Here is a 144179-nt window from a genome sequence, read left to right as displayed (position 1 = left end):
GCGGTTGACGCAGTGGCGGATCCAGGGTGGGGGGGGGGGGGGCAACGGGGCAATTGCCCCCTCCTCCCCCCGAGATTGCTACCCCCTAGCATGGTGGAGCTGAAGCTGTAAGCTCCCGCTCCACCATTCACTTACCTTGGCTGTCACACGCTGTAGGCCGGCGCGATGACGTCACATCATCGTGCCGGCACCCGCAGATCTCATCCACGTGGCCCGCATACTGTAACTACTGAAGAGTATGCTCAGGGCCCAGGGGATTAGGGGGACAGAATATGTGCCACTGTTAAGGGCACTATATCGTACAGGAGGAGGGGGGAGGGGGATTAAAAAACTTGGGAGGCAGAGAAAAGGGAATTTTTAATGTGACGGGCTGCAGGGCAAAGCACAGGGGGCATTATATGTGAAGAGCACATGACAGTGGGGCCCCCTGTGCTGTGCCCCTCACATATAATGCCCCGTGTGCTGTGCCCCATACATATAAATTATATGTGTGCGGCACAGCACATGAGGGCATTATATGTGAGGGGCACAGCACAGGGGGCATTATATGTGTGGGGCACAGCACAGAGGGCATTATATGTGTGGGGCACAGCACAGGGGGGGCATTATATGATATAATGTCCCCTCTGCTGTGCCCCAAACATATAATGCCCCTTGTGCTGTGCCCCACACATATAATGCCCCTTGTGCTGTGCCCCTCACATATAATGCCCCCTTTGCTGTGCCCCACACATATAATGCCCCCTGTGCTGTGCCCCACATATATAATTCCCCTTGTGCTGTGCCCCTCACATATAATGCTCCTGTCATGTGCCCCAAACATATAATGCCCCCTGTGCTGTGCCCCTCACATATTATGCCCCCTGAGGGGACAGGACAGGGGGCATTATATGTGAGGGGCCCATGATGAGGGCATTATATGTGAGGGGCAAAGAACGGGGGCATTATATGTGAAGGGCACAGCACGGGGCATTATATGTGAGGGGCGCATGATGGGATCATTATATATGAGGGGCGCATGATGGGGGCATTATATATGAGGGGCAAAGAACGGGGGCATTATATGTGAAGGGCACAGCACAGGGGGCATTATATGTGTGGGGCACAGCACAGGGGGCATTATATGTGAAGGGAACATCACAGGCGGCATTATATGTGTGGGGCACAGCACGGGGCATTATATGTGAGGGGCACATGACAGGAGCATTATATGTGAGGGGCACATGACAGGAGCATTATATGTGAGGGGCACAGCACGGGGGGCCTTATATGTGAGGGGCACAGCACAGGGGGCATTATATGTGAGGGACCCATGATGGGGCATTATATGTGTGGGGCACAGCACGGGGCATTATATGTGAGGGGCACATGACAGGAGCATTATATGTGAGGGACACATGACAGGGGCATTATATGTGAGGGGCACAGCACGGGGGGCATTATATGTGAGGGGCACAGCACAGGGGGCATTATATGTGAGAGACGCATGATGGGGCATTATATGTGAGGGGCAACGAAAGGGGAAATTATATGTGAAGGGCACAGCACAGGGGGCAATATATGTTAGGGGCACAGGGCAGAGGGCATTATTATTATGTGGGGGGAACAGGACGGGTCATAAATATTATATGTGGGGTCACAGAATGGGGCATTATTACTATATGTGAAGGCACAGAGTGTTCTGCATTTCAGAAGTGTAGTGTATATTTGAGGAATTTCTGGGGTGGTACTTTTTTTATGGGCCACAATACATTTGGGTATTTTATTCAGAGGGTGCACTGCACAGCAATTTATATTCAGAGGGTGCAGTGTGTGATAGTATTATATTTAGAGGGCGCAGTGTGTGATAGTATTATATTCAGAGGGTATTGTGTGTGGGGGTATTATATTCAGGGGGTACAGTGTGTGGTAGTATTATATTCAGAGAGTGCAGTGTGTGGTAGTATTAAATTTAGAGGGCACAGTGTGTGGTAGTATTATATTCAGAGGGTGCAGTGTGTGATAGTATTATATTTAGTGGGTGCAGTGTGTGGTAGTATTATATTCAGAGGGTACGGTGTGTGGTAGTATTCAATTTAGAGGGCACAGTGTGTGGTAGTATTATATTCAGAGAGTGCAGTGTGTGATAGTATTATATTTAGAGGGCACAGTGTGTGGTAGTATTATATTCAGAGAGTGCAGTGTGTGGTAGTAATACATTTAGAGGGCACAGTGTGTGGTAGTATTATATTCAGAGGGTGCAGTGTGTGATAGTATTATATTTAGAGGGTGCAGTGTATGGTAGTATTATATTCAGAGGGTAAGGTGTGTGGGGGTATTATATTTAGAAGGCACAGTGTGTGGTAGTATTATATTCAGAGAGTGCAGTGTGTGGTAGTATTACATTTAGAGGGCACAGTGAGTGGGGGTATTATATTCAGAAGGTATAGTGTGTTGTATATTCAGGGGGGTACAGTGTGTCAGAATTTTATTCAGAGGGTGTGTGCCAGTATTATATTAGAAGAATACAGTGTCTGGAAGGTTTATAATAATTATTGTTTTCATATAGAGGATCTGAATCTGCTGACATAGTGAGGAGCCATCTGCGCATCAAGTTCTGCAGAGAGAAGATTTAGCTGGAACAAGTCCCGGTGGTATGTACCAGCTGAATTAGATAAGGGAAGACTTTAGAGAAGACGTCACCTTTAGTCATTGATATCATTGTGCATCCTCCTCACTATGTCCCATCAGAGCTGTAGTCACTGAAGAAGTTCTGCAGTTATGATGGGTGAAACAACAACTCCCAGTATCCCCTTCCCACTGCTTAGGTCATACTGGGAGCTGTAGTTTTAAATGGTAAAAACTTCTTTAGCACTTTCCCATTCTGTGGCAATTGGTATATTTGATTATTATTCTGACATGTGAGCACGGCCTAAGAGTCTTAAACAAGGTTAGGACTGTATGATACATTTAATAATATTGTAAGTTCCGTAAGCAACATCTTATTTTCTGTCCACCAACACAAAATACTCTAATAGTGCCCCCCCCCCCCCCCCCCGAGAGTAGACTCTGGATCCGCCCCTGGGTTGACGCTGATTAAAACGCTGCCTACCATGCCCAGATCCATTGCGGCATTCCTCCATTATGTTCCTAAATGTAATTATTCAAATGACCAGTCAGTGGCACAGGCAGAATTACGATGGCGGACTCCTGCTGCGCATGTGTTGATGATGGTTGAGGCCATCTTAGATCATCAGCACATGCACAGCAGGAGTAAATACAGAGCGGGAAGTGGAGGGGACTGTATGAATATGTATGAAATGGCCGAGCGCTGAGACGTCACAGTGCCCAAGGCCGCCATCGTAACTCTGCCCGCACCACTGACTGTTCATTTGCATAATCACAATTTGGGACGTAACAGAGGAACAGGGCATGGTAGGCAGCGTTTTAATCAGCGTCTCCCACACTACCAGCCTGTACCACTGGTTAGTGCAGGTTACTTTGCTGACAGTTTTCCTTTAAGGGTCAATTCACACAGTATTCTGCGCAGATTTGATGTGCAGGATTTGAAGCTGTATTCAGTCATTTAATTTACATTGAAATCTGTAACAGAAAATCCTGTGCATCAGATCTGCGCTGAATGCTGTACAGGTGAATACACCATTAGGGGCTTCCGTTTCTATGTAGTGCATTTTTCTGTAAAAATGACACATTATCTTTTTTTTTTAGTAGGTCCATACGATTAAAACAATACCCAATTTATAAAGGCTTTATTTTGTTTTACTACTTTTAAAAAAATTACAACTTTTGATACCAAAATTAGTATGTTTAAAATAGTTCTCTTCTGACCCCTATAACTTTTTAACTTTTCCATACATATGAGGATGTAGATTTTTTTGCGCCATAATTTGAAGTTTTTATTTGTACCATTTTTGGTTTGATGGGAATATTTGATCACTTTTTATATTTTTTTTTTCACGTTTCTGAAGTGACCAAAAGTATGCAATTCAGAAATTCTTTTTTTAAATTTACGCGATTTACCGTATGGTTTAACTAATGTTGGATTTTGATAGTTCGGACATTTATGCAGGCGGCGATACCACATATGTTCATGTTTACTTTTGCTTAATTTAAAAAATTGCAAGAGGGGGATTATTAAAACTTTTATTAGGGAAGGGGCTTATATCCATCAATTTACTTTTATTTACACATTTTTACACAATTTTTTAGTCCCCATAGGGGACTATTACATGCAATCTTGCAATTGCATATCCTGAACAATGATGGGCCATAGCACTGCATTGATCAGTGTTATTGGTGCTCCGTTAGTGCAGGCTGCCATGGTTTTCTGCACTGAATAAGCACCAATAGGTTGAGCCGGAGGCAGGTAGGGACCCTCCGTCCGTCCGCAGAGCCGATCAGGACACCGCGATTTTACCATGGGGCTCCCTATCAGCTCCCCTTAGTTAACTAAGAGCAGATTTTTTCACTTTTAACTGCTGTGATCAACTTTGATTGCGGTGTCTAAAGAGTTACTGTGATATCCAGCATGAGCCACAGGTCTTGGCTATTAAGCTTGTTAAAGGGGTACTCCACCCCTAGATATCTTATTCCCTATCCAAAGGATAGGGGATAAGATGTCAGATCACTGCGGTCACGCTGCTGGGGACCCCCGGGAACGCTATCTTTACTGCACAGAGCGAGTTCGCTCTGCACATAATGACGGGCAATACAGGGGTCGGAGCATCGTTACGTCATGGCTCCCCCCTCGTGATGTCACAGCCCGCCCCCTCAATATAAGTCTATGGGAGGGAGCGTGGCGGTCGTCACGCCCCCTGCCATAGACTTGCATTAAGGGGACAGGCCGTGATGTCACGAGGGGCGGAGCCATGATGTCACGCTGCTCCATCCCCTGTATCGCCCGTCATTACGCACAGAGCGAACTCGCTCTGTGCAGTAATGATAGCGCAGTGCCACAGCGGAGATCCCAGGGGTCCCCAGCAGCGGGACCGCGGTGATGTGACATTTTATCCCCAATCCTTTGGAGTACCCCTTTAAGCTTCTGGGCAAGCTTCATGGTTTAGAATTACATTTGGCATTTGGCTAATGATAGAATTGACAAGCCCAATTAAGCTATGGGTGAGTATGACCCATATGAAAATTAGTATTTCCTTTTACTATATAAAAAAACTAAAAGAAAATGTTCTCTTTATGTTATTTTATGTTACTTTCTATTCATCTATGGAACTATATGAGGGATCATTTTTTTTGCACCAGAAGCTGTAGTTTTTATCGTTACCCCATTTGCATAGTTTTTCTTTTTGATATTGTATGATCAAGAATGTGATAATTTAACAGTTTGGATAATTCAGCATGCAGTGATCCCAAATGTTTGATTTTTTTTATTGGGAAAAGGAGGGTGGTTTAAATTTTTATTCGAGTGTTTGATTTTTTTTTTTTTCCCATTAAACTTGTTTTTAGCTCCCTTTACAGTTTAGATGGGCAATGCTAAATAGAGGTGCTACTAAAGGGGGGGGGGGGATCAAGTGAGTTGCAATATTAGGTTTTGCCTAGTGTGACAAAAAAACTTGCTTCAGCCCTGGTAGCAGAGATATTTTTCATTCCCCTAACTTACTTTATTCTCTCCAGAAGAGCCATGTCTAATGGGGCAGTCTGGGTTTTTCAATGTTTTGAGATGATGGTCACAGAGTATTCACTGTTTGCTGTGCACATTCAATGCATATGCTTGAAATATTATAGGAAGTATGCACCTTTGTGTCCACTTTAATTTATGGGGGGAAAAAAACAGCTAATCAACAGGATCCTTTTTTTATTAGAAAGCATTGTCGATGCAAAATTCAGTTGCTAAAATACAATACAAATATACCAAATTTGAAAAGTTACAACATCCTGGAATATGCATAGATTAGGTCACAGCATGTTTCTTTTTCTATTTTTTAAATAAAAAAAAAAATAGTCCATATAGAAACCTATACAAAGAATAGGGGACAACAAAGCAAATGCTTAAAGGGTACCTCTCATCAAAAAAACTTTTGATATATTATAGATTAATGTATGCAGAATAACTTCACAATTGCATGTTATTAAAAAATATGCTTCTTTCTATTTAATTTTCCACTTTGAAGAAATGACCACTAGGGGTCTCCCTACCAGTCCTGGCTTTGTTCACAAAGGAGAACACTCAGAGCTGCCAGCCTGCTTTGTTCACAGCCTGTTTGGCTGTGAACAAAGCAGGCTGGCAGCTCTGAGTGTTTAGGACTCCAGCATGAGTCAGAAATGTTTGCTGACAGGACTGATCGGGAAAAATACAATAGAAAGAAGCATATTTTTCATTAACATGCTATTGGAAAGTTATTCAACATTCATTCATCTAAAATATATCAAAAGTTTATTTGATGAGAGGTACCCTTTAAATATGACTCTATTCTGGTTCTGGTTCATGCCACTCTAAACCTCCCAGAAAAGTAGGCCCTATCACTTGTTACCTTCTTCTCAACCCTTATTAGAGAAGGGAGCTATAACCTTTTGGTTGGCCTTCCAAGCCCATTTTGACCTTACGGACCAGGCCATTTTTCATTTTTGCATTTTTGTTTTTTCCACCTCTCCTTTTAAAATCCATAACTTTTATCGTTACACCTACAGACCCATATGAGGACTTGTTTTTTTGCATGAACAATTGTACATTGCAATGACATCTTTTATTTTACCATAAAGTGTACAGTGCAACCCAAATTTTTTTTATTTGTGGGTGGAAATTTATAAGAAAGCTGCAAACTTGCAACTTTTGGGGGGGGGGGGGTTGTTTTTGATACATTATCTGTATTCTGTAGGTTAATTCGATTAAAATGATTCCCAATTTATATAGTTTCTTTTTATTATTGTACTATTTTAAAAAAAAATGCGAACTTTTTCAAACAAAATTGGCATGCATAAAAATAAATATATATGAGAGCTAATTTTCTGCACTCTGATTTTTAGTTTATATGGGTACAATTTTTGTTTTGATGGGAGTTTTTGATAGTTTTTTACAATTTTTCTTTTTCCAAAATATGATATGGTGTGTGGTATTTGGTAGTTTGGATATTTACGCATGTGGCAATACCAAATATGTTAATTTTTTATGTAAAATTAGAAATAAGGGGGATATGATTTTTTATTGGGGAAGGGGTTTTTATTTAATTTTAGAAACTTTTTATTTTACACTTTTTAAGTACCCATAGGGGACTTTTATATGCAATCTTTAGATTGCATGTACTGTAGAATGCTATGCCTTTGACACGGCACTATGCAGTGTGATCGGCGATCCACTGATATAGCCTGGCAGGTAATGGGGCCCTCCTCCACCGTTTTAGCTCACAGAGGGTTCTGTGAGCTCCACTGAGCTTCTGGCATCTTTTACTTTCCCTTTAGATGCCATGATTGGCATTGATCACGGCGTCTAAAGGGTTAAAAGCCGGGCATTGGCGGGATCGCCGCTGACTGGCATAAGCAGTGAGTGTGTGGATACTAATAGTAGCGACAATCACTGCTCTGAAGCAAGCGCAGCTCCTGTGCTAGCTTGAAATCTGCTTAAGGATCCAGGACGTACAGGTACACCCTTGGTCCTTAAGTGCCAGGATGCAAGAGCGTACCTGTATGCCCTTGGTCCGCAACAGGTTAAAGTGTACCTGTCATTTCAAGTGACTATTCAGGATAAGCTGCCCTGTGTGTGTACATGAGAAGAAGCACTATTTCTGGCCATCATATAAATTCTAGAAGGTATTTTTCAGCAGATTTCTGCTCTGCAGGCTTCATCGGTAATTTGAATTTCTTCCAGAGCTGGTGGGTGGAGCTCCCCCCTTCCCCCTCCATAGACTTGTTTTACTTTGTCTTGCAGATACAGGACAAAGCTTTGCTGATTTTCAGAGAATAATATTTGAGCAGGAGAAGGGGGTGGAGACGGAAAATGTTTGGTAACAGGAAAAAGAAGCATTTTTTTAATCTAATAAAATATATATTAAAATAAGTTTCCTATATGTGATCATGTGCCTTTAGTAAAGGGGGGCCCTGTGAACAAGAGATAGGGACAGTGTGAACAGGTTTATCAGGTTCATCTAGGCCACAGCCTTTTCTTTTCCTATGTATAAAGTCTTCTTTTATGGTACAAAGGAATTTGAATACAAGTACATTTCATTGCATGTAAAAATAAATAAATAAACGCATTCCAGAAAATCTGGCCTTATACAATATGCCTCCAAATAACTGTGAATGTGAAAGCAGTATGTGCTCATTCTAAAGACAAACCCCCCATTTAATTGATTGCCACAATGAAAAACACCATTGTTTTACATGAAAGCAAAACATCAAAAACTAGACTAAAACATCAAAAAGACCAAAAGATCAAAAACTTTTGATAGATCACGGATCACCAATGCAGTAATAAAAATCTGTATAAAATTAATGTCTCAACTGGAAATAATAGTTCTACTATTTCTAAGAGGGAGTTTATTATAAACAACACATTCCCCTAGATGTGTACATTTTCTAAGCATGCCCCACAGCATGTCATATGAATACTCTTGGCACTACTTATTGGCAGAAAGCACTCAGAGACAGAAGTGGAATTTGAAATAAAACAGGCCCACTTGCTGTGTGGTAAATGTTGGACGCCCTAGAACTCAGAGACTCAGTGCCCAGGAGCTGCCTATCGTACCATTCGGTGCTTTACGGCCTGTTCCCTGGGACCCACGACGTGGAGGCCATCCAGGAGGCCTGGCGCCTTATGAACTGTTTTAAGGACGCAGTGTGGCTTGCCAGGAACCGCCTCATGATCAACAGGGAAAACATGTCCGTCCGGGACTGCCGCAGGTTCATCAAGAACCTGCTTAGAGACTATTCCATCTTGGACAGCTCGGCCGTTGATGAGGAAGAAGAGGAGTGAAGACCCCTCTCCTTCTCCCATGTCTCCCTGAAGATACAGCCCCGCAGTTTGGCCCTGTGATCCGCCCCCTCCCTACCCCCACATAGTCGCCCACACCCCTACCCCGATCACAGATTGCATTATTTGGTTTTTGTTCGATCGCTTGTGCCTTTCTATTGCAGGATTGAGCTGAATGTTAGAGTAGCATGGTGTGCGATGTATAGCTTAGGGAACCTTTGCTGTGTATTGTACTATCATGCTTTGTGTGACTGTAATTTATTGTACGACTTGTAATGACTGAACGGAAAATAAAGCTCTTTCAATCAAAAAAAAAAAATTTGAAATATATTCAGGTATGTGTAAGTTATGGCTGACTGGGATGAATATCAAATTGACAATAAAAACTGCTGTAAACTGCCCTCACCTGGAGATATCATATAGAATTTTAGTTTCCCTCCAGGAATGATTTGATCTCTTTTGACAGCAGACAGGGTCTTATCTGTAATAAAGATCCCCATAGTCAAAAGAATTAAGCAAATGCTCCCGCTACCCACACTGGCTTCCTAAGGCTAAGTTTTCTTTTGTTGGGAAAAACGCCAAGAAAAACGCCAATTCTGCCGCATGGCGTTTTTTCAGCCAAAAAACGCTGTGGCCAGATGTTAGCTGTAAATCAATGAGAAATCGCTAAATTCTCTTTCCACTTTGCGTTTTTCAGTTTGACTTTTTAAAATCCTTTTGGCGTTTTTTCACTCTTTTTTAGCTCCTTGGCGGTTTTGCAAAGTCACAGCATGTTGAGCCCATGGCGTTTTTCCCCCTGAAATAGTGGTCTGTTACTCCCATAGAAGTCTATGGAAATGAAAAAAACGCCAATAAAAACGACATGTGGGTTTTAACTTTGGCATTTTTGCAGGCGGTTTTTATTCTTTTTTGGACACCCAAAAAGTGATGAACATATTTTTTTAATAAAATTTTGTAGGGTACCATTAAAAAATAAAAATAAAAAGATACAGTAGTGAAGGAAAAAATTGTATATAACGAAATTCATCTTTTTTATAACAAAATGTTTATTAATTTTTAAAACAGGGATCAATTTATGTGTGCGGGCAGGGCACGAAAAATTTAGCCAACAATAATAAAAATGTAGTGTGTGTGTTTTTCTTTTTTCTTATTTATTTCTTTATTTATTTTTACATATTTTTATGTAGTACTACTACTACCAGCATGGAACACACTGTTCCATTAGTACCTGTACTAATTGACAGATCACCCTGGTCCATTGCGATCCTTCTGTATAATTTATAGATGCGACCAGCCACTCTTCTTTTGTCCCTTGCACTGCCATATATATATACCTATTCATATTACCAGCAGAGAGCTGTAATTGGTCAGATGGTTCCAGCCAATCGCAGCTCTCTGTGGGAAATATGAATAGGTGTATAAAAAGTCAGTGCAGGAAACCATAGAAGAGCGGCAGCCCTCATCTATACATTATACAGGAGGATCGCAGTGGGTGTCAGGAGTGATACCCACTGTGATCTGTTCTTAACTGCAGTTACTACTACTCCCAACATGGAGCACACTCTGCTCCATGCTGGGAGCTGTAGTACCTGCATTAATAGACAGATCGCAACAGGTGTCAGAAGTTACACTCGCTGCGATCTGTCTATTAATGCAGGTACTACAGCTGCCAGCATGGAGAAGAGTGTGCTCCATGTTGGGAGTAGTAGTACCTGCAGTTAAGAACTGATCACAGCGGGTATCACTCCTGACACGCAATACGATCGTCCTATCTATTCCAGAGATGCGGAGCGGCTCTATACAGTGCTCGCATCTCTGCACTATACTCCAGCCAGTGATGTGACTGAACATCACTCATTCATATTTCCCACTGAGAGCTGTGATTGGCTGCGACTATTCGGCCAATCACCACTATGGGCGGAAAATATGAGTCATGTTCTAATCACATCACTGGCCGGAGTACAGAGCAGAGATGCGAGCGCTGTATTGAGCTGCTCCGCATCTCTGCTGTATTATGGATGATTGCATCGGGTGTCAGGAGTGACACCCGGGGCGATATGTCTATTAGTACAGGTACTACTCCCATCATGGAACAGTCTGTTCCATGCTGGGAGTAGTAGTACTACCTAAAAATGTAAAAAAATAGAAACACACAGACACTTTATAAAAAAAATTATAAAAATTTCATTATAAAAAATACAAATTTTGTTAAATTAATTTTTTTCCATCACTACTGCATACTTTTTTTTTTTTGGTACCCAACAAATTTTGGGTACCAAAAAAAACACTGAAGGGGCAAAATAATGCAATTTCCATTCAAATTCAAAAAACGTCAGAAAAAATGCTAGGAAAAGACGCCAAACAGAAAAATGCTGTTGTGTTTTGGTGTTTTTTCTGGCGTTTTTCTTGGGCCACAAAAAAAACAAGTAGAAACTTAGCCTTATATATGTGTTTCTTAAATGCAAACCTGTGAATGTAGTAGAGCACTTTTTATTAATCTAGTAGAACACTCTATATATGTACCGTATATACTCGAGTATAAGCCGACCCAAATATAAGCCGAGGCCCCTAATTTTACCCCAAAATCCCAGGAAAAGTTATTGATTCGAGTATAAGCCTAGGGTGGGAAATACATCATCCCCCCTGTCATCATCCAGACCCCCATCATTAACACCCTCATCATCATCACCGCTTGTCATCATCCCCCTTCATCATCACCGCCTGTCATCATCCCCTTGTCATCATCCCACACCCCCCCTTCATCATCCCCTTGTCATCATCCCACACACCCCCTTCATCATTCCCTTGTCATCATCCCCTTGTCATCATCCCACACCCCCCTTCATCATCCCCTTGTCATCCCACACCCCCCCTTCATCATCCCCCTGTCATCATCCCCTTGTCATAATCCAACCCCCCCCCTTCATCATCCCCTGCTCATCATCCCACCCCCCCCTTCATCATCCCCTTGTCATCATCCCCTTGTCATCATCACCACATGTCATCAGCCCCCCCCCCACCTTAATCATCACCGCTTGTCAATGTCTGATACAGTGGTCTTCAACCTGCGAACCTCCAGATGTTTCAAAACTACAACTCCCAGCATGTCCGGGCAGCCATCGGCTGTCCGGGCTTGCTGGGAGTTGTAGTTTTGAAACCTCTGGAGGTCCCCAGGTTGAAGACCACTGCAGCCTTCGACATCATCCCCCCCCCCCTCTCACCCTCTTTAGTTCTGTACTCACCTCCGCTCGGCGGGACGTTAGGGTGCGCTGGTCCGGTGCTGCAGGACTGTCCGGTGGGGAGGTCGTCCGGTGGGATAGTGGTTCCGGGCTGCGCTTCGGGCACGGAATAGAGGCGTTGCCTTGATGACGACGCAGAGGGACGTTGGTAATGAACGCCCCTCTGCGTCGTCGTCAAGGCAACGTTACTATCCCGGGGCCGGGCCCGAAGCGCGGAGAAGAGGCCCCCCGGTGAAGATGGCAGCCCGGAACCACTATCCCACCGGACAGTCCTGCAGCACCGGACCAGCGCACCCTAACGTCCCGCCAAGCGGAGGTGAGTACAGAACTAAAGGGGGTGAGAGGGGGTTTTGCGCTGGATGATGTCGAAGGCTGCAGTGGTCTTCAATCTGCGGACCTCCAGAGGTTTCAAAACTTCAACTCCGAGCAAGCGTGGACAGCCGATGGCTGCCCGGGCTTGCTGGGAGTTGTAGTTTTGTAACATCTGGAGGTCCGCAGGTTGAAGAGCACTGAGGGCGGAGAGTTCACTCGAGTATAAGCCGAGGGGGGTGTTTTCAGCACGAAAAATCGTGCTGAAAAACTCGGCTTATACTCGAGTATATGCAGTATTTTGTTTTTGTATTTGACTTTAAATTTTTATATGTGATAGATGTTGCAGACTGGCTCCTCCGGACTCTCTTCACTTAATAAAGTTTTTTTCTGCAGGGAATGAAACAGTACGAAGGAGATTTATCAAGCTCCATAGTAGATTTTTTGTGCATAAAAAAGTCGCATGTACTTGCGCACGTGCAACTTTTCTATACATGCTTTTACTTTTAGATTTTTGCTTATTCCAAAGCACATTTTTTAAATCTGCTCACGTAGTAATTTTTTTTTTTACTTTGCAGTGGTCATGTATTTATCAAATGCGATAGTCGCTATTTATGAAGAAAAAAAGTTGCATCTCCATTTAAAAGTCGCATATGTATTCCAGGTCCAACCTGGCTTACAAAAAGTGCATACGTCTGCAGAAAAGGACATTAACACCCACTTTAACAACTTTTCTTGTTTTGCATCATGAAACAAAGCTACTACATTAATGTTAATTATAGAAAAAAACTATTATATAACATCCCTATTAATTTTAAGAATGAAAATACGCACTGCACACCTTGTTAATTTTAGGACACATACATGCTGGCGTACCCACTACATTTTAAAATGAATGTTTTGTTAAAATAGAATAAGGCACAAAATAATTGTGTAAGAATTTTTACAAACTACGTAAATAACCCATATGTGGCACTAACATTTTTCCTTAAAAAAAAGAAACATCCATAGTAATACAGCTTTATGCACATTTTGGGGTGGGTAACGTACCGAGCCATTTTTTTTGTGTTTTTGTGGCTTCACTATTGTTTATTGACCTGTTAATGGTGCGCTGTCTTCCTTCCTGGCGTAAACTCCGGCCTCAGCGCAGCGACACAAGACTCCGCCCACCAACGTCACAAAATGCGGGCTCAAAATTAAACAAAAAAGCCTCCAGAGTACAGATATTCATGGTGCAGCATAGTATGTTTTTAATATTTTTTAATTTCTGAGGAGGGTGGATGGGTTGTTGCGGGATAGTTGGAGTGCAGCTATTTACTGCCAGGCAGGCCAGTTAGGGTGTCACCCGATGAGGTACACCTCCCCTCCCTTTAACTCTCTAGCAACGCTACTGGTAATAAAGGGTAGATAAAGAACTTCAGCTATTAACATAAGGGAACATTTTCTGCTTTAAAAATTGCTTTTGTAAGCAAGTTTCCCAGGTTTTGCTTACGTGTGATTTATTTATCAAGGTTGTGCGACTATTTGATAAATAGGTCGCATGTAAGCCAAAGTAAGTTAAAATAAAATTGTCATATAAAAGCCATACATTTGAAAAGAATGATAAATCTCTTTCTAAGTCCCTTGCACTAATACAGTTGTATGGGTAGTGGAGCGTATTATCCTCTCATAAGTGTAACATATACGCACTCAGCTGGTGTATAAGTATGTCAGTCAAAGAAGTGCCAGGATGTGCACAGAGAAGTGGCAGAGGCCTAAATTAATCAGGCGCAGGCAGAGGTCGCAGAAGACTAGGGGCGCATGGCAGCAGGAGTTGCAGTGAGAGGTCTGAGCTCCTTGTATCAGCTAGCGGTCGTGTCTCGACCAGCAACCCATCTGCCATCATTTATTGGTTAACTCGGTCATCCACTTCATCCCAAGTGACATCTGACACCCCCAGTCAACAGTCGGTGACTATTAGAGGACTGTCAGCAGCTACTGCCCAGCCAAGAATTGGAGGAGACATCCACTGCTTCCTCTGCTAGGCAGGCAAGTAGTGAAGAGGAGAGTGGCGTGGGAGGTGGTGTTGCGAGTGTTCAGGCTCCTGAAACAGACACTGTTGAGGAAACTGAGGAGGACATCAGTGACGTGCAGACACAATTCAGTGATGATGAAGCTGATCGTACTTGGGAGCCGGGTGCAGAAGGGGCTTCATCCTCATCAGGTAAAGAGTGTTTCTGGTAACCTGTGAGGCAGCAGCTGAGCCAGCAAGGTGGTAGCATGGTTGGGAGTCAGCATGGTGACAGCAGTGGGAAGTCTGGAGCCAAATGTGCCCAGGGTAGACCACCTACTTTGCGTCAGCTTTCTGCCCGGGAGGTAGTGGAACAGGGGTCCCTGCAGTCAGCGGCCGTAGTAGTCAGTCAATGTGGACTGCTGAGGGGAAAATCAGCTACTTGGTGGCATGGCAGTTTTTCATTAAGCATCCAGAGTATGTTGACATGGCCACATGCAAGATTTGTTGGCAGAAGGTGAAGCGTGGCCAGGGTCCGAATGTTTGCACCACGCCCTGCGTCAACATATGAAGCGTCACCATAAAGGGGTCTGGGAGAACCGTGGCTCCAATGTGGTTGTCCAGCCTGCTGCATAACCCAGTGGCACACTGCTCCCTGTTTCAGCCAGCCAAGGCTCCATTACCTCAGCCGAAGGGAGCCAAGAGACAACAGTATGTGCCCACTCATCCAACAGCGCAGAAGCTGAATGTGCTCATATCCAAGTTGTTGGTGCTGCAGTCCCTCTCTTTTCAAGTGGTGGACTCTGAACCTTTCAGAGAACTGATGGCTTGTGCCGAGCAGAGGTGGAGAGTCTCAAGCCGTCATTTCTTTGCGACAAAGGCAGTACCAGCCATGCACATATATGTGGAACAGTAAGTGGGCAAGTCCTTGAGCCTGTCGGTGTGTACCAAAGTGCATGGCAGCGCCGACGTGTGGAGCTGTAACTATGGTCAGGGACAATTCATGTCCTTTACGGCCCACTGGGTGAATGTGGTTCCTGCACAGCCACACCAGCAACTTTGGTAGGTCATGCTGCTTCAGCCTCCACGCTCCCAGGCCATTGGTCCTGCAACAGTATCTGACTCTGTCTCCTCATCCCCCACTGTGTCCTCAGTCTCAGTGCCCCTCCAGCATACCATGTGTTCAAGGCATGGCGGTGTCATGCTATTCTTCCCATGGAGAAACTGCTAAAAGTGATTTGTCAAGAAATTGAATCGTGGCTTTCTCCATGAAAACTGGAAATGGGAACCATAGTGACCGACAATGGGAAGAACATCTTGTCTGCGCTGTGTCAAGGAAGCCTGAGCCATGCGCCCTGCATGGCACACATGTTCAATCTGGTTGTCAAGTGGTTCCTGAAGTGTTCCCCCCATCTGCAAAACATCCTAACAATGGGAAGGAAACTTTGCATGCACTTCAGCCACTCGTACACCGCAAAGCACACCCTCCTTGAGCTGCAGCATCAGAACGGCATCCCCCAATAAAGTCTGATATGCGACATTTCAACCAGTTGGAATTTTACCCTCTATATGTTCGACCGACTATACGAACAGAGAAAGGCCATCAATGATTTCTTGATTAGTGTTGAGCGGCATAGGCCATATTCGAATTTGCGATATTTCGCCAATATATGGACGAATATTCATCATATAGTCGCTAAATTCGCATATTCGTAATATTCGCATTTATTTTCGCATATTCGAAAATGCGCATATGCGAAAATTAGCATAGGCGGAAATTCACATATGCGAAAATTAACATATTAAGATATGCGAAAATTAGCATATGCGAACATTAGCATATGCAAATTTTTGCATATGTGAAAATTCGTACGCCAGTCTCACACAGTAGTATTAGAGCCTTCTTTACACCACACAAGCTGGAAGCAGAGAGGGATGATCACTGTGATGTGTACTGTGAAAAAAAACAACCAAAAAATTGCGAATATATCGTGCATTGCGAATATTCACGAGCAACACTATTCTTGATGATCCAAGTGGATAGAGGTACTCCACTGTGTAACTTTAATGTCAACCAGTGGCAGCTCATACGTGACACCTGCCATTTGCTCAGGCCCTTTGAGGAAGCCACATTATTAGTCAGGATTACGGGATGAACAACGTCATTCCACTGCTCCATTTCCTACAACAGATGGTGGAAATTATGGCTGGTCAGGCCATGGAGACGTAGCACCTACATCTCACGGCCACATGAGCCCTGTGGAGGCTGAACTGGAAGAGGAGGAGGAGGGGGAAGGGGACAGTGGAGCACAAGAAATGTGTCACGAAATGGGTGGTTTTTATAGTTATCTGACAGGAGAGGAGGAGCAGGATCAGTCTGTGGAGCTACAGAGTGATGAGGAAAACAAGACAGAGGACCCAGACACACCATGGCAGTATGCAGTGGAGATGGAGGAAGGGAGTTCCTCCAAGTTACTTGCACAAATGGCACGATGCATGCTCACTTGCTTGCGTAGTGATTTAAACAACAAAAAAGACGTGGTCTCAAATGGCAGGAGCTGCTCAACCCCAAATGCAGTTGTGCATATATACTGGGGGAGCAGATCCTGCCCTTGTAGTCCGTTGCTAAGGGCGATCCCCAGCATAAAAATGCATACAATGGAGGATGCCTGCAACAGACTACAAGTGCCACAATGGCATCCTACACCAGATAAATGGTGTGGATGTGTAACAATTAGAATACAATACAGGAATTTAGGTGCACTACTGTGGTAGATGTATGCAATGACTCGGGGACTCAATTATTGGGGGGACAGGGGACTCAATTATTAGGGGGACAGACAGGGCGATCTGTCACAAAGACCGGGATCAACAACAGTGTGTTGTCTGCCTTGCGCTCGAGTTCGGCACATCGCGGATCGGGTTGACAGGTTGCTGGGCGGGGCTGCAGAGGACCCAGCAGTCATGGTACATATTGGCACCAATGACAAAGTAAGAGGTAGGTGGAGTGTCCTTAAAAATGATTTCAGGGACTTAGGCTGCAAGCTTAAAGCAAGGACCTCCAAGGTAGTATTTTCTGAAATACTGCCAGTACCACGAGCCACACCAGAGAGGCAGCGGGAGATTAGGGAGGTAAACAAGTGGCTCAGAAGCTGGTGTAGGAAGGAAGGGTTTGGGTTCATGGAGAACTGGGCCGACTTCACAGTTGGCTACCGGCTCTACCGTAGGGACGGGCTGCACCTCAATGGGGAGGGTGCAGCTGTGCTTGGAGCGAAGATGGCTAGAAGGGTAGAGGAGTGTTTAAACTAGGGACTTGGGGGGAGGGAACCTACAGCAAAGAGGGGGAAGATAGTGTAGATAGAGAAGGGGGACTTAATAATGTACCTGGGGGTGGAGCGGAGGGAGGGGTTAGAACAGTTAATAGGAATAGGCTTCATAGGAAAATAAAACTTACACCCGTGAATCCCATAACACCCCAATAACATAAAGGATGGAAATGTAAAGTGTATATTCACAAATGCCAGAAGCCTAGCAAATAAAATTGGGGAGATTGAGGCCTTGATACTGAAGGAACATATTGATATAGTTGGGGTCACTGAGACATGGCTGGACTCCTCGCATGACTGGGCTGTCAGTCTGCAGGGGTTTACATTGTTTCGCAAAGATAGAATGAACAAAAAAGGTGGTGGAGTCTGTCTGTATGTAACAAGTGGTATGAAGTTAGTGTGAACGATGCTATAGTGTGTGATGATTCTGAGGATGTGGAATCACTGTGGGTAGAATTACAAAAGGAGGGAAATACTGAAAAAATTATATTTGTTGTAATCTACAGACCCCCTAATATCACTGAAGAGATAGAAGTTCGGCTTCATAAACAAATAGAGAGGGCCGCCCGGGCAGGTACAGTGGTAATAATGGGAGATTTTAACTATCCAGATATAGATTGGGGTCCGGGGTTGGCTAAAACTACAAAGGGGGCGACAATTCCTAAATTTATTGCAGGATAATTTCATGGGCCAGTTTGTGGAGGACCCAACAAGAAGTGATGCCTTGTTGGATCTGATTATTTCCAACAACGCAGAGCTGGTTGGTAATGTAACTGTGCGGGAAAACCTTGGTAATAGCGACCACAATATAGTTACTTTTGACTTAAAATGTAAAAAACAAAGACAGGCGGGGAAGGCATAAACATATAACTTTAAAAAGGCAAACTTCCCTGGGCTGAGAGCTGCACTACAGGACATAGACTGGGGGGAGGTGTTGTCAAACACTGATACAGAAGGTAAATGGGACATCTTTAAATCTACTCTAAATAACTATACAGCTAGATAGATACCAAAGGGGAACAAATATAAACGATTAAAACTAAATTCTACATGGCTGACAAATGATGTTAAAAGAGCAATAAACAACAAAAAAATTGCTTTCAAAAAATACAAATCTGATGGGTCAGCTATAACATTTAAACAGTACTTATTAAGGAGCTTAATAAAATCTGTAAAAATGTAATAATAACAGCAAAAATTCAAAATGAGAGACAGGTGGCCAAAGAAAGCAAAACTAACCCTAAATATTTTTTTTAGATATATAAATGCAAAAAAAAACAAGGACAGAGCATGTAGGACCCCTTAATAATGATAGTGGGGAGGTTGTCACAGGCAATATAGAGAAAGCGGAGCTACTGAATGGGTTCTTTAGTTCTGTATATACTAAGGAAGAAGGAGCTGACATTGGACAGGTCAGTGCTGGTAACACATCATGTAATGTACTGAACTGGCTTAGTGTAGAAATGGTACAAGGTAAGTTAAGTAATATAAATGTAAGCAAATCTCCAGGGCCAGATGGCTTCCACACAAGAGTTCTTAGAGAACTAAGTTCAGTAATATCTGTACCCCTGTTCATGATATTTAGAGATTCACTGGTGTCTGGTATTGTGCCAAGGGACTGGCGCAAGGCGAATGTGGTGCCAATCTTCAAAAAGGGCTCTAGGTCTTTCCCAGGAAACTATAGACCGGTAAGTCTAACGTGCATTGTGGGTAAATTGTTTAAAGGACTTATAAGGGATTACATACAGGAATACATAGGGGATAATTGTATTATAAGTGATAGCCAGCATGGGTTTACTAAGGATAGAAGTTGTCAAACCAATCTAATTTGCTTTTATGAAGAAGTGAGTAGAAGCCTTGACAGAGGAATGGCTGTGGATATAGTGCTTCTGGATTTTGCTAAAGCGTTTGATACTGTCCCTCATAGACGTCTGACAGGTAAGTTAAGGTCTTTGGGTTTGGAAACTTTAGTTTGTAACTGGATTGAACACTGGCTCATGGATCGTACCCAGAGATTGGTGGTCAATGATTCGTACTCTGATTGATCCCCGGTTATTAGTGGTGTACCCCAAGGTTCAGTACTGGGCCCGCTGTTGTTTAATTTATTCATCAATGATATAGAGGATGGCATTAACAGCTCTGTTTCTATCTTAGCAGATGACACCAAGCTTTGTAGCATGGTACAGTCTATAGAGGATGTGTATAGGTTACAAGATGACTTGGATAGACTAAGTGTCTGGGCATCCACTTGGCAAATGAGGTTCAATGTGGATAAATGTAAAGTTATGCATCTGGGTACTAATAACCTGCATGCGTCGTATGTCTTAGGGGGGATTAGACTGGCACTGGTAGAGAAGGATCTGAGTGTACTTGTAGATCACAGACTACAGAATAGCATGCAATGTCAGGCTACTGCTTCCAAGGCCGGCAGGATATTGTCGTGTATAAAAAGAGGCATGGACTCGAGGGACAGGGACATAATACTCCCCCTTTATAAAGCATTGGTACGGCCTCACCTGGAATATGCTGTTCAGTTTTGGGCACCAGTCCATAAAAGGGACACTGTGGAGCTGGAAAGGGTGCAGAGACGCACAACTAAACTAATATGAGGCATGGAACATCTTAGTTATGAGGAGCGATTAAAGGAGTTACAATTGTTTAGTCTTGAGAAGAGACGTTTAAGGGGGGATATGATAAATGTATATAAGTATATTAATGGCCCATACAAAAAATATGGAGAGAACTGTTCCAGGTTAAACCTTCCCAAAAGACGAGGGGGCACTCCCTCCGTCTGGAGAAGAAAAGGTTTAGTCTCAAGTGGCGAACTGTGAACTGTGAACTTATGAAACAGTCTACCTAAGGAACTGGTCACAGCAGGAAAATTTAACAGTTTTAAAACAGGGTTAGATACATTCCTGGAACAAAATAACATTAATGCTTATGAAGAAATATAAAATCCCATCCCTTCCCCAATATCGCGCCACACCCCTACCCTTCAATTCCCTGGTTGAACTTGATGGCCGTATGTCTTTTTTCAACCGTACTAACTATGTAACTATATGTAATGACATTGGATATCCCTCAACACTGATGTTAAAATTGAGACATTCGCCAGTATATCCTTAGATGAAGGACATACCAGAGCCCGCACACCAACGCCAAGGTTTCTCAAGTGGCACGGGACCTAACACTAACCTACCTGTGCGTAATAAGCAAAAACCCGGAGCCAGTGGACCCGTGCCACTTGAGAAACCTTGACGTTGGTGTGCGGGCTATGGTATGTTCTTCATCTAAGGATATACTGGCGAATGTCTCAATTTTAACATCAGTGTTGAGGGATAGCCAATTTCATTGTATACATCTACCACAGTAGTGCACCTAAATTCCTGTATTGTATTCTAATTGTTACACATCCACACCCTTTATCTGGTGGAGGATGCCATTGTGGCACTTGTTGTCTGTTGCAGGCATCCTCCATTGTATGCATTTTTGTGCTGGGAATCACCCTTAGCAACGGACTACAAGGGCAGGATCTGCTCCCCCAGTATATATGCACAACCGCATTTGGGGTTGAGCACCTCCTGCCATTTGAGACCACATTTTTTTTGTTGTTTAAATCTTAAACCTGGAGGTGTATAAACTCCACATTTAATGCGCCTTGATCACTATTAAGGCAGAATTAAGGTTCACCTGTGAGGCTGGCACACATATCAGCCAACTTAGGTGGGGCTCGTAGCCTGTCTCTCCCTCCTCCCATTGTATGTGTGCTCAGTCACACTGGAGGCAATTGGGAGCAGGCTGCGAGTCGGCCTAATGCTGCTTTAATTGCCCACTGGCCCCTGGTTTTTGCTTATTACGCACAGGTAAGTTAGTGTTAGGTCCTGTGCCACTTGAGAAATCTTGGCGTTGGTGTGCGGGCTCTGGTATGTCCTTCATCTAAGGATATACTGGCGAATGTCTCTATTTTAACATCAGTGTTGAGGGATAGCCAATGTCATTGTATACATCTACCACAGTAGTGCACCTAAATTCCTGTAGGGGGCATCCTACGTAGTCAGTTGGCCAATGCCTATCGGCACCATCGTCCATCCTCTAGCAGGTCTGACGTTCCACTGCCATTGCTGCTGGGGAGGGGTGGGGTGGCAGGAGCAGTACCAGCTCCATCAGCAGCAGCCTGAGTCTACAGTCGCTGATGAGTAGCTTTCTTCACCCGCATAGTAAAGCAACTCATCAGCAGCAGGTAGACCTTGAGCGGGACCTGAACCAGCAGGTGGTGGCATACCTTGACATGACCCTGCCAACATACATTAACGTTCCGCTGGACTTCTGGGCAGTCAAACTTGATTGGTCGCAACTAGCAGAGTTTGCCCTGGAAAAGCTGTCCTGTCCGGCCAGTAGTGTGTCATCAGAGCGGGTGTTTAGTGCAGCGGGGGCCATAGTAACCCCAAGGAGAACTCGCCTGTTCACAAAAATGTGAAGAGACTGACCTTTGTGAAGATGACTCAGGCATGGATCAGCCAGTATTTCCACCCACCAATGCCTGATGCATCAGAGTAGATTAACCATTATGTCACACCAACACTTCACAAATATGTATACAGGTAGAAAGAATAACGTTGCACTCACCACAAACACTGTAGGATCTTTTTTCAATTCAGAGTTTATTCATCATGCGAAATGCTGTACAAGCAAGTGCGGGGAAGGGAAGGAAGGGGAGCGGGCATCAGCTCCGTGGAGCTGACTGAGTGCGAGGAATCGTTTCGCAGATGGACTGCTTGATCAAGCAGGTAGGCAGAAGAAACCGGTCTCTTTTGTCAAAGTGTTGGTGTGCACAAGTAAGTATTGAGGATATGCATTAGCTAAAACTTAAAGGGGTATTCCAGGCCAAAACTTTTTTTTTATATATCAACTGGCTCCGGAAAGTTAAACAGATTTGTAAATTACTTCTATTAAAAAATGTTAATCCTTCCAATAGTTATTAGCTTCTGAAGTTGAGTAGCTGTTTTCTGTCTAACTGCTCTCTGATGACTCACGTCCCAGGAGCTGTGCAGTTCCTATGGGGATATTCTCCCATCATGCACAGCTCCTGGGACGTGACATCATCATTGAGCAGTTAGACAGAAAACTTCAGAAGCTAATGACTATTGGAAGGATTAAGATTTTTTAATAGAAGTAATTTACAAATCTGTTTAACTTTCCGGAGCCAGTTGATATATATAAAAAAACGTGGCGAGTGGGCTTGTACTTTTTGATCAAAAATGTATACTAACAACCTGTTAGTTTTTGATATTATGCTGAGAAGCAGTCAGATCATTATACAAGATTGTAGATGTGCACCATGTCTGTTTTTCTACCCGAATTCACACTGTGACTTATATCCCCTCCTTCTTTTTTTTTTAAACATGTGCTGCACTCTTCCCCACCCCCTCAGCCCAATCCTATATAAATAGTAGTTAGCTACACATGGGTCATTTCTTTCCTAGCAGCCTCCCAGTCTGACTGGGAGAGCATGGTAAGTGAGCCAATATACCTTGTTCACACTGGTGTGGTGCTGTGCGGTGTCCGTTTCTGCCGTGGCGCCGTGTCTGCGGGGGGGGGGGGGAGGGGGGTTGCGGCTCGGTGGGTCGTTCCCCCCTGTGGGCATTGGTGTCGCGGCAGTGGTGGTCGCCGCCCGGTGCTGCGCCATTTTATGCTAGGGACGTTAGGGACCCACTCTAAATAGGTGGCCTTGACGTGGCGAGTGGGCTTGTACTTTTTGATCAAAAATGTATACTAACAACCTGTTAGTTTTTGATATTATGCTGAGAAGCAGTCAGATCATTATACAAGATTGTAGATGTGCACCATGTCTGTTTTTCTACCCGAATTCACATATATAAAAAAAGGTTTTGCCTGGAATACCCCTTTAAGCTTTAATAATATTCTTAGAATAAAATATATGGACCCCAACATTTTTTGAAATCAAACAAAAGGAAAAGTGTGCAAAAAACACCATGTGCCAACTACACCACCAAGTATTGATGTGATGCAAAAAGCTTTAAAAGGTGGAAGGGAACTAAAAAAAACACTCTTTTTAGGGCGAGTAACACTTGCAAAAAAGGGAATTAATAGGGCGAGAGTAGGGCCTTACAGGGTCAGTGTTTACCCCCACTTGTTACAATGGACCATTGTAACAAGTGGGGGTAAACACTGACCCTGTAAGGCCCTACTCTTGCCCTATTAATTCCCTTTTTATTAAGTGTTACTTGCCCTAAAAAGAGCATCCCCACACAAGAACCTCTCCTTATTTTCACCTGAAAACCCTACTATGTTTTTAGGCTGAAACAGGGAGAGGTTCATTTGTGGGACCTCCCTTTTTAGGGCGCGTAACACTTGCCAAGAAGGGAATTATTTGGGGCGAGAGTAGAGCCTTACAGGGTCAGTGTTTTACATTGGACCTTACATTGTTCCCTTCCACCTTTGGGAGGCAAGTGCTACTCGCCCAAAAGAGGACGGCCCCACACAGGAACCTCTCCCTATTTCCACCTAAAAACCCTGGGAAATGGCAGGGTTTTTAGGTGGAAATAGGGAGAGGTTCCTGTGTGGGGCTGCCCTTTTTAGGGAGAGTAATACTTTCCCAGAAGGGAATTAATAGGGCAAGAGTAGGGCCTTGCTGGGTCAGTTTTTACCTCAAACTGTTACAATGGACCATAGGTTGTTCCCTTCCACCTTTTAGAGGTTTTTGCATTACATCAAAACTTGGTGGTGGTGGCACATGGTGTTTTCTTGCACACCTTTCCTTTTGTTTGATTTAAAAAAAAAAATTTGGGTCCATATATTTAATCCTAAGAATATTATTAAAACTTACGTTTTAGCTAATGTATATCCTCAATACTTACTTGTGCACACAAACACTTTGACAAAAGAGACCGGTTTCTTCTGCCTACCTGCCTCATCTACAGTTCTGATCCTGCCACCCGACTAATGCCACACATCTGATGCCAAATGCTCCTTCTTTCACCCAACTTCGTCAGCGGGTACTGGTATTGCCACCTACCGGGTCACTTTCAGGACTCCTGATGCTGCTGCTGCCATCTCCAGGTTATGTCATTCTGCAGCCATATGGTCTCCTTGTGCTTCCGCCACCTCCAGGCTGTGTCATTCTGCCGCTATATGGTCTCCTCATGCTTCCGCCACCTCCAGGCTGTGTCATCCTGCCACCATATGGTCTCCCCATGCTGCTGCCACCTCCATGCTCTGTCATTCTGCCACCATTTGGTCTCCTCATGCTGGTGCCACCTCCAGGCTGTGTCATTCTGCCACTATATGGACTCCTCATGCTGGTGCCTCCTCCAGGCTATGTCCTTCTGCTGCCATTTGGTCTACTCATGCTGCTGCCACATCCAGGCTGTGTCATTCTGCCACTATATGGTCTCCTATGGCTGGTGCCACCTCCAGGCTGTGTCATTCTGCCACTATATGGTCTCCTCATGTTGCCACCACCTCCAGGCTGTGTTATTAAGCCACTATATGGTCTCCTCATGCTGCTGCCACCTCCAGGCTGTGTCATTCAGCCACTATATGGTCTCCTCATGCTTCCGTTACCTTCAGGCTGTGTCATTCTGCCATCATATGGTCTCCTCATGCTGGTGCCACCTCCAGGCTGTGTTATTCTGCTGCCATTTGGTCTCCTCATGCTTCCGCCACCTCCAGGCTGTGTCATTTTGCCAGTATATGGTCTCCTCATGCTGCTGCAATCTCCAGGCTGTGTCATTCTGCCACTATATGTCGCCTCATGCTTCCGCCACCTCCAGGCTGTGACATTCTGCCGCCATTTGGTCTTCTCATGCTGCTGCCACCTTCAGGCTGTGTCATTCTGCCATTATAGTGTCTCCTCATGCTTCCGCCACCTCCAGGCTGTGTCATTCTGCCAGTATATGGTCTCCTCATGCTGCTGCCACCTCCAGGATGTGTCATTCTGCCAGTATATGGTCTCCTCATGCTGCTGCCACATCCAAGCTGTGTCATTCTGCCACTATATGTCTCCTCATGCTTCCGCCACCTCCAGGCTGTGTCATTCTGCCACTATATGGTCTTCTCATGCTGCTACCACCTCCAGGCTGTGTTATTAAGCCACTATATGGTCTCCTCATGCTGCTGCCACCTCCAGGCTGTGTCATTCAGCCACTATATGGTCTCCTCATGCTTCCGTCACCTTCAGGCTGTGTCATTCTGCCATCTTATGGTCTCCTCATGTTGGTGCCACCTCCAGGCTGTGTTATTCTGCTGCCATTTGGTCTCCTCATGCTTCCGCCACCTCCAGGCAGTGTCATTCTGCCAGTATATGGTCTCCTCATGCTGCTGCCACATCCAGGCTGTGTCATTCTGCCACTATATGTCTCCTCATGCTTCTGCCACCTCCAGGCTGTGTCATTCTGCCGCCATTTGGTCTTCTCATGCTGGTGCCACCTCATGGCTGTGTTATTCTGCCACTATATCGTCTCCTCATGCTGGTGCCACCTCCATGCTGTGTTATTCTGCTGCCATTTGGTCTCCTCATGCTTCTGCCACCTCCAGGCTGTGTCATTCTGCCAGTATATGGTCTCCTTATGCTGCTGCCACCTCCAGGCTGTGTCATTCTGCCACTATATGGTCTCCTCATGCTTCTGCCACCTCCAGGCTATGTCATTCTGCTGCCATTTGGTCTCCTCATGCCGCTGCCACACCCAGGCTGTGTCATTCTGCCACTATATAGTCTCCTAAGGCTGGTGCCATCTCCAGGCTGTGTCATTCTGCCACTCTATGGTCTCCTCATGCTGTCGCCACCTCCAGGCTGTGTCATTCAGCCACTATATGGTCTCCTCATGCTTCAGTCACATCCAGGCTGTGTCATTCTGCCATTATATGGTCTCCTCATGCTGGTGCCATCTCCAGGCTGTGTTATTCTGCTGCCATTTAGTCTCCTCATGCTTCTTCCACCTCCAGGCTGTGTCATTCTGCCTGTATATGGTCTCCTCATGTTGCTGCCACCTCCAGACTGTGTCATTCTGCCAGTATATGGTCTCCTTATGCTGCTGCCACCTAAAGGCTGTATCATTCTGCCGCCATTTGGTCTCCTCATGCTGGTGCCACCTCATGGCTGTGTTATTCTGCCACTATATCGTCTCCTCATGCTGGTGCCACCTCCATGCTGTGTTATTCTGCTGCCATTTGGTCTCCTCATGCTTCTGCCACCTCCAGGCTGTGTCATTCTGCCAGTATATGGTCTCCTTATGCTGCTGCCACCTCCAGGCTGTGTCATTCTGCCACTATATGGTCTCCTCATGCTTCTGCCACCTCCAGGCTATGTCATTCTGCTGCCATTTGGTCTCCTCATGCCGCTGCCACACCCAGGCTGTGTCATTCTGCCACTATATAGTCTCCTAAGGCTGGTGCCATCTCCAGGCTGTGTCATTCTGCCACTCTATGGTCTCCTCATGCTGTCGCCACCTCCAGGCTGTGTCATTCAGCCACTATATGGTCTCCTCATGCTTCAGTCACATCCAGGCTGTGTCATTCTGCCATTATATGGTCTCCTCATGCTGGTGCCATCTCCAGGCTGTGTTATTCTGCTGCCATTTAGTCTCCTCATGCTTCTTCCACCTCCAGGCTGTGTCATTCTGCCTGTATATGGTCTCCTCATGTTGCTGCCACCTCCAGACTGTGTCATTCTGCCAGTATATGGTCTCCTTATGCTGCTGCCACCTAAAGGCTGTATCATTCTGCCGCCATTTGGTCTCCTCATGCTTCCCCCACCTCCAGGCTGTGTCATTCTGCCAGTATATGTCTCCTCATGCTTCCGCCACCTCCAGGCTGTGTCATTCTGCCACTATATGGTCTCCTCATGCTGGTGCCACCTCCAGGCTGTCATTCTGCTGCCATTTGGTCTTCTCATGCTGGTGCCACTCTCAGGCTGTTTCATTCTGCCACTATATGGTCTCCTCATGCTTCTGCCACCTCCAGGCTGTGTCATTCTGCCTTTTCATTTATGTGCATCGCATCACATTAATTGCATACACTGACGTATTCAAAATGTAAAGTGTTAATAATTCTACATTGTAGATTAATGATGCCTTGGTCATGTGATCCTCCCAACCAGTGGTTGCAGGATAAGTCCATAGTCAAACCTTCCTGTCCCAGGGGTGGACCCAAGCCAGTTAATGCCAATTGAGGCTTGGCTCTTGCCAATATATCATCTCTTACCCCTGCTGTTGCTAGACATACCTACTCCTAGGTTGGATGTGCTCTACCTAGGTAAAATCCTGACTACAGCTGTTCTTGTCCACCCTATGAGGATAAAGTGAGCAAGTTAATTAAATGAGAACTCAAGCCAAATGAAAATATCTAGCTGCACATGTTAAGGTTATATAATTTTGCGATGGATAAGTGTAATCTATGCTGAGCACATACCATGTGTTTCTCTCAGCTTTTCCTCCATGCCGGAAGTCCAGGAGTTCTTATCACACATGATGACTGTCAGGCACCAGTTTGCTGGGCCTGACATGTCACTTTGCAATATCACACTCCCTTCTCCTTTGCTCAGAGACCTAGTGCTTCAGCGTGCAGTGTGTGAGTAACCCTGATTGGCTGAGGTGCGCACACCCCCTCATCTATATTCACTGCTTCCATGTGATTAGTTCAGGTCTCTGAAGGCAGCTTCTCCCACAGCTCACACAGGAAACAAGTGCAGGGGCTGATGGTTTGTGAAGTCTTTTGCAGCTATCTGCTGAATTTTCAAAGACTGTTTATGGGGCTATGGGGGAGGTCTGATTTTAAAACAAATCAGCTGGGATGCCTTGTGGAGTCATTGTGAGTATATATTACTTAAGTATTTCTTTTTACTATTTTTGGAAGGATATCTTCTTTAACATCCTTTCATTTTAGTCAGAGAGGTTGAACTATGATTTCTCAACAATACACTTTTTGTTCACCTTGGGAAAAAGTTGGCACTACTTGGCAGTCATGTCATGAGAAATTGTTCTGCCACGTCTTTCTTGGTGTTGTGACACAGAACCAGAGTCGTATCAGTAAAGAAAAGCCTACATATTGCACCAAAATTAGACACAAAGGTCCCTTAGGACAACAAGTTTCACTATACATTTCTAGTTATCTGGCCTTTCTAATGCCATAACAACAGAATCCTCTATTCATAACATTGTATACTGAAGAAAATCCCCTAGAGCTTATGATTCTATACAAATATCAATGTTATTCATATAAAACTAGTAACAACACATTTTTTTAATATTACAGGAAGGAATTCCCATATAATGCTAGGCCAGAAGACACAAAATAGTTATACTGTTAATAATCCAAGTGTAAGATAGATACAGCTCATAAAGTCCATATCAATAGTGGATTCTTGTCCTCCTACCACTACTCTACCATTTGCACCTATAGAAATTATATACTATTTATAAGCCTATACAGGTCTCTAAGAGTTAACCTCTAATCATGGAGATAAGGTTGCAGTGGACTAATGACCATATGCATGAATTCTGTAATGTCCAACTTACAAAGTAATAAGTATCTTACCCATTGTAGATCAGTGTCTGCTCACCACCGCTACCCCTACAGCTGTTTCGGCTCCTTCCTCAGGGGGCACTTTCTGTCTGTATGGGTGTTGTGACGCAGAACCAAAGTCGTGTCAGTAAAGAAAAGTCTACATATTGCACAAAAGTAAGCCAACCTGTAAAGAGCCTCATTAATTGTTTTAGTAAATTGGACTAAGAACATATTCAACTGTAAACATTCACATCTGCATTAGTCATTACACGTATATGTGGTTAAAAGCAGTTCAAGATGCCTTAATTCAGTGAAGTTGCTATAAAAGCAACATTTAAAGGGACAGTGACCAACTATACATTCATTTGGTCTAAAATCACCAGAGGACCACAAATCCCAGCTAACCTGCACCATAACTATCCTTGCACTCAGTCTCTACACATACTGTCCATATGCATTCTCAAAGTTATTGTCAGATAGTGGATGGCTAGATTTATTGAGCTGTAAAATACTTAAACAGTTATTTTCATGGTACTCAAAAATGTGTGGTGTGTTTTCAAGAACAGATATGGCTGTCTGTAAAAATGTTATTTTAAATAAAATAAAAGCATTACATATTCAACTACAGGCATTTTCGATCATTCCTTACAACGTATGGAAATTAAGACAGGAGATTGGTCTGTTTAGGATCAACACACAGGTTTAAAGTTTTGGAAGATAATTTGGAGAAAAAAAAGGAGTAGATTGACACTTTTTGGGAAGACTATAAGAACAGTATCTTACCTATGGGCATATGGTGCCATCTAACCATTCCTGCAGGGATTATATAGTAAGGAATTTGCTCAATGTATAAGGGAAATAGGAAGGAATATTTATGCTCACAGGCGGTGAATCTGGGTATTTTTGAAAGGAAAACATGAGAAGGAGCTTTGTCAAAATTAAAGGATTGAAAGCTGAAGACAAGCTATTTTTCTAGGATAAAAGTATTCCAAGAAGGAGACATACTGAGCCTTCACTTTTTCCACCTGATTTATAGCCAAAGAGGTAAGACTCGTATACAGTAGCAGTAAATTAATCTACAAAATTTTGAAATATGTGAAAGCAATAAGTAGAAAATGGAGGTATATGCCAAATACTACTTAAAATTATATAAATAGGTATCTGAGGCTACTCTATAGACCTGGAAGCATTTGTGGACAAAATTAATCTCCCTATAGTCGACAACATTGATAATTCAATATTGGAGAAATGAATATAGATAATGGTGTAATTCTAAATGACAAGGTTCTTGGCAGTGATGTAATCCCATTTGAGCTATATATTACAATGCTGTTGCCAATATATTTAAAGTCATCAGCCTCCATTTCCAATCATCAGCTTTAACTAACTATAAGGAAAGCAGTGATTATTGTGTGGTGATCCTCAGGATTTGTAGTGTAGGGGTGTTGGAATAGTATTACAGGGTCTGGTGGTAGTAACCCTTAGTTGTCGTGATGCCAGGTTGGGGTTTGCTCAATATTAATGTTCCTGCCAACCAACTGGACCACAAACGGCAGGGATAATAAGCGGAATGTCCACAGCAGATTTTAAGAAGTAACCGGAAAACTTTACTTTAACTGATATGCAACAGTGTTTACAATTATGCAGTCTTTCGGAGCGAACCGGGATGCAGGTTCCTCACAGGTTTTGCTGGGACTTGAAATAATGATCTTTTTTATGCAGGCCACTGTGCTACCAATTATAAGATTTTTATCTGGTAGTAGTCACACAGGATTTGATAGGTTGAGCTTGATAATTCACGGTTTTAGTGGCTGCTGGTTCTTTCAGGCTTTGGCCTAGATGAAGTGAATGAAGTTATGCTGATTTGCGGATTGTGCTTCTTTAGTGTCCAGATCTCCGGAGCATGCAGGAACAAGAGGAGGAACTAAGAGAGCAAATTTACAGACTACACCCCTTTATATAATAGGGGGCTGGACTAAGCTCATTGGTCAGCAAACCTGTAAGTCCTGAACCCAGTGAACTCTAGGTACATCACATGACCCAGTAAGGTCCTTAAACAATTATACATCACAACTGTACATCACATGACCTGGGAATGGTCCTATACATTTATATTTCCTATACATTAAATAATATATCAACATAATTCATATGAGGGGTAAGCCCTGCAGGAGAGCCCTATGGAAATGGAGGGACTCTGGCTGAGGGGACCTTAGACAGGGACAGGACCAGGTCCTTTACCGGGACACCATAATTGTACCTCTGAAGCACCCCAGAATACCTGGTTCATATACCAAACTTCTCAAAAATACAAAATACTAACAAAAAGCTTATGGCAAAAGTTGTGGCCTAGTTTTTCCACATGGACCAAACTGATTTTATTCCTTGGAAGAGTATAGCTATTAATATAAGGAGGTTTCATACTAATTTCTGAAAATCATTTTGTTGTTTACTCCCATAAAAGCATTTGATTAATTAACCTGAGATTATTTATGGACAACCCTGTAAAAATTTAGAATAGGGGAATATTTTGTTAGAAGGGTCCAGGTATCGTATATGTAGCCGAAGGTCAGAGTACCGCTGCATGGACAATCGTAAGTTATAGGGTCATGTGTCAAAGATGCCAGCTGTCAATCTGTAGATTGAGCTGATGGCATTGCTGATTAGAGCAGCACTTCTCAAACTGTGAGGTATGCTTCACTCTTAGGTATGGCTCACTGTCTGGTGAGGCACAATGTCCCTGCCTTAGTTGAGAATCGGCACAAAACAGGGACCTGCATTATCAATGTAGTGCAGTCTCTGGGTTCACACCACGTTTTTCAACTACGGTTCCCGCATACGTTTTCATTAGTGAAAACTTATGGAACGGTATTGAAAATGGTATACATAGGCAAAGCATTGCACACCGTATGCACCCTGATGCATATGGTTGCGTACGGTTTGCTTGCAATACGGTTTTTAACAGTACTCCAAACCGTGATCAACCACGGTTTTGACTCCAGTTTTAAAACCGTATTGCAACCGCATACCTTTTTTTTTTAGCATGGACATCAATGGGAAACGCACATGTATACGTTTTTTCTTTGCATCCTAAAGTCCCCACCCCTCCCATTAAAAATGGACTGAATTTTCAAAAACGTATGTTTTAAAAAAAGTAATAAAACGGACGGAACTGTATGCACTTTTAAAAACAGTATACAGTTTAAAAACGCATACGGTTTACTTTTTCCCATACTGTTCCATCCGTTTTTTTCCCATACGGTTTTTGATAGAAAACGTATGCGGGAACCGTAGTTGAAAAACGTGGTGTGAACCGTAGAATGAGTAAAGAAGTGTGAAGAGCAGCGGGGAGCTGCTAAAGATATGCAAAAGAGGAGAGAGCTCCTGACCTTTGGCCTTCACCTCCAGTAATCCTAGGCAGTATGTGCAGGGAAATAACCCTGTTTTGTTAACTTCCACATATAGACATGTAAGGATTTCCTCTGCATGGGGGCTCTTTTCTCCACTCTTTTTTTTTATATTTAATGTACTTAGCCCCAAAACTTGTGTAACATTGATCATCTTTAGACCATATGAATAAGTACTGCTTTTTCATTACCTTATCTTAAAGGGAATCTTTCATCACTTTCATGCTGCCTGAACCACAAGTCATCAGGGCCTTCTCTAGTGGCTTATGTGTGCATTGCAAGCCTTGATTGCTAGGTCTTGTCCTATAGTCAAACAGGGAGATACACTGCTCAAAAAAAATAAAGGGAACACTAAGATAACACATCCTAGATCTGAATGAATGAACTAATCGTATGAAATACTTTTGTCTTTACATAGTTGAATGTGCTGACAACAAAATCACACAAAAATGATCAATGGAAATCAAATTTATCAACCCATGGAGGTCTGGATATGGAGTCACACTCAGAATCAAAGTGGAAAACCAAACTACAGGCTGGTCCAATTTTGATGTAATGTCCTTAAAACAAGTCAAAATGAGGCTCAGTAGTGTGTGTGGCCTTTACTGTAATCATAGTTTATATTTTGTAATAGGGTTTTTGTTACGCCGAGCGCTCCGGGTCCCTGCTCCTCCCCGGAGCGCTCGCGGCGTTCTTCAGCGTGCAGCGCCCCGGTCAGACCCACTGACAGGGAGCGCTGCTCTGTTATCACCGGCGGGGATGCGATCAACGTAGCGGGATGCGCCCGCCCGCGGGTCGCATCCCAATCTTCTCACCTGCCCCGTCCTCCTGCTGTCCTGTCCCGGCGCTCGTGGCCCCGCTCTCTAGGGCGCGCGCCGGCTCTCTGAATTTTAAAGGGCCAGTGCACCATTAATTGGTGCCTGGCCCAATCAGTACCAATCACTTCCCACATTATAAAAACCCACTTCCCCTTCCTGTCCTTGCCGGATCTTGTTGCCTTGTGCCAGTGAAAGCGTTCCCGTGTGTCCATTGCCTGTGTATCCAGACCCTTGCACGTTCACACCACGTGCTTACCACGCATATCGTCTCGGATAGAGGCGTTCAATTTGTGTCAAAATTTTGGAGAGCTCTCTGTAATCAATTAAAGATCAAATTAAATTTCTCTTCCTCCTATCACCTCCAATCCAATGGACAAGTGGAAAGAGTAAACCAGATTCTTAGTGACTACTTGCAACATTTTGTCTCCTCCCGCCAAGATGATTGGGTCGACCTTCTGCCCTGGGCTGAATTCTCGTACAATTTCAAAAATTCTGAATCTTCCGCCAAATCTCAATTTTTTGTGGTGTATGGCTGTCACCCGCTGCCCCCCCCTCCTCATTCCCACTTCTTCTGGAGTTCCTGCCGTGGATGAATTAACCCGGGACTTCTCCTCTATCTGGAAGGAGGCTCAAAAGTCGCTCTTACTGGCCTCTTCTCGTATGAAGAGACACGTGGATAAAAAGAGAAGAACTCCTTGTCCCTGATGACAAAGTGTGGCTCTCTGCCAAATACATACGGTTTCGTGTCCCTAGCTACAAGTTCGGTCCTGTTACCTCGGGCCATTTAAAATAAAAAAAACAAATCAATTCTGTCTCCTACAAGCTCCCCCTTCCTTCTTCTCTTCGTATCCCTAACTCTTTCCATGTATCTCTTCTCAAACCTCCTATACTTAACCGTTATTCTCCCAAGGTCACTGTTCCTGCTCCTGTTTCGGGCTCCTCTGATGTCTTCTCTGTCAAAGAGATCCTAGCCTCCAAGATCGTCCGAGGTAAAAGATTTTTTTTAATTGATTGGGAGAATTGTGGTCCAGAAGAGAGGTCCTGGGAACCTGAGGCCAACATTCTGGACAAAGAGCTTGTCCGCAGATTCCTGGGCTCCAAAAAGAGGGGGAGACCAAAGGGGGGGGGTACTGTTACGCCAAGAGCTCCGGGTCCCTGCTCCTCCCCAGAGCGCTCGCGGCGTTCTTCAACATGCAGCGCCCAGGTCAGACCCGCTGACCGGGAGCGCTGCTCTGTTATCACCGGCGGGGATGCGATCCGCGTAGCGGGATGCGCCCGCCCGCGGGTGGCATCCCAATCTTCTCACCTGCCCCTTCCTCCTGCTGTCCTGTCCCAGCGCGCGTGGCCCCGCTCTCTAGGGCGCGCGCGCCGGCTCTCTGAAATTTAAATTAATTAGTGCCTGGCCCAATCAGTACCAATCACTTCCCACATTATAAAAACCCACTTCCCCTTCCTGTCCTTGCCGGATCTTGTTGCCTTGTGCCAGTGAAAGCGTTCCCGAGTGTCCATTGCTTGTGTGTCCAGACCTTTGCCGTTGCCCTTGACTACGAACCGTTGCCGTCTGCCCTGACCTTCTGCTACGTCTGACCTTGCCTTTTGCCTAGTCCTTGTGTACCGTGCCTGACTCAGCAGTCAGTGAGGTTTAGTCGCTATTGGGTGGAACGACCTGGGGGTTACCTGCCGCAGCAAGTCCATCCCGCCTTGCGGCGGGCTCTGGTGAAAATCAGTAACCCCTTAGATTCTGTTCCCCTGGTACGGCCCACGCCATCACCTCACTGACATAGAGGATCCACTACCTGTGTCATCCCTACATACCACTCCGGACCCTGAGAGTTTTATGATAATTTTTTTTAATAAAGACTTAATATTTTAACTTTTATTTTGGTAGTTGCCTTGGTTAGAAATAGCTAACTGGATATGAGAGTACAGAATTTCCATTGATAGTATAGTGTCAGAGTGCTTGACAAATCCCAGGTGCCAGGTCACCATGACAGGCACCTAGGTTTTTGTCAGCCTGAGAAGTGGCAGCAGCTTAAAGAGGTTACACCCTGTAGCTGATGTGTTTCCTTTAAACCTGCACTGAGCAGCCTATACCTAGAGTAATGCTGCTCTGTGCTGCCCCTGGCAGTGGTCACTGCTGTCACCCTCCTTCCTGCTGCACCTCCTGCTAACCTCCCTCCTGCTGCATCTCCTGTCACCCTACCTTCTACCTGTGACTGCTGTTTACCTCTGATCACCCTCCCTCCTGCCTGTAACTGCTGTCACCTCCCCCCAAAAAGTATGAATAATATTGAAAAAAGCTTTTTTTTTAAATCCCCCTTTTCTCAGTGTCCAAAAAAAACCACATAGTTGTTCAAACTATTAAATTATTACATTCCTGATCTTGCACCGTCAACAGTGTAAACACAAAAATATTCCAAACGTCATTGTTGATTTATGAATAAAAAGTTATCAAAACATCAATACTATGCAACAGTAGTACCGATACAAACTACAGCTCATGGCACACAAATAAAAAAATAGCTCTGGCCTCATAACAAAATCCTGGCTCTAAACTTTTTGTTCTGCTAGATTTAAAGCAGATTTGTCAAGCCCTGAGGCATCTCTCTGTCTACAGTATCTATCTATTTATCTACAGTATCTATCTATCACCATTTTAATCAGATAAGATGAGCTGATGCTATATGTAAAATTTGCAGCTGCAGCTCAGTTCTTAAAGAGATTTAGTAAAAGGCAGGGATTATGACATAGCGCATTTATGGGTCTGCGTGACAGTCTGTGATCAGGACTGGGCCACCCATAAAACACTAAGTGACCTTCTAGGGTTAGCAGATGGCCCGCAGGTTCTCAGGCAGAGATGAGCTTGTTTTCATTTTTAATCCAACCCTTTTGATTCCTCGTTCATTTAAAACTGTGATATAATTTTTACAATGTCACTCTTTATCATGTGTCGCATTGACTGTAAAAATACACCACAACAGTCAATGATGGCCACAAAGACTTGGTTGTCAGTGTGAAGAATGTTTTGACTTGAATCAAACCTGAATAAGTGAAAATAGTAAATAAAACTGTTCTGAGAATTTGGGTTACAGACTAGGAGGAGCCTGCACATGTTCATGACTTCCAAAAGCAGGGGAAAACCCTGGAAAAGTTATTTGACACAGGGCTCATCAAACTGATTATAGGAATTTATAACATGGGAATTGTAAAGACTCACGGCAGTTGGCAGGACACTCTGGAGGTAGTGGATCCACTGGAACTGTGTGGCAGATGATGTGGGCCATGCCAGGTAGCAGAATCTAAGGTGCTGCTGGTTTTTTATATACTTTTTATATAGATATTTCCTGTCTTCATTAGGTATGTTTTGGTTAGATGTATTACCAATCATTAGTCATCATTCAAAGCCAGTGTTCCCATTGTGAATACTGGACCCACTTTAGCAGACTCCTTGTTTTCCCATTATGAACATCGGATCCTATTGATCCAGACCATATTTTCCAATGACTATCATAAGCCCACACGTGTATTAATTACAAACATATAAAAAGCCAGTATCGTAACTTCACAAGCATTAAGTCTCTTGTATGCACCACTGAGGAAGGGGTCAGGATATCACCTACGGGTACCCCGAAACGCGTTTGGAATTGCTACAAGTTCACATTTAATCTGCGGTTCTCCTGCGGTTTTATCCTGCGTTCATTTCATTTTATTTTCCTGCTTCTAACATTGCTAAAGAAGACCATATATTGGCTATATTGGCCACATGCAGATTCAAAGGACTGCCCATATATATTGGATTAAGGACTACAACAGCCAGCAGACCTCTATAAGTCATTGAATCCAGCACGTGAATCATAAGATTACGACCGGACTCTGCACTATTTTGAATCTCCCGCTAAGTGGACTTACAATATCCGAGACATATTGGGACTCTATACAGCCGAGGTCAGCTGACCTGCAATCAGCTGACCGATTGCATCACATGCTACCGGCCGTCTCTATCGGACGCCATTCACTAGTTTACCACTATATCGGAGTGAACATCCACGACGTCTACGGCAATCACCGGCGAGCAGTGTTTTTAGGCTGCAAGAAGGGGCTAGACACTGACATCAGGTGTCGCCATCTCCAGCCAGACGGCTACCATCCTTGAGAATCATCAATTCCACTAAAGGGCGGTGAGTGGCACAGTGTGCCGAAACTTCTCCTTTATCAGGACTTTCACTAACACAGGTTCTGCTTGGCTTGAATTATATTGCAAAAATTGTATCACTTAAGCGTATTGCAACAATTTGATTGACAGATATAACGGCAGTGTTTTGAAGAGTTCTACACCTTTACAGGATATATTTTGGATTAACATATATTCTCATTGGATTTGTTAATATATTTCTTCTTTTTAAAAGATTTGGACTTTGCTTTACAGGACATTCCTACTAAATATTTTTTGTGCTACATCATCCTCATTTTTTGTGTTATATTATCCTTTGTTACAGGACAATTTTTATCACAAAGTATTTAATTATTTCTGATATTTTTTATGTTTTATTATTTTTTCTTTGCTGCAGGATTATTACAGGATTATTTTACATAAATTGTAATTATTATGACTATAGAGGTGAACCGCATTATTATATTATCTTCATCCATACTGTTTTATATATTCTCTGAAGCGAGCCTATATACCGCAAGGGCCCTGCGGCAGGCAGACTTCTAGAGATTTTTTAGAATTGTGTAATAAATACTACTATTTTGAATACGAACCGGCTTTATAAAATTAATTATCACCAGATATCCATTACACACTCATTCGTGAGTGGAACACTGAGGACTGATCTTTTTACATTTTTTACTTTTCTCCCTATCCTTTGAGTGAAGGAAATCAGTTAACCTCGTGATCCTTAGTGTGAGCTCCACGTTTTTTAATCATTTATCCTGCTGCTGGTTTTCACTAGAGCCTGCCGCAAAGCAGGATGATCTTGCTGTGGCAGGCACAAACCGGTTCTCTACCCTTGGCACGACTCGACCACACAGGCGGCTGAGGTGATGCAAGGTACACGAGGAATTAAGCAAAATATGGTCTGGATAGCAGGAAACAGGGCTGGCGGCACAGGTGCATAGAGAGAAACGTAGCAGGAGATCTAAAGGCAAGCGTCAAGGAGCAAGGTCAGGTCACGGAATGAAAGGGTCTGGAACACAGCAAGGCAAGAAAGAATATGCTTTCTCTTGGCACTAGGGCAACAAAGATCCGACAGGGAGTCATGGGAGGAACTGATACTTATAACATAAGGTGCAGGTGAATTCACTAATTAAGGGCATACTGGCCCTTTAAATCTGAGAGCTCCGGCGCGCGCTCGCCCTAGGAGGTGGGGGCACGTGTGTCGATGCTGAAGAAGGACAGGGGAAGCAGGAAAGTACAGAGGTGAGAGACGGGCTGGGACTCCCATGCGGGCGCATCCCGCAATGAGAATCCCAGCCCCGCCGGCTGGAGAGGAGACAGAAGGAGAGCGCTCACGGCCAGTGTATCTGGCCAGAGCGTGGGTTGGGACAGTCCCCCCCCCCTTTGGTCTCCCCCTCTTTTTGAGGTTCAAAAAATGCCTGAGAAGATTACGGTCTTGGATGTTCTCTTCGGACTCCCAGGATCTCTCCTCAGGAACGAATCCCTTCCAGTCAACTAAGAAGAATTGTTTCCCTTTCATGGTCTTAGAAGCTAAAATCTCCATGACTTCATAGACATCCATCGAACCAGAGACAGGCGTGGGAAGAAAATTGTTCTGAGAGAATCGGTTGATGACAAGAGGCTTGAGGAGAGACAAAAATAATTGGGAATACATAGAGAAGAAGGAGAACTGAGTTTATAAGAGAGCTAATTGATTTTTTGCTAGACCTCGAACGGATCCAGGAAACGAGGACCCAACTTTTAACTGGGAATCTTAAAACAAATGAATTTGGAGCATAACCACACTTTATCACCAGGAGAGAAGGACGGTGGAGGTCTTCTTTTCTTATCTGCCTGAGCTTTCATGCGAGAAGAGGCAAGAAACAAAGAATGCAAGTTTGCTGCCAAATGGAAGAGAAGTCTCGGACAAGTTCATCAACAGCTGGCACACCGGAGGAAACAGGAACTGGTAGAGGGAAAATGAAGATGATATCCATAAACAACAAAAAATGGAGAGGTCTTTGAAGACTCTGAATCCTTATGATTATAGGAAAATTCAGCCCAAGGTAGAAGGTCGACCCAATCGTCCTGACGAGCAGAAACCAAATGACGAAGATAAGTTTCCAAAACTTGATTTACCCGCTCCACCTGACCATTGGACTGAGGGTGGTAGGAAGGGGAAAAGTCAAGATTGACGTCAAGACGAGAACAGAGAGCTCGCCAGAACTTGGAAACAAACTGAACTCTGTGATCCGAGACAATATGATTGGGTAGACCATGAAGGCGAAAAATATGTTGAAGGAAGTGCTTCGCCAGCTGTGGAACAGATGGAAGACCTGGTAGTGGAATTAAATGAGCCATCTTGGAAAATCGATCAACCACCACCCAGATGGCCTTGTTATTACTGGATGGTTGCAGATCGGTAATAAAATCCATTTGAACAGAAATGGTCAAACAAGGAGAGGTGGTATTCAAACCTAGGGACGCCTCTCCCACGTGTCCTAGGTGCGAGCGTTTCCTGGACGCTGTGGACGTACAGAACAGTCTGAGAAAGTGCTCCGGACTGGCACAATATAGGCACAAATTCTCATTGCGTCGTTGGGATCTTTCCAGCTGCGTTAAGTGAGAATGGTCCACTTGCATAGCCTCTTCGGCAAGAGGCAAAGAAGACTGTAGAGGTGGACATTGGAACATGGGTGCCAAGTGAAGAAATCGCTGTGTTCGGGCAGGTTCTCTTTCCATACAAAGTTATTCCTGCCTCTCGGCAAAACGCACATCAATACGTGTGGCTGAATGGATTAGTTCACACAGGGTAGATGGAGGATCTCGTGCAGGGAGAGCATCCTTAATTCTGCTGGATAGTCTTTTTTTAAATGTAGCACACAAGTTCAGAGGCAAGAGTTCGAAATTGAACCGCGTAGTCGCCAATGGAGGAATTCCCTCGGCAGAGGTTCAGAAGAGCCGTCTCGGCAGAAGAGGCTCATGCGGGTTCTTCAAATACGTAATTTAGCAAGGAAGGCTATCAGGTTAGAGGAAACCGGATCATTACGATCCCAGAGAGGTGTAGCCCAGGCCAGGGCTTTTTTTTCTGGACAAAAGACTGACAACAAACGCCACCTTAGCTCGTTACGTGGGGAACTGATCCGTCATGAGCTCCAGATGCATGGAGTCACAAAGCCTCTACACACCTTTGGATCACCATCATACTTCATGTGTAAGGGTAAACGAAGCTTGGATCCGGAAGGAGCTGCAGGAACAGGTGGGGAGACTGGAGAAGGTTTCGGCTGCTGCTGCTGCTGTTATTGCATCATGGCTAGAAGCTGTTGCATCATGGCTGACAATTTACTCAGTTGTTGCACCTGACGGGCTAACTGCTGCGACTGACAAACCATGACAGAGGCAAGATCAGGCAGAGGTATCTCAGCGGGATACATGGCCGGATCTTACTGTAAAGACTCACGGCAGTTGGCAAGACACTCTAGAGGTAGTGGATCTGCTGGACCTGTGGGGCAGATGACGTTGGCAGTGCCAGGGAGCGGAGTCTGAGGTGCCACTGATTTTCCCCAGAGCCTGCCGCAAAGTGTCGCTGCCCATGGCATGACTCGACTGCACAGGCAGCTGAGGTGATGCAAGGTACAAGAGCGATTAAGCAAGACGTGGTCTGGATAGCAGGAGGTCAGGGCTGGCGGCACAGGTGCGTAGACAGAAACAAGGCAGGAGGTCTAAAGGAAGGCAGCCAGGAGCAAGGTCAGGTCAAGGAATGAAAGGGTCTGGAACACGGCAAGGCAACACAGAATACGCTTTCTCTTGGCACTAGGGCAACAAAGATCCGGCAGGGAGTCATGGGAGGAACTGATACTTATAACAGAAGGTGCAAGTGTATTCACTAATTAAGGGCGTACTGGCCCTTTAAATCTGAAAGCTCCAGTGCGCATGCACAGGAGTTTTCCGATTTGAAGGGCCAGTACACCCTTAAATAGTGAATTCACTTGCACCTTCTGTTATAAGGAAGGACGGGGGAAGAAGGAGAGTACAGAGTTGAGCCATGCGAATCCCAGCCCCTTTGGCTGGAGAGGAGACAAAAGGAGAGCGGTCACGGCCAGCGTGTCTGGCCAGAGTGTGGGTTTTGACAGGGATGTTCATAATTATAACTATTCTAAGCCTGTAGAAATATAAGTTTACAATTTAAGCACAGACAAAGGTCTTATGCCTATTGCCAATAAGAATGTATACAATTCTGTCTTATTCCTCCCCAATTCTCAATGTGTGCCTCACTCAAACATTTTTTTATTACTCTGCCTTGAGCTTTTGTAGACACCTACAATAATGAAGTCCAACTGTCGTAGAATTAGAAATCCTAGTATTGCAGGGGGACGGGGGCTAAGATTCATACGGCAGTTCCCCAGCAGCTGCAGAAATACTAATCCTAGTCTGCATAAGCGACAGGAGACTCAGCTCCACCCCAGAGATTCTATTCCTATCAAATTAATGGCATGATTTGGGTAGACTTTGAGCAATCCCTTGGAACATTTAGACAAGGATTATGCTTGTTCTATTGACCTCATCTCCGTGATAAAGAGGAGTTATGTTTATCAACGCATTGGACAGGCCCATTTAGAAGATTACCACATTTTCAATCCCATTTGTAGGAAAAGAGGATTGTAGACAATTTATTTTATCTGCTGCGGGTGTCTATGAAGTTATAAAGAACAGAGATGTGTTTAAACACTGTTTATATCACAGTAACATGGACAAGGGTAATTCTTGTGTTTGAAAATAACATTTCAAAGGCAGATCCGCTATGTCCTTCTTAGCATCTTAGCGGGAACATAATAAACTTCATCCAGTGTCTTTCTAATTCTTATACTACATTTTGTGCTATTTTGGGTTACACAACGAAATTCGTTTCTACTGACCAGTGGCATATTAAACGAGTACTCCGGGATATAACGTTTTTTTCTAAATGTGCCAAAATTCTGGAATTTAAAAAAAACAAACTTACTTACCTTCCACCAATGCCTCCAGTATTCCACTATTCTGTATTCAGGCTTACAGTCATGCTGGGAGTTGTAGTTTCTCAACAGATGAAGCTTTACAGGATATACCATAAGGTGAAGTAAATTTTCCTGCTGCTTCCCTGAGCTTGATCACTAAATATGGTGGACTGATAAAAATCTATGTTTCGGGGTTGGCATGGATTTGTGCTTCTTTGCGCTATAGATATTTAAAAACTTTTTTTTTTTTTTTTACTCTGTGAGGAAAGACAGTCCTATTTTTTACGGGAAATCTGTCTCCGGGGTCACCCACACTAACCTGCTAATATAGGGTGATTGTGCAGGCAACACTAATTCCAATGCTGCATACTTGGCCCATCTCCACTCTTCTGCCCACCTAAATATTCAAGGAACTGAGCACAAATCTTTACAGGGAACATGTAATTCTAGATCTGCCCTCAAGTCCTTCAGCCACATTGGCCCAGATTTATCAATCTGTCTGAGACAAAAACTGGAGTGATTTTCCCAAGCAACCACTCACAGCTCAAGTTTTATATTTTAACGAGCTCTGGTAAAATGAATTGGTTGCTTTGGGCAAATCACTCAAGTTATTGTCTCACACAGATTGATAAATCGGGGCCATTCTCTTTTATATTGTACTGCTGAGCTCTGCCCCCCCCCCCATTGTGCTGGTCACATGGTTGTGACACCATCACAGGTCCTACACCTCCAGTATGTAGCAGATGTAGAGCAGGTCCTGTACTCCAAAGCACTGCAAATCACTTCATTTGCATAATAGTTTTTTCAGGTATAACTTGGGAATGGGGCCATGTAGGAAACAAAGGTAAACAGCATTGGAATCAGCATTACCCACACTATTACTGTGTACCAGTGGGTCAGTGCGAGTGATGCTGGTGACAGGTTCCCTTTAAGGGGCATGTCTTAGGGTAAATACATACGTTCTCTAAGGGTAAATACATATGTATCACAATGGTATATTATATATATATATATATATATATATATATTCCCTATAATACTCAAGTTCATCATTTTATAGAATCAAATGACCTGATTTGCACCAGTGCAAAGATAAAATTCAGGACAATCTGAACCAACTACCAGATCAGTCTATTAGTAAACATTATTACTCAGATCTACACTATCCCATTTTTTCCCTGGAAGCTATCTTAATTCCAAGAAAAGCTCTAGAGTAGCACATTTCCTTACATGCTATGTCCAGTGTATAGCTCCATTCTAAAAGGTAATTAACACAATCTGCTAGAACGTAAAATCCCCATGAACAAGAGGAGCTGTGATCTTCAGAGCCTGCAACCAGACTGATGACAAAAACCCTTAATAAAGTTCCTAATCATTAGAGCAGACAGGCCTACAGCAGAACTCAGAACGAGTGCATCATTAAGCTCTATGCTATTTCTGTCCTGCGCCGAGGCTGGTCTATGTATGTGCTGACGGCAGCTGCTCAAGCAAAAAAAAAATCTGTTCTGGTTCAAAGATCCAAAATGACAAATATTTAGGAGAGCTGACACATAATAGTGCACAAGGCCTTAAATGCATTTTTCGCAGGCTATAGAGTCAGGCTTATTCAGGCCTCCATCACCTCTGTTAATCTCTTAAAACTAAGGCTACAATAATGAGTAATGATAAAAGGTTTCACTTAAGAGTGTCAGCTTTAGCTTTATCTTTTCACAAATGTAATCTTTGTGTAATTCAGGACAGCACAGCGCAGTCAGCAAAAGCATTCAGATATATCAGTCCACATCTGGTGTGTTTATAGAAGAAAGAAGACGCAGTAGATGATCTGTGATCTAGGGAAACCTCTCAGTAAATGTTCACGAATTCAAGAGGAATTTACTGGAGTGAGTCCTTTTCAATTAACTTTAATGGACTTTCTGTTGTCCTGTTCACACTAAGGAATTTCTGCTAGTGGAATTATGAAGCTGAATTCTGTTTTGCCTGAAGATAGAACATGTTAATTCTTCAGACAGAATCCTCAAGTAAAAGCCCATTGAAGTCAATGGAATTTTTTTTTTCCTGACGAAATCCGCTTTCAGAATTCACATGGAATTCAAACAGAATTCACACAGATTCGTGCGGAATTCATGCGGAATCCAGAAAACTAGAATGAAATATCCTCCTCATTCCATTTCAATTCCGTGTGGAAATTCTGTGCAAATTCCACATGAATTCTGCTCAATTTCCATGCAAATTCCGCACAAATTCTGCATGATGGATAAAATGACAGATGTCAAAACACAGCAAAAACCACATGAAAACCACAATGCAGAGCCTGACCTGCTGAGCATCATGCTGGGTAGTCTACTGCTCTGTGTCAGCAGATCCCCATGGAACCCCTGTAAGCAGTGCAGCAAATTAAATGGGCACTCTCATTAAAACTCATTTTTGCTATTGCACTCCTTATGGTAAATAAAAAATATTTCTAATATACTTTGGTTAAAAAGAATTACGTTTTTTATGTTTTATTTGTGCTTAAAAAAGATCAAGAGCACATTTTTCCCCATCTTATACACAGACTTAGGACCGAGGTCCAAACACAGGAAGTGCAGCATGGAGTGCTGAGGGGGGTGTGTCCAACCAACAGCATATGACAGTTAAGTGTGAGAGGAGCTATGATTGGATGAGGCTGGACACCCCCCCTCAGCACTCCAGGCTGCACTTTCTGTGTTTGGATCTTGGTCCTAAGTCTGTGTATAAGATGGGGGGAAAATGTGCTCTTGAGCTTTTTTAAGCACAAATAAAACATAGAAAATTTCATTTTTTTTTAAACAAAGTATATTAGAAATATTTTTTATTTACCATAAGGCGTGCAATAGCAAAAATGTATTTTAATGAGAGTTACCCTTTAAAGAAAAAACAAGGGCTCACTACAGGGAGATACTGCACATAGACTATTATCCTACTGTTAGGTCCTAATCAAGTGGGGAGAGGGGAGGACATTGGTGGCAAAAACTACTACTCTTAGCAGCGTAAGGTTTGGTCCACACTTCATATTACCTTTTGTTGGAAAAATCTGTCGATATCCATCCAATGTAAGACTACAACTCCCATTGTGGTTTCTTTGTCTGTGCAGCCTGTTCCCCCTTCATTTCTAAACCTTGGGGGGAGACGTAGCACAGACAGAGAGACCACACTGGGAGTTGTAGTCCTACATATATTAATTTTGAAATTAAAATCTCCACCCATCTTTTTCTATTTTTAAATAAATAAAAAAAATCCTTTCTCTAGAAGTCTATGCAGAGAAAAGTTCAGATCTGCCAGCTGGCCAGGGAGTGTAGTGTAATGCCACCTGCTCCACGATCTTGCGATCATAGCGTGCCTCAGAACTGAAACCTGGTGCAATCAAGAACTTTTGACTTGTAAGGGGAATTTCTCCTCATACAGCTCTGTCTATTGAAGAATTAAAGGGGTACACTTCCCCTAGGAATCTTATTTCCTATCCAAAGGATAGGTGATAAGATGTCTGATCAAGGGGGGTACGGTTGCGATCAGATATCTGGTCTAGCGACCACAGAAATTACATCCATGGCCGCCCGAAACCGGTGTTGTGAGCATAAATGTTCACAATGCCTGGGTGCCGGGACGGAGATCAAACATCTAATCCCCAACCTTTGGATAGGGGATAAGATGCGTAGGGGTGGAGTACCCCTTTATGATAGCCTTTTGCCGGGCATCCATGACCCTAGGATTGGCCCTGGGTCTAGGTATACTGGATTTGGGCAGTAACAGTATGATGGTGAAAATATATTTGCTGAAACTTGTTTCTTGTATACTGGTTTTTGGAAAACAGCCAGCATATTGAAGTATTCGGTACAGAGGCATATAAGTCGACTTTGCTGGTGCTGTTATACACTGCAGATTTTCTGCATAAAAATTAGCTGTAAAAATCTTCTGTGTCCCCCCTATGTGAACTATAGGTATAACATGGAGAGGGAAGGGGGAATCATGTTTTGTGAACAGCCTGTGGCTAACGGTACCGTTATTCTCAGTATATCCTCTATATCCTCACTATATCCTCATCATCTATATACCCCAACTTGATTTGGACTGAACAATTACAGCATGGTTGGAATTATTGATCCATTACACTAAGACTGAAGTGCGCGCTCCACGTGGATATCTGCTCTTTGCATTCTGCACGCTAGTAACCGGCATGTTTGTACTACAGGATCCAGGGCTTGAGCCAGCACTACGAGCTTATACCACAGATGCACCAAAAACCAGGATCGGGTAAGAGGTACACAGTACCAGCCCAATACAATATCTCATCTGTGACTTTTTTTTATATTACAAAGGGCCAATCAAGCTAAGTGGGACAAGATACTGGCATCTACAGCGCTGCCGCGCGCCTCCATTATACACCGCTCTTTGCTTCTGTTCAGCAGGGGGCGCAAGCTTGGTGACACATAGGGGGAGATTTATCAAAGGATTTAGACTGGTTTTTCCTGTCTAAATTTGTCGCACAGAAAGTCGCAGTCTAAATATGTGCGACTTTTCTGCGACTTTTGCTATAGAGGATTTTTAGAACATGATGCATGCAAGTCTATTTTAGACGGAAATGCATTGGAAAATGCATTGGTGCTGAATTTATCAAGTGCGACTTTTGTGCGACAAGTCGCATCTGCCCAAAATACGCTGAAATGTCAGACCATGTTGGAGCAGGTGTAAATGCAGTTTAAACTGTAGACCCTGAAGTCTGAGCACAGAATTTATCAAGGGCTGTGAGACCTTTGATAAATTAGGTGCACAATAGACAGGAGATGACCACATACGCTGGTCTATAAGCATTCCCAGAATAGACTAGATTAGTAAATGTCCCCCATAGTGTCTTAACGGCCGGGTGCTGTCTGAGCCATAAAAACTGCAGTGGTACAAATTATCTGTACCCACAACACAACTGAACGTTACTATTCTTACCTTATACCTCCTAGGATATCAACTGAACGGACACACAGACTGTCATCTGTATTTACAGGAGAACAAGTTCCCCTGTTTATCCACAGGTGTATACTCTCTCTCTTGTTTCCCTAACGTGCAATACGTTGTGCTAATAATCACCTTACACGTTGGGTACCATTTTATATGCTCTATATGTATATATCCTAATTTTATCATTTTGAATTAGATTTTGGATACATTTATTTTACTATATTTTATGTGTTGCATCCGATGCAAGGGCCCCACAGAGGATGTTAGATGTACTATAAATATAATATTTAGCCCCTTAAGGATCCAAGACGTATGAGTATGCCCTGGCCACTTACCTGTACTCCCGAGGGAATTTTTGGTCCCCACCGCACGCCGGACAGGGAACAGACCAAGATGCCTGCTGAAATCATTTAGCAGGCATCCAGTGCAAAACAACACCCCCCCCCCCCCCCCATGTCGGCGATTGCCACATTGACCCTTACCGAGCAGGTCGAAACAACCGACCAATCACTGCCCTGCTGGGCGGTGATCCGGGCAGCGATCGGGGCAGGCGGGGGTTTCCTACCTCTCCATGGCTCAGCGCGGCGGTCCCAAAGGCAGGAGCGGTGTCAGCAGCGGTGTCAGCAGCGGCGGCGGTTCCTGCAGCAGGATACAGCAGGAGGTGAAGCCTGTTCACCTACTGCTGTTGCTTAGCAACAACTCTCAGCATGCACAGCCAAAGGGCATACTGGGAGTTGTAGTTTTGCAACAGCTGGAGAAAAAAAAATTCTATGAAAAAGTGTGCATCCAGCTGTTGCATAACTACAACTCCCAGCATGCACAGACTAATAAAGGGCATGCTGGGAGATGTAGTAGTGTGCCTCCAGCTGTTGCAAAACTAAAACTCTCAGCATACCCTTCGACTGTCAATGTATGCGGAGTGTTGCAGTTTTGCAACAGCTGGAGACACATTTGCTATGAAACAGAGTTTGTGTCCTATCTCAGTGTTTCGTAACCAGTGTGCCTCCAGCTGTTGCAAAACTACAACTCCCAACATGCACTGAGAGACTGTACATGCTGGGAGTTGTAGTTTTGCAACAGCTGGAGGCACACTGGTTGCGAAACACTGAGTTAAGTAACAAACTCTCAGTGTTGCGCAACCAATGTGCCTCCAGCTTTTGCATAACTACAACTCCCAGCATGAATGGTCTGTCAGTGCATGCTGGGAGTTGAAGTTTTGCAACGGACTACATTCACACGGGCGGGGGTTTAATGCGAAAATTTTCCGCCGAAGCTCAAACTCCCAGCGAGAAACTCACTGTAAATCCCCGTCCGTGTGAATGTACCCTAAAAACACTACACAACACAAAATAGTAAAACACTACATATACACATACCCCTGCACAGCCCCCCCAATAAAAAAAAAAGGCTTGTACAGCATTGTTTCCAAAACAGAGCCTCCAGCTGTTGAAAAACAACAACTCCCAGTATTGCCGGACAGCCACTGACTGTCAAGGCATACTGGGAGTTTTGCAACAGCTGGAGACACCCTGTTTGGGAAACACTGCTGTAGGGTAATTTGGTGGCCTCAAATGCGCATGGCGCTCTCTCACTTTGGTGCCCTGTCGTATTTCAAGGCAAAAGTTTAGTGCCATATTTAGTGCCGTATTTCCGTACTTGGGAGAAATTGTGTTACAAATTTTGGGGGGCTTTTTCTCCTTTTACCCCTTATTAAAAGGTAAAGTTGGGGTCTAAACCAGCATGTCAGTGTAAAAATTTTATAATTTTTTACACTAACATGCTGGTGTTGCCCCATACTTTTAATTTTCACAAGCGATAAAAGGGAAAAAGACCCCCAAAATTTGTAACGCAATTTCTCATGAGTACGGAGCTACCCCCTATGTGGGTGTAAAGTGATCTGCGGGCACAAAACACGGCTCACAAGTGAGAGCGCACCATGTACATTTGAAGTCTAAATTGGTGATTTGCACAGGGGGGGCTGATTTTACAGTAGTTTGACGAATTTTCGTGAAAGTTGGATGTGAAAATGAAAAAAAATATATAAATGTAAACAATTTAATTTTTCATTTGCACAGCCCACTGTTGCAAAGATCTGTCAAACGCCAGTGGGGTGTAAATGCTCACTGCACCCCTTATTAAATTCTGTGAGGGGTGTAGTTTCCAAAATGGGGTCACATGTGGGGGGGGGGGTTCCACTGTTCTGGCACCACGGGGGGCTTTGTAAACGCACATGGCCCCAGACTTCTACCAAATTCTCTCTCCAAGAGCTCAATGGCACGCCTTCTCTTCTGAGCATTGTAGTTTGCCCGCAGAGCACTTTACATCCACATATGGGGTATTTTCATACTCAGAAGAAATGGGGTTACAAATTTTGGGAGGCTTTTTCTCCTAATACCCTTTGTGAAAATGAAAAATTTGGGGTAACACCAGCATTTTAGTGAAAAAAATCTAATTTTTCATTTTCACGTCCAACTTTAGCGGAAATTTGTCAAACACCTGTGGGGTGTTAAGGCTCACTGTACCCCTTGTTATGTTCCTTGAGGGGTGCAGTTTCCAAAATAGTTTAAATAGTTTTTTTTGTTTTTTTTTGCTGTTCTGGCACCATCCTTGTTCCCCCATCCTTGTTCTTCTCACCTTTACTCCCTCATCCTTGTTCTTCTCACCCCCCATCCCCATCCTTGTTCTTCTCATGCCCCCATCCCCATCCTTATTCTTCTGATCCCCCATCCCCATCCTTGTTTTTCTCATCCCCCCATCCCCATCCTTGTTTTTCTCATCCCCCCATCCTCATCCTTTTTCTTCTCATCCAGCCATCCCCATCCTTGTTCTTCTCATCCCCCATCCCCTTCCTTGTTCTTCTCATCCCCCCCATCCTCATCCTTGTTCTTCTCATCCCCCCCATCCCCATCCTTGTTCTTCTCATTTCCCATCCCCATCCTTGTTCTTCTCATCCCCCCCATCTCCATCCTCATCCTTGTTCTTCTCAACCTCACCTCCCAGTCATCCCCCCGCCCACCATCTTGGGTTTCCCCAGCCTCCCCCTCCGCACCCCATCCTAGGTCTCAAATATATATATTTTTTATTACCTTAACAGCAGGCTTTCGCAGCTCCAGTGCTCCTGAGGCCAGGCGCTCAGCAGCGGTGCTCGGGTCCCAGCTTTATGCATGGAGACGCAGAGGGAGTCATGCCAGCGGGCGCCACACATGATGTGACATCACCGCGGCTCCCCTGTGCTCCTGAATCTAGGTAATGAGGACTGGGATGCGGTGCAGCCGCAGGCTGTCTGGGAATAATGGGAGTTGTAGTTTAGCAACACCTGGCGGCTCCCTGTTTAGGAAGGCACTGCCAGAAAAGGTCTATTCACATTATGCAAAATGCAGAATGAGAACAATGCCATACTCCCTACCCTGGCTCTGGGCTGTAGCTCCACCTCTAATTACCCCGAGCCAGGACAGGAGCTAGGGTGGTAATTGATTGTCTGGCTACTGAACACAGTATATGCAGACATATATAGATGGCTAAATATACCCCAATTAGCCCAAAAAGAGTTAACCAGCACTCAGGGCTTAAAGGGGTACTCGGCCCCTAGACATCTTATCCCCTATCCAATGGATAGGGGATAAGATGTTAGATCGCCGTGGTCCCCCTGCTGGGGACCCCTGGGATCCCCGCTGCGGCACCCCACTATCATTACAGCACAGAGCGAGTTCGCTCTGTGCGTAATGACGGGCGATACAGGGGACGGAGCAGCGTGACATCATGGCTCCGCCCCTCATGCCATCACGGCCCGTCCTCTTAATGCAAGTCTATGGCAGGGGGCGTGACATTCACCAGGCCCCCTCCCATAGACTTTTATTGAAAGGGGCAGGCCGTGATGTCAGGAGGGGCGGAGCCGTGACATAACGATGCTCCGGCCCCTGTATTGCCCATCATTACGTGCAGAGCGAACTCGCTCTGTGCTGTAATGATAGCGGGATGCCGCAGCGGGGATCCCGGGGGTCCCCAGCAGCGGGACAACGGCGATCTGACATCTTATCCCCTATCCTTTGGATAGGGGATAAGATGTCTAGGGGCGGAGTACCCCTTTAAGTAAACTAGTGATGTATATTTTTTACTGTAAATTTTTGAAGTGCAGGAGCTATATGACATTCATCCACTGCTCAGCATCAGCTAAGCTCGGGCTGGCATCAGGCACAGTTTCCAGTATAGCGCTATGTTTGGCATCCCTACTTCCCTCCAAGGATACTGAAACTATGGCGCTTTTGCTGTAAAAAAAAAAAAAAAAATGCCATGATCTCAGCATGCTGCAATTTGGCGAAACTGTCAAATCATAGCAAAACACCGGGGACGGGGACGGGGGGGGGGGGGGGGGACATTAAACCCACTAATGTAAAGTGGGTTTGGTGTTTTGTGCTTCCCTATTGACTCCCTGCTAACATTTGGCATAGGGGCATTTTATGCTCAAAAAACATCAGGAAACAGCCCAATACTGGCAGATTTGGTTAAATTCCTGTCTACAAGTTATTGATCGATTTTTAGTGAATTTTAATGGCCCCACTTACTGTCATGTAGAAGCTAAATCCCCATTGTTACATGAAGACTATGGCCTGCCTGCTGTAGCTTTGGATAAACATCATTGTACAGCAGCTTCCTAGTCACATTTTGTTTAAACTTTTGTCCTACCTGTCACAGGCCTAAAGTCATCAGTGGAATGCATAAAAAGTAATTTTTCACCTTAAATATGCACTCCATTCCATATAAAATGCCTAAATGATTAATCTGGACTAACTCCATTAACTATTTTGTAACTATTTTGTATTTATTTATCTACACAGTGGGCAAAAAAGTATTTAGTCAGCCACCAATTGTGCAAGTTCTCCCACTTAAATAGATGAGAGAGGCCTATAATTGTCATCATAGGTATACTTCAACTATGAGAGACATAATGAGAAAAAAAATCTATAAAATCACATTGTCTGATTTTTAAAGAATTTATTTGCAATTTGTGGTGGAAAATAAGTATTTGTTGAAAAAAAAGTTCATCTCAATACTTTGTTATATACCCTTTGTTGGCAATCACAGAGGTCAAACGTTTTCTGTAAGTCTTCACAAGGTTTTCACACACTGTTGCTGGTATTTTGGCCCATTCCTCCATGCAGATCTCCTCTAGAGCAGTGATGTTTTGACCCTGTCGCTGGGCAATACGGACTTTCAACTCCCTCCAAAGGTTTTCCATGGGATTGAGATCTGGAGACTGGCTAGGCCACTCCAGAACCTTGAAATGCTTCTTACGAAGCCACTCCTTTGTTGCCCGGGCAGTGTGTTTGGGATCACTGTAATGCTGAAAGACCCAGCAACGTTTTATCTTCAATGCCCTTGCTAATGGAAGGAGGTTTTCACTCAAAATCTCACAATACATGGCCCCATTAATTCTTTCCTTTACATGGATCAGTTGTCCTGGTCCCTTTGCTGAAAAACAGCCCCAAAAGCATGATGTTTCCACCCCCATGCTTCACAGTGGGTATAGTGTTCTTTGGATGCAACTCAGCATTCTCTCTCCTCCAAACACGATGAGTTGAGTTTTTACCAAAAAGTTCCACTTTGGTTTCATCTCACCATATGACATTCGCCCAGTCCTCTTCTGGGTCATCCAAATGCTCTCTAGCAAACTTCAGATGGGCCCGGACATGTACGGGCTTAAGCAGGGGGATGTGTCTGGCACTGCATCATTTGAGTCCATGGCGGTCTAGTATGTTACTGATGGTAGCCTTTGTTACTTTGGTCCCAGCTCTCTGCAGGTCATTCACTAGGTCCCCCCGTGTGGTCCTGGGATTTTTGCTCACTGTTCTTTTTGACACCAAGGGGTGAGATCTTGCGTGGGGCCCTAGATCGACTGGTCTTAATTGCTCCCACACTTGATTTCTTCACACCAAGCTGCTTGCCTATTGCAGATTGAGTCTTCACAGTCTGGTGCAGGTCTACAATTGTGTTTCTGGTGTCCTTCGACAGCTCTTTGGTCTTGGCTATAGTGGGGTTTGGAGTGTGACTGTTTAAGGTTGTGGACAGGTGACTTTTATACTGATAACAAGTTCAAACAGGTGGCATAAATAAAGGTAACAAGAGGAGGACAGAGGAGACTCTTAAAGAAGAAGTTACAAGTCTGTGAGAGCCAGAAATCTTGCTTGTTTGCAGGTGACCAAATACTTATCTTACCGAGGAATTTACCAATTAATTGATTAGAAATCCTACAATGTGATTTCCTGTATTCTTTCCCCCTATTCTGCCTCTCATAGTTGAAGTATAACTATGATGAAAATTTACAGGCCTCTCTCATCTTTTTAAGTGGGAGAACTTGCACACAATTGGTGGCTGACTAAATACTTTTTTGCCCCACTTTGTGTGTGAGTGTGTGTGTGTGTGTATATATATATATATATATATAGTCTGTAGCAAAACAAATACAGCATTTATCCCTTCCCTGTCTATACAGGTGGCTTACTACCAGCTGCCTAACAAAGTTGAAAATAGTCTCCTTTTTGAGGCTGCAGCCTTCAAGAGTCAAACTCTCATTAGTGGGCCAGGTGCCTTACAACCTCACTTGCAGACTGCAGTCCAGTATTAAGCTGTCTTCAGCACATGTGCTGATCTGGACTAGTCTGAAAACCTTGAGTAGCCTAGGAAGGGGATAAAAGACACCACTACCAACCTGCTGTCAGGATCTGGGCTGGCAGATGGTGAGGACACTGGAGGTGGATCCTCTGTGCCAGAGAGGTGATGGCATGGGCCGTACCAAGGGAACGGAGTCTAAGGGGTTACTGGTATTCACCAGAGCCCGCCGCAAAGCGGGATGGACTTGCTGCGGCGGTAACCCCCAGGTCGTTCCACCTGGTAGCGACTCAACCCCTCTGGCAGCTGAGATGGCGCAGTACAAAAGGACAAGGCAAGGCAAGGTCAGACGTAGCAGAAGGTCAGGGCAGGCAGCAAGGTTCGTAGTCAGGGGCAACAGCAAAGGTTCTGGGAACAAAGGCAATGGACTCTCAGGAAACGCTTTCTCTAGGCACTAGGCAACAAGATCCGGCAAGGACAGGAAGGGGAAGTGGGTTTTTATACGTTTTTACAGTAATTGGGCCAGGCACCAATTAATGGTTAATTAATTTAAGAGAGACGGCGCGCGCGCCCTAGAGAGCGGTGCCGCGCACGCCGGGAGGACACAGAAGGCAGAGGGAGGTAAGTGGAACGGGATGCGACCCGCGGGCGGACTTGTGCCGCCACGCGGATCGCATCCCCGCCGGCGGCACTGTAGCAGCGCTCCCGGTCAGAGGGACAGACCGGGGCGCTGCAGGAGGATACACGCCGTGAGCTCTCCGGGATGGATGCGGGACCCGGAGCGCTCGGCGTTACACCTGCCTTTCAGCTCATGGAAATCCAGACCCCATAAACAGACATTACCAAAGTCTCTAGCAGCTGTAGTCTGCTGGGGAGTTAAACGGGTATTCCAGGATTTTTTTTTTATTTGACTATGCTACCGGGGCTGTATAGTTAGCGTAGTTCATAATATAGTGTCTCTACCTGTGTGTGACGGTTTTCTCACAATTCTTCTGTGATTTTCACCCCAATATTTATTTTTAACAGCATACAAAATGACTGTTGTCTCAGATTTTTCCCAGGTTGCAATGCGGCCGAGACCTGACTCACTAGTCAGCTGATGACAGGGAGCCTGTCTGCTTCAATGGGTGGAGCGATCGCTTGGTGGGAGAGAGATCAAACTGCAACTAATGCAACAGCTGTAGGCATCCTGATTGAAAACCACAGGTCTTTTGAATGGATGCAGCTCAATAATGTTTCAATGGGTGGGGTGGCTGATGTGTCAGAGGGAGGAAAATCAAATTTTGGGATTTGTAAGCAAAAAAGAAAACTCAAAAAGGAAATACCAGTTCACAAAAAGCTAGCCACAGTATTATGGTAATCTCACAACATAAACATTTAGCCCCAAGACAAGCGCAGATCCTTTACTGTCTGCCAGGTACGTACGAAAATCACCTTATGGTGGATAACCCCTTTAATTATTTATGATTCTCTTATATAGCTTTCCCTGGATGAGACATGCATTTCTAGAAATCTGGCAGCTGCATATGACCAGTACCTTTGGGAAAAAATAATAATTCCCAAACACTATTCCTGTCACTTTTTCACTATATATATATATATATATATATATATATATATATATATATATATATATATATATATATTTGAACAATTGTATAGTTGGGCCCTAGGTGGTCAACTAAGAAGAAGTACAGAAAATACCACATTTTACACCACCAATCAGCTCGCATAGTAAAGACATCTAAATGCAATACTAAAACTGGATCCACACAACACACAAAAACCAAAAATCCCATAGAGCGATAAATAATCTGATGTGGATACTTTAAAATATTTGTAGGGGATGCCTCAATGGACACAGAAAAGGGGTAAAGGGGGAGGGAAGGGAAAATTGCATGGCCTATTTTAGTAATCCCACAATACTCTCCCTATCTTTTGGGGTGCTCACCGGCTTAACAGGATGGCTGCACCCACAAAGACAGTCCCTCCTTAAAACTAAGTGAAAAAAGAACACAATAAACAAAGGATGAGAGAATGCATACATGAATAGGCTATCCCGAACAACAAATTCAAATTGAAATACAGAAAGACAACTGTCCTTAGCAATGGCTCCCAACCAATGGGCCTCTAGCTGTTGAATAAATTACCAGCAAGCTCTGATAATCAAAGGCTGTCCGGGCATGCTGAGAGTTGTAGTTTTGTAACAGCTGGAGGCACACTGGTAGGTAAACATTGGTCTATAGGATCAGTATAAAATCAGGAATTGTAACCTAGACTCAATTAAAGGGGTACGCCAGCATAGAACTTTGAACCATCATCCCCCTGGCTGCTGGCATATAAAACAACAACCTGGACTTACCTGCTGCCTCTTCCGCAGTGCCCTGGCATTGACGCTCAAGTCCTCCAGTGCAGCCTTCTTGCTGGTTGACACGTCACACTGCTTATCAGCTAATCATCAGCCTTAGCGATGTTCCACCTCAGCCCGCGATGGCTGTATGATGTATTAGGCTCCAACACCAGCCAACTAGCCTATCATTGTGGTTGACGATTAGCTGACCAGCAGTGTGACGTGTCATTCCCAAGAAACCAAGAAGAAGATGGCAGGATTCGTGCCAGGTAAGTCCAGGTTGTTGGTTTATATGCAAAAAAAGTTATACGCTGGTGTACTCCTTTAATATGAGCAACATATAAAATTGGACACTGTTGTGAAATATTTGCTCCCTTTCTAAAGTTTCTTCCTACAGTATTAGGAAGGTTTATCAGTGGACTTTATTAATTTAGGGGTCTGGTCTAATTTCTGTATAAGTTTAGGGAGTCCTGTCTGGGCTCAATAATAGTTTAGGGGTCTGGTCTGAGGTCTGTATTAGTTTAAAAGGTCTGGGGTCTGTATTAAATGGGAACTGTTAGATACAAAAACTTTTTATATGTTGTACAAGTTTTCACATTTTATTAAAGAAAACTGTCTTTGAAAATCCCACCACTAAGGGTCACCGTACCTCCTGGCACAAAGCTGAAAGCAACTCTGCTGTAAAAAGAGTTATCCAAACACTGTACCTCCAATTATTACACAACTACAAGTCCCAGTATTACGGAACTGCCAAAGGATGACTCACATGAATTACATAGGAACATATACAGTAGAACAGGAAGAACATTTATGCATAAAAAACTATTGTACTTTTAGCACTAAACGTTCGTGCTAATTTAGGAAGATGTAAGTTATATACTCACCAGATTGTCTTTGGTGGTAGAGTACAGGTAATCTTCAATAATTATTCCTCCTCTCTTTATAACATGTACGGCATAAAACCAGAGAAGAAAGAGTTAAAGAGCAGGGCTGCCAGGCTCAAGCAATGAGTCAGCAGAGTGAGGGAGAAAGGTGAGCCATGCAGAGCGCAGGCAGGAGAGGGACACACCCCCTCCACAAGAGTGGATGGAAAAGACAATGATCAGTTTTAATATGCTATTTTTTGGTGAAATATGGGTGATAGAGATATAAAAATTATATGTGCATGACTAGTATCTGAGTAACATATAACAGTTGTTTTTTTTTGTTTTGTTTTTGTGGGATCTGACAAGTACGCTTTAAGATAGAGTCTGATGTGGGCTTGATAGTAGATAAGGTGCTCCGGTCTGTGGTTTGTATTAGTTTAGGGGTCTGATTTGGAGTCTGTATTATTTAGGAGTCTGGTCTGGCATCTATCAGTTTAGAGGGTCAGGAATGGAGCATGTCTGGGGTCTGTATTAATTTTGATTGACTGATCTTGGGTCTGTAGTTATAGGGGTGGTCTGGTCTGGGGTCTGTATTAGTTTAGGGGGGTTGGGACCTGTAGTAGTTTAGAGTTCTGGACAGTGGTCTGTATTAGATTAGTGAGTCTGGGGTTTGTACTAGTTTATAGGGGGTCTGGTCATAGCTGTATTAGTGTAAGAAGGTCTATATTTATATAGGGGCTTTATTCTGAGGTCTGTATTAGTTTAGGGATTCTGGTCTGAGGTTTGTATTTTTTTTAGTGGCCAGGGGTCAGTAATTTTCATAGGTTTGTCATCTAGATTTGTTGGTGTTGCTGTAGAGACTTGGAATGACTACATGAGTGAGGGGCTATATGCCTCAGTAGCAAACTCTGCAGTTAATAGGAGAAAACTTCGTGACTGCCTGGGCCAGACCAGAAATAAAAATAAAAAATGAACAACTCCAATCAGGGGTTACATCACCTGTAAGTCACTGGATTATAGTAAATCCTTGTATTACCCATGCGATAACTGTGGAGAAACGTCACTTAGAGCTCTGTTTTGTCATGTTCCTGTTATTCCTCCTGGAAATGTGTGGATAAGGCCTTCCCTACTTGGAGTTTTTTTTTTTTTTGTGATGATAGTCATAGAAATGGAGCCAAAGGTTTAGCACAAAGCCATAACCCCTGAGTTGCAGTCTACTATAAGTGTCAGCACTTCCTTGCTACATTTCCTGTCCACGCTCCAGTGCCACCTGTCCTGACCTTCCTGCCTGTCCCCGACAAAAGTTTGCCTTATCCTTCCTGTGCCATGCTTCACCTCGGCAGCCTTTGTGGACGAGTCGTATCAGGAGTAACGACCTGGGTGCCGCCTGCCACAGCAAGTCCTTCCCGCTTTGCGGCGGGCTCTGGTGAAAACCAGCGGCACCTTAGACTTCGCTCCCTGGTACGGCCCACGCCATCATCCACACAGGCTCAGCGGATCCACTTCACCACAGCCGTTACACCTAATTGATAACTGGGTGTTACCATTCCCCTTGTTTATCGGATGGGTCCCTACAAAGTCTGAAACTATAATTAATAACTGGACACTGTCAGATTGTATAGTGACACAAATAATACATTGGGGGAGATTTATCAAAACCAGTGTAGAGGAAAAGTTTACCAGTTGTCCATAGCATAGCATACGATCGCTTCTTTCATTTTTCACAGGCCTTTTCAAAAAATGAAAGAAGCCAGCTGATTGGTTGCTATGGGCAACTGGGCAACTTTTCCTCTGCACAGGTTTTGATACATCAGACCCATTGTCAGGAGAAATAACAGAGGACCAACACAATGCTAAGTTCTATGAAAATAAGCTCCTTACTTTGTTATTTTGTTAGAATTAAAAGGACTTACACAATGGTCCCCATTTAATAAGAGTGTAGAGTTGTATTTGTTGTAGATTTAATAATCCATGTGTTTTTTTTCTCATTTATTTACTTTTCTTTTAGTTTTTGACACAATTTTGGCACATGCAGGAAAGCTAATATTTCTAAATTAACTTATAAATGATTAATTGTACCTAGTACCAAGCAAAATCACTTAGAATTAAAAAACAACCAAAATTCCTGAGGGTCAGAAGTGAAGGAAGTGGGTGATGTGGTTTTGTAGGGTTATTTTCAAACTATCTTTGTTTTGGTCAGGAATTCTCCCACATAATTCTCTTTTTTTATTTGAAAATGTTCAGTATTTCATACTGAAAAAGCCAGTCAAACAACTGCCCCCCCTGCCTGCTTGGACACATACTAGTCCTGCTGTGTCCATTGTCACGATGCCGGCTGGCAGGTAGTGGATCCTCTGTGCCAGAGAGGGATTGGCGTGGACCGTGCTAGTGGACCGGTTCTAAGCCACTACTGGTTTTCACCAGAGCCCGCCGCAAAGCGGGATGGTCTTGCTGCGGCGGTAGTGACCAGGTCGTATCCACTAGCAACGGCTCACCTCTCTGGCTGCTGAAGATAGGCGCGGTACAAGGGAGTAGGCAAAAGCAAGGTCGGACGTAGCAGAAGGTCGGGGCAGGCAGCAAGGATCGTAGTCAGGGGCAACGGCAGAAGGTCTGGAAACACAGGCAAGGAACACACAAGGAACGCTTTCACTGGCACTAAGGCAACAAGATCCGGCAAGGGAGTGCAGGGGAAGTGAGGTGATATAGGGAAGTGCACAGGTGAACACACTAATTGGGACCACTGCGCCAATCAGCGGCGCAGTGGCCCTTTAAATCGCAGAGACCCGGCGCGCGCGCGCCCTAGGGAGCGGGGCCGCGCGCGCCGGGACAGAACAGACGGAGAGCGAGTCAGGTAGGGGAGCCGGGGTGCGCATCGCGAGCGGGCGCTACCCGCATCGCGAATCGCATCCCGGCTGGCAGCGGAATCGCAGCGCCCCGGGTCAGAGGACGTGACCGGAGCGCTGCCGCGGGGAGAGTGAAGCGAGCGCTCCGGGGAGGAGCGGGGACCCGGAGCGCTCGGCGTAACATCCATGCATCATCACCTATGTCATGGACACACTTTTTTGATTGACAGCTGTGAGCGCAGGGCTCACAGCTGGAGGAAAAATCCTCCCACTGTCAGCTTGTTTCCCGCTACTGTCAGTGAGGACAAGCTGGGAGTTGTAGTTTTGCTAATGTTAGGGTAGATGTGAGCAGACAGCATTCTGAGGGAGGGGGCGGAGACCTGCACAGTGAGGCCACGCCCCCTCCATTTGAGATTAATTCAGACTAGTGAGCTAAATCAAAAGAGTAATAAAAAATGAATACATAAAGGTGCTAGACACATAAAAATTTGATGCACATGGTCAGGATTAGGTACTGAGTGATATATTTAAAAAAATTATTTTTGTCGGATCTGACGGGTACACTTTAATAAATATTAAGGGTGCATATGCGCATTTATTGACACACCCCTTTTGTTTAGTTTTACTTTATTTTGGTTGGTTTTGTTGGTGTTTCCAGTACATCATGTTGTATGCTGGCACACAATGAAGCAGCATTTCTTACAAAACCTGTTGGAAAGAGCTTAGTAAGTTAGGAACAATTTGTGCATATATGTTGGTATTTTTTCTGTCTTCCCCCCCAATTCTTCAATTGAAATCCTTGAGTCACCACATGAAAGAATCATGTGACTTGTAATAAATAGAAATCACCTATACTAATAACTATTAAATCTATATATATAAAACTCAACGTGTGTGTGTGTGTATGTATGTATGTGTGTATGTTCCAGCATCACGTCCAAACGGCTAAAGATATTAATATGAAACTTGGCACACATGTTACTTATATGTCAACAACAAACATAGGAGAGGTGATTAAACCCTTACTCACCCCCATTTGCCAGGGGCGGGGTTTATGTTTAAAGTCCCATACAAGTCAATGGGAAATATATGTTACTGCATAACTTCCAAACGGCTTGAGATATTTCGATAATACTTGGTCACATGTTACTTATGTGTCCACTTAAATAATTTAACCCTTAACTACCCTCATTTGTGAGGGTCAGGGTTTTGTTTAAAGTCCCATGCAAATCAATGGGAAATGTATGTTCCCACATAACTTCCGTACGGCTGGAGATATTTCAATAACTGGTACACATATTACAGGTCGGGATAGGAGGTCGACATAGGAGGTCGACATAGGAGGTCGGGATAGGAGGACGGGATAGGAGGACAGGATAGGTGGACGGTATAGGAGGACATGATAGGAGGACCGGGATAGGAGGACGGGATAGGAGGTCGAGATAGGAGGACGCGATAGGAGGATGGGATATGAGGACTGGATAGGAGGTCGGGAAAAGAGGTCGAGATAGGAGGTCGGGATAGGAGGTCGGGATAGGAGGTTGGGATAGGAGGACGGGATAGGAGGACGGGATAGGAGGTCGGGATAGGAGGTCGGGGTAGGAGGTCGAGATAGGAGGACGGGATAGGAGGTCACGATAGGAGGATGGGATAGGAGGTCGAGATATGAGGACAGGATAGGAGGTTGTGATAGGAGGACGGGATAGGAGATCGAGATAGGAGGACGGGATAGGAGGTCGTGATAGGACGACTGGATAGGAGGACGGGATAGGAGGACATGATAGGGGGGTGGGATAGGAGGTCGGGAAAGGAGGACGGGATAGGAGGACGGGAAAGGAGGACGGGATAGGAGGACGGGATAGGAGGACGGGATAGGAGGACGGGATAGGAGGATGGGATAGGAGGACGGGATATGAGGACGGGATAGATGGACGGGATAGGAGGACGGGAAAGGAGAACGGGAAAGGAGGACGGGAAAGGAGGATGGGAAAGGAGGTCGAGATAGGAGGACGGGAAAGGAGGTCGAGATAGGAGGACGGGAAAGGAGGTCGAGATATGAGGACGGGAAAGGAGGACGTGATAGGAGGACGTGATAGGAGGACGGGATAGGAGGACGGGATAGGAGGTCGGGATAGAAGGTCGGGATACGATGACGGGATAGGAGGTCAGGATATGACAACAATATATGAGGACGGGATATGAAGTCAAAAGCTTCCTCCTTTGTTTATTTTCCTCCCCAACAAGGATTAGGAAGGAAAAACCGGGCAGCGCCAGGTACTCAGCTAGTCTATATAAATAAAACTCAACGTGTGTGTGTGTGTGTGTGTGTGTGTGTATGTATGTATGTGTGTGTGTTTCAGCATCACGTCCAAACGGATAAAGATATTAACATGAAACTTGGCACACATGTTACTTATATGTCAACAACAAACATAGGATAGGTGATTTAACCCTTACTCACCCCCATTTGCCAAGGGCAGGGTTTATGTTTAAAGTCCCATACAAGTCTAAGGGAAATATATGTTACTGCATAACTTCCAAACGGCTTGAGATATTTTGATACATGTTACTTATATGCCCACTTTAAATATAGGATAGTTAATTTAACCCTCAACTACCCCCATTTGTGAGGGTCGGGGTTTTTGTTTAAAGTCCCATGCAAATCAATGGGAAATGTATGTTCCCACATAACTTCCGTACGGCTGGAGATATTCAATAACTGGTACACATATTATGGGTCAGGATAGGAGGACGATATAGAAGGATCGGTATAGGAGGTCGGGATAGGAGGTCGAGATAGGAGGACAGGATAGGAGGTCGAGATAGGAGGTCAGGATAGGAGGTCGGGATAGGAGGTCGGGATAGGAGGTCGGGATAGGAGGTTGAGATAGGAGGACGGTATAGGAGGAGGGGATAGGAGGACAAGATAGGAGAACGGGATAGGAGGTCGGGATAGGAGGTCGGGATAGGAGGTCGAGATATGAGGACGGGATAGGAGGTCATGATAGGAGGTCGTGATAGGAGGATGGGATAGGAGGACGAGATAGGAGGACGTGATAGGAGGTCGTGATAGGAGGACGGGATAGGAGGACGGGATAGGAGGACGGGATAGGAGGTCGGGATAGGAGGTCGGGATAGGAGGATGGGATATGAGGAAGGGATAGACGGACTGGATAGGAGGACGGGATAGGAGGACGGAAAAGGAGGACAGGAAAGGAGGACGGGAAAGGAGGACGGGATAGGAGGATGGGATAGGAGGACGGCAAAGGAGGACGGGAAAGGAGGATGGGAAAGGAGGACAGGAAAGGAGGACAGGAAGGGAGGTTGAGATAGGAGGACAGGAAAGGAGGATGGGAAAGGAGGACGGGAAAGGAGGTCGAGATATGAGGATGGGATAGGAGGACCGGATAGGAGGACAGGATAGGAGGTCTGGATAGGAGGTCGGGATATGATGACGGGATAGGAGGTCGGGATATGACAACAATATATGAGGACGGGATATGAAGTCAAAAGCTTCCTCCTTTGTTTATTTTCCTCCCCAACAAGGATTAGGAAGGAAAAACCGGGCAACGCCGGGTACTCAGCTAGTAAATACATGAAATAAACCCTTTTTAAGAAAGACACCAGAAAAAAATTCATAATGGAGGAGAAAAATAGGAGGACAGATTTTTTTTGGTTGCAATTTTTAAGGCCAAAAAGAAAGATTATGTCTATTCGTAGCCTCTTGATGGCGAGTCCTGGTTTATCTGTGAGATTATGCTAATGTAAAACTGATGAGTAGAGGTGGGTGTGACCAAAATTTGTTGTAGCAGGCATGGTACAATGCTTTTTTTTATGATATGGGGGGTGGGAGGGGGTTTTGTATGTTGGCTCTTGGGATTAGAGTGTCTGAGTCAAGCCCTGATGTGCAACATAAGACAACATCTGTGTAGACTACATAATTATAGGTATGCATTACCTGAGCCATCTAGCTTCAGCAATGATAGTGCTATGCACAGAATTTATCTTTCTGATGTATCAGTAACCCCTATTTCATTTTCTGCTGAAACTCTGCTCACCACTATGTAGTTGTGGTCACGGAAACATATGTACTGACACTTTTGACTGTACAAACCCTTCGCATGTTCATCCCTACGAAGTGAAGTCAATTTTCTAGATACCTGGAGCTATATTTGGAAAGACTGCTTCAGAGTTGGATCTGCCAGGGGATTTCATAGTGACGTAAACCACCGGTAAACAGGTCAAGGGAAATTGTAGTGGTAGCTTTGGTCTTGTGTTTATCTGTCCTTTTCCTGTGATGAAAAACGGAAAGACATCGCTATTACCTAACCAAGCTCCCTATAGACAGCCTTTGTTCACTGAAGCAGCTTTTTTTTAAAGAGCTTCTACTTGTCCTTGCAATAAAGTGATACTGGCTTATTTAGTGATAACTATTCTAAAATTCTCTTTATTTGATTTGTTTTTCTAGATGATCCTTTCAATGAAGACAATGTATGTTTGAATACATGTAAAGATCAATGCATTATATAAGCAAATTCAATGCTCTAGAAAATGATTCCCCCCCCTCCACATATCCTCTATAATTGCATTTTTGTCACATTGAGTGATTTCTATTCTTTACACAAAATGTAATATATGATAAAGGGAACCAATAAAACAGGATTCCTTCAAGGGAAAAACGTACATTTTACTGCACAGTATGGGCATGGATGTGTGAAGTACATTTTCCAAGCTTAGCTCTAAATAAATTTGGTTTTACTGAAGGAAAAAATTATTTGATCCCCTGTTAATTTTGTTTGTTGGCTCACTGATACAAAAAAAAAAAAGATCAGTCTACAATTTTAATGTTGCGTTTATTTGAACAGTGAGAGACAGTAAGTTCTCACCCAAGATTTGAGGGTACATTGCCCCATCCATCATCACTTTTGTGGTGAAGTTGTCCTGTCCCCTCAGCAGGAAAACACCCCCAAAGCATAATGTTTCCACCTCCATGTTTGACATTGGGAATGGTGTTCTTGGGGTCAAAGGCAGCAATCCTCCTCCAAACACGATGAGTTGAGATGATGTCAAAGAGCTCAATTTTGTTCTCATCTGACCACAATACTTTCATCCAGTTCTCCTCTGAATCATTTAGATGTTTATTGGCAAACTTCAGACAGTTATGTACATTTGCTTTCTCGAGAAGGGGGACCCGGTGGGGACTGCAGGATTTCAGTACTTCACGGTGTAGTGTGTTACCAATTGTTTCCTGGTGACTATGGCCCCACCTGCCTTGAGATTATTGACAAGATCCTCCTGTATAGTTCTGGGTTGGTTCCTCACTGTTCTCATAATCATTGAAACTCCAGGGAGGCGAGCTCTTACATGGAGCCCCCTCCATTTGAAAATAATCACATGAACTGTTGTAAACGCCTTACCCAGCTGCTTGGAAATTGTCTTTTAGACCATTCTATCATTGTGTATGTTTACAATCGTGTCCCTGACATCCTTGGAAAGTTCTTTGGTCTTGACCATGATGAAAAGTTTGAAATCTGATTGATTGCTTCTGTGGACAGGTGTCTTATATACAGGTAAAACGCAAAGATTAGGAGCACTCCCTTAAGAGAAAGCTCCTAATCTCAGCTCGTTATCTGTATAAAAGACACCTGGGAGACAGAAACTTTGTTAATTGATAGATCAAATATTTATTTCACTGAGTAAAATGAAAATCAATTCAAAATTTATTTGAAATGCATTTTTCTGTTTTGTTTATTTTTTTTGTTTTTATTGTTGTTGTCATTTTGTCTCTTACTGTTCAAATAAACCTACAATTAAAAGTATAGACTGGTCATTTTTTTGTTAGGGGCAAATTTACAGAATCAGAATTTTCTTCACTATATGTCATGGATGTCTGGAAACAAAATTCCTCCAGTCAAATGCTTATTTTCTGAATTGTAAACCCATTATCTTTGCAGCCAGTTTTACTCGTGGATTTGGACATTGACATTAGCATTCAATGGATTTTGTTCTTTAAAGAAGTATCATGTAAAAAAAAACGTATCCCCTATCTAAAGAATAGGAGATAAGTTTTAGATTGCGGGGAGGGGGTCCCCCACAATCTCCTGTTTGGAGCCCTGGCTCTCCTTCACAGCAACGCGTCGCGACCCCGACCTGAGGTGGGGGCCACCACACCCCTTCTATATAGCTCTATTCGAGAGCGAAGGTTGCTGAATGACTCGCCCATAGAGCTATATGGAGGAGGTGTGGCGGCCCCCGCTTTGGGCAGGGGTCGTGACACGCCGCTGTGAAGGAGAGTCTCCAAACAAGAGATCACAGGGGGACCCTGCGCTTACCCCTATGCTTTGGAAAGGGAATACGTTTTTTTTCATGATACATTTCCTTTAAGCAGAGGTATATTCAAAATACATCATGAGCATATATGTAACATATACAGTATTTCAGTTTTATTGGAATAAAATGTACACAAATATTAAGGAACTGTATAACAAGTAAATAATTCTAGTTATTGTAGGGATTTCAGTGTTTAGTGCACTCTAATAACACACAGGCTGAGCTGAGGAAAATTCCTATATAGTTTTGCTATCATTCCCTGCTCTGTGAAATAGCTACAGAATCTAGGCCCAAATGCAAAATCTGTAGCAGGGTCCCATCATGTGTGCACTGTTGTCTTTTTATTGGAACATGGGCATACATAACATGAAAGAAAAAAAAAGCATGGGCAATTTTTGTGACCTGCAGTTCTAAAGCTTCCATTTCATGGTCTGTGATGAGCCATACCGATATCCAACTGCTCCAGCCAACTACTGGACACAGAAGTCATGTGCTGTACTTACTGATATGATACAGCCAGTTAGCCATCACAACTTTAGCTATTGTAACCAGACTGCAGAGATCATGAACTGTTAATTCTGCCCAAGATCATGGATATAAATTATTATTTTTATTTTTTTATAAAACCCAGAAAACTGTTTATTGAAATACTGGTCTAAAGATCTACTGGTCTAAAAATGCTGGTCTAAACATTGACTTCTTACAGTATGTCTCCTTAAAAATCCTCCTTTATCCAAATTCAACGACACCTTTCTATGGTAGATGGTAGATGTACTCTAGCTTGGCCACACAACCAGATTTACTAAAATTGTCTAATTCTTAGACTGTGCAAATTTAGATTATACAGTTTTACTTTGCGCCAGATTGATCACCATGAATTAGGCTGTTTCATAAGTTGATACAATAACAGACAAAAAACAGTCCTACTAGGTATACAGAAGAAATGAGCAGTTATACAGTCATGGCTGTAAATGTTGGTACCCCTGAAATTTTTCTAGAAAATAAAGTATTTTTCACAGAAAAGGATTGCAGTAACAAATGTTTTGCTATACACATGTTTATTCCCTTTGTGTGTATTGGAACTAAACCAAAAAAGGGAAGGAAAAAAAGCTAATTGGATATGTCACACCAAATTCCAAAAATGGACTGGACAAAATGATTGGCACCCTTTCAAAATTGTGGAAAAATAAGATTGTTTCAAGCATGTGATGTTCCTTTAAACTCACCTGGTGCAAGTAACAGGTGTGGGCAATATAAAAATCACACCTGAAAGCAGATAAAAAGGAGAGAAGTTCACTTTGTCTTTGCATTGTGTGTCTGTGTGTGCCACACTAAGCATGAACAACAGAAAGAGGAAAAGAGAACTGTCTGAGGACTTGAGAACTACAATTGTGGAAAAATTTCAACAATCTCAAGGTTACAAGTCCATCTTCAGAGATCTAGATTTGCCTTTGTCCACAGTGCACAACATTATCAAGATGTTTGCAACCCATGGCACTGTAGCTAATCTTCCTGGGTGTGGACGGAAGAGAAAAATTGATGAAAGGTGTCAACGCAGGATAGTCTGGATGGTGGATAAGCAGCCCCAAACAAGTTCCAAAGATATTCAAGCTGTCCTGCAGGCTCAGGGAGCATCAGTGTCAGTGTGAACTATCTGTTGACATTTAAATGAAATGAAACGCTATGGCAGGAGACCCAGGAGGACCCCACTGCTGACACAGAGACATAGAAAGGCAAGACTACATTTTGCCAAACTTGAACTTGAGTAAGCCAAAATCCTTCTGGGAAAACGTCTTGTGGACAGATGAGACCAAGATAGAGCTTTTTGGTAACGCACATCATTCTACTGTTTACCGAAAACAGAATGAGGCCTACAAAGAAAAGAACACAGTACCTACAGTGAAATATGGTGCAGGTTCAATGATGTTTTGGTTTTTTTTTTGTTTCTGTCTCTGGCACTGGGTGCCTTGAATGTGTGCAAGGCATCATGAAATCTGAGAAATACCAAAGGATTTTGGGTTGCACTGTACAGCCCAGTGTCAGAAAGCTGGGTTTGCATCAGAGATCTTGGGTTTTTCAGCAGGACAATGACCCCAAACATACGTCAAAAAGCACCCAGAAATGGATGGCAACAAAGCGCTGGAGAGTTCTGAAGTGGCCAGTAATGAGTCCAAATCTAAATCCCATTGAACAAATGTGGAGAGATCTTAAAATTGCTGTTGGGAAAAGGTGCCCTTCCAATAAGAGAGACCTGGAGCAGTTTGCAAAGGAAGAGTGGTCCAACATTCTGACTGAGAGGTGTAATAAGCTTATTAATGGTTATAGGAAGCGACTGATTTCAGTTATTTTTTCCAAAGGCTGTGCAACCAAATATTAAGTTAAGGGTGCCAATAATTTTGTCCAGCCAATTTTTGGAGTTTGGTGTGACATTATGTCCAATTAGCTTTTTTTCCAATACACACAAAGGGAATAAACATGTATATAGCAAAACATGTGTTACTGCAATCCTTTTCTGTGAGAAATACTTCATTTTCTAGAAAAATTTCAGGGATGCCAACATTTACTGCCATGACTGTATATAGGGGCAGTATGGAGGCCTACTACTTTATGGAAGTCTAATACAATATAGGAGCAGTATGGAGACCTACTACTATATGGGGGCAGTATAAAGTCCTACTACTATATGGAGCATTGTACAATATTGGGACAGTAAGGGGGGTCTCCTACTATATGGAGGCAGTATGGAGGCATACTACTGTACAGGGCAGTATGGAGGCCTGTTATTATTTGGGAGCAATATGGAGGTCTACTATTATATTGGTGCCTAATACAATGTGGTGGCAGTATGGGGGGGGCCTACTTCTATATGGGGCAGTATAGATTCATACTATAAGGGCAGTATGGAGGCCTGCTACAATGTAGGGACAGTATAGGGGGCCTACTACTTTATGGGGCATAATACAATATGGGGGCAGTATTGGGTTCCTACTGCAGTATTTGGTCAGAATAGAGGCTTACTACTTTATGTTGGCATTATACAATATGGTGGTAGTATGGGGGGGCTACTACTATATAGGAGCAGTATGGAGGCATACTAATATATTGGGGCAGTATGAAGGTCTAACTGCTAAATAAGGGCACGCAGGAGGACTAATACTGTGTAGGGGCACAGAGGGGCCTTACACTATATGGCGGCACAGAAGAGGCATAACTATTATATGGGAGCACAGAGGGGGCCTAACTACTATATAAGGGCACATAGGAGCCTAATGCTATATAGGGCATAGAAGGGGCACCGGACTTATACTTTATAGTAATTTATAGGTGCACAGAAGGGACAAAACTGCTATACAGAGCACAGAGGGGCCTGTCTACTATGTGAGGACACAACGTGGGCACTATTACTGTGTGGGGCAATACAAATGGGGAGTTAGTAAAGAGGTGAGGACTGTACTGAAATGAGGAGCCCAAAATGTTTGTCCGGCAGATTCTGCAGAGACAAGTCGTGGCTGGGATAAGTCTTTATAATGCCTTGAGTCAGATAGAGAAGGAAAGGAAATGTGAGCAACTCCATCAGAAAAGATGTCACCTGTGAGTCACTGGATGTAACTGCACTTTGATCACTTATATGATCACATATATTGTGTACACTTCTTATCTACTATTGTATTGTCACTATATGTAGGAACAAAGTTCTTAGCAAAGTGGATTTTTTTTAGTAACAGTATAACTGTATTAGTTGATAAGTCGTAATGGTAGTGGTGGTTATGGTGTGGCAGTGTCATTTGCCCCTTACTGGTAATGCACAAAACTTCCAGTGTGCAACTGTACACGTGTTTGGAGGTGCTGTCCATTTTTTTTTTGTACCGGTATTAAAGGCACTTCTGTTCTTGGTATACTGGATTAAGTCAGTAACAGCATGGCAGTAAGGGTGCATTTATACCAAGTTTTCTTTATACGGTCACAGGATCCCTGCCAGACCTGGCCCACATCTCATTCATTTGAATGAGCCGACCAGAGTCAGATAGTGACTCCAGTTGGATTATTTTTGCACCTTATCTGAGTTTGTTGCTGGACTGAAAAACGCGGCATCCACGCATACGGTGCAAAAACAATCCGACTGGAGTCACTATCTGACTCCGGTCAGCTCATTCAAATGAATCAGATGCGGCCGAGTCCGGCAGGATACGTTAGCAGACGGTTTTCACATTTCCACGCCGGATCCAGTGACCATATGAAAAAAACATGGTGTAAATGCTCAATTACATATATGGTATATAAATATGGTGATAATATTTTCTTCTTGTACACTCTTGTTATTTGGCAACTGTATGACTATTATTTGGAGGTTTACTGTATTATCTCATACATAACAAATTGTTAATGTTACATACACAGGTCGAATTCAAAAGAATAGTACAAAATTTTAGCCTCAATATTCATAACGGAGAGAGCATAACACAAATTAACACAAAGAGACACACTAACTACCCAAGTTTTATCTCTACACCACAAATGTTCAAAGTGATTTCCATTGGTGACACAGTTGACGTCTGGGCGGTAGTCCGGTTTTGTCAAGACGGGTTCCAGATGCGGATATGGGCTCTATCTGTTCAGTGATGTCCTTGATGTAGCCATAAAAAGAAGTCACAGGATGTTAGATACACAAGTACACACACACAAACAATATATATATATATATTTGTAACACACACACACACACACATATATATATATATACATATACTACATTTCAACCCTTAGAGGACACACAACGTACATATACGTCGCTGTGACCTGGTACTGAGCGCACAGCGAAAAGCATGTATGGCAATCACTGATTCTCCTAATTTAGTGATTGGAATGAGCCAGCTGCTGTAATCAGCAGTTATCTCATGGATAATTGCCATCACCTTAATGACGCTGATGTCCGCATTTAACCCTTCAGATGCCATAATCAATTCTGATCATGGCATCTATTGTAACTGCGGAACTTGAAAAACTCACCAGACCACTCAGAGCGCGATTGCGGGGGTCCAATGATTTTAAATGGCGGCCACAGCTCTCCATGCTGCTCCTCTAAGGTCCGATTGTATGGTCTGCATTCTGACTATAAAAATGGATTAGTGCTATGCAAAGCACTGAACTGTAATAGCAGTCAACAGAGTTCTGTAAATAGTCTCCTATGGGGACATAACATAAAAAAAAAAAAATAATAATAATAAAAAGTGTTGTTGTTTTTTTTAAGTGAATAAGCCCCTACCCTAAAAAAAGGTGTATTCATAAATAAATAAACAAACAAAACATATCTGGTATTGCTACATGTCTGCAAATGTCAGAACTATTAAAATAGAAGGTTAATGATCCTTTACATAAACAGCGTAAATAAAAAAAAAACATAAACCAAATTCCAATATTGCTTATTTTTTGGTCACATCACATTCCCGAAAAAATTACATCAATAGTGCAAAAGTGACCAAAAAGTTATACATATGCAAAAGTGGCACCGGTACAGATTACAGATCACAGTAAAAAAAATGAGCCTCATACAGCCCTGTATACCAGAAAAGTTTTACTTTCTAAAAGCAGTTACAACAAAAGAAAAGTATGTAACTTTAATAGCAATCAATCGATTGCCATAAATAGTCTTCTGTTGGGACTAAAAAATTCTTTAAAAAAGTCACAAAAAGTTTGAATTTTTTTTTTTATCACCCCTTTTTCCCTAATAAAAAAAATGTAATTAATAAATAAACATATTTGGTATAGGGGGGGGGGGGGGGGGGGGGGGGCCTGCATAATGTTAGGCTTTAAAAATAGTTAGGAAAAAGAAATTGCAAATCGGACACAAAAATCTAAACAAACTACAACAATGTATACAATGAACATTCCTACTGTATAATATAACTATCCATCCTAAGAGCCTTGTAATTTGTATGCAGATGGTAGTAAAGCAGACAGGCAGGTGTTTAATTGGTACATGGGTTTAAAAGGTCAGGCCTAAGCTCCCCATCTTTCATTAAAGGTATGTTTACTATGGAGGAAGCAGCAAGCCAGCATCAGTAGCTTCTGGCTGGTGGGGGCTTTTACTGGTTGAGGTCCCCAGGGAGATGATGCTTTTAGAGGCTGATTGTGAGACTATTGTACTGCACCAGCCTCACGCGACGTGAAGGAACGTCTCCCCATGTCCCCCATTGATTTAAAGACTATTGTTTGAGCTCTATGATAAATGGAAAGCTCGTGCTCATACATTGTGAATCCAATTAAACTGTCAGTTTTGCAGCACAGTCTTCCAGCACTTCCCAGCACACAGACTTCACAACAAGAGCGCGATTGTTACAGCTGTTGGGATGTGTTTTATCTACTAGATTCTGGCCCAATGTGGGCATGAATCCACCTGCCAAGTGAAATCCAAGCTGGCTTATGTCAGGGTGCTTTACAGAACTTCCTATTACTCTGTGTAAGAAGTAGGTAGCATTCAGGACATAATGACTGGGAGTGAGTGCACAGCTTGTATGACAGTGATTAAATGGGTTGCCCAGGATTAGAAATATGATTGTAAAAAAAAAAAAAAAAAAAAAAAAAAACAGCACCACTATTGTCAAAAGGTTGTGTGTAGAACTGCAGCTCAGTCTCATTCAATTTACTTGAATACCAGACATAACCTGGGGACAGAGTGGTGCTGTTTGTGCAAGAAAGAAGTAGCATTTTTCTAATCCAAGACAAACCCTTTCATGATGCTGTCCCTCCCAACTGTGAAAACTCAGATTTTTTTTATCTATCAACTGGCTTTAGAACGTTAAACAGATTTGTAAATTAATTCTATAAAAAAATCTCAACCCTTTCCATACTTATGAGCTGCTGAAGTTGAGTTGTTCTTTTCTGTCTAAGTGTTCTCTGATGACTGTCTCGGGAACTGTCCAGAGTACAAGAAAATCCCCATAGCAAACTGCTTCTACTCTATGCAGTTCCTGAGACAAGCAGAGATGTCAGAAGAGAGCACTGTTGCCAGACAGAAAAGAACAACTTCAGCAGCTGATAATTATTGGAAGGACCCAGGGCGAATGACCGACCAATCACTGCCCTGCTGGGTGGTGATAGGCGCAGCAATCGGGGCCGGCAGGGGTCTCCTACCTCTCCCTGGTCCGGAGGGGGTCCCCTCAGAAGCGGCAGTGGTCCCGGCGGCAGGAGCGGTGGCACCAGCGGCAGGGGTCCCGGCGGCAGGATACAGCAGGAGTTGAGGCATGATCACCTCCTGCTTTTTCTTAGTAACAGCTCTCAGCATGCACAGCCAAAGGGCATGCTGGGAGTTGTAGTTTTGCAACAGCTGGAGTTCCAACTACAACTCCCAGCATGCCCTTTGGTAGTATGTGCATGCTGGAGGTTATAGTTATGCAACAGCTGGAGGCACAATTTTTCTATGAAAAAGTGTGCATCCAGCTGTTGCATAACTACAACTCCCAGCATGCACAGACTACCAAAGGGCATGCTGGGGGTTGTAGCAGTGTGCCTCCAGTTGTTGCGAAACTACAACTCTCAGCATGCCCTTAGACTGTCAATGCGTGATGAGTGTTGCAGTTTTGCAACAGCTGGAGACACATTGGTTGTGAAACAGAGTTTGTGTCCTAACTCAGTGTTTCGCAACCAGTGTGCCTCCAGCTGTTGCAAAACTACAACTTCCAGCATGCACTGAGATACTGTACATGGTGGGAGTTCTAGTTTTGCAATAGCTGGAGGCACACTGGTTGCAAAACACTGAGTTAAGTAACAAACTCTGTGCAGCGCAACCAATGTTCCTCCAGCTGTTGCATAACTACAACTCCCAGCATGTATGGTCTGTCAATGCATGCTGGGAGTATCAGTTTTGCAACAGCTGGAGGTTTGCCCCCCCCCCAATGTGAATGTATACATGTACCCCTACACAGTCCCCCTTCCCCCCAATAAAATAAAAAAAAAGTCTTGTACGACACTGTTTCCAAAACAGAGCCTCCAGCTGTTGAAAAAAAACAACTTCCAGTATTGCCGGACAGTCAGCAACTGTCAAGGCATGCATGGAGTTTTGCAACAGCTGGAGGCACCCTGTTTGGGAAACACTGCTGTAGGGTATTTTGGTGGCAGATGCAAATCCCCATAATAGGCCTCAAATGCACATGGCGCTCTCTCGTTTTGGAGCCCTGTTGTATTTCAAGGCAACAGTTTAGTGCCAAATATGGGGTATTTCCGTACTCGGGAGAAATTGCGTTACACATTTTTGGGGGCTTTTTCTCCTTTTAGCCCTTGTAAAATTTCAAAAACTAGGTCTACAAGAACATGCAAATGTAAAAAATGAAGATTTTGAATTTCAATGCTCAGAAGAGAAGGAGCGCCATTGGGCTTTTGGAGAGAGAATGTGTTAGAAATTGAAGGCCATTTGTGTTTACAAAGCCCCCATAGTCCCAGAACAGTGGATGGAACAGTGGTCCGTAAAAATGAAAAATTAAATTTTTCATTTGCACAACCCTCTGTTCCAAAGATCTGTCAAACTCCAGTGGGGTATAAAAGCTCACTGCACCCCTTATTAAATTCTGTGAGGGATGTCGTTTCCAAAATGGGATCACATGTGGGTGGGGGGTTCACTGTTCTGGCTCAATGGTGCTCCTTCTCATCTGAGCATTGTAGTTTGCCCACAGAGCACTTTCCATCCATATATGGGGTTACAAATTTAGGGAGGCTTTTTCTCCTATTACCTCTTGTGAAAATAAAAAATTTGGGGTAACACCAGCATTTTAGTGAAAACTATCTAATTTTTCATTTTCACGTCCAACACCTGTGGGGTGTTAAGGCTCACTATACCCCTTGTTACATTCCTTGAGGGGTGTAATTTCCAAAATAGTATGCCTTGTGTTTTTTTTGTTTTTTTTTTGCTTTTCTGGCACCATAGGGGCTTCCTAAATGTGACATGCCCCCCAAAAACCATTTCAGCAAAATTAGCTTTCCAAAAGCTTAATGTGACTCCTTCTCTTCTGAGCATTGTAGTGCGCCCGTAGTGCATTTTATGTCCACAATGGGGTATTTCCATACTCAGAAGAAATGGGGTTACAAATTTTGGGGGGCATTTTTTCCTATTACCCCTTGTAAAAATGTAAAATTTGGGGGAAAACCAGCATTTTAGTGAAAAAAAAAATTCATTACACATTTAAGAAAAAGTCGTCAAACACATGTGGGTTGTTAAAGCTCACTGTACCCCTTCCCTTGTTACGTTCCTTGAGGGGTGTAGTTTCCAAAATAGTATGCCATGTTTTTTTTTTTTCTGTTCTGGCACCATAGGGGCTTCCTAAATGTGACATGCCCCCCAAAAACCATTTCAGAAAAACTCACTCTCCAAAATCCTTTTGTCGCTCCTTCCCTTCTGTGCCCTCTACTGCACCAGCCGAGCACTTGACATGCACATATGAGGTGTTTCCTTACTCGAGAGAAATTGGGTTAAAAATTGTGGGGGTCTTTTTCTCCTTTTACCCCTTGCAAATTTTCAAAAACTGGGTCTACAAGAACAGGCAAGTGTAAAAATGAAGTTTTTGAATTTTCTCCTTCACTTTGCTGCTATTCCTGTGAAACACCTAAAAGGTTAACACACTTTCTGAATGTCATTTTGAATACTTTGAGGGGTGCAGTTTTTATAATGGGGTCATTCATGGGGTATTTCTAATATGAAGGCCCTTCAAATCCACTTCAAAACTGAACTGGTCCCTGAAAAATTCAGATTTTGAAAATGTTGTGGAAAATTGCAGCTGAACTTTGAAGCCCTCTGATGTCTTCCAAAAGTAAAAACATGTCAATTTGATGATGAAAGTATAAAGTAGACATATTGTATATGTGAATCAATATATAATTTATTTGTTATGTCTATTTTCCTTATAAGCAGAAACTTTCAAAGTTAAAACATTTTGGAATTTGACTAAAATTTGTTGACTAAATTTTATTAAAATTTGACTAAAATTTACCACTAACATAAAGTAGAATATGTCACTAAAAAACAATTTCGGAATCAGATTGAAAAGTAAAAGCATCCCAGAGTTATTCATGCTTAAGTCCTAAAGGTGAAAATGGTCTCGGTCCTTAAGGGGTTGATGCCTAAACCTTAGCAACAAAAGTGAGTACACCCCTAAGTGGAAATGTACAAATTTGGCCAAATTAGCCATTTTCTCTCCCCGATGTCATGTAACTTGTTAGTGTTACAAGGTCTCAGGTGTGAATGGGGTGCAGGTGTCTTAAATTTTGGCATTATCACACTCACACTAATACTGGCCACTGAAAATTCAATATGGCAACTTATGGCAAAGAACTCTTTGATCATCTGAAATAAGAACTGTTGCTCTTTATAATGATGGCCCAGACTGTAAGAAGACTGCCAAGACCCAGAAACTGAGCTGCAGCACAGCGATCTTGCAGGACAGGTTTCACTCAGAACAGGCCTCGCCGTGGTTGACCAAAGAAGTTGAGTGCACGTTCTCGGCATCATATCCAGAATTTGTCTTTCGCAAATAGACGTATGAGTTCTGCCAGCATTGCTGCAGAGGTTGAAGGGTTGGGATGTCAGTCTGTCAGTTCTCAGACCATATGGCACACACTGGATCAAATTGATCTGCATGAATTTTGTCCCAGAAGGAAGTCTCTTCTAAAGATGAAAGCTTGCAAACAGTTTGCTAAAGACTGCATGAATGCTGCTGGCACTGGGGAGCTAAAGTTCATTGAGCTGCCCTTTTTTCTGCAGCTGCCCCTTCATTTAAAATTAAGAGCCCTCCCCCATTCAGATTTGCAGAGGGAAACACACTGAGTTCGCTATAAAAATTTGTACAAGGCCTTACAGACATTTGTTAAATTATGAGAAGTGCCCCCCCCCCTTTTTTTTTTTACTTGAGCCCCTGCCCTCGAAAAGGTCTGTGCATGCCCCTGATTGAGGGAACCATGAGTGCCAATACAGACTGTGGCAGAGACAATAACGACCCCAAATACATCTGAAAGATGACCTCTCATTTGCAATAGCAGCTGAGGGTAATAAACATTGTGAGATATAGCTCCGGAATAATCCTTCGTTGCAGCCAAAAGGACATGTTTTCCACCTTGCTCACCAGGAAAACAACAATTGCTTCATGCAAGTCTGGCTCCTCACCAGCTTTATTAGACAGGTTGCAGGATATAAAAACAAAACAGAAGATAGGAACCATACAAAATTATAGGCCGTCGGGCCACTGACTAAACATAACAGTCCCTGTCTGCCAACTGGTGGGCTGATCCCTGCCAGTTAAAAACACATATGTTCCTGCAACCTTGGACGCTGTTCACACTTGCCTTCACCACACTGTTTCTTATGTATTCCTCAGTTGGCCTGTCCAACTGTCCCTTGCACTGTGGAAAAGGTACTCCACTCGTGTTACCATGACGTCACAGTCAACGCTGTATTGGTCATGCACAGCCCTCGCTGTGTGTCTCCTGCAAGGACCTGTGCCTCTCACTTACACCTTGCCTGCTGTCCTAGAGAGTACAGACTTTGCTTCCTGGCCTAGCTAAATCAGCACCCTTCCTGATGTTTCATTAATCAGTAACCAGATCAGAGATTTTGCTAGCCCAGCTAAAGAAAAACACCCTTTCAATGCATATATATGTTACAATTTAATAATTTTGTATGGTAATGATATTACCTTTTTTCTAACTTATATCTCTTCTTTGCAAGCTATTTAGTTATATATAAGATAGATAGTCACTTACCTGATGCTATGTTGATGTTAACGATGTTGATGTTATGATGTTAATGAGGCCGGAAGAAGCGCAATCCACTGCACGAAACAGCTGGCAGTCACCTCTGAGCGCTCCACGAACGCATTCATTGATCGTCCCATACCGCCGGTCATTCCATTTAGGAGCCGATATTCATGATTCCAGCGCTTAGTGCAGGAGTTTATTTTTGTTCTGTTATACACATTTTCCATGAGCCATTGCACTTTGTTCCTAGCACCGCCGGGGGATTTGTTGCATGCCTGGAGACCCAAGATGACTTCCTCTACCAGCTCACTGTATTGCGGAGGTGAAGCGGTGCAGCTCGATCCCTCTTCTAGTCCAGTCACAATTTAAACTGGTTTTCCATAGTGAAAACCAGTTCTTAGTAAACGCCTTTGTCAAAACTAGAATTTACTGCTGTTCCCTACTTGAAACCAGTTTTTACTGGATGTCTTTGTGAAAACTAGTATTCACTGCCTTTCCCTAGTTGAAACCAGTTTTTACTGAGCACCTTCATGGAAACTAGAATTTACTGTTAATCAAAAACCCGAATGTCAGTTAAAACTAGTTTAAAGAGGCACTGTCATTGTTAAAAACTTTTCATATATTGCAATACTCATTATAATATGACATTTCACAATATACACCTGTTAAAAAAAAAAAAAAATTCACCTGAAATTCAAGCTCAAAATAGCCACCACTAGGGGTCGCCTGTCTTTTAGCCAGACAGACTAGTCTAGATTTTACAGCATACTGGATACCGGCCGTAAAGCATACCGGTATCCAGTATAGGAGATTTCTATTGTGTATGCAAAACTACAGATAAAGGATGTGTGGACATGCTGGGAGCTGTAGTTTTACAACAGCTGGAGGCAACACTGCTCTAACACAGTAATTTACAAACATTGCAGCTTCAGTTGTTACTAAACTACAACTCCCAGCATGCTGAAATAGTCAAAGCTTTCTCGGACTCCTGAATGACAAAGAAGTTGATCAAACATTCAGGAGTCTGTGAAAGATGAATGACACACATAGTGACAGCTATGCTGATTAGCATCCAGCTTTACTAGGAGAAGATAAAACAGATAGAACATTTATTCATAAAAATGCTGTACTTTTATCTAAAAAATCCTTGCACTAATTTTATAAAGATCTATTCTTATATTTATACATTTTATCCTGTTATGAATTCTCCATAATGTTTTCTGATAACTGCAGGCAAGCTCCAGGTATCTTCCTCTGACACATGACACAGCATAAAACCAGAGAGGAAAGGGTTACAGAGTAGAGAGTACTGATTGGCTGACTGCACAGGCTTGCTCCTGTGAGGGAGACAGACTGACACGCCCCCTCCAGCCTGCACAATGAAAAAGTAACTCACCAGCAGATAAATGCTTATATCTCTGGATATATAGGTCCGAGACACATAAAAATTATATGCACATGATCAGGATTGGGTCCTGAGTAACATATCACTTTTTTTCTTTTTTTTGCACTATGACAGGTACGCTTTAAACTGGAGAAAGCTAGTTTTAACAAATTGACTAATGTCAATTAAAACTGGGAAAACTAGTTTGAATGAAATAAATTTAATGCATGAAGAAAGTTGGTCACCTGTTGATGCGGAGGTAGATGACTCTGAGGAGGTATTAGCCTGGTATGTATCGTTGAATTTGGTTTTAAAACTAGTTTTAACTAGGAAAACCTATTTGAGTGAAACAAATCATTTAAAAGCAATGAAAAGTGTTAATTGAGAATTAAAAACAACTCTACGACATAGCATTTGTTGAGGATACAACAATATTCGGTATAACACACAGAATACAATATTCGGGTTTTGTATTAGCAGTAACATTCTAGTTTAAATGAAGGGGTTACTGCTCTTCCCAAGTGAAAACCAGGTCACAACCGGTTTTCACCAGGGAAGAGCAGTAAATTCTAGTTTTCATAAAGGACAAGCCCAGGTAAGTATATATGAAAAAGATTCCCAGTGGAGCAAGAGTAAAAAGTATATAAACTGAAAGATTATTAGGTAAGTGTCATGTAGAGTTTTAGGGGTGGTTTTACAAGTTGTTTCTCCTAATGATAACCCAAGTTTTGGTTTACATTAGTGGCGTAGGCATAGGGGGTTCAGAGGTGGCAGTTACAACATTACCCCTACTACTGGTGGGCCCAATGTTATAGCAGAACAATATCCAGATAACGTGAAATAGTAGATATCATACTATATGAAACTGACTATTGCTATTATTTTTTAGATTGTATAAATATCCTGTGCTACAAATGAAATCAAATTTGGCAGAAAGCAAAGCTCTCACAATTTGGGGCCATCCAATGACACTTTTTAGGTTGTCAGAAGGAGTTTCAAGCTGAAAGGGGTACTCCGGTGGAAAACTTTTTTTTTTTTTTTAAATCAACTGGTGCCAGAAAGTTAAACAGATTTGTAAATTACTTCTATTAAAAAATCTTAATCCTTCCAGTACTTATTAGCTGCTGAATACTACAGATAAATTATTTTCTTTTTGGAACACAGAGCTCTCTGCTGACATCACTGTTCATTTTAGGAAATTCCCAGAGCAACATGTGTTTGCTATGGGGATTTTCTTCTGGACAGTTCTTTAAATGGACAGAGATTTCAGCAGAGAGCACTGTGCTCGTGATGTCAACAGAGCTCTGTGTTCCAAAAAGAAAATAATTTCCTCTGTAGTATTCAGCAGCTCATAAGTACTGGGAGGATTAAGATTTTTTTTATAGAAGAAGTCCCAAATCTGTTTAACTTTCTGGCACCAGTTGATTTAAAAAAAAAAAAAGCTTTCCACCGGAGAACCCCTTTAATACAAAGTCTTCATTTTCTGCTGCAGGCTAAAATCATTGTCTGTATACAGATAATACAATTTACTTGTTGCATTCATAATAGTAGCTTTTACATCCGGAAATGCTGACCACTGTTATTTTCTTGGGTATTCTTATAGGCAGTTCATTGATTTTGAAGGTGTTTAGCTGAATATGATTTCCTACCAGGCAAATGATTTCCATCTCACATAAAACTATGATATGATGTATCAACTGTTCCATTATTGCCTGAGAGCTGAGAAAGGGAAGCAATTCATAGAGTTTCTAAATTGTAGTAATTTCCACAAAATCAGTCATGAATTAATAAAAGTGCTGTTAGTAGAAGCAATAGAGTAAGTTATGTATTGGAAAAGCTTTTAATATAGGAAATGCATAGAAAATATGGAAAATGCATAGAAAATCTTTCGGAATTAACCTCTAAAGGACGTAGGGCGCGTCATAACGGGTCGGTCCCGGCGGCTAATGATAACCAGGACCCTGGGCTAATTGCGTGAGGCACCGATCGTTGTGCCGCACGCTATTAATCCTTTTGACGTGGCGATCAAAGTTGATCACCGCGTCTAAAATGAAAGTGAAGGCTTCCCGGCAGCTTAGTCGAGCTGTTCGGGACAATCGCGATAAAATCGCCATGTCCCGATCAGCTAGCACGCAAGCGGAAGTCCCCCCCTTGCTCCGTCGTGTCCGATCGGCGTTTGATTGCTCCAAGCCTGAGATACAGGCTTGAGCAATCGACCGCCTATAACACTGATCCATGAAAAGCTATGGCTATGCAGGGAGCAGTGTAAAAGATCAGTGTGTGCAGTGTTATAGCCCCCCTATGGGAGCTATAACACTGCAAAAAAAAAGTGGAAAGAAAAAGTTAATAAAGATCCTTTAACCCCTTCCCTAATAAAAGTTTGAATCACCCCCCACAGTGAAATAAAAATAAACATATGTGGTATCGCCACGTGCGGAAATGTCCGAATTATAAAAATATATTGCTAATTAAACCGCACGGTCAATGGCGTACGCGCAAAAAAATTCCAAAGTCCAAAATTGCTTATTTTTGGTCACTTTTTATATAATGAAAAAATGAATAAAAAGCGATCAAAAAGTCTGATCAATACAAAAATGGTACCGATAAAAACGTCAGATTACGGCGCAAAAAATTAGCCCTCATACCGGCCCCTACGCGGAAAAATAAGAATTTTTTACGTATAAATGTATCTGCATGTAGTTATTTTTTTTTCAGAAGTACGACAAATCAAACCTATATAAGTAGGGCATCATTTTAGCCGTATGGACCTACAGAATAAAGATAAGGTATCATTTTTTACTGAAAAATGCACTGTGTAGAAACAGAAGCCCCAAAAGTTACAAAATGGCATTGTGAGTAGCAGGGGGCCATATCTATATTAAAAGCGCTGGGGGGGGGGGGGGGGGGCAGACACATAGCCTATATATCTAGCCCCCAGCACATTTATAATATGCCTCCTCCCACCGACGCATTAATAAATATATACCTCCTGCAGCGCATGTATAATGTACCCTTGCAGTGCAGCCATCTATATACATATGCCATCGCAGTGCTATATGTGAAAAGCAAAAAAGTTCTCCCGCATAAAAAGATGAGAGGCCTGTAATCATAGGTATACCTCAACTATGAGAGACAGAATGAGAAAAAAAATCCATAAAATCACATTGTCTGATTTTTAAAGAATTTATTTGCAAATTATGGTTGAAAATAAATATTTGGTCACTTACAAACAAGCACGATTTCTGGCTCTCAAAGTCCGGTAACTTCTTCTTTAACCCCTTAAGGACCCAGCCCATTCTTACCTTAAAGTGTAACTGTCACCTCCCTACAAGGTACAGAGGTTCAGGCACCATGAGTTAAGGCACAGGGGGATCAGATATACCATACCTTTTGCTTCCTTAGCCCTTAGCTTGTAAACTTAAATCACAGCTGTTTTGTATTTCTTCCCAGGCGACTCCCTGCCCATGATTGACTGGTCCGATCTAAGTTTAGAACTTGCGAGCTAAAAAGCAAAGGTATGGTATGTTTGATCCCCCTATGCCTTAACTCATGGTGCCTGAACCGCTGTACCTGGTACGGAGATGACAGTTGCGCTTTAAGGACCAGAGCATTTTTTGCACATCTGACTACTGTCACTTTAAGCATTAATAACTTTTTTTTGTGACATATTCTGCTTTAACATAATGGTAAATTTTTGTCGATACTTGCATCATATCTTGGTGAAAATTTCCCAAATTTCTTGAAAAATTTTACATTTTGCATTTTTCTAATTTTGAAGCTCTCTGCTTGTAAGGAAAATAAATTATATATTGATTCACATATACAATATGTCTACTTTATGTTTGCATCATAAAGTTGACATGCTTTTACTTTTGGAAGACATCAGAGGGCTTCAAAGTTCAGCAGCAGTTTTCAAATTTTTCACAAAATTTTCAAAATTACCTCCCACTGGCGTTTGACAGATCTTTGGAACAGTGGGCTGTTCTCTCTCCAAATGCCCAATGGTGCTCCTTCTCTTCTGAGCATTGTAGTGCGCCACAGAGCACTTTATGTCCACACATGGGGTATTTATATATACAAATTTTGGGGGCTTTTTTCCTATTACCCCTTGTGAAAATGAAAAATTTGGAATAACACCAGTATTTTAGTGAAAAAATCCAAATGTTTCATTTTCACATCCTACTTTAACAAAAATTCTTCAAACACCTGTGGGGTGTTAGGCCTCACTATATCCCTTGTTACGTTTCATGAGGGGTGTAGTTTCCAAAATGGGGTCACATGTAAGGATTTATTTTTTTTGCATTTATGTCAGAACCGCTGTAAGGATCCCCCACCACTGTGCAAATCATCTCAAATGTACATGGTGCTCCCACTCCTGAGCCTTGTTGTGCGCCCGCAGAGCATTTTACGTCCACATATGGGGTATTCCCGTACTCAGGAGAAATTGTGTTACGAATTTTGGGGTTCTTTTTTTTTCTTTTACCTCTTGTGAAAATGAAAAGTATGGGGCAACACCAACATGTTAGTGTAAAAAAAATTTTTTTTTTACAATAACATGATGGCATAGACCCCAACTTTACCTTTTCATAAGGGGTGAAAGGAGGAAAAGCCCACCAAAATGTGTTAGGCAATTTTTCCCAAGTACGGAAATACCCCATATGTGGCCCTTGAAATACGACAGGGCTCCGAAGTGAGAGAGCAACATGCGCATTTGAGGCATAAATTAGGGATTTGCATAGGGACGGACCCGTATGCAAGAATTAGACTTTCCTCCAATACTAAAATTATCCTACAGCAGTGTTTCCCAAACAGAGTGCCTCCAGCTGTTGCAAAACTACCAGCATGCTTGGACAGTCAATGGCTGTCCGGCAATACTGGGAGTTGTTTTGCAACAGCTGCAGGCTCCATTTTGGAAACAGTGCCGTATTTCATTTTTATTGGGGGGAGGGGGGTAACTGTGTAGGGGTATATGTATATGTAGTGTTTTACCCTTTATTTTGTGTAGGTGTAATGTAGTGTAGTGTTTTTAGGGTACATTTACATGGGTGGGGGTTTACAGCGAGTTTTCCGTTGGGAGCTTCAGCTGCAGCTGAAAATTTGTTGCATCTCAAACTTGCAGCGAGAAATTCACTGTAAACCCCCACCTGGGGGGGGGGGGGGCGGGGCAAACCTCCAGCTGTTGCAAAACTACAACTCCCAGCATGTATGGTCTATCAGTTCATGCTGGGAGTTGTAGTTTGCAACAGCTGGAGGCCCACCAGTTGCAAACTACAACTCTCAGCTTACGCAGCTTCATCAGGCATGACAGGTGCAGGTAAGGGGGGAGCTTATATATCACATACAATTAACCATTTCATGACATTTTACTTTAAAAAAAAATATTTACTCAAAATATTTTTTTGTCATAGAAAGTGCAGCTAAAAGGTGCAGGCTGTAGTGAATGCATCTGTAAAAATCGAACTTGGACAGACTTCATGCACTCAGCACTGGCCACTCAGGATTAACAGACCCTGGACCAGTGATTACAGTTAATTCCTGCGCCCCTAGCTTTAGTCTGACTCATGTCTGTTTACTGACCATTTTTAGTCTGACGTTCTGTGCCTTGTTTTCCATTTGGTTTGACCCTTGCTTGCCTTTGGCTATTCCTCCACTGTTTTGGCACTATGTTACATTCTGGTGTTGACTTTGGCCTGTTTTGACTCTGCTTTATTTCTCAGTCTGTCTGTTTTCAGTATTATGCTCCCTAGTTTGTGTTTTGGTTACCCTTCCTGTCCTAACCTGATCCCTGACTTCCATACAGTGTTTGCTTATTTGTTTTGGACTTTTCTATGCCAGGCACTTTATTCAGCGCAGGGTCCAGCACCATGGTTGGGGCCACATATTAAGGAGATGGGCACCCCAAAAAAGGCAGGGACAGAGGTCTGGGTGAGCTCAGGGCTGCACTTTTCCCTGCCTGAAGTGACATCACCACAAAGCATGTAACAACTACGGTCCTTTTTAGGATTTCTAAACTACTGCTACCAGTTCTTACCAAACTTAGCTACTGTAACATGTCCATTTAATGCCTTGCTACAAGCAGGGAAGCCCTGGAAATGAACTATGTCAACTAGGTTTAAAGAATCAAAGACATTAGTGATATCAAATACAGTACTAACACACTATGACACAAACTTCCCCATAAAAGTAGTTTGCAATGCTTCCCCATATAGCATTGGTGCAGATTCAGAAGGAGACTAAGAAAGACCCTATTCTTTCCCAAGTTTATTTAGCTACACTATGGGGATGGAGTTACAAATACTGGTCTCGGTTAGCTCCTTTTTTTTTTTATCTTTGTCGCACAGAGATTACACTGGACAGTGGTTGTCTAATGTGGGGGAACAGAATTATTGTTACCTTTTTTTATCATAACAAATTTTATTCCAATTTCACATATACATACATAACAGAAATATCATATTGTCGCACAAACATTACACCACCTTTCCCCCCTCCCTCCGTCCCTCCTCCCTCCTGTCAGAAGGAAAAAATATATATATAGTATAAAAAATGTCCCTTTCCAGCCCTCTACTCTTCCCAGATTGCACTATATTTATTTATACCTTTTTTGGAGTTGCCAATACGCCATTTCTCATATTTCCGGAATTTTTGGACCAACCAATCCCATTCTATTATATTTGGTCCACTATTTCCAAAGAGCCCTCTCAAGATTACTACCGTAGCTAGCATAAAGATACGATCCAATAACTCTCTACCCTTCCTAATTTTAGTCAGTTCGCTTAAAATAACCTCTGTTCCTTACAAATCTCTCTTCTTATTTAGTTTAACCCCTTAAGGACCCGGGGTTTTTCCGTTTTTGCATTTTCGTTTTTTCCTCCTTACCTTTAAAAAATCATAACTCTTTCAATCTTTCACCTAAAAATCCATACGAGGGCTTATTTTTTGCGCCACCAATTCTACTTTGTAATGAAGTCAGTCATTTTACCCAAAAATCTACAGCGCAACAGAAAAAAAAATCAATGTGAGACAAAATTGAAAAATTTTTTTTTGGGGGCTTCCGTTTCTGCACAGTACATTTTTCAGTAAAAATGACACCTTCTCTTTATTCTGTAGGTCCATACAATTAAAACGATACCCTACTTATATAGGTTTGATTTTGTCGCACTTCTGGAAAAAATCTAAACTACATGCAGGAAAATGTATACGTTTAAAATTGTCATCTTCTGATCCCTATAACTTTTTTATTTTTGGGCGTATGGGGCGGTATGGGGCTAATTTTTTGCGCCGTGATCTGAAGTTTTTAGTGGTACCATTTTTGCATTGATAGGACTTATTGATTTCTTTTATTCATTTTTTCATGATATAAAAAGTGACCAAAAATGCACTATTTTGGACTTGCGGTGCGGTTTAATTAACAATATATTTTTATAATTCGGATATTTTCACATGCGGAGATACCACGTATGTTTATTTTTATTTACACAGTTTTTTATTTTTTTATGGGAAAAGGGGGGTGATTCAAACTTTTAATAGGGAAGGTGTTAAATGATCTTTATTCACTTTTTTTTTTTCACTTTTTTTTTGCAGTGTTATAGCTCCCATAGGGACCTATAACACTGCACACACTGATCTTTCACATTGATCACTGGTTTCTCATAAGAAACCAGTGATCGATGATTCTGCCACTTGACTGCTCATGCCTGGATCTCAGACACTGAGCAGTCATTCGGCAATCGGACAGCGAGGAGGCAGGTGGGGACCCTCCTGCTGTCCTGTAAGCTGTTCGGGATGCCGCGATTTTACCGTGGCTATCCCGAACAGCTCCCTGAGCTAACCGGCATGGTTTCACTTTCATTTTAGATGCAGAGTTCAACTTTGAACGCCACATCTAAAGGGTTAATAGCACGCGGCAGCGCGATCAATGCCGCGCACTATTAGCCACGGGTCTCGGCCGGGCCCGACCCGCTATGACGCCGTGGCCCCGCGTTATAGATCGGGAGCGGACTCAGAGCGTACAGGTACGCCCTTGGTCCTTAACAGGTTAATTTCAACAGTCTGGAATACCTTAGACCAAAACTTTCACCATTGGGCATACCCATAACAAATGAATTAAGTCTGCTTCAAAAGTGCCACACTTATGGCAGTCTGCCTTCCTCCAACAACCTATCTTTTTTAAATGTACCGGTGAATAATACAAATGATGGATTATTCTTAATTGCATAATTCGATGTCTTTTATTAATAGAACACTTTTTAACATTCGTCAATATGCTATCCCATGCATCCCTAGAGTTTGGGCCAAATATGGCCTCCCACCTCTTCTTTTTGTTCTCCTGAAACGTGACAGGTACAGTTTTTAGGAGTAAATTATAGATATAATTTAACTTTCCACCCCCCTTCACATTCATATAATCCATCACACTGTGTGAATATATCCCAAGTTTCTCTTTTTTTCATCTATGTGCTTCAAGCAATTGTATATACCAAAATTTATGTTGAATCCTCAGACCAAACTCACTCTGTAAGGTTTCAATTTTTTTTATTTCCCCATTTTGGAAAATCTGTGCAACATATTTATTCCCCTTCCAAAAGTCACTCCCCAACCCTTTTTTAAATTGTTCCAATTCTATATTATCCCATATTACGGTATTTCTTATACTACCTTCTATATTACATCTCTTTTTAACTTCCTGCCAGGTTCTCCTAAATAACCCTATCAATGAATTGCGACCCAAATATTTCTTCACTGGAAGCCCCCCTTCCACAAATTCCAAAAAATTCTCATAGTGACCCCTATAGTCATTGAATAGCTCCCCCCCCCCCCCAAGTGCTTCACTCCACCCCCGTCTAATATTCTGAAGGTTTTTAGCCAAAAAGTACATCTTAAATTTGGGTAACCCCCCTCCACCTTCTCCTTCAATTGTACCCACCTTTGATATTTCATTATTGTTACTTCTAATTTGACAGCTTAAGTATTGAACAGTCTACTTGTTGGATATATTGTAATAATAAAGATGAAATCACCGGTTTGAGGCTTTTTATGGTAGCCTGGAATCAAACTACAAATTCGACAACTAGCTCAATGCTGTCTTGGTTGTCAGCAGGTACAAAACATGCAAGAAATAGCACCACTGCATTCCTAGGAATAGGCAACATCACCATAGCAAAGAATTCATGTGGATTTTGAATTACCTTTTATGGAGAAAAAAACCTTTGTGGTTGATGCCTATTCCAAATAGCCAGGAGTGCTTCACAACATCACACACGGATGTACTAAGGGGACTTTATGGTAGAACAGGTGCTCCTGAACCGTGACAATTGCTCCCAGTTTGTGTCAGAACAATGCCAAAGGTTTTCAAGGTTAAATGGACTACGACACATTAAATCTGCACCATATCATCCAGCTACCAATGGTTTGACTTGAATATGAAAAAAGGACTTGCAAGCTATGTCAGGGGAAAGTCTTATTCTGTTTTACAAACTTACTAACTTTTTACAGCACAAACTGGCACATTTACTTACAAAGTGGAGATCACTACTGGTGTTATCTGGAGATGTCATTAATCAACTTAGGGAACTGAATATTGCTCCTATAGACATGCCAAGTTTTATGCCTGCCTAATCTTCTGTTCTACTTACCATACCATCTACCATGCCTGTGCATGTTGTATGTGTATCAGGTAATGAATTGCCTTCTGAACCTGCTACTGAGACTCTATCATCTAAGATGGAAAAGTCACTACCATCAACCTCTGATCAGTCCACCACTCCCTCTTTCAAATCAGTGAGACAATGCCCTACAAGCAAGAGAAATCTTTTGGATTTATAAAAAACAAAACAAAAAAAAAACTAAAAACAAAAACAAAAAAAAAACTAAAAAAAAAACAGGAGACTTATTGTGGTGGCAAGGAGTGTTATGTATGTGTCCTGATCCATTCCAATCCCTTCAATTCATATATATCACTGCAAACTACACCAGTTGCCTACCTATTCTTTGACAAGCCTTATGTTCTTTTCCCTCTTCGGTTTATACAGAGGCCTTTTCTCAGACCTACCCGGCTATCTAAGGCCTGTTATAAAACTCTACTCTGTGGGACCTCACCTTCTGCCTGGGATTCCGAGTCCTACCTATCCTAAAAGTATCTCCTTCCACTGCACAGAAAATGTGGCAGGAACGACACTCAGGCACCCTATAGCCAAGCTAGTAAACTACTATACACACAAAAGAATGCCATACAAAATATGAACAGATTCAACTAACAGGACAACACAGCAACTATTAAATGTAATGGCTTAAAGGGGTACTCCGGTGAAAACCTTTTTTCTTTTAAATCAACTGGTGGCAGAAAGTTAAACATATTTGTAAATTACTTATATTAAAAAATCTTAATCCTTCCTGTACTTATTAGCTGCTGAATACTACAGAGGAAATTCTTTTCTTTTTGGAATGCTCTCTGATGACATCACGACCACAGTTCTCTCTGCTGATGTTATTATAATAATAATAATACTTTATTTATTGTTGTCCTTGGGATTTGAACCCAAGTCCCCAGCACTGCAAGGCAGCAGTGATAACCACTGAGCCACTATGCAGCCCTTAGCATACATCTGCTATGCATCTGCTATGCATGGTTGCTAAAATGGACAGAGATGTCAGCAGAAAGAACTGTGGTCGTGATGTCATCAGAGTTCCAAAAAGAAAGGAATTTCCTCTGTAGCATTCAGCATCTAATAAGTACTGGAAGGATTAAGATTTTTTAATAGAAGTAATTTACAAATATGTTTAACTTTCTGCCACCAGTTGATTTAAAAGAAAAAAGGTTTTCACCGGAGTACCCCTTTAATGTCACTTTGCAACAGTACATACAAATTACAATACAGTTACAATACAAAGAAACCAAACTAAAAAGGATTACATGAACAAAACAGAACTCATTTCCCTATCATATAAGTTATGGGTATTCCTACCAGTGGAACTAGAAATTAAAGGGGTATTTTATTCCTGGCGTGACGTCAAGTCCCCAGTTTTGGAAACCCGGAGGTTTCCGAAACTGGAGATTCAACACCCGCATAGAAAGCAGGTGCAGCAGGGAGATCGCGGCGGGTCTCAGCAGCGGGCCCCCCGCGATCATACATCTTATCCCCTATCCTTTGGATAGGGGATAAAATGTTTTTGCCCGGAATACCCCTTTAAGTTCTCAATGCTTTCCTTTATTCCAGCAGCTGTTGCCAATCCATTTGGTGACTCAAGTTTACTGCATCAATCCCATAATCTTTCAATAGCTATGCCTAATATCAGAGACAAAATGAGAGACCTCAAACTAGCAGCCAGCCCTGTATACTTCAAGATACAGAAGAGAATCCAGTATTTATTTCAAATCCAGAAGAACATTTTATGTAAACAAACACATAAAAGCACCCAGGACATTAGCGACTAGCAGAAGTGGTGAGCTATATCTACAGTAGAACTTGCCTACATTCCTGCCCTCATCTGTTACTTGAAGCTCACACCTGCAAATCCAGTATGACATCAGCTAGTCCTGTAACCCTGCTGGTGACACACATTTCAGTCCTACTGCAGGCAACTTACTTCTAGTTCCGCTGTTGGTGACCCAAGTTCCTGTTCCACAGTCTGTGTTCCTGCTCCACAGCTCGCTTTCTTAAGGCTAGGTTCAGACTACGGAATTTCCGCCTGCAATTCCGCTTTGAAATTGCAGGCGGAAATTTCGCTTGCTATAATATACTGTATAGTGAATGGGTTTCCGTTCACAAATTCACACTTCGGAATTTGTGAAGCGGAATTTGTGAACGGAAAATCCGCTTGGAAATTTCTGCCTGAAGAATGGCGTTGCTCTTTATTCATGCGGAAATCCGTGTGGAACACATTGCAGTCTATTGGAGACTGCAGTGTCCACGCGGTCCTAGCACCGACTGATTCAGTCAGCGCTGGCCACATTCGGAATCTCTGGGCGGAAATTTTCTGCCCAGAGATTCCGTAGTCTGAACCTAGACTTAGTGATTTTTCACAATCTTTTTTTCCCCCTAATGTCATGTTATGTCTGCTACATCCAGATACCTACTGGATGCTATTTTGAGGACTGCAACCTAGGGATTCTCTCCCTTAGATTTAGTCAGTGACAAACTGAACTAAAAGCATCTAAGCTGAAAGGATCCACACCCTTTTTTTACAGGCTCTGTTTTATGTTCAGATCCAGTCTAAAGTCTTCAGTCAGCTTCAGCATAAGTCAAGTCCAGAGTAAAGTTATACAGCGTACTACAAGTCCCACAATTGCCTTAAAATCTACAACAGTGGCTGCATTCCAAGTTCACCTGCTCCTGTGTAACTTTGGCCTCAAGTTTGTACTTAGTGAATTTCTACTGTATGTTACAGATAGGCAACCAGTTAAGTAAAGTTTAGGTGGTTATGCAAAGTGACTGCTTCATTGGAGAAGTGGTCAGTGAAGTTCACACAGTACTACAACCACAATCATCATCACAAGTCTACACCATCAACACACTCCTGGCATCACAAACAAAATCACTGCCAGCCCAGTATCCCACACATTGTGATTGCTGATTGTTCAACCTCAGCTCATATTCGACCTTACTACTTCTCTACAACTTTGGCATCACCAAAACCTGCATGCCTCATTATGTCAGCTGCACAAGCATTTTAGGGATCTTATTTGTACAGCCTACATTAGATCTGGGGCCCTATAGGGGGTGTCATTTTTATTTGTATCCATGACCTCAGGATGCTGACCTTTTGTCCTGACAGGATGATAAAAATTACATCCCAGATGAAAAAGTATGATGACATCACTGCATGATGATGCTGTTTGATGCTGCTTTTACAGGCAAAAGGTATTCGATGTTCTGTTTTAGAGCAATAAGAAAGGGGGAGATTCATCAAGACCTGTGCTGAGGAAAAGTTGACCAGTTGCAAAAATAGCAACCAATCAGATCACTTTTATTTTTTAGAGGCCTTTTCAAAAATGAAAGAAGCAATCTGATTGGTCGCTATTGGCAACTGGTCTACATTTTCTCGGCACAAGTTTTGATGGATCTATCCCAATCATTCATTTTTAGGAAGCATAGAGGGAGCATTTTTATTAGGTGACGGGCATAAAAAGAGTCATTATTAATATCAAGAATGCATTATTACAGTCAAGTGGGACACAAAGGGGGCATTTTAGGGGGGACAACAATGGTCCTTATTACAATGTAGGAGCACAAAGATGGCCATTATTGCTGTGTGGGCCACTAAAAGAGGTGTGAAATACTCCCAAGCTTAGAGGGTACAGTGGTGGCAAAATGGCAAGGCTTTCCAGTTAGTTCTCCTATGGTTTCAATCATGATAAATCCAAACTAGGGAGTCACTCTAGGATAGTAGAAGTTTGTGAAAACAAAAATGCAGTCCTCACTGAAGAGGTTGCCTTTACTGCTAACATTAAATACACTTCCATTAATGGAGGCAAAGATAGCTTTAAAGGATCACAGCAATTCACATTTTTTGCATTTAAATTTTTGGTTTCCATTTTGGCTATGAAGCAATTTTGTGAGCTGAGCTGTATAAGGGCTTGTTTTATGTGGGACCAATCGAACTTAAAAGACCAGCATTATAGTCCACTCGAATGCCATTCTCTGAATGTGGCTGTCAACTGAAAGCAGCCAGCAGGCTCCAAGTATGCAGAGAGCTTTGCTTCCCCACCTCCTTCGTACATCCTTAACCCCTTAAGGAAGCAGGGTTTTTCCATTTTTGCATTTTCATTTTTTCCTCATCACCTTCTAAAAATCATAACGCTTTCAATTTTGCACATAAAATTCCATATGATAGCTTATGTTTTGCGACACCAATTCTACTTTGCAGTGACATTAGTCCTTTTACCCAAAAATCCACGGCGAAATGGTAAAAAAATTCATTGTGCGACAAAATTGAAGAAAAAATGTAATTTTGTAATTTTTGGGGGCTTCCGTTTCTATGCAGTGCATTTTTCGGTAAAAATAACAGCTTATCTTTATTCTGTAGGTCCATAAGGTTAAAATGATACCCTATTTATATAGGTTGAATATTGTCGTACTTTGGAAAAAAATCATAACTACATAAAGGAAAATTTATGTTAAAAATTCTCATCTTATCTCATCTTTTTTTTATTTTTCCGTGTACGGGCTGGTATGAGGACTCATTTTTTGCACCGTGTTCTGAAGTTTGTATAGGTACCATTTTTGTATTGATAAGACTTTTGGGTCGCTTCTTATTCATTTTTTCATGATATAAAAAGTGACCAAAAATACGCTATTTTGGACTTTGGAATTTTTTTGCGCGTACGCCATTGATCGTGCAATTTAATTAATGATATATTTTTATAGTTTGGACATTTCAGCACGGGCCGATACCACATATGTTTTTTTTGATTTTTTTTTTATGGGAAAAGGGGGGTTATTCAAACTTTTATTAGGGAAGGGGTTAAATGACCTTTGTTAACTTTTTTTTTTTTCACTTGTTATTTGCAGGGCTATATCTCCCATAGGGACCTATAATACTGCACACAATGATCTCTTATGCTGAATCCTGCAAAGCCATAGCTTTGCATGGATCAGCGAGATAGGGGCTCGATTGCTTAAGCCTTTAGCTCAGGCTTGGAGCAATCAAACCCAGATCGGATGCGATGGAGCAAGGTAAGGGGGTCTCCGCTCGCGTCCTAGCTGAACGGAACATCGCGATTTTATCGCAATGTCCCGATCAGCCTGACTGAACTGCCGGGAAGCGTTTACTTTCACTTTCAGACGCGGTGGTCAACTTTGATTGCTGCGTCTGAAGGGTTAATAGCGCGCGGCACAACGCTGTTAGCCCAGGGTCCCGACTATGAATAGCAGCCGGGACCGACCCGGTGTGATGCGGGGTCACGGTGTGGGTTGAGGTTGAGCGGGTAGGTTCCCCCTTCCCCTCAATAAATAGATAGTTTGAGCCAGTAGGTTGACAGGTCTCTTCAGGTACAGGTACTGGGGTGTGTGGAGGGGCTGGGAGCTTTTAGCTTAGCTCCGCCACTCTGCAGCTGCTGCACACAAGGTCGTGACACTAAAGTCAGGACCTTGTGCGCTAGTGTGCTAGAGTGAGCGGCCGCCGTGTGCTCGCACACACGCTAGCCCACTCGACAGTCGGCCTAATGGGTAGGCCAGTCTGGCACTGTTTGTTGTTAATGACAGCTTCAAGAGGCCTCCTGTATGGATAAACAAGCGGCATCCATTGCTCTATTTGTGTAAATGAATGGGACAAAAATCACTACAGTCTTCAAATCTTGAAGGTTCCGTGGGCCTTTTCTATGAATCCTGATCTTTAGTTCTTTCCATAGACTTTCAATGGGATTTAAAGGGAACCAATCAGCATATTTTAATATATATAAAGCTTGGTAATGCGTTATATATGCTAAAATCGTTATCCTCACCATCCCGGGGGACGTTTGTATCCCCAGGGATGGTGAAGATATTAAGCTATAAAGTCCCCCCAGCTACCCGGCAAGTAGTCCCCTGGGTGGGGACTTACACTTACCAGCTCCGTTCGCTGCCGTCCATGACTACTTGCCGGGTGGCCCGGGTGGACTTTATAACTTAATATCTTCACCATCCCTGGGGGCACAAACATCCCCCAGGGATGGTGAGGATAATGATTTTAGCATATATAAACACATTGTCAAGCATTATATATATGCTAAAATCTGCTGATTGTTTCCCTTTAAGCCAGGTGATTGGCTTGGCCATCCTAGTAGCTTTATTTTTTTCTTTGATACCATTTGAGAGTTTTCTTGGTTGTGTGTTTAGAATCATTGGGCCTCATTTACTAAGAGTGTCTGGTTTTTAATAGTGGGAAAAGTTGTTTCAGATTTGCAGGATTACTCTCTATTTACTATTGGGAAAAGTCGTGAACATTTTCTGACCAGCTTTTTCTAGGTCGATATTTCCAGCCATTTACCCACAGGATTTTCTGTGAATTCAATAGCAAATCGGTCGGATTGTGAAACCACGCCCCTTTATGGACCACGCCCCCTTGCAGCAGGCCCCACCCCCTTTTTGGCTTTTCACAGTGCAATGTCGGGTTTGTCGTATTTTTCAGGCGCACACTGTCGCAAACTGGTGCAGACAAGTCTCAGACACTCTGCGCCAAAATAACCAGACAAAAATCCATTGGTTTCAGCTTAGTATATGAGGCCTTTTGTCTTTCTAAAATGTCCAACCTATTTTCATCTTTTTCATCCTGGTAGATGGCAAAAGATTTTTGTCAAAAAGGTCTTTGTAAATTTGCCCATTCACCCTCATTCATTAACCTCTTAAGTACCTGTACACCCTGCGCCGGTATATAACCGTGACCCTGTGTCATACCGGATCGGTCCCGGTGGCTAATCATAGCCGGAACCCTGGGCTAATAGCGGCACTATTAAACCTGAAATGAAAGTGAAAGCTTCCCGGCAGCTCAGTCGTGCTGTTCAGGACCATTGAGATAAAATCTTGATGTCCCAATCAGCTAGGATGTGAGCGGAGGTCCCCTTACCTGCCTCTGACGCGTCCGATCGGCAATTGATTTCTCCAAGCCTGAGATTCATACTATTTAGTTGCACACCCATATGCTTTTATATGCCTATATATGCTGCGATCCTCCAATATCCTGCATCCATGCGGTTTTACAGAGTAAAATATGTATTATATGCCCATATATACTGCGATCTTCTAATCTCCTGCATCTATGCTGTTTTTACAGAGTATTTAGCTGCACCAGTGATGTATTTAATTGTATCTTTTTCTTTATATTATCCACAGGACCGCCGTTGGATGTTTGCTGCGGTCACGTGGCCTCCAGCTCTCCCTCGCCGCCATGCGTTTATTCATGCCCTGCACTTTGTTTACACTGGTAGAGCTGATTCTCCCGGGTCACGTGACCGCCGCTCACCACCACGGCGCTTCCCTGACTACCAACATCTCTGCTGCTGATCGGAGATACACATGGCTGTTGTTTCCCCATTTGCTATGTTTATCTTTACATTTCGGCAAGCCTCGCTTCCGTGCAATACTGCCGGTGCACGGGAGCGGAGTTTGCTTTGACCTTTAGTCCCCGCTTCATACTCGCTTCATACTCTGTCTTTCTTATGGTGTTAACACAATATAAATCAATGCATTGCTTGCTTGTATTCAACTATTTATATAATCTGTTGCTTGTAATGTATTTTTTCCTTGATTTCTTTTCAATTTACATTATATCATGTTTTTAACTTTGACTCCACCCACTGTATGTACTTTCTTTTTTCATTGTATAAAAGGTACCTTGTAATGCTATGCTGTATGCCACTACTGAGGAAGGAGGATTGACCCTCCAAAACACGTCTTTTGGTATATAATAAACATAGTGCTTCCTAGCACTTTTATCCCCACTTGGCTTTAACTTGGATTCTTCTGGAGTTCTGAACAGCGCCCATTGAAAAAGGTTTATTTCTACATAGTTTGCTTGTTCCACATGGGAGAAGTCCATCTTCTACCCATTTTTACCTTGGGCCCAGCAGTTCGAACTTAAAGGATCCCTTCAGACCCCGTAGGGGTGATATGCGCATTGTTCTCAACTCTTCTCCCCAGAATTCAATATACGTTGTTACACTATACAACAGTTTTACCTTTACATTTATCAATTCTATGTGCATTATAGTCGCTCTATGTGCATTATCTAGATATCAGGTGAACCCTCTGGCCAGTAGAGTACCCTGTACACGTGGACAGGAGAGAAAACATTAGACATATAACTGTATATATTTAGAACTTGTGGACTGGGATGACAAATAATGTTACAGTCCTATCTTACTATTTGCATATGTGTGGACTTCTTTTACCATATGTGAACTGACTATGTGTGGTATATAACTTTACATTATGAGTTAATCTTTGTACCTGGTGGGAATTTGTCCTTGTGTCGGCCGTTGGGACCTACGCAACACCACTTTGGGGGAATCTGGAACTCTTGCATCTTCGGGAGCCCTTGGCGCCTCTGAAGCTGCAGCCAACTTTTCCTCGACAAATTCAAGAGCGGGTACTGATCCAGGGCTTGCGGGACCCAGAGTTGCTGGCATCTGCACTGGAGAGGCTAGAGACTGAGTTGGTACTGTATAGACTGGCGTATAGGCCAGAGCCAATGGTGACAAGACTGGGACTGGTGTGGAGACCAGTGTTGGCTGAACCGGCCCCGGGGTTAGTGAGACACAGAAGATCGCAGGCTGAGTAAGAGAAAACATGGGGAAATCCATGGATGGGTGGATTCCCTCGCCTGAGACATATTTTCTCACAGGTCTGACAGCTGGAGGAGCTGGGAGCACTGGTAGATCTTCTTTCACACACAAATTGATTCGGTTTTGGTGAGCAACCTATGTCTCATACCCAGACTTTTGTACTTCGTATACATCAGAGTCCGGATAGGGTACGGCCATCACCATGTACGGTTCTGTCTCCCAGATGAAGACTAACTTGTGGGTCCTTAGAAACTTCCACAGCCAGACTTTATCGCCCAACTGAAGTGGTTTGGTAGAAGCATGACTGTTATAATCCTCCTGCTGTCTCTGCTGGGCCTCGCCAATCTTCTTGCTGACAATTTCTTTGGCCTTTTGTATTCATCTCTGGTGGTCAGAGACCTACTTCATGGATGCTTGCGGAGAGTGAATGGGGCTTGGAGCCCAGATGTCCAGCTGTCCACGGCGCCCCATCATCAAGTAGAAAGGGGTGTAAATCGTAGAACAGTGGACTGTCTTATTATAGATCTCCAATAGTTTGATCAGCAGTCGGGGCCATTCTTCTTTTCTAGACACAGAGGCGGTTCGCAACATGTGGATAAAGACTTGGTTGATGCGCTCACAGAGCCCGTTCCCCTGGGGGTCATAAGCAGTAGTCTGGAGTTTCTTTCTGGCATGGAATTGACACAGCTCTTGGAAGAGTTGGGCCTCGAAGGCCCTTCGCTCACGACGCAGGTGATGATGCATGGACACAGCAGGACTAGTATGTGTCCAAGCAGGCAGGGGCGGCAGTTGTTTGATTGGCTTTTTCAGTATGAAATACTGAAAAGTTTCAAATTATAGCAATTGCAAAACCTATTGGTTTTGCATACTTTACGACATATCAAAAGTTTTTGTATCTGACAGTGTCCATTTAAATCCCAACACTGCATTTTCCACTGTCCTGGTTTATTACAATAGGTACAAAAGAGTCTTTGAGTCCCTGTGGATCTATTAGGAGGAGGGTTGTGGGGGTTGAAATTGCAGGGAGCAGGAGCAGGGGCAGGTTTTCTGGGTAGGGGCAGTTCACGGTCAGGTGGGGCGGACCGGGTGGCAAGCTCCTTCACAACCTTAGTCAATTGTTCAATGTCCTGCCTAACACTCTGTAAATCTGAGGCTGCGGTGACTGGCAAAGCAGGTGACACTGGGGCGGGGGCTGGTGATGGTGGTGATATAGGTCTGGCTACCATCCCTAATGGCTCTTCACCTGTGATAGAGAATGGGTCTCAAATACCTGGTACAGGCCTTCATAAATCTGCTGTACAGTTGCCTTCTCGGAGGCTGGCCAGGTGCAGACTTCCTCTAATGCTGGTTGCCGTAGTTGTCCTGTGAGCAATTGCACCTGTCGATTAGGATTGAAAGCGTAAAAGACAAACAAACTCTGGATCCTTTCTTTGAAATCCCTCAGGGTTAAGGGGTCTCCATTGTAGGTAGGGAGGACATGGTTCCCCATGAATACCGTTGCAGACGCTGGAACACCAGGGTTGTTGATGTGGACTTGAGGCAGGACTGGCAACATTCCGGCCCCTGGGGCAGGTGATGATCCCACTGCTGGAGATGGAGGGTAACTGTCACCTGGTTGATCTTGAGAGCTGGGTTCTGACATCTTGTTGAATTTTGAGTGCACTGTCGCTTTAAGAAGAATAAGATGCTTTTCCCTTTAAGATAATTGCTGAAGTGCTGTAGTGGCTTAGACTCGGCTAGTGGGAGTACTATAATGAATGCTACCCCTCTATTTTGCAAGTACCCAGTAGTAATTTTTCTTGTGACCAGACTTGTGAACACTAGTGAGTTAATTATGATAGTTACCAGCACCAGAGACTTGATACTGGTAATCATTGGTGTTCACAGAGTCTGCGCTGCAGTGGGTACTTGATAGAAGACAGCAGACCGAATGCAGCTGCCGGAACCTCCAATATGGCTGCACCCAGGGAACTTCCTGTTTTGGTCCGGTCGGCAAAGTCTTCCCCTGTGCAATACAGGGCGGCTCTTTGGTTCCTCCTCATTGTGCTGGAGAGGCGTCACCACTGGGGACTGACGGGGCCGGACTGACGCGCTCGCACACGTGTGAAACACCGGACCCAATTAACCCTCCGGACCCACCGACTCTCTACAATCCATGATGGCAAATAACAGTCTTTACTTCACCTCCCCCTGTGTTTCACAAGCGCCACGAGTAAAACACTTTTCACTTGCAAAGTCCCCTTCACTTTTTGGCGCAGACTTAAATCGCATCGGCATGCATTTTTTTCAGACAATATTGGACACAGTTCCGACTAGGGGGAGGACTTGTGGTAAAGTCTATACAGTTCAGCCAGGGCCTAAGGAGGTGACCAGTGAAACAGAGACCTTAAGGGCTTGCTGGGACTTGTAGTAGGACTGGACAGTTGAATGCAGACTACGCTGACTTGATGACAGGGATTCACTTGACCTGACTCATAAAGCTGTGACTTTAGCTTACTTGAATTGATGGTGGCTGCAGGACTGGACTTTGAGGTCTCCAACATTCTGGACACACACACTAGGCACGACTGCACTGGACCCCAGCTTAGCAGAAGAGCAAAGCTCAAAGAGAGAAAAGCTAGTTCTACCCAGGGCTTATATGGGGGAAGACTAGCAGGGAGCCCATAGGTCAGTCTTGGGATCACCATGTAACAATCACATGACATATCACATGGTATAACTCTTAAAGCAACCTTACATTTTATAACGCTTTACATGGTAAAACATATTTATAATGGGGAAACAAGTGCAGGAGCCTTAGGGGCACTGAACGAGGCTGCCTGAAAGGACAGCAGGAGCAAGGGGTAACACCTCCCGTACTGGGCCACCACACAATAACATAAGTTCACAGCATGGATGTGCCATATATTTTTTCTATTGGACTGTGTATCTGCTTGGCCAAATCCTGACTGTTATTTCTGGCTGTATCACACTGTCTGGTTATTAACCTTGTTGACTGGCACTGCCTACAGTACTCATGCTAGTAATGCTGACCCAGCTAACTCTCCATCTCTTAATGCAGCTATCTGTTCTGGCTGTTATTGCTGCTGGTATTCTAGCTGTCAACATATTTGTTATGGTGGAGCTGGCTCTGCACTCTCTTTGCTTTAGATTCCCCAACAATCTGTGATGGCACAATAAGAATGGACTATACCTGCGGTCTCAAGGAGAAGGTAGCACCCTGGCCTCTTTATGGTCACTTACCACAGACTTTGTCTTACCTAGACACTTCCTGACATGCTTAATAACCATACAATAGTGTAATTTCTCCCTGCTGCCCATATATACTATGGTACAGGCTGTGGCAGGGTTAAAACCATAAACATTTTAAACATGAACTAACAGAGTCAATTACAAGATTCATATGTTTGTCACAATATATATCCATGCTTATACAGAAACCTAGGGCCTTTGCCATTCATTCATTCAGTTTCCCTGGTAACAAAGCCCAGAAACATCTTCTAGACAAATAAAACTCTGAATAAAATGATTGTACATCAATGTACACAGTGCATAGTCACACCATGGCCTCTATTACTCCTATAGTTACACTGGGTAACATTACATCTGCTCAGCTACCCAAGGAGAGGATAGTTTTATATCAATAATCAGATCAGGCAGGGGTGCAAACATATCTGACTGGAGGCATCCTTGTGTTGTCATTCTGTTTTATTTTGGTCTTCTTAGAGCAAGGATTTAACTGTGACATATGACAAAACTGTGGTGCATATTCTGCAGTTACAAATTTGTTTTATATATCTGGGGATGTTCCTCCAGCATTTGCATAGATTTCTGCAACATATCTGTCACCTATGAAAATACCCTCATAGGCTGGCCATGCACATAGGACTTTGATCAGCCATCCGTGGGATCGTTTGTACTAACAGTGCCAACATTACACATTGAACTGGTAGATCAAAACTGTCTAAGGGTGTATTCACATGTACAGTATCCTACGCATATTGAAAGAGTATCTGTCATAATCTGGTTAAATGTTATAGTCCTCCCAGTTCACTGCCCCATCATGATAAACCACCCCCTGAATTTATTTTTATTATTTTTTAGTTTTCTTGATATTGCTCTGTATTTTCTGCTCAGTCTTAGTCAGATTCACCGACTGCGAAGGAGCGTTACCCAGCAGACATGATATCGTCTGAAGCCATATTGGGGAGAACTTCCCCCTCCCTCACTCTGCTACACACAGCCCAGAGCAGTTCAGTGTGAGATGAGCTTTGATTGGCTAAGGCTTCACCCCCCCCCTCAGCACTCCAGACTGCATTTCCTGATTTTGGATTTCTGCCAGGCCAGCAGGAGTCGAAAGTCTGTGCAAGAGTTAGGGGGAAATTAACTCTGGACCAGTAGCAAGACACCTAATGACAGCTTTTTTAAATACAAATTTAACATAGAAAACTTTACTTTTTAAACAAAGTACATTTGAAAGAGGTTTTATTTACCATAAGGAGTGCAATAGCAAAAACTTGTTTTAATGACAGCCCCCATTTAATGCACAGGATTTTATGCTGCAGATTTCAATGTAAACTGAATGACTGAACACAGCTTCAAATCCTGCGCATCAAATATTGGTAGGATACCGTATCTAAAAGAAAAACTCTTTGTTGTCTAGAGCAACCAATCACCGTGCAGCTTTAATTTTACCAAAACAGCTCAAGAAAAAAAAGCTTCCCTTTTAACAGGTTTCTATGGGCAAAGAAGACAGCTTTTCTTTTAGTTTTAATAAATGAGCTAGTGACAAATGATCAGCCGATCATACCATACATGATCATGTTTTTTTTAGTCTTCCATGGCCAAAGACAAACAACCTAGCCAATCATTTTTTTGTTTTGGCAGACATTAGTCTGGTGTTAGTCACGGCAAACAGTCATTCACATATCATTTTCAAACAACGGATCCCAATATGGTCAAAGTCGTCCATTTAGGCTTTTATTTCATGTGTACTGGCACACTTTAGTTTGGCTAAATCCCACTGTTACTAGTAAATGTTCTTAACTATTCCAAATAAAACAAAAACAGTGTGCAATGTGTTACCAATAACATGTATAGGTCTATGTAAAAAAAAAAAAAGAGGGATTCAACTGAGTATAAAGAAAATGGTAGCAATGAATGTTAATGGTCACTTAAAGGGGTATTCCAGGCAAAAACTTTTTTTTATATATCAACTGGCTCCGGAAAGTTAAACAGATTTGTAAATCACTTCTATTAAAAAAATCTTAATCCTTCCAATAGTTATTAGCTTCTGAAGTTTTCTGTCTAACTGCTCAATGATGATGTCACGTCCCGGGAGCTGTGCATGATGGGAAAATATCCCCATAGGAGCTGCACAGCTCCTGGGACGTGAGTCATCAGAAAGCAGTTAGACAGAAAACAGCAACTCATCTTCAGAAGCTAATAACTATTGGAAGGATTAAGATTTTTTTATAGAAGTAATTCACAAATTGTTAGGATTCGGCAGGCTGGATGTGGATCCTCTGTGTCAGCGAGGGATTGGCGTGGACCGTGTCGGTGGACTGGTTCTAGGTTGCTACTGGTATTCACCAGAGCCCGCCGCAAAGCGGGATGGCCTTGCTGCGGCGGTAGCAACCAGGTCGTATCCACCGGCAACGGCTCAACCTCGCTGACTGCTGAGAAGGTGTGGGACAGAAGGACTAGACAGAGGCAAGGTCAGCAGAAGCAGAAGGTCGGGGCAGGCAGCAAGGCTTCGTAGTCAATGGCGATAGCAAGAGGTCAGGAACACTGGTAAGGCAAACACTATAAACGCTTTCTCTGGCACAAGGCAACAAGATCCGGCAAGGAAGTGAAGGGGAAGTGAGGTTATATGAGCAGGGGGCAGGTGGAGGCTAATTAGACTGATTGGGCCAGGCAGCAATCATTGGTGCACTGGCTCTTTAAATCTTAGAGAGCTGGCGCGCGCGCGCTCTAAGGAGCGGAGCCGCGCGCGCCAGGACGTGACAGCCGGGGACCGGGACAGGTGAGTGACTTGGGATGCGATTCGCGAGCGGGCGCGTCCCGCTATGCGAATCGCATCCCCGCCGGCAGTGTCAGTGCAGCACTCGCGGTCAGCGGGTCTGACCGGGACACTGCAGAGAGCGGAACGCCGCGAGCGCTCCGGGGAGGAGCAGGGACCCGGAGTGCTCGGCGTAACAGTACCCCCCCCCCCCTTAGGTCTCCCCCTCTTTTTGTCCGGTTGTCGCTCCACAAGGGACGAGGACATTGGGAGCGATTGTAGAGTCTCCTTCTGGAGGACAGAGAAGTCCTGGGTATACACATCAACGGCAGGCAGTTCAGAAGAAGTGGGAATGGGGAGGGGGGGCAGAGGGTGAAGCTTGGCACGGGGCAGAGTGTTACCAGGACGGGGGCTATGAGGAGGAGACACTGAGGTTTGACTGACGGGACTGGGAGCAGACGTGAGGCATTTTTTGTGGCAAGAAGCACCCCAGCTCTTGATCTCCCCGGTGGTCCAGTCAAGGGTAGGAGAGTGGCGTTGGAGCCATGGCAGACCGAGGAGGACTTCAGATGTGCAGTTGGGCAAAACAAAAAATTCAATTTTTTCGTGCTGCCGTCCAATGCTCATGAGCAGGGGTTCTGTGCGGTAACGCACAGTGCAGTCCAACTTTACTCCGTTGACCAAGGAAATGTAGAGCGGCTTGACGAGATGGGTCACAGGGATGTTGAACTTATTAACAAAAGAGGCCAAAATGAAATTTCCCGCAGAACCAGAGTCCAAGAAGGCCATAGCTGAGAAGGAAGAGTTGGCAGAAGGAGAAATCCGCACAGGCACAGTGAGACGTGGAGAAGCAGACTTCATACCAAGAGACGCCACACCCATGTGAGCTGAATGCGTGCGTGCGTTTCCCAGACGTGGAGGACGAATAGGGCAATCCACCAAGAAATGTTCGGTACTAGCGCAGTACAGACATACATTTTTATCTCTACGGCGAGTCCTCTCTTCATGGGTCAGGCGAGACCGATCCACTTGCATAGCCTCCTCGGCGGGAGGCACAGGGGTAGATTGCAAAGGATACTGTGAGAGAGATGCCCAGAGATCAAGGTCTTTTTCCTGGTGGAGCTCCTGGTATCTTTCAGAAAAACGCATGTCAATGCGGGTGGCCAAATGGATAAGTTCATGCAGGTTGGCAGGAATTTCTCGTGCGGCCAGCACATCCTTGATGTTACTGGATAGGCCTTTTTTAAAGGTCGCGCAGAGGGCCTCGTTGTTCCAAGATAATTCAGAGGTGAGGGTACGGAATTGGATGGCGTATTCTCCTACAGAAGAATTTCCCTGGACCAGGTTCAGCAAGGCAGTTTCGGCAGAAGAAGCTCGGGCTGGTTCCTCGAAGACTCTTCGAACCTCAGCGAAGAAGGACTGTACAGTGGCAGTGACAGGATCATTGTGGTCCCAGAGCGGTGTGGCCCATGACAGGGCCTTCCCAGACAGGAGACTAACCACGAAAGCCACCTTTGACCATTCTGTAGGAAATTGGTCCGACAGCATCTCCAAATGTAGGGAACATTGTGACAGGAAACCACGGAAAAGTCTAGAGTCCCCATCAAATTTGTCCGGCAGGGACAAGCGGAGGCCAGGAGCGGGCACTCGCTGCGGAGGAGGTGCAGGAGCTGGCGGAGGAGATGGTTGCTGCTGTAGCTGTGGCAGAAGTTGCTGTAGCATGGCGGTCAACTGCGACAGCTGCTGTCCTTGTTGGGCGAACTGTTGTCCAAGTTGCTCTATCTGTTGAGACTGCTGGACGACCACCGTGGTAAGGTCAGCGACAACTGGCAGCGGGACCTCAGCGGGATCCATGGCCGGATCTACTGTTAGGATTCGGCAGGCTGGATGTGGATCCTCTGTGTCAGCGAGGGATTGGCGTGGACCGTGTCGGTGGACCGGTTCTAGGTTGCTATTGGTATTCACCAGAGCCCGCCGCAAAGCGGGATGGTCTTGCTGCGGCAGTAGCAACCAGGTCGTATACACCGGCAACGGCTCAACCTCGCTGACTGCTGAGAAGGCGTGGGACAGAAGGACTAGACAGAGGCAAGGTCAGACGTAGCAGAAGGTCGGGGCAGGCGGCAAGGTTCGTAGTCAATGGCGATAGCAAGAGGTCAGGAACACTGGTAAGGCAAACACTATAAACGCTTTCTCTGGCACAAGGCAACAAGATCCGGCAAGGAAGTGAAGGGGAAGTGAGGTTATATGAGCAGGGAGCAGGTGGAGGCTAATTAGACTGATTGGGCCAGGCACCAATCATTGGTGCACTGGCCCTTTAAATCTTAGAGATCTGGCGCGCGCGCCCTAAGGAGCGGAGCCGCGTGCGCCAGGACGTGACAGCCGGGGACCGGGACAGGTGAGTGACTTGGGATGCGATTCGCAAGTGGGCGCGTCCCACTATGCGAATCGCATTCCCGCCGGCAGTGTCAGTGCAGCGCTCGCGGTCAGCGGGTCTGACCGGGGCGCTGCAGAGAGAGGAACGCCGCGAGAGCTCCGGGGAGGAGCAGGGACCCGGAGCACTCGACGTAACACAAATCTGTTTAACTTTCCGGAGCCAGTTGATATATAAAAAAAAAGTTTTGGCCTTGAATACCCCTTTAAACCTTTCCATCTGCCTTGTAGAACTTACTACCTGAATACCAGACTCAATAGGTTAGGTATTCGGAATATCTGTCCACATGTATGGAATTAAAAAAACAAAAAACAAAGAGACATATCCCGGTGAGATGTTTTAGCATAACTTTCATTTAGTGATATCAGAATTGTATTTATTATCTGTTTGGGTAGTTTAAAAATTCCAGCTTTGTAGGGCACAACAGCATCAAGAGGTGCATGGTGATATGTTAAATAGTACATATAGGGCTTCTTATAATATGCTGTCCTAGAATCAAGTAACAAGTGTTACATTCACCTGCAGTGTCACCACAAGGGAAATGGAGTATGCACAGTTCCAAATACAATATATATTATATTCTGTGATAGCATGGAACCCAGAAACAGCTATTCACACAGTAAAAACTAGAAAGTAGAGAGCTGGTTAGTGCTTCTAGTAGACCTATAGTAAGATCAAGATTATAATTCTCAACATATGCACTGTTTCTAAAATTGGTGTTCAGCCCTATACTTAATGTAGTTGGTTTCTTCAATTTGGCTCACACCACGTCGACCACACTAAAGTGCGTAAGATAAAAGATAAAACTCTTGGTCACTAAACCTTAGGCCATGTTTACACACTGGAAAAACTATGGTCGTAATATATTTACATATGTATTTTCAGCTCATTGCAGAGGAAAAGGATTACTTTTTATTTACATCCTTTTCCAAATTGTTGTAAGTACATTACAGCCATATTTTTTTTTCTAGTGTGTGAACATGGTCTTAACCTGTTAAGGACGTAGGGCATACCTGTACGCCCTAAGCCCGGTACCGGTGTTTTAAACGGGGTCACACCATGACCCCTCATCACACTGGGTCGGTCTCGGCTGCAAATGATAGCCGGGACCCTGGGCTAATAGCGTGCGGCACCGATCGTTGTGCCGCACGCTATTAACCCTTCAGATGCGGCGATCAAAGTTGACCGCCGCGTGTGAAAGTAAACGCTTCCCAGCAGCTCAGTCGAGCTGATCGGGAAATTGCGTTAAAATTGCGATGTCCCGATCAGCTAGGACGCTAGCAGAGACCCCCTTACCTTGCTCGGTCGTGTCCGATCGGCCTTTGATTGCTCCAAGCCTGAGCTACAGGCTTGAGCAATCGAGCCCCTATCTCGCTGATCCATGCAAAGCTATGGCTTTGCAGGGATCAGAGTAAATGATCAGTGTGTGCAGCAGTCCCTATGGGAGCTATAGCACTACAAAAAAATTATAGAAGTTAATAAAAAGATAGTAAAAGTTTGAATCACCCTCCTTTTCCCATAAAAAAAACTGTGTAAATAAAAATAAACATATGTGGTATCGCCGCATGGGGAAATGTCCGAACTATAAAAATATATCGCTAATTAAACCGCACGATCAATAGCGTATGCGCAAAAAATTTCCAAAGTCCAAAATAGCGTATTTTTGGTCACTTTTTATATCATGAATTAAAAGCGATCGAAAAGTCCGATCAATACAAGAAGGGTACCGATACAAACTTCAGAACATGGTGCAAAAAATGAGCCCTCATACCAATAAAAAAGTTATAGGGGTCAGAAGATGAGAATTTTTAACATGTAAATTTTCCTGCATGTAGTTATGATTTTTTTCCGAAGTACGACAAAATCCACCCTATATAATTAGGGTATCATTTTAACCGCATGGACCTACAGAATAAAGATAAGGTGTCATTTTTACTGAAAAATGCACTGTGTAGAAACGGAAGCCCCCAAAAGTTACAAAATGACATTTTTTCTTCAATTTTGTCGCACAATGAATTTTTTCCCGTTTCGCCGTGGATTTTTTGGTAAAATGACTAATGTTACTGCAAAGTAGAATTGGTGGCGCAAAAAATAAGCCATCATATGGAATTTTATGTGCAAAATTTAAAGCGTTATGATTTTTAGAAGGTGATGAGGAAAAAATGAAAATGCAAAAACGGAAAAACCCTGCGTCCTTAAGGGTTTAAAGCGAATCTGTCAGTATGTGCTGCTAAAAGCTGCAGACAACGTTGAATAGGTGTTAGGGTATTAAAACAAAAACTACCTTTCTTAAATCTAATAGTGCTTGCCAAACTTATTTAATTGCAATTATTTTATTTTTTTGCCAAGTGTCAAGGAGGTAGGGCAAAGCTACTCAAGTACCACAGCCTAGCATTCCTCGCTTGTTCTAACCTAGCAGACCCTCCATGGTTTATGTAAAGAACCCTGTGCATCAGTCAAGGAAGGGTTGTGGCACTTGAGCAGCTTGGATCTGCCTCCTTGACACCTGACTAAGAAATAAAAAGTAGATTTTATAAGTTTGGCAACCATCATCAGCTCCAAGTAAAGGTACAGATTGCTTTTTTACTTTAACAGCTATCCAACAGTTTCTGCAGCTCTTAGCAGTAAATACAGCTGACAGCTTCCTTTTAAAGCCATAAATGGAAAAAAACTCAGTAGATATTGGAAAGGAGTTTGATGGCGATGTGTCTTGGCCACATTTATGACGCTTAAATCATTTTCAGAGTTTTCCAATTTCTATCTATCTTGAAGTATTTATTATTTTCTAAAGGAAATTTTAAGATCAAGATAGTAGGTATGCATATACTGTAGATGTCTACTGGCCAATCCCTAGACTTGCCTGAATATAAAATGTCTGGTATGCGTTACAGAAATGACCTTAATTTGTCCTCTATGGGAGAAGCTGCAATCTATGGTTAATCTTTATACTATAACAGCTGATCAAGCAGTTTTCACGCAGGAAATCATAGCACAACAGGTTACCATCACTCCCCGTGTACTACTGAATATTTATAGACTAATCACACTCAACAGACCAGTTGTAGAAAGGTCAATTCTGTCAGCTATGTGGGCATAGTGTGGTTATTATAAATCATGCAAGGAAATCCACCCATCTTCTGGTGGCTTTCCATCCTATTACAGAAAAAAATTATAGAAAAGTATTTAGTGTTGCCACTAAACTAAATTAGTGTTGTATTCTAATTGCTAGTGCTACACATCCACACCATTTATCTGGTGTAGGATGCCATTGTGGCACTTGTAGTCTGTTGCAGGCATCCTCCATTGTATGCATTTTTATGCTGGAGATCGCCCTCAGCAACGGACTACAAGGGCAGGATCTGCTCCCCCAGTTTATATGGACAACTGCATTTGGGGTTGAGCACCTCCTGCCATTTGAGACCACGTCTTTGTTGCTGTTTAGTGTTGCCACCAAAACAAATCACAGACTGACAGACTAAACACTAAAAATTAACCTTTAATGAATCCATTTAAATCACCAAAATAATTACAAATAATAATAAGGCCACCAAAATAGGACCTCATGTCAAACAGTCAATTACTGTGGGTCATGTAAGACACCAACAAACAAACATTGAAAAGATAGTGCTCAGGCAATCTGGAGACTTACACCAAGGCAAATCCAGCTATGTACAATTACTAAAGGGAAGGTAAGGGGGCAAAGAAAATGAGGAAGGGGAGGGAGGCCCTAGGGGAGCATGGGAGGGCATTGATGAGACGTCCCCTACCTAATGGCCCCTATTAATAAATAGTGTGACGGAGTGTGACGTTTATGATTTTAGAAGGGGAGGAGGAAAAAAATTAAAGTGCAAAAATGACCTAGTCCTCAAGGGTTAAGTGTTTCACAGGAATAGCACCAAAGTGGAGGAGAAAGCTCAAAAATCTATTTTTTACATTAACATGTTCTTGTAGCTCAATTTTTTTTATTTTTACAAGGGGGAAAAGGAGAAAAAGCCCACCAAAATTTGTAACCCAATTTCTCTCAAGTACGGAAATACCTCATATGTGGATGTAAAGTGCCATGCGTATGGACTAGAGGGCTCAGAAGGGAAGGAGCGGGATTTTGGAGAGAGAATTTTGCTGAAATTGTTTTTGGGGGACATTTCGCATTAAAAAAGCCTCCATTGTGCCAGAACAGCAAAAAAAAAAAAAAAACTACACCCATCAAGAAACGTAACAAGTGGTTCAGTGACCCTGTAACACTCATGTTTCAGAAGTCAGGGACTCCCATGGATGTGGATCCGCTGGACCTGTGTAGCAGATGACTCGGACCGTAGCAGGGAGAGGAGTCTAAGGTGCCACTGGTTTTCCCCAGAGCCTGCCGCAAAGCACCAGGTGAGCAGCAGCAGGTAACGGGACCATGCGCTCACAACCAGCATGTGAGCCCGGAGCGCATAACGTAAACCACCCCACAAGTGTTTGACGAATCTTCATTAAAGTTGGACGTGAACATGAAAAATGTGTTTATTTCCGATAAAATGCTAATGTAACCACAAATTTTTCATTCTCACAAGTGGTAATGTGTTGTCTAAGGTGTTGCAATGGTGAGTGAAGGGTCTGGTGGTATTAACCCTTAATTGTCGTGACGCAAGGGTGCCGTTTGCTTAGTATTGAAGGTCCTGCCGCCAACCGGCCCACAAACGGCAGGGATAATAAACGGAATGTCCACAGCAGATTTTATGAGATAACTGGAAACTTTTACTTAACTTTTATGCAACAGTCTTTACAAGTATACAGTGTCTCTCGAGGTAATCGGGATGCAGGTTCCTCACAGGCTTTGTTGGGACTGGTAGTAATGAGCTTTATGCAGGCCACTGTGCTAATAATTATAATATTTGAGTAGAATAGTAGTCACACAGGATTTGTAGGTTGAGCTTTATAATTCACGGTTTTAGTGGCTGCTGGTTTTTTAGGCTTTGGCCTAGTTGAGAAGTATGAAGATATGCTGATTGTGCTTGCTTTGGATCCGGGAGATAGGAGAATGCAGGAACAAGAGAGCTAAGAGAGAGAATTGAGTGACTACAGCCCCTTATATACTAAGGAGGCTGGACTAAGCTCATTGGCCCGCAAACCTGTAGGTCCTGAACCCAGTGAACTCTGGGTACATCACATGACCCAGGAAGGTCCTTAAACATCCGTACATTCACAACTGTAGATCACATGATCTGGGAAGGTCCTATACATGTATTTTACCTATACATTAAATATTTTACATATAAAGACATTTATATGAGGCAACCAAGGGGCAAGCCCTGCAGGAGAGACCTGTGGAGATTAAGAAACTCTAGATGAGGGGACTTAACACAAGGGACAGGACTAGGTCCTGTACCGGGACACCACAAACCCCCTTACTTAAGATAAGTTGTCCTCGACGTAGGTCCCCTAAGGTAGAGGGACGGAATGGCCATAGGACCGGATGCAGTCCTGAGCATTAATACAAATGTCCATATTCAGGTTGGTATGAAGAACAGATATACAGTCTCTGCGCATTTAGGTAATGTCCATACATGCTCTAAGACGACACACTAACAGGATTGTTGGGGATTGATTTACGAACAGGATAACCTAGATCCCTATTCACAAACAGGATGAATTATCTAGGATGAACATATGTCTTATACCTTGGAATATCTACATTTTATCTTATTTTATGACACTATGCATGACATTTAATTATGAACCAGCTATAACATCCTCAACTGTAGCTGAAAATTTTATTGACATTAGACATTTGATGTATGTCTGAACTTTAATCCTGACTAACATATAGACATTTGACTGTAAGTATGTATAATGACGGTGATGCTTCTACATACTATAAATAACCCCTTAAGGACCAGGCCAATTTTCACTGTAGGACCAGAGCGTTTTTTGCACATCTGACCACTTTCACTTTAAGCATTAATAACTCTGGGATGCTTTTACCTTTCATTCTGATTCCGAGATCGTTTTTTTCATGACATATTCTACTTTATGATAGCGGCCAAATTTTGTCGATACTTGCATAATTTCTTGGTGAAAAATTCCAAAATTTGATGAAAAAATTGAAAATTTAGCATTTTTCTATATTTGAAGCTCTCTGCTTGTAAGGAAAATAGACATTCGAAATAAATTATATTTTGATTCACAAATACAATATGTCTACTTTATGTTTGCATCATAAAGTTGACATGTTTTTACTTTTGGAAGACATCAGAGGGCTTCAAAGTTCAGCAGCAATTTTCCAAGTTTTCACAAAATTTTCAAAATCGGAATTTTTCATCGACAAGTTCAGGTTTGAAGTGGATTTGAAGGGCTTTCTTATTAGAAATACCCCACAAATGACCCCATTATAAAAACTGCAGCCCTGAAAATAGTATTCAAAATGACATTCAGTAAGTGTGTTACCCTTTAGGTGTTTCACAGGAATAGCAGCAAAATGAAGGAGAAAATTCAAACTCTTCATTTTTTACATTCGCATGTTCTTGTAGACCCAGTTTTTGAATTTTTACAAGGGGTAAAAGGAGTAAAATGCCATAAAAATTTGTAACCCAATTTCTCTCGAGTAAGGAAATACCTCATATGTGTATGTCAAGTGTTTGGCGGGCGCAGTAGAGGGCTCAGAAGGGAAGGAGTGACAATGGGATTTTGGAGAGTGAGTTTTTCTGAAATGGTTTTTGGGGGGCATGTAACATTTAGGAAGCCCCTATGGTGCCAGAACAGCAGAAAAAACCCAAATGGCATACCATTTTGGAAACTACACCCCTCAAGGCACGTAACAAGGAGTCCAGTGAGTCTTAACACCCCACAGGTGTTTGACAACTTTTCGTTAAAGACGGATGTGTAAATGAACATTTTTTTTTACTAAAGTGCAGTTTTTTCTCCAAAATTACCATTTTTATAAAGGGTAATGGGAGAAAATGCCCCTCAAAATTTGTAACCCCATCTCTTCTGAATATGGAAATACCCTATGTTAGGACGTAAAATGCTCTGCGGGAGAACTACAATGCTCAGAAGAGAAGGAGTCACATTTGGCTTTTGGAAAGCAAATTTTGCTGAAATGGTTTTTGGGGGCATGTCGCATTTAGGAAGCCACAACAGCAAAAAAAAAAAAAAAAAAAACATGGCATACTATTTTGGAAACTACACCCCTCAAGGAATGTAAAAAGGGGTACAGTGAGCCTCAACACCTCACAGGTATTTCACAACTTTTTGTTAAAATTGAATGTGTAAATGAAAAAATAAAAAGTTTTTCACTAAAATGCTGGTTTTTCCCCAAATTTTTAATTTTTAAAAGGGGTAATAGGAGAAAATTACCCCCAAAATTTGTAACCCCATTTCTTCTAAGTATGGAAATACCCCATGTGTGGACATCAAGTGCTCTGCTGGTGCACTACAATGCTCAGAAGAGGAGAAGCGCCATTGAGCTTATGGGAGAGAAAATTTGCTTGGAATGGAAGTCAGGGGCCATGTGCTTTTACAAAGCCCCCATGGTGCCAGAACAGTGGACCCCCCCCCCCACATGTGACCCCATTTTGGAAACTAGACCCCTCACAGAATTTAATAAGGGGTGCAATGAGCATTTACACCCCACTGGTGTTTGACAGATCTTTGGAACAGTGGGCTGTGCAAATGAAAAATTACATTTTTCATTTTCACGGACCACTGTTCCAAAAATCTGTCAGACACCTGTGGGGTATAAATGCTCACTGCACCCCTTATTACATTACATGAGGGGTCTAGTTTCCAAAATGGGGTCACATTTGGGGGGTCAATTGTTCTGGCACCACGGGGGGCTTTGTAAACACACATGGCCTTCAATTACGGACAAATTTTCTCTTCAAAAGCCCAATGGCGCTCCTTCTCTTCTGAGCAATGTAGTTCGCCAGCAGAGCACTTTACATCCACATATGGGGTATCTTTATACTCAGAAGAAATGGGGTTACATATTTTGTTTTTGTTTTTCCTATTTACCTTGTGCAAATGAAAAATTTAGCATTTTAGTGAAAAAATTTTTTTTTTATCATTTTCCCATCTAGCTTTAAAGAAAATTTGTGAAACACCTGTGGGGTGTTAAGGTTCACTATACCCCTCGTTACATTCCATGAGGGATGTAGTTTCCAAAATGGAGTCACATATGGGTATTTATTTTGTTTTGCGCTTATGTCAGAACCGCTGTAAAATCAGCCACCCCTGGCAAATCACCAATTTAGGCCTCAAATGTACATGGTACGCTCTCACTCCTGAGCCTTGTTATGCGCCCGCAGAGCATTTTATGCCCACATATGGGGTATTTCCGTACTCAGGAGAAATTGCGTTACAAATTTTGGGGTCTTTTTTTCCTTTTACCGCTTGTGAAAATAAAAAGTATGGGGCAACACCAGCATGCTAGTGTAATACTTTTAATTGTTTTTTACAATAACAGGCTGGTGTAGACCCCAACTTTTCCTTTTCATAAGGGATAAAAGGAGAAAAAGCCAGCCAAAATTAGTAGTGCAATTTCTCCCGAGTACGGAAATACCCCATATGTGGCCCTAAACTGTTTCCTTGAAATACGACAGGGCTCTGAAGTGAGAGAGCGCCATGCGCATTTGGGGACTAAATTAGGGATTGCATAGGGGTGGACATAGGGGTATTCTACGCCAGTGATTCCCAAACAGGGTGCCTCCAGCTGTTGCTAAACTCCCACCATGCCTGGACAGTCAGTGGCTGTCTGGAAATGCTGGGAGTTGTTGTTTTGCAACAGCTGGAGGCTCCGTTTTGGAAACACTGCCGTACAATACGTTTTTCATTTTTATTGAGGGGGGGGGGGACAGTGTAAGGGGGTGTATATGTAGTGTTTTACCCTTTATTATGTGTAGTGTAGTGTTTTCAGGGTACATTCGCACTGGCGGGTTATGGTGAGTTTCCCGCTAGGAGTTTGCGCTGCGGCAAAAAATTTAAAAGCAGCTCAAACTTGAAGCAAGAAACTCACTGTAAACCTGCCCGTGTGAATGTACCCTGTACGTTCACATGGGGGGCCAAACCTCCAGCTGTTTCAAAACTACAACTCCCAGCATGTACTGAGAGAACGTGCATGCTGGGAATTGTACTTTGCAACAGCTGGAGGCACACTGGGTGGAAAACCTTCAGTTAGATTCTGTTACCTAACTCAGTATTTTCCAACCAGTGTGCCTCCAGCTGTTGCAAAACTACAACTCCCAGCATGTACTGATCGCCGAAGGGCATGCTGGGAGATGTAGTTATGCAACAGCTGGAGGTATGCAACTACAACTCCCTGCATGCCGAGACAGCTGTTTGCTGTTTGGGCATGCTGGGATTTGCAGTTTTGCAACATCTGGAGAGCTACAGTTTAGAGCCCACTGCACAGTGCTCTCCAAATTGTGGCCCCCCCAGATGTTGCAAAACTACAAATCCTAGCATGCACAGACAGAAAAATGCTGTCTGGGCATGCTGGGAGTTGGAGTTTTGCAACATCTGGAGGGGCCACAATTTGGAGAGCACTGTGCAGTGGGCTCTAAACTGTAGCTCTCCAGTTGTTGCAAAACTGCAAATCCCAGCATGCCCAAACAGCAAACAGCTGTCTCGGCATGCAGGGAGTTGTAGTTGCGTACCTCCAGCTGTTGCATAACTACATCTCCCAGCATGCCCTTCGGCGATCAGTACATGCTGTATAGTGGTCTCAGACTGTAGCCCTCCAGATGTTGCTAGGCAACTCACCGGCTTCCGTACGATCCAGCGAGCCAGCCGCACGACATTGCCGCCCGCCGATCACCATCGCCCGCAGCCTTCGGATGGGAAAGTGGATCTTCTGCCGTCGGTCCTCGTCGGTTTCCCCGTCCTTCCCAGCTTATTGTGGGTGAACAGAACAGGGAAACCGAAAGTTAACCCCCCAACGCCCCGATCTGCTATTGGTCATCGCTTCTGGCAACCAATAGCAGGGATAGGAGGGGTGGTCCCCCTTATATTCCGGGTCACTGGGTCACCATATACCCGCATGACCTGGAATCGGCGCAAATCGCTAGTGTGAATTCACTAGTGATTTGCGCCGATCGCCGACATGGGGGGGGTCTGATGCCGGGGTGCCTGCTGATAGATATCAGCAGTCTCCCCGGTCCGGTCCCAGCCCGGCACGTGGCGGGCACCGAAATTCCCACGGGAGTACAGGTGCGCCCTTGGTCCTTAAGTACCAGGGAGCAAAGGAGTCCCTGTACGTCCTTGGTCCTTAAGTGGTTAATCTCACTGTTTTTTTTCTTTTTGACATACATTAAATATTATACCACATATTATTTTCTTCACGTTATACACTGATTGCAGATTGGGTTGCCTGAGGCTTTCTGCCCAATGCCTTATCTACTAGGGTCTATCGATACTACACACTTACCCCTAGAACTCTGGATCTAGATAACAAATAAGCATACTGTTACCTTACTGGATATGTGTATTATTTAGTCAGCTACAGGAATACCTTCTGGCCAGGAAGAGCATCCTGAACACGTAAAGACAAAAGAATATATTAGTGCATGACATTAGTGCATAACAGTGGTACGGACTGATTTAGAACATGTTACAGTCCCTAAGACTTATTTCTTTGTTTGTGAGATATATTTTATAAGTTATGTGTACTTTATGAATGTACACTAATGGAGTTTATGTACTGTACTATGTGTACATTGAGTTTTATGAATGTAGTCAGTCTTGATACCTGATTGGTATGTTTCCTTGTTAGGCACTAGTGAAGGGTGGCATTTATTGTTACTCCCAGAGGAGCTGGGAGTGCACCTCTAAGTAACCACTATAACACCTGGAAGAAATAGGTACTTGTGTAAAGGAATTTGATACTTCTGTACAATAACACCACTTACATTTGTTTGACATTTTATGTCAGCAGACATTTTATTAATTTGAACACAAGGGCTACATGATAGTAGCATAACACTTGATGTATTGATGCAACATTTACCTGCTGTGTGGGTGCAACATTGCGGGCACCAAAAATATATTACTATGAGATAATTTACATAAACAGTCACGTAAGGCTCTCCAGTCCACCTACATTATAGATACCTCAATAGAACACGGCTATTGCCAGAGCCGGGTACAAACTTACTGGGATCTCCTCAGGCAAGGAGTCTCTCGGCCTAGGGCCGAGCACAAGCTTAGGAAGGTGGTTACATTGCTGAACAGGTGAACTTCTTGGCATAGTTCTGCCAGGCACTTAGTCTTGAACTGGTTACCAAACTGAAGAAATCTGCAACACAAGAGGGTACTGGTGTACCACACAATTAATGGCAAGCAGAAATAATGACTTAGAAAGGGCATTTTCTTGATTCTTAACTTTGCCTATCAGCGTGCTTCCTACTCTGCGACATGTAGCGAGGAGCACGAAGTTGAGATTCTCTCACGGGATTTATTGCAGTGTCCCAAGAGACATTTGTGAGCCGGGACTGTGCCACAGATGGGTTCACGCTCACCACAACATTAATAGCAGTGGCTGAGGCCACTGGTACTACAGTTGGTGCCGGTTGGTCCGGCCTCACTTCCTTGGGTGGAGTAGGCAGCGGCACTTCCGTCGGTGCCTGTTGGTTAGGCCACACCTCCTCAGGGGACGAAGGCCTAGGTACATATGTTGGTGCCCGTTGCTTAGTCCTCACCTCCTCAGAGGGAGTAGGCCTGGGCACATATGTTGGTGCCTGCTGCTTAGGCCTCACCTCCTCAGAGGGAGTAGGCCTGGGCACATCTTCTTTTAGAGATGCTGTAGAATGGGACCTTGGCATAAACTTAGGATCCATGATGGGCACTCGGTACATTTCCTCTTCACAGGCTGTGTTAGGCAGCCTCATCGGCCAGATTCTGTGGGGATCTGCATCCCAGTTTTCCGAAGGGAAGTATGTGAAGGGTATCTGTGTTGGATTCTTGGGCCTTGTGACTGCTGCAGCCCATTCACCCCGCAGACTCTTGACTGGGGTGTACAATCTCCCCTCGCTCCAGGGAGTGATATCTTTTGGACAGGTAGTCCCACTGAATGGTCCTTCTATTGACCAATATGGTCCCCCCATGTCGGCAGTCCTGGAGGGTACCAAAGACTCTAGCCTTGTCGAACTTGACCACTGTGCCGCGTTGGCACTCAAAGGGTGGCTCACCCTCTCGTGGGTAGTCCAGCATGCGGATATACAGAGCTTCTAACTTTTTAGTGTCCCTCTGCTGCTCTGCCTGGACTTCATAAGGGAGGCGTTTCGCCCCGTATCTCTCCCTATGCTGGGCCTTCATCTGCTCAATGATTCTGGCGACTTTGGCCTCCTTGAGGGCCCTTTCAAACTTCCTATCCCCTGGCAAACACAAGCAAAAGATAACAGCTCCACTTTGGCATAGGAACAGCTACACAATGTCCACGACCAGGGGCTGGATGCAGACCAGCTCTGGACATTTTGGCGTGCTTCTTGGGTTAACCCTTTCAGGTACAGTCTGCAGTGGAGCACATAGCATGGCTTCATTCCTGATTTTACACATGGCCACAATACAGTTTTCTTCACCACCCCCCTTACTTTTTCTTGCATCCCAGCTAAGCACAATTTCAGCAATAAAGTCCCGTACAATTTTGGGCGCAATTTCAATCGCAACTTGCGATAATCCCGGACAGTTCATAAAACACATTCCTGCATCGGGGGAGGACTATGGCTCTAGCAAAAATGGTATACACCCATTTTTCATTGCAGGGGGGCAGAGTAGCAAAGTTATCAAAGGCACACACCCATATCCTGTTCGTAGGATGCCAAAAGCTATGTGGTGTCTGGGGTATTGCAATGGTGAATGAAGGGTCTGGTGGTATTAACCCTTAATTGTCGTGACGCCAGGGTGAGGTTTGCTTAGTATTGAAGGTCCTGCCGCCAACCGGCCCACAAGCGGCAGGGATAATAAGTGGAATGTCCACAGCAGATTTTATGAGATAACTGGAAACTTTTACTTGAACTTTTATGCAACAGTCTTTACAAGTATACAGTGTCTCTCGAGGTAACCGGGATGCAGGTTCCTCACAGGCTTGCTGGGACTGGTAGTAATGAGCTTTATGCAGGCCACTGTGCTACTAATTATAATATTTGAGTAGAATAGTAGTCACACAGGATTTGTAGGTTGAGCTTTATAACTCATGGTTTTAGTGGCTGCTGGTTCTTTAGGCTTTTGCCTAGTTGAGAAGAATGAAGATATGTTGATTGTGCTTGCTTTGGATCCGGGTGATAAGAGAGAGCAGGAACAAGAGAGCTAAGAGAGAGAATTGAGTGACTACAGCCCCTTATATACTAAGGAGGCTGAACTAAGCTTATTGGCCAGCAAATCTGTAGGTCCTGTACCCAGCAAACTCTGGGTACATCACATGACCCAGGTAGGTCCTTAAACATCCGTACATTCACAACTGTAGATCACATGACCTGGGAAGGTCCTATACATTTATTTTACCTATACATGAAATATTATACATATAAACACAATTATATGAGGCGACCAAGGGGCAAGCCCTGCAGGAGAGCCCTGTGGAGATGAAGGAACTCTAGCTGAGGGGACTTAACACAAGGGACAGGACTAGGTCCTGTACCGGGTCACCACAGTAATAGGAGAAACAGACCCCAAAATTTGTAACCCCATTTCTTCTGCATATGGAAATACCCCATATGTGGATGTAAAGTGCTCTGCGGGTGCAGAACAGGGCTCATAAGAGAAGGATCGCCATTGGGCTTTTAGATACTTGAACGAAATTCTGTGAGAACAACTGGAAAGCCGATGCTTCTGGGCGCTCATCAGTAACAAGGTTAAAAACAATTAAACGATTTGGAAAAAAAGTAAAAACAAATAGTTGCCTGTACTGGTTTAACTGGTGAATAAACTCACAATGGCCCTCATTTACTATTGCAAACTAAACATGTTTTGTCGGGTTGTGCGTCAGATTCTGTCGCATTGCGCCAGAAATTCTGTCTGCGCCAGATTCTGTGCCAGATTTTGCTTGCACCAGAATTGAAAAAAACAGACTAAGGGCTGGTTCACATCACGTTTTCTCCCATACGGGAGGGCATACGGGAGGGGGGAGCTAAAACCTTGCGCTCCCGTATGGCTTTCTATGCGCTCCCGTATGTAATTAATTTCAATGAGCCGGCCGGAGTGAAACGTTCGGTCCAGTCGGCTCATTTTTGCGCTGTATGCGCTTTTTCCCCAGACCTAAATCTGTGGTGAACCACGGTTTTAGGTCCGGTTTTAAAAGCGCATACGGCGCAAAAATTAGCCGACCGGACCGAACGTTTCACTCCGGCCGGCTGATTGAAATTAATTACATACGTTAGTGCATAGAAAGGTATACGGGAACGCGAGGTTTTAGCTCCCCCCTGCCATATGCGCTGCCGTATGGGAGAAAATGTGATGTGAACCAGCCATAACTCTCCATTTTGCTAAGAAAACCCAAAAATGGGCATAGTCACTGGTAAAAGGGGAGTGTCTCCAAAAAGGGGTGTGTTCCCGACATTTTCACAAAAACCCATCATATTTACTAAGGTTTCCACATAAAATGTGGTGGATTTGAGCTGAGGAAAACCAGACAGATCAGAACATGTGTAAAACAAGCAAAGTGTAGGGAAAGTGGAAAATGTAGGGAAACCTTAGTAAATACTGTGGAAGATAAATTGTAGGGAATTAAAACCCACAAAGAAAAAACCTACACAACACTCTTAGTAAATAAGGGCCATTGTGTTTATTATTGTCCGTTGTTCGTACTGTTATATCTGGTGAATAAACTCACTATTTGTTTATTATTTTTTGTCCGAATCGGTTATTTTTTTTTTAACCTTCTTAAGGGTGAGTGCCCAGAAGAATTGGCTTTCCACCTGCTCTCACAGGATTTTGTTCAAGTATCTTCAAGACCCTTCCAAGGGACAGGATCGATGCTGGCTGTACCTTGGTGATTTAACCACGGAAGTTGTTCACAGACTTTTGATCGTGTTGTGCTCTTAGTACAACACCAAAAGGTGAGCACACCCATGTCATCATCTGAGTATTATCATCACTAATAAGGATTAGCGGCACATAGCTGCGCTTTTTTTCTTCTGTTCTTTTTTTCTATACACTGAACCCATTGGGCTTTTAGAGAAAGAATTTGGCTGGAATTGAAGCCCCCAGGGTACCAGAACAGTGGACCGCCCCCCACACACACACACACATGTGCCATCATTTTGGAAACCCCTCAAGGAATGTAAAAAGGGGTGCAGTGATCATTTAAACCCCACTGGCATTTGACCGATCTTTGGAACAGTGGATTGTGAATATGAAAAATGTTATTTCTCATTTTCACGGACCACTAAATCACCAATTTAGGCCTCAAATGTACATAATGCACTCTCACTGATTTTACATCCACATATGTGGTATTTCTGTACTCAGGAGAAATTGCATTACAAATTTTGGGTGTCTTTTTATCCTTTTAAAGGGGTACTCCGGTGAAAACCTTTTTTATTTTAAATCAACTGGTGGCAGAAAGTTAACATATTTGTAAATTACTTCTATTAAAAAAATCTTAATTCCAGTACTTATTAGCTGCTGAATGCTACAGAGGAAATTCCTTTCTTTTTGGAACACTGATGACATCACGAGCACAGTGCTCTCTGCTGACATCTCTGTCCATTTTAGCAACCGTGCATAGCAGCTGTATACTAAGGGCAGCATGGTGGCTCAGTGGTTAGCACTGCTGCCTTGCAGTGCTGGGGCCTTGGGTTCAAATCCCACTAAGGACAACAATAAATATAGAGTTATCATTATTATTATTATAATGACGTCAGCAAAGAGCACTGTGCTCGTGATGTCATCAGAGAGCATTCCAAAAAGAAAATAATTTCCTCTGTAGTATTCAGCAGCAGGAAGGATTAAGATTTTTTAATAGAAGTAATTTACAAATATGTTTAACTTTCTGGCACCAATTGATTTAAAAGAAAAAAGGTTTTCACCGGAGTACTCCTTTAACTCTTGTGATAATTAAAAGTATGGGGCTATACCAGTGTAAAAAAATGTTTTTTCTAAACTAACATACTAGTGTAGCCCCCATCTTTTCTTTTTCATAAGGGGTAAGATGAGAAAAAGCCCCCTAAAATTTGTAACGCAATTTCTCCCAAGTACGGATATGCCCCATATGTAGGCCTAAACTGTTGCCTTGAAATACAACAGGGCTCTGAAGAGAGCACCATGCGCATTTGAGGCCTAAATTAGGGATTAGTAACTACCCTTTTCTAAATTGTAGTTGTGTACCTCAAACTGTAGCATAACTACAACTCTCAGAATGCCCTTTGGCTGTTTATGCTGGGAGTTGTACATATGCAACAGCAGGAGGCACAACACTCACCTCCTGCTGTTTTGCCGCCACCATTCCCTGTCCAATGCCACCGGAGCCCCTCCGATGCCGCCGTGGGTGGGTGCCCTCACTGCCGCCCCCCGCTCTCGCCCGCCGGACTGGGAGCAGAGCGGGGTGCCATCAGTGACACCGCCCTGCAGGATCCACGATCGGTCTTAGCAGTCCCGTACATTTACGGCACGTGTCCTTAAGGGGTTAAAGAGGTATTCCAGGAAAAAACTTTTTTTTTATATCAACTGGCTCCAGAAAGTTACAAAGATTTATAAATGACTTCTATTAAAAAATCTTAATCCTTTCAATAATTATCAGCTGTTGAAGTTGAGTTGCTGTTTTCTGTCTGGCAACAGTGCTCTCTGCTGACATCTCTGCTTGTCTCGGGAACTGCACAGAATAAAAGAGGTTTGCTATGGGGATTTTCTTCTAAACTGGGCGGTTCCCGAGACACGTGTCATCAGAGAGCACTTAGACAGAAAAGAACAACTCAACTTCAGCAGCTCATAAGTACTGAAAGGATTAAGATTTTTTTTAATAGAAGTAATTTACAAATCTGTTTAATTTTCTGGAGCCAGTTGATATATATATAAAAAAAAGTTTAATGTCCAGCTAAATGTTGCTGCAGCTGGGAATGATGCCTCTCCGGGCTTTGTCGCTAGTCTGGACATTTACAAGGCTTTTGATTCTGTGGAGTGGCATTATTTCTGGAGCTTGCTGCATGTTCTCCGTTTCGGTCCCAAGTTTAGCGCCTGGATTCGCCTCCTGTATGACCGACCTAGGGCTTGGATCCACATGAATCTTCATGTCTCTGATTCCCTTTGGCTAAAGGGACACTTCAGGGATGCCCATTATCTCCATGTCTCCTTGTTTATCCGTGGTATATGTAGGGGCTCTCTGGTAGAGAAAGTTACGATGTATGCAGAAGATACATTGGTCTATCTGGCGGATGCTGAGGGTTCCCTGGGTTCGTTGTTCGGCCTCCTTGATCAGTTTGGCTGTTTTTCAGGACTGCGGATCAACTGGGCCAAATCATCCTTGATGCCACTCTCTGATGGGCCGCCCTTCCCTCCTCCCTCCCAGGTGGGTTGCCATTAGTTGATAGGTTCCACTTTCTGGGGGTGGAGGTGTCTGCCTCCTTGGCAAGTTTCTCCCCCTTAATCTAGAGCCTCTGTGCAGTACTGAGGTCAGGCTTCGGTCATGATCTTCCCTACCTTTGTCATTGGCGGGTAGGATAAATATATTTAAAATGTTTTAATCTTCCTAAATTCCTCTACCTGTTTTACCTCGCCTCTAATATCCCTCTTAAACACTTCTTGAAACAGTGCTCTGAAATCCTTCCATTGGCAGGGTAAACATCCTAGACTCAGTAAGGCTCTTCTCCAGGCATTGAAACAACGAAATGGATTAGTGGCTCCATATATGTACAACCTGCGGGCGAATGTACATTTACCTCCCCTTAGGGAGCTAGAGGCAGTGGGTTTCTGGGGCACTCACAGAGTCAAGTGTGCTGTTCAACCAATCTTTTCTGTCCTTTGCTGATATGCGGACGTGCTATCATGTTCCCCAGAGTGCCTTTTATAGGTACCTCCAGCAGAGGTATACAGTCCAAGCACAGTAGGGCTCCTTGGCAGTAACCCCTGCTTTCTCTGAAGTGGAGTTGCTCCTGGGTACCGCTGACCTCTCTAAGCGACTCATGCAAATATACGCTTTACTTCAGTCTGTGAGGCCAAATCCATTTGCCTATATAAAGTGGATGAAAGATATGCCTCTATATACTGACCAGTGGAAGGAGGTAGAGAGGACTTACTACTCTTACAGTAGTCAGTGCAAGGGACTTGTTGATTCAATCTCGCATCGTTCTTTGTTTATACCATACTTCTGTGAGGTTGAAGCGGATTGTTGTCGCCCCTTCGGATACATGCTTTAGGCATCTGCTGGAAATAGGGACGATTCTCCATGCGATTTGGGGCTGCCTGTGTATTGACCCTTTCTGGAGGGAGGTAATGCAGTACTTGGTGGATCATTTAGATTTCCTGTTCCTTGTGGTCCCTGAGGTATGTTTGCTAGGTTTTATTAACGAGGTGGAGTCGGGCCCTCACAGATGTCTTCTGATCAGCTTTTTTCTATTTTGTGCCCAAAAGGTGGTGGTTATGACCTGGAAGGATACTACTACCCCTCCCATGCCCCACTGTATTACCCTGGTCAATAAGTATGTCCCAATTGTATCAGCCCTGTACATTAGTCAGAAGTGCCCTAAAAAGTTCGACAAGGTGTGGATGTCTTGGTTAGTTTTGGAGGTCTCGATGGATACTCCTAGTTGTTTGTCTTAGTCTGTGTAACTCCGTATTGGGATCACTATGTGGTGCTGAATGGAGGGGGGGGGGGGGGTGCTCCAGGGGGTGCGTGGTATGTGTGTTGTGTGTTCTACTGTTGTTGGGCTGGTTATGTACCCAGGGGGCTAAGCCTCTGTCTTTTACTATTGCCACTGCTAATATAATAATGCCTTTGTATCCTGCCGTTGCTGATGTTTTTGCTGTTGAATTCCCCTTGTGGCATGTCACCTTTACTATGTAGCAGCAATGCGCCAGCTCACCTTCTATTTGCCGAAGTGCAAGGACTGGTACGGACCATGCCACTTATGCAGTATGAACAGAAGAAGATTGTCCGGCACAAAGCCCATGTAGAAAGTGGATGCTTTATTGCATATAAACCGATGCAGAATAGCAGGACATCAAAGGGTGACGTGTTTCGGCCTCACGCAGGAGGCCTTACTCATACCTTACTCACACCTTACATATAAGTAAGGCCTCCTGTGTGAGGCCGAAACGCTTTACCCTGTGATGTCCTGCTATCCTGCACCGGTTTTTATGCAATAAAGCATCCACTTTCTACATGGGCTTTGTGTTGGACAATCTTGCTAAATAAACAAAAAAAAAAAGGATCACAATCATGGAGGTGGCAACTGTAGTTTACAGAGACAGATTTGTCTAGCAGTATAATGATATAATAGTGCAGGCTGTCTACCTGTGTCGGGCTTATACACCTATATCATTGACATGGAGTCTGCATACAAAGTCCAATGCTTGGTATTAGTTGTTGTTGAACACACGCCGATGTAGGCACAGTGGGGGAGATTTATCAAAACCTGTCCAGAGGAAAAGTTGCCCAGTTGCCCATAGCAACCAATCAGATTGCTTCTTTCATTTTTAACAAGGCCTCTGCAAAATTAAAGAAGCAATCTGATTGGTTGCTATGGTCAACTTTTCCTTTGCACAGGTTTTGATAAATCTCCCCCATTGATATTTTTAATACTTCAGCGTGGGAAACTTTCTTACAGGTGATATTTTTTTAAATAATTTAATAAAAGTTATATGTTTTAACCCAGGCACTCGGGTATACAACCACATTTTTGTCTCGGTGAGCTGTAGAAATGTTTTTGCGTTTAGGATTGTGTAGTCCTGGATAATTTGTTTTTGTTATAAACATTTGGCCACAGCACCCTTGCAACCTTCAATAGGACCAGGCTGCAATACCAAACACAGCCTGCAAAAAATTATAAAGATTTTTTCCAGAAATGAATTATTAGCATAAAACAGGGCTAGGCTGCAATACCAAACACACCACATGGACAAGTATGACGCTGTTTATTTTCAATACACTCTTTAATTTTTTGCTGCCTGAATCTTATGCCACACAGAACACTGGTTATTCTCCTTAGCACGAATTCAGGTCGCTTCTTGGCTTACGTCAACACCTTCTATCATTCACATAAAAACTGCAGGTGCTCCCTGGACCTAATGTATTTCCACTCACTTGGCAAACACACCATCCGGCTTATCGCATCTCTGAGCTGCGAATACAGGTCTGTCTGCTGCCTGAGCCGCTGTGTGCATTGTACTCTGGGGGAGATAAGAGGAGACACTCTAGGTACACACAGGAGACTAATGATAAAACAATATGCAAAACTAAACATGTTTACATCATACTCTGGGTCGCTCGCACCTGCACATCTATATTTAATGACATGGTGCATTACACTGACTTTATTTCTTGGTTGCAACTCACAACCTGGAATCCCCATAATAAATAAAAAAAGATCCAGAGGGAAGAATACACTGCAGGAGCCATTTCTCTGAACCATTTTAAATATTGTTTTTAGGTGATATAATGTAGCCGGATTGTCCTATAAATTGCTGTAGACAAACAAATGACACACTGGCTCCTAGGGACTTCCAGTGCACACTAAATGAAATGTAAAAATATTGGAGAACATTTACTAACATTTATTATAAGACTTTCTACCCGTTTACATGCAAATAATTATGTATTCATATTTGTATCTCTACTTAAGTCCTAATGTAACTAGAAGGTGTCATTTCTGAAGCATGAAGACCCCCTCCCTGCTTTTGGGACTGGGGATGTGACATAACGCCACACCCTCTTGTGATGTCACTCCGCCCCCCTCCATTCATTTATATGGGAGGGGCATGACTGCTGCCACGCTCCCTCCCATAGACATGAATTGAGGGGGCGTGTCGTGATGGCACGAGGGGGCGTGGCATTACGTCACATCCCCATAGAATGCGGGTGCTGCTCTTTGGCTGGATAACCCCTTTAAGGACAAGGACAATTTTCATTTTTGCATATTTGTTTTTTCCTTCTCTCCTTTTAAAATCCATAACACTTATTTTTTCACCTACAGACCCATATCAGGGTTTGTTTTTTGCATGAGCAATTGTACGTTGTAATGACATCTTTTATTTTACAATAAGATGTATTAGGAGACTAAAAAATTAATATTTGCGAGTGGAAATTTATAAGAAAACTGCAATTTTGCTACTTTTTTTTCGGGGGGGGGGGGGGGGGGGGCGGTTGGTTTTTACGCAGTGCACTTTATGGTAAAAATTATTCATTATCTTTATTTTGTAGGTCAATGCAATTAAAACGATACCCAGTTTATATATTTTTATTATTGTACCACCCAAAAATGCTAACCTTTTTAAACAAAATTCATATGCATAAAATTGTCCTTTTCTGACCCCTATACCTTTTATTAAAGTTCCGTGATATATAGTTTTTGTTACGCCGAGCGCTCCGGGTCCCTGCGCCCGCTCGCGAATCGCATCCCAAGTCACTTACCTGTCCCGGCCCCCGGCTGTCATGTCCTGGCGTGCGCGGCTCCGCTCCTTAGGGCGCGCGCGCGCCAGCTCTTTAAGATTTAAAGGGCCAGTGCACCAATGATTGGTGCCTGGCCCAATTAGCCTAATTAGCTTCCACCTGCTCCCTGGCTATATTACCTCACTTCCCCTGCACTTCCTTGCCGGATCTTGTTGCCTTGTGCCAGTGAAAGCGTTTAGTGTTGTCCAAAGCCTGTGTTTCCAGATCTTCTGCTATCCATATTGACTACAAACCTTGCCGCCTGCCCCGACCATCTGCTACGTCTGACCTTGTCTCTGCCTAGTCCTTTTGTCCCACGCCTTCTCAGCAGTCAGCGAGGTTGAGCCGTTGCCAGTGGATACGACCTGGTTGCTACCATCGCAGCAAGACCATCCCGCTTTGCGGCGGGCTCTGATGAATACCTGTAGCATCTTAGAACCGGTCCACCGGCACGGTCCACGCCAATCCCTCGCTGACACAGAGGATCCACAACCAGCAAGCCGAATCGTGACAGTAGATCCGGCCATGGATCCCGCTGAGGTGCCGCTGCCAAGTCTCGCTGATCTTATCACGGTGGTCGCTCAGCAATCGCAGCAAATTGCCCAACAAGGACAGCAGCTGTCGCAGTTGACCGCCACGTTACAGCAACTTCTGCCACTGCTACAGCAGCAACCATCTCCTCCGCCAGCTCCTGCACCTCCTCCGCAGCGACTGGCCGCTCCTAGCATCCGCTTGTCCCTGCCGGACAAATTTGATGGGGACTCTAGACTCTGCCGTGGATTTTTGTCTCAATGTTCCCTGCATATGGAGATGTTGTCGGACCTATTTCCTACAGAACGGTCTAAGGTGGCGTTCGTAGTGAGCCTTCTTTCTGGAAAGGCCTTGTCTTGGGCCACACCGCTCTGGGACCGCAATGATCCTGCCACAGCCACAGTCCAGTCCTTCTTCGCTGAAGTCCGTAGTGTCTTCGAGGAACCAGCCCGAGCTTCTTCTGCCGAGACTGCCCTGCTGAACCTGGTCCAGGGTAATTCTTCAGTAGGCGAGTACGCCATCCGATTTCGTACTCTCGCTTCCGAATTATCTTGGAATAACGAGGCTCTCTGCGCGACCTTTAAAAAAGGCCTATCCAGTAACATCAAGGATGTGCTGGCCGCACGAGAGATTCCTTCCAACCTGCAAGAACTTATCCATTTGGCCACCCGCATTGACATGCGTTTTTCTGAGAGACACCAGGAGCTCCGCCAGGAAAAAGACCTAGATCTCTGGGCACCTCTCCCACAGTATCCTTTGCAATCTACGCCTGTGCCTCCCGCCGAGGAGGCTATGCAAGTGGATCGGTCTCGCCTGACCCAGGAAGAGAGGACTCGCCGTAGGGAAGAAAATCTTTGTCTGTACTGTGCCAGTACCGAACACTTCTTGGTGGATTGCCCTATTCGCCCTCCACGTCTGGGAAACGCACGCACGCACCCAGCTCACGTGGGTGTGGCATCTCTTGGTACGAAATCTGCTTCTCCACGTCTCACTGTGCCCGTGCGGATTTCTCCTTCTGCCAACTCCTCCTTCTCAGTCGTGGCCTGCTTGGACTCTGGTGCTTCTGGAAATTTTATTCTGGACTCTTTGGTGAATAAGTTCTGCATCCCGGTGACCCGTCTCGTCAAGCCGCTCTACATTTCTTCCGTCAACGGAGTGAAGTTGGACTGTACTGTGCGTTACCGCAGAGAACCTCTCTTAATGTGCATTGGACCCCATCACGAAAAGATCGAATTGTTCGTTCTTCCCAACTGTACCTCTGAAGTCCTCCTCGGTCTGCCATGGCTCCAGCATCATTCTCCCACCCTTGACTGGACCACCGGGGAGATCAAGAATTGGGGCCCTGCTTGCCGTAAGAGATGCCTCACCTCTGCTCCCAGTCCCGTCTGTCGGGCCTCAGTGTCTCCTCCTGTGCCTAGTCTCCCCAAGGCCTATCTGGACTGTGCCGTGCTTCCTCATAGCCCCCGTCCTGGTGACACCCTGCCCCGTGCCAAGCTTCACCCTCTGCCCTCCCTCCCCGTTCCCACTCCTGCTGAACTGCCTGCCTTTGAGGAAACCTTGCAATCGCTCCCAGTGTCCTCGTCCCATGTGAAGCAATTGCCGGACAAAAGAAGGGGGAGACCTAAGGGGGGGGGGGTACTGTTACGCCGAGCGCTCCGGGTCCCTGCTCCTCCCCGGAGCGCTCGCGGCGTTCCTCCCTCTGCAGCGCCCCGGTCAGACCCGCTTACCGGGAGTGCTGCACTGACATTGCCGGCGGGGATGCGATTCGCATAGCGGGACGCGTTCGCTCGCGAATCGCATCCCAAGTCACTTACCTGTCCCGGCCCCCGGCTGTCATGTCCTGGCGTGCGCGGCTCTACTCCTTAGGGCGCGTGCGCGCCAGCTCTTTAAGATTTAAAGGGCCAGTGCACCAATGATTGGTGCCTGGCCCAATTAGCCTAATTAGCTTCCACCTGCTCCCTGGCTATATTACCTCACTTCCCCTGCACTTTCTTGCCGGATCTTGTTGCCTTGTGCCAGTGAAAGCGTTTAGTGTTGTCCAAAGCCTGTGTTTCCAGATCTTCTGCTATCCATATTGACTACGAACCTTGCCGCCTGCCCCGACCTTCTGCTACGTCTGACCTTGTCTCTGCCTAGTCCTTTTGTCCCACGCCTTCTCAGCAGTCAGCGAGGTTGAGCCGTTGCCAGTGGATACGACCTGGTTGCTACCGCCGCAGCAAGACCATCCTGCTTTGCGGCGGGCTCTGGTGAATACCTGTAGCATCTTAGAACCGGTCCACCGGCACGGTCCACGCCAATCCCTCGCTGACACAGAGGATCCACAACCAGCAAGCCGAATCGTGACAGTTTTTGTCTGTATCCTTTTTGCTTTGATGGGACTTTTTGATCACTTTTTATAATTTTTTTCTGATATATGATGTGATTAAAAATCACGATTTTTGGTGTTCGATTTTTTTATACATTTACACCATTTACCACGCGGGATCATAAATATTCTATTTAAAATAGTTTGAACATTTACACATGCGGCGTTACCAATATGTGTAATGACTCGTCTGTGTCTGAACCGAAGGGTTAAACTTTCCTAAAGGGGTACTCCGCTGGAAAACTTTTTTTTTTTAAATCAACTGGTGGCAAAAAATTAAACAGATTTGTAAATTATATTTATTAAAAAATCTTAATCCTTCCAGTATTTATCAGCTGATTTATGCTCCACAGGAAGTTATTTTCTTTTTGAATTTCCTTTCTTTCTGACCACAGTGCTCTCTGCTGACACCTCTGTCCATTTTAGGAACTGTCAAGAGTAGGAGCAAATGCCCATAGCAAACCTATCCTACTCTGGACAGTTCCTAACATAGACAGAGGTGTCAGCAGAGAGCAATGTGGTCAGACAGAAAGGAAATTCAAAAAGAAAAGAACTTCCTTTGTAGTATACAGCAGCTGATAAGTACTGGAAGGATAAAGATTTTTTAATAGAAGTAATTTTAACTGTCATCAGTTGATTTAAAATTAAATGTTTTCCAGTGAAGTTCCCCTTTAAGCATTGGTTTGGTTTGGTTGCTGCCTACACCCTAGCTATCTGGGCTGATCACCTAAGCAATTTTCAGTTTTCACTTTGCAGTGGTTGGGAATTTATCAATAGTAAACCCCCCTTCAAAAAGTCACAAGTGTATGCCAAGTCAGACCTGACTTACAAACTTGTCTTTCACAGCATTTTTAAACAGTTGCAAAGGCATGCTGGGAGTTGTAGTCGTGCAACGGAGGCAGGTAACAAGTACATCTCCCGCCTGCCTGTGTCACACAACTACAACTCCCAGCATGTCCTTAATATGAGGGCATGCTGGGAGTTGTAGCTTGTCACTCGCCCGCACATCTCCACCTGCGCCGCACTACTACAACTTCCAGCATGTCCTTAATGCAAGGGCATGCTGGGAGTTGTAGTCGTGCGGTGCGGGCGGCAGGAGATGTGCGAGCGGGTGACATGCTTCCCTGGCACCTGCCTGCACATTTCCCACCAGCCCGCTGTCTCATGACTACAACTCCCAGCATGCCCTTAAGGTGAGAACATGCTGGGAATTGTAGTTGTGTGGCGGGGGCAGGAGATGTGTGGGCGGGTGACAATAAATGTACTAACCTATTTTCTGTGTTTTTTTTCTTCTCATTTCAGATCTGTGCATCCTGTGGACTACTTCGGATTTGGTGGATTACGTCGATGACCAGCATTCTATGGTCCCCTGCACTGATATATATATATATATATATATATATATACACACATATTTTTCATATTTACCACAGAGAGTTGTGATTGGCTGGAACCATCTGGCCAATCGCAGCTCTCTGCGGGAAATATGAATAAGTGTATATATGTTACGCCGAGCGCTCCGGGTCCCCGCTCCTCCCCGGAGCGCTCGCTTCTCTCTCGCTACCGCAGCGCTCCGGGCAGCTCCACTGACCCGGTGCGCTGCGATACCGTCTCCAGCCGGGATGCGATTCGCGATGCGGGTAGCGCCCGCTCGCGATGCGCATCCCGGCTCCCGTACCTGACTCGCTCTCCGTCTGTCCTGTACCGGCGCGCGCGGCCCCGCTCCCTAGGGCGCGCGCGCGCCGGGTCTCTGCGATTTAAAGGGCCACTGCGCCGCTGATTGGCGCAGTGGTTCCAATTAGTGTGTTCACCTGTGCACTCCCTATTTATACCTCACTTCCCCTTCACTCCCTCGCCGGATCTTGTTGCCATTGTGCCAGTGAAAGCGTTTCCTTGTGTGTCCCTAGCCTGTGTTCCAGACCTCCTGCCGTTGCCCCCGACTACGATCCTTGCTGCCTGCCCCGACCTTCTGCTACGTCCGACCTTGCTTCTGTCTACTCCCTTGTACCGCGCCTATCTTCAGCAGTCAGAGAGGTTGAGCCGTTGCTAGTGGATACGACCTGGTCACTACCGCCGCAGCAAGACCATCCCGCTTTGCGGCGGGCTCTGGTGAAAACCAGTAGTGACTTAGAACCGATCCACTAGCACGGTCCACGCCAATCCCTCTCTGGCACAGAGGATCCACTACCTGCCAGCCGGCATCGTGACAGTAGATCCGGCCATGGATCCCGCTGAAGTTCCTCTGCCAGTTGTCGCCGACCTCACCACGGTGGTCGCCCAGCAGTCACAACAGATAGCGCAACAAGGCCAACAGCTGTCTCAACTGACCGTGATGCTACAGCAGCTACTACCACAGCTTCAGCAATCATCTCCTCCGCCAGCTCCTGCACCTCCTCCGCAGCGAGTGGCCGCTTCTGGTCTACGACTATCCTTGCCGGATAAATTTGATGGGGACTCTAAATTCTGCCGTGGCTTTCTTTCCCAATGTTCCCTGCACTTGGAGATGATGTCGGACCAGTTTCCTACTGAAAGGTCTAAGGTGGCTTTCGTAGTCAGCCTTTTGTCTGGAAAAGCTCTGTCATGGGCCACACCGCTCTGGGACCGCAATGACCCCGTCACTGCCTCTATACACTCCTTCTTCTCGGAAATTCGAAGTGTCTTTGAGGAACCTGCCCGAGCCTCTTCTGCTGAGACTGCCCTGTTGAACCTGGTCCAGGGTAATTCTTCCGTTGGCGAGTACGCCGTACAATTCCGTACTCTTGCTTCAGAATTATCCTGGAATAATGAGGCCCTCTGCGCGACCTTTAAAAAAGGCCTATCCAGCAACATTAAAGATGTTCTGACCGCACGAGAAATCCCTGCTAACCTACATGAACTCATCCATCTTGCCACTCGCATTGACATGCGTTTTTCCGAAAGGCGTCAGGAGCTCCGCCAGGATATGGACTTTGTTCGCACAAGGCGTTTTTTCTCCCCGGCTCCTCTCTCCTCTGGTCCCCTGCAATCCGTTCCTGTGCCTCCCGCCGTGGAGGCTATGCAGGTCGACCGGTCTCGCCTGACACCTCAAGAGAGGACACGACGCCGCATGGAGAATCTCTGCCTGTACTGTGCCAGTACCGAACACTTCCTGAAGGATTGTCCTATCCGTCCTCCCCGCCTGGAAAGACGTACGCTGACTCCGCACAAAGGTGAGACAGTCCTTGATGTCTACTCTGCTTCTCCACGTCTTACTGTGCCTGTGCGGATATCTGCCTCTACCTTCTCCTTCTCTACTAAGGCCTTCTTGGATTCCGGATCTGCAGGAAATTTTATTTTGGCCTCTCTCGTCAACAGGTTCAACATCCCAGTGACCAGTCTCGCCAGACCCCTCTACATCAATTGTGTAAACAATGAAAGATTGCACTGTACCATACGTTTCCGCACGGAGCCCCTTCTAATGTGCATCGGACCTCATCACGAGAAGATTGAATTTTTGGTCCTCCCCAATTGCACTTCCGAAATCCTCCTTGGACTACCCTGGCTTCAACTCCATTCCCCAACCCTGGATTGGTCCACTGGGGAGATCAAGAGTTGGGGGCCCTCTTGTTTCAAGGACTGCCTAAAACCGGTTCCCAGTACCCCTTGCCGTGACTCTGTGGTTCCCCCTGTAACCGGTCTCCCTAAGGCCTATATGGACTTTGCGGATGTTTTTTGCAAAAAACAAGCTGAGACTCTACCTCCTCACAGGCCTTATGATTGTCCTATTGACCTCCTCCCGTGCACTACTCCACCCCGGGGCAGAATCTATCCTCTGTCCGCCCCAGAGACTCTTGCTATGTCGGAGTACATCCAGGAAAATTTAAAAAAAGGCTTTATCCGTAAATCCTCCTCTCCTGCCGGAGCCGGATTTTTCTTTGTGTCCAAAAAAGATGGCTCTCTACGTCCTTGCATTGACTACCGCGGTCTTAATAAAATCACGGTAAAGAACCGCTACCCCCTACCCCTCATCTCTGAACTCTTTGATCGCCTCCAAGGTGCCCACATCTTTACCAAACTGGACTTAAGAGGTGCTTATAATCTCATCCGCATCAGAGAGGGGGATGAATGGAAAACGGCATTTAACACTAGAGATGGACACTTTGAGTATCTGGTCATGCCCTTTGGCCTGTGTAACGCCCCTGCCGTCTTCCAAGACTTTGTTAATGAAATTTTTCGTGATCTCTTATACTCCTGTGTTGTTGTATATCTGGACGATATCCTGATTTTTTCTGCCAATCTAGAAGAACACCGCCAGCATGTCCGTATGGTTCTTCAGAGACTTCGTGACAATCAACTTTATGCCAAGATAGAGAAATGTCTGTTTGAATGCCAATCTCTTCCTTTCCTAGGATACTTGGTCTCTGGCCAGGGACTACAAATGGATCCAGACAAACTCTCTGCCGTCTTAGATTGGCCACGCCCCTCCGGACTCCGTGCTATTCAACGTTTTTTGGGGTTCACCAATTATTACAGGCAATTTATTCCACATTTTTCTACCGTTGTGGCCCCTATCGTGGCTTTAACCAAAAAAAATGCCAATCCCAAGTCTTGGCCTCCTCAAGCGGAAGACGCCTTTAAACGGCTCAAGTCTGCCTTTTCTTCGGCTCCCGTGCTCTCCAGACCTGACCCATCTAAACCCTTCCTATTGGAGGTTGATGCCTCCTCTGTAGGAGCTGGAGCGGTCCTTCTACAAAAAAATTCTTCCGGGCATGCTGTTACTTGTGGTTTTTTTTCTAGGACCTTCTCTCCGGCGGAGAGGAACTACTCCATCGGGGATCGAGAGCTTCTAGCCATTAAATTAGCACTTGAGGAATGGAGGCATCTGCTGGAGGGATCAAGATTTCCAGTTATTATTTACACCGATCACAAGAACCTCTCCTATCTCCAGTCTGCCCAACGGCTGAATCCTCGCCAGGCCAGGTGGTCTCTGTTCTTTGCCCGATTTAATTTTGAAATTCACTTTCGGCCTGCCGATAAGAACATTAGGGCCGATGCTCTCTCTCGTTCCTCGGATGCCTCGGAAGTTGAACTCTCTCCGCAACACATCATTCCTCCTGACTGCCTGATTTCCACTTCTCCAGCCTCCATCAGGCAAACTCCTCCAGGAAAGACCTTCGTCTCTCCACGTCAACGCCTCGGAATCCTCAAATGGGGTCACTCCTCCCATCTCGCAGGTCATGCAGGCATCAAGAAATCTGTGCAACTCATCTCTCGCTTCTATTGGTGGCCGACTCTGGAGACGGATGTCGTGGACTTTGTGCGAGCCTGCACTGTCTGTGCCCGGGATAAGACTCCTCGCCAGAAGCCCGCTGGTTTTCTTCATCCTCTGCCTGTCCCCGAACAGCCTTGGTCTCTGATTGGTATGGATTTTATTACAGACCTACCCCCATCCCGTGGCAACACTGTTGTTTGGGTGGTCGTTGATCGATTCTCCAAGATGGCACATTTCATCCCTCTTCCTGGTCTTCCTTCAGCGCCTCAGTTGGCTAAACAATTTTTTGTACACATTTTTCGTCTTCACGGGTTGCCCACACAGATAGTCTCGGATAGAGGCGTCCAATTCGTGTCAACATTCTGGAGGGCTCTCTGTAAACAACTCAAGATTAAATTAAACTTTTCTTCTGCATATCATCCTCAATCCAATGGACAAGTAGAAAGAATTAACCAGGTCTTGGGTGATTATTTACGACATTTTGTTTCCTCCCGCCAGGATGATTGGGCAGATCTTCTACCATGGGCCGAATTCTCGTATAACTTTAGAGTCTCTGAATCTTCCTCCAAATCCCCATTTTTCGTGGTGTACGGCCGTCACCCTCTTCCCCCCCTCCCTACTCCCTTGCCCTCTGGTTTGCCCGCTGTAGATGAAGTGACTCGTGATCTTTCCACCATATGGAAAGAGACCCAAGATTCTCTTTTACAGGCTTCATCTCGCATGAAAAAGTTTGCCGATAAGAAAAGAAGAGCTCCCCCCATTTTTGCTCCCGGAGACAAGGTATGGCTCTCCGCTAAATATGTCCGCTTTCGTGTCCCCAGTTACAAACTGGGTCCACGCTATCTTGGTCCTTTCAAAGTCTTGTGCCAAATTAATCCTGTCTCTTACAAACTTCTTCTTCCTCCTTCTCTCCGTATTCCTAATGCCTTTCATGTCTCTCTTCTTAAACCACTCATCATCAACCGTTTCTCTCCCAAATTAGTTTCTCCCACTCCTGTCTCCGGTTCTTCTGACGTCTTCTCAGTGAAAGAGATACTGGCCTCCAAGACGGTCAGAGGAAAAAGGTTCTTTTTGGTGGATTGGGAGGGCTGTGGACCTGAAGAGAGATCCTGGGAACCTGAGGACAACATCCTAGACAAAAGTCTGCTCCTCAGGTTCTCAGGCTCTAAGAAGAGGGGGAGACCCAAGGGGGGGGGTACTGTTACGCCGAGCGCTCCGGGTCCCCGCTCCTCCCCGGAGCGCTCGCTTCTCTCTCGCTACCGCAGCCCTCCGGGCAGCTCCACTGACCCGGTGCGCTGCGATACCGTCTCCAGCCGGGATGCGATTCGCGATGCGGGTAGCGCCCGCTCGCGATGCGCATCCCGGCTCCCGTACCTGACTCGCTCTCCGTCTGTCCTGTCCCGGCGCGCGCGGCCCCGCTCCCTAGGGCGCGCGCGCGCCGGGTCTCTGCGATTTAAAGGGCCACTGCGCCGCTGATTGGCGCAGTGGTTCCAATTAGTGTGTTCACCTGTGCACTCCCTATTTATACCTCACTTCCCCTTCACTCCCTCGCCGGATCTTGTTGCCATTGTGCCAGTGAAAGCGTTTCCTTGTGTGTTCCTAGCCTGTGTTCCAGACCTCCTGCCGTTGCCCCCGACTACGATCCTTGCTGCCTGCCCCGACCTTCTGCTACGTCCGACCTTGCTTCTGTCTACTCCCTTGTACCGCGCCTATCTTCAGCAGTCAGAGAGGTTGAGCCGTTGCTAGTGGATACGACCTGGTCACTACCGCCGCAGCAAGACCATCCCGCTTTGCGGCGGGCTCTGGTGAAAACCAGTAGTGACTTAGAACCGATCCACTAGCACGGTCCATGCCAATCCCTCTCTGGCACAGAGGATCCACTACCTGCCAGCCGGCATCGTGACAATATATACGGCAGTGCAGGGGACCATAGAAGAGCAGCAGGCCGCATCTATAAATTATACAGAAGCATCACAACGGACCCGTCAATTAATACAGGTACTACTACTCCCATCATGGAACAGTGTGTTCCATGCTGGGAGTAGTAGTACTACCTAAAAAAAAAAAGAAAGAAAAAAAAGTGAAAAACACACACACACACTACATTTTTATTATTGTCGGCTACATTTTTAGTGCCCTGCCCGCGCACACATAAATTGATCCCTGTTTATAAATGTATACAAATTTTTCTTAAAAAAGATACATTTTGTTAAATACAATTATTTTCATCATTACTGTATCTTTTTATTATAATTTTTTTATGGTACCCTACGAAATTGTTTTAAAAAAGTAAAAAATGCGCAGATAATAAATTTATGATCACTGCATCTGTCACTTTAAAAAATGGTCTAGCAACACGAAAAGGTCAAAATGATGGAATTTAGAACTTGTAAAAAAAAAACACAAAAAAAAACACAATTAGCACGAAATTAAATAGAATTTGCAGATTTAGACCAAAAAAAGGAACAGAACACAATGATAAATAACCCCCAGAGGGTTTGTCATTGTGGTTGTCGATCCGTCACTTAGAGCGGATAGGCAATAGGTAGGGACAGTGGCTGTAGGGGAGTAATGGAGTTACTGTTCCCTGACCAAACGTGACAGTATGTTATTATATGGTTTTTTTTTTTATTATTATTTTTTTTTTTTGTAAAATTTGAAAATAGAGGTTATTTTAAAAAAAATTTTACACTACACTATTTAAGACCCCATAGGGGACTTTCATATGCAGTCATTAGATTGCATTTACTGTATAATGCTATACCAATGGCATAGCATTATACAGTGTGTTCGGCTATCCAGTAATATAGCCTGGCTAAGCTAGGCTACATCAATGAATTGGCGATCAGCGACAGGACGCAGATAAGGGGACCCTCCTCAGCCATTTTAGCTCACAGAACCCTGGTGATCACGTTGGCATTGATGCAATAGCCTAAAGGATTAATGACCGGCAGCGGCGAGATCACCGCTGCCTGTCATTAACCCCTTAAGGACTCAGCCCATTTGGACCTTAAGGACTAAGACAATTTTATTTTTACGTTTTCGTATTTTCCTCCTCCCCTTCAAAAAATCATAACTCTTTTATATTTTCATCCACAGACTAGTATGAGGGCTTGTTTTTTGTACAACCAGTTGTCCGTTGTAATGCCATTACTCACTTTGCCATGAAATGTATGGTGCAACCAAAAAAATACTATTTGTGTGGGGAAATTAAAAAGAAAACCGCAATTTTGCAAATTTTGGAAGGTTTTGTTTTCACGCCGTACAATTTATGGTAAAAATGACATGTGTTTTTTATTCTCTGGGTCAATACGATTAAAATTATACCTATGATTATACCCTTTTCTATTACTGTTGCGCTTAAAAAAAATCGCAAACTTTTTAACCAAATTAGTACGTTTAAAATCCCCCTATTTTGAAGACCTATAACTTTTTCATTTTTCCGTATAAGCGGTGGTGTGAAGGCTCATTTTTTGCACCTTGATCTGTACTTTTTATTAATACCATTTTTGCTTATACAAAACTTTTAATAAATTTTTTATAAATTTTTTTGGGAATAAAATGTTATAAAAAAGCAGCTATTTTGGGCTTTTTTTTTTTTACGTTCACGACGTTCACCGTACGGGATCATTTACATTTTATTTTAATAGTTCAGATATTTACGCACGCGGTGATACCAAATATGTACATAAAATTATTTTTTGACAGTAGGGGGACACAAGCTGACAGTGGGAGGATTTTTCCTCTGCACTCACAACTGTCAATCAAGGAAGTGTGTCCATGACATAGGTGATGATGCATGGACACAGCAGGACTAGTATGTGTCCATGCAGACAGGGGGGCAGTTGTTTGACTGGCTTTTTAGTATGAAATACAAAAAATGTTCTAATGACAGCAATTGAAAAACCTGTTGGTTTTGCATGCTTTACAACATATCAAAAGTTTTTGTATTTGACATTGCCCATTTAAGTCCCAGAACACAAGGGCGTACCTGTATGACCTGCACTAACATATTGGTAAAGACTTGTAGTGCGGGTGATACTGATGAAAATAATACTTACCGATCCCCGATTTGTGCTTTTGTCCCACCGATTTTCTGCTTCTTTCTATTCACATGCTGATCAGAAGCTTGGTGTACAGGGGGCGTTCCCAAGCTTCCTGTGCACAGTGACATCTATCTTATTTCTTCAGAGGAAGTGCTTCCTCTCCCTGTGCTGAGGCTCCATAATGTCTCTCCTCCGCTGTCTTTTACGAAAAGAGAGAATTCACTTCATGCCAGCTGCGGATGCGGAGGACAGGGGTTATGCTGCTGAGATTCACCTCATTACATGGTCAGATCATGCACCAATCATTTTGGATTTCTTTCCTATGTTGACTCAGTGGAGGGTTTGTCACTAGCAGCTAAATGAGTTGCTGCTTAAAAATGTGGAGTATAAAGATTCCCTTGAAACGTGTGAGCAGGACTAGTGGCACGATATCCTCTTTGGGAGGCCCATATCCTCTTTGGGAGGCCCTGGGCTATTGTATATCTCTGGCCTCACAACTCAAACGAGATGCTACTCGTACGTTTTCAGAGGGTTTTGGAAGCCGGTCTCTGTGTCCTGGAAAGCGAGATGTTCTCTTCACTGCAGACCCTGCAAAGTATTGTCCAGGTTCATAACCAGATGAAGGATACTGAGGTCACTAAAATGGAAAAAAGGCTCTTGGTTTTCACAAAACACAAGTATTATGCCAGAGCTAATAAGTCACATTCCCTTCTAGTGTCTCAGCTGAACTCTCAGGCTTCCCAATCAGTGCCGTTTGCTCTTTAGGGCACAAACGGACAACTCATTTATGAACCTACTCACAAGGGGTCGATAAATACATGACCACTTGTATGCCTCTGCATTGCTGACCCTACAGTATGAAGACCTCCAGACTCAACTCCCCGATAACCCAGGAAGAGCTGTCGAAACCTGTTAGGAATTTTGTTGGGAAATTCCTAGGGCCAAATAGCCATCCATATTTATATTATTAATCTTTTTTGACCTGTTGGCTCCTCACTTGCTCACTTTATTTAATTCCTTCCTAGGGGATACCCTTTTTCATCAGCCATTTTATGTTGGATTTCTTTATCACGATTGTTCCTAAAATGGTTTTGCGAAAACTCCAGGCTGTCTTTCTTAAATTGGTATGGACAGGGGGCAGCCACAAAGTGTCTACCGCGGTCCTGAATGCAAAAAAGACTTACAAAAGCCTTGCCTTGCCTGATTTACCTTAACATTTTCTTGTGACACACCTGAACAGGGTTCCTTCTTAAACTACCCTCTTGAAATTTTTTCCAGTTTTTCCATCCTTTTTTATTACCTACCTATTATATCTTGCTATTATACATGTTTTGGAAGATTTCCATATAGTTTGGGAATATAAATGATGATATTTTTAACAGAAACTATGCATGTTTTTAATGGATGTTTTTGAACCCCATTCAACAACACTGTTGAATTGCTAGCACTGCAACTATTTCCTGAAGAAGGATACAGAGCCGTCTGAAATGTTGTTGTTTACGTTCATCATACTTTTCAAAAGTGTAAGTGTTAAATATTTCATAAAGAAAAAAAAAGAATTTTAGTTGCTAATTGTTATATAAGACTTGTGAGTATTGTTACAATTCGTATAACTGGGGATTGAAAAGATTCATGGTAGAGGATATTTTTTAAGATTTCCACTAATATTTGAGATGTGCTGTCGTATATTTCTAATTTGGTTGAAGAAACAATGGCAGGTGCATTATTGCTCTGGAAAAAGAAAAATGTAATGATGTTCAATCTGCAATAATTTCTGTCAACCTTCAAATGAGTCTAAAAAATCTGTCTGGGCTTGCACTGGAGCTTCGTCCATGCTTCATGGCACCTCTACTGTAGGCCAACTTCAGAGTTGGAATAATGTTATACAGTTGGCTAGCCACAGCATTCATGTGCCCTTGGATGTCCTCATTTCTCTAGCTAACTGAATTTATATCAGAATCTGTGAGGCAACAAAAAAGTTAGAAAATCGGACGGGTGCCTAGGCTAGCGCCCACTTACCGAAAAAATATCAATGGCCCCTGTACCTGTCTTCCAGGAGGAACTAATGCAAAATAAAAGGCTCAAGCTATCCAATGTGAGATGTCAATAAAGGCATAAAAACAGCCTATAAATAAACTGTGTACACAATAGTTATTTATTTAAGGACTGTCCTGTAACACTGGAAAACTCAAGGGTTTAGGGCAAGGAGGAGAGGCTACCATATACAAAATGTTCACTTCTCAAAAGATTACCATATTTAAGAATTCCTGGATTTCGGGTCTACTGGTAATTAAATGTATCAGTCCTTTATTTCTAAATACCAGATTCCAGTTGTACAGTTGTCTTGAATGATTCTGTTAATGGCAAAGTTCTGCCAGACATCATCTTTTATATATATATATATATATATATATATATATATATATATATATATATATATATCAACTGGCTCCAGAAAGTTAAACAGATTTGTAAATGACTTCTACTAAAAATATAAATCCTTTCAGTACTTATGAGCTGCTGAAGTTGAGTTGTTCTTTTCTGTCTAAGTGCTTTCTGATGAAACCTGTCTCGGGAGCTGTCCAGAATAGAAGCAAATCCCCATAGCAAACCTCTTCTACTCTGTGCAAATGCCAAGACAAGCAGAGATGTCAGCAGAGAGCACTGTTGCCAGACAGAAAAGAACAACTCAACTTCAACAGCTGATAATTATTGGAAGGATTAAGATTTTTTAACAGAAGTAATTTACAAATCTGTTTAACTTTCTGGAGCCAATTGAGATATATATATATTATATACCCATTTAAGGATAATCTGTACAGGAGTTTTTTATGCAAATCTTCAAAGCCTGTACACTGGGCAGCATAAGTTGGCAATCCAAATAAAGCATCCTCTTTCTTCTGATCTTCTAATTTTTGCACCCTGTATCATTCAAAAATTTTGGTGACCCTAGAAATTCATTCATACTTCAGAGGGTGCCGAATGGAAGATGATATTCTACACCAATAATGGACATTTCAAATACATGCAATGCCATTTGGGCTTGCAGATATCTTCAGAGACCATCTAAAAATTGTATCCTTGACATCCTTGATTTATCAAGTCTAAATTTCAGTGTGATGTACACATTAGAGAATCAATCGTGTGATATTTTGATTAAACAACATATGTCATTAAAGTCAGAAATTATATGTTAGTAATCCTATGTGACTCTGCATTTTTGTATTGGAGTCGGTGCCTGTTATACCTCATATATGGTTTTTATATCGTAATATTAATAAAATCTATTTGTTTTAATGGAAATTGGAGTACCGTATGTACTCGAGTATAAGCCGTCCTGAATATTAGCCGAGGCCCCGAATTTCACCCCAAAAACCCTGGAAAAGTTATTGACTCGACTATAAGCCTAGGGTGGGAAATACATCATCCCCCCCCTGTCATCATCCACACCTCCGTCATTAACACCCCCCCCATCATTAACACCCCCGTCATCATCCCCCAACCCCCCCCCCTGTCATCACCACCGCCTGTCAATCCCTTCAGTGGTCTTCAACCTGCGGACCTCTAGATGTTGCAAAACTACAACTCCCAGCCCATGGCTGTCCGGGCATGCTGGGAGTTGTAGTTTTGTAACATCTGGAGGTCCGCAGGTTGAAGACCACTGCCAGGCCTTCGTCAGCATCTAGACCACCCTTTTGTTTTCTACTCACCTCCCCAGTTTCTCGGTGGGAAGGTAGGGTGAGCTGGTCCGGGCCGCCCATATTCGACAACCTATGCTGCAGGGACCGTCCGGTGGGGAGGGTCAGTCGTTCCGGGCTGTCCATCTTTACCGGGAGGCCCTCTTCTCCACCCCAGACTAGTGACGTTGCCTTGACGACGACGCGCAGTGAAGCATCAACGTCCCTGCGCGTCATTGTCAAGACAACGTCACTAGTCCGAGGCCAGCCCGGAGCGGAGAAGAGGGTCTACCGGTGAAGATGGACAGCCCAGAACGACTAACC

Source organism: Hyla sarda, chromosome 6 (genome assembly GCF_029499605.1).
Source record: "Hyla sarda isolate aHylSar1 chromosome 6, aHylSar1.hap1, whole genome shotgun sequence".
In the NCBI taxonomy this organism is placed as follows: Eukaryota; Metazoa; Chordata; class Amphibia; order Anura; family Hylidae; genus Hyla; species Hyla sarda.
This window is presented reverse-complemented; position numbering follows the sequence as displayed.